General features: G+C 53.9%; 1 protein-coding gene across 6 annotated transcripts; it reads right to left on the bottom strand.

Moving 5' to 3' along the window:
- Positions 1–53,029: 53,029 nt before the first annotated feature.
- PROX1 (prospero homeobox 1) lies at positions 53,030–102,616 on the bottom strand. Of its 6 annotated transcripts, XM_055144526.1 has the most exons (6): positions 102,551–102,616; positions 102,416–102,445; positions 91,961–93,737; positions 85,203–85,310; positions 79,181–79,375; positions 53,030–58,423 (listed from the first exon to the last, which is right to left on the bottom strand). In XM_055144526.1, exons 3-6 carry the CDS (start codon positions 93,668–93,670, stop codon positions 58,238–58,240), a joined length of 2,199 nt encoding a protein of 732 aa, XP_055000501.1. In that variant the 5' UTR covers positions 93,671–93,737; positions 102,416–102,445; positions 102,551–102,616; the 3' UTR covers positions 53,030–58,237. The 6 variants fall into 6 exon arrangements, with proteins under 6 accessions (XP_055000501.1, XP_055000497.1, XP_055000499.1 ...); XM_055144522.1 differs by lacking the exons at positions 102,416–102,445; positions 102,551–102,616 and adding an exon at positions 101,125–101,738; XM_055144524.1 differs by lacking the exons at positions 102,416–102,445; positions 102,551–102,616 and adding an exon at positions 101,383–101,738.
- Between the last annotated feature and the right edge of the window lie 39,564 nt (positions 102,617–142,180).

Below are 142,180 nucleotides of genomic sequence, written 5' to 3'. Positions count from 1 at the left end.
AGAGTGAGAGAGAGTGAGAGAGTGAGAGTGAGAGAGTGAGAGAGAGTGAGAGTGAGAGAACAAGTGAGAGTGAGAATGAGGGTGAGAGTGAGAGAGAGTGAGAGAGTGAGAGAGAGTGAGAGAGTGAGAGAGAGTGAGAGAGTGAGAGAGAGTGAGAGAGTGAGAGAGAGTGAGAGAGAGTGAGAGAGTGAGAGAGTGAGAGAGTGAGAGAGTGAGAGAGTGAGAGAGAGTGAGAGTGAGAGAATGAGAGAGTGAGAGAGAGTGAGAGAGTGAGAGTCAGAGAGAGTGAGAGATTACAGCATGAAAGATCACAGCCAGGACCCCAACCAAGGGACCCAGGTTGATGGGTTTGGGAAACTGTTCCATGCCCAAGCCCTGGACCGCTGAGGCAAAGAGAAATCGGTAGGAAGATTTCTTTGGAATGAGGTAAGTTTAATGAATCATGAAAAATATCCCCAGCTGTTCTTAGATTGAAGGGAGATTGAGTAATAACAAAAGACAGTTCCCTTCCCTCTCAGATGGGAGCCAGGCGGAAGCGCTCTGTGAAAGCCAGCTCAGAGGCCATAAGTCCCCTTCCTTCCCATTTCCATTCTTGTTGGGGGTGGGGGAGGGAGCTGTGTGTAGCCACAAGCCAGCTAGGGAGTGCATTTTGGCAAACATGAGGGATTCTCTGTGAGCTTCTCGGAGATCACCGACCCTGTGGACAAGATGCAGAAGGGGGTGATTCTGACCATCCCCCAGTCTCCAAGACCATCCCCAGATTCACCTACTGACTCATTGACATGACAAAAAGTGACCCGCCTGCGCAGAGCCAGGGCAGGTGTTTGTGAGCAGACCGTGGGGAAGGTTGCCTCTTTCGCTGGTGGGCCTTCTCCAGAGTCCTCGGAAATTAAAGAGGGACAAAAAGCAACAATTTGATTAGAAAATAGACAAAAGGTCTGGTTGAGCAAAGGCTGTAGATCAGAACGTGGAAAGAAGTCACGTGTGTCAGCCTGAGGAAGCTGTGAGGTCAGGGGGCCTTGGGACCTGTCTCAGGGGGGAGAGAGGCAGGCTGGGATGTGGGCACGTGGGGGTGTTCGGGGCCTGTGGACTGCTGCGGCCACACTGGGAAAGGTTGGCCAGTTTTAGGAAACGTTGGAGCTGAGGAGCTGCAGAGACAGAGCAGTAGGAAGGGCGCCTGCCTTCCTGCGCTGCCCGACTCAACCCCAGCACCCCTAGTGCGCCAGGCATGGTGTGGCCCTCAGCCCCTTGGAGGACATAAGTCCTCTTCATCACGCCCAAGCCCAGCCCAGCTCACTGCCCACCAACAGCTCCTAGTCCGGAGCACCACGGAGCCCCGAGCCAGCAGTAAAGCTGAGGAGGGGGACACAGCGGTGCTAGAAGTAGGGACCCCAGCAACAAAAGGAGGAAAGGGGTGTCCTGAGCTCTGGACTCTGGGTGGGGGCCACGAGGAGAGAGGAGGGAGCGTGGGAGGCACAGTGGGGGGCAGCCTGGCCGGCGGGAGAGCCCCCCGGAACAAGTGTGTCCACACCTGGGCTCATGTCTCCCGAGGCTCAGAGCACGACACCCTGGACTGGCCACTGAGGGGGACCGAGGGCAGAGCAGCTGTGCTGTGTCCGGACTGAGGGGGCAGGGCAGGCGCGAGGAGCGAGGCGGCACCCAGCACACGGGGCAGCGAGCAGGCCGGGTCGGACAGAGGGGTGGCTTGACCCTGAGCCTCCTGTCCAGCGAGGCCCCCCGCCAGTGTTTGGTCACCCTGAAACGGCTCCACAGTCGTGGAATTGCCCGCTCTGACACCTTCCCCACTGAGCCGAGCCTTACCCTGTGGGCCCCCAGCCAGTATCCAGAATTGATCCGATCCGTCACCCATCACCTATGTAGGGGTCGCCTTCGTCCAGTCCAGTCTGGCACAGCCAGAGCGGGGGACATGGACACATTCATGTTTCCTCCATGGACGGGTCTGCAGGACAGTGAGAACTGTCAGACTCAGCGCACGCGGAGTATGGAATGACAGCCAGGGGACCTTAGTGGGGGCTCACTGGGATGGGACACGGTGCCCAGGGCCACCGCTGCTATGGTCAGGTGAACACTGAACAGCTGCAAGGTTCCATGCAGGGAGGAGAGAACGGGCTGGGGAAGCTGGTGAGCTGCTCGGTGGAGGCGACATCTCTGACAGGGCCATTTGCTCCTTCTCTGGGCTTTTGTTCTCCACCGTTGCCCTCCACAGCCTCCGAGCCTCCTCCTGCCCCCTGGAGCCCCTGTTCCGAGCTTCCCCATAGACCAGCGTTCGGAAGGTTTGGGTGAAGGGCAATTTCTTCCTCTACACTTCAAGCCAGCGAGTCAAATTTCCTAGGGGACCAGAGCCATGTCTAAGTCACGTCCCATGACAGCCCACAGGGCTCTGAGTGGGAGCTGTTTGTGGGGCACGTCTCTGGGATAGTGGGAAAGAATGGGAACCACTTTGTTACTTGGCTTTTCTGTGCCTCCTGGCTCGGGGGCCGGGAGCCCGTGCTCGGCAGGGCAGCCTGCTGCTAGCTGGAAGCAAGCGCTCCCCTTCCCGTCACCACATGAATGTGAGCGACTGTCAGTGACTCACTATTGCGTTTGAATTTGGAATGAGTCGGAGTGTGACAGACAAGTCGAATGATTGTGGCTGGGCTTCCCTGCCTCGCCCCGGCTGCCTGATGCCTGCCCAGGGCCATGGACAGCCTGTGCAACCCAGCCGGCCACCGGAGTTTGCTCTGGGGAGAGTGGGCTGGGAGAGTGGGTGCTGGAGAGGGTGCCCAAGAGCTGAATTAGATCGGAGTCACTGTCCTATCATTTCTTTAAAATTTTTTTTTTTATTTTATGAGGTAGTTCACAAGATTTGACTATATTTAATATTCAAACACCAATCCCACCACCATTACACCTTCCCACCTCCAAATTCGGGATGTTTCTGTCCCAAGCCTGTCGCAAAACACAACCTAAATAATATATTTTGCATTGTCTGTTATGAAGAACTGCTGAACTACAAGAAAGTGTCGTGTAGGAAGCAGCGGGAAGAGTCCTGTTGCTTCCTGACCTGTAGGGGCAGGGGGCGAGGGCAGTCAGGTGACGTGCTGGAAACTGGCGTCCCCATTCTGAATCCCGACCCCTCCCGCTCGTCTGCCCCGTCTAAGGGGCCGTTTTCTCTCCTCCACCCCCACTCTAGGGGGCAGAGCTTCTCGGAGCCTCCCCCAGGTCAGCTAACATCTGCAGGGCCTGGAGGAGCAGAGTTTGGACGGGGGTGGGAAGTGTGAGCGATGGAGGGGCTTGGGGGTGTGCATCTGCTCAGTGCCCTCTCTCGCGTACTAGCCTAGGGATCATTCTTCAGGAGGAAGGGGTGGAATCAGATGCTTTCTGGGGTCATTGACGGCCAAATTGGATTGAAGAACTCAGCAGGATGTGCTCAGTCTGTGCAAAACAGGAAGTCTCTAGGGAGTGAGCCAAGAACCACTGGAGGCATCTCTTGCTCCCACAACACCCAACACCCCCAGTCTCTTCTGTGCCCTGCCTGAGTGGGACGGGGGATGGAGGACGTGGTGCCAAGGAAGAGGCAGATTGGGTGTCTTTTAGAACCAACTTGGCTGTGAGGAAGGGACCAGAGAAATCTGGGTTGGACTCCGCGTGGCCAGGGGCACTCACGGGAAGACAGGAGGGCCCGACAGGACCACACTCTCCATCAACTCCAAGGTGAGAATTTCCTGCACAGACACCCTGAGTCCTCCCCAGAGCTTTTGTGAACCTCGTGGGCAGGGGATGTCTCCCTCATGTCCCACACACCTGAGTTAGGAGCTCCCAGGGCTAATGAAGCAAAAGGTTTGGAAGGATGCGTTAGCGTGTAGTGAGACACAGAAGCTGTCTTACCGCCGCATGCTCCCACCATCACTACCATCAGCACCATCATCATGGTCACAAGGACTATTGTCACGATCTCAACCACCACCAGCATCATCCGCATCATCATCCTCTCCGTCATCCTCGTCACCAGCATCAGCACCAGCATCACCGTCACTACCCCCATCCAGGTGTCGGCTTCATTATCATCATTGCCGAGAATCCAAGCGAGGACCATCTGAGACCTGCTGAGTCAGGGGTGTTTCCTGATGTTTCGGCAGCAGTTGGTGGAGCTTCACAGTGAAGTCGTGGCAGGGGAGCGGGGCAGAACAGGCTGTCTGTGCCTCCCAAGTGCAAACGAACACCCTGCTCTGGTCACTGCTTCTGTCTGATGCTAATGACTCCAGTTAAAATTTCATTGGTAGATTTTTAAAGTATCCTTAGAAGATAAGCCCAGCAAACACATTTTAGACTAGCGACCAGAGTCTGAATTAGTCAAGAAGCCGGCGTCAGTGTAAGCGAATATTGCATGTCTGGAACATAGCGACTCCCAGACTTTCCCCCGTGCCTGCTAATCCCTTCCCCCAGCCCCCCGCTTGGTGACACTCTTAGTTGACAGTCCTGCAGCATTTGGATGAAGACTCTTCAGAGCTCTCCTCGGTAACCGACCAGTCTCTGTGTCCCCGGCACTGGCCTTGCCTCTAGGCTGTTCTGGTGGGTTCCGCTGGAGTTAGTGTCCAGAGCTGGTCTCCTCGCGGGTGGAGGGCAGTGAGATGGAGCCAACCTGTGCCCCACATGAGCCCTCAGCCCAGCTGGACAGCGTGTGTCCCTGCCCTGGGCCTCGGTTGTCTGGAGGGGGGCCCAGGCCCCTTTGCGTAGCAGCCGCCCTCAGCGCCCTCAGTGGGAAGGTGAGCCAGGGTCACTGTGTGTGCCGGTCACTCCCCAGAGCGAGACCGGGGCCCGTCCACGGTGACAGAGCTCAGGATCTGCACTTCGGATGTGTCAGCCCAGAAGAGAGAGGAGCCGCCTGTCCGCAGGGCAGTGAGTGCCACACAAGGCCGGTGGCCGGACCCTCCCCTCTGAGGACGTCTGTGAAGACGGACAGCCTGTCCCCCTGGGCATGCATGCCTCAGTAGACCGATGAGTCCGCAGGGAACCGCAGGGCGTCTGAGAAGGTGCCCTGAGAGGCGTGCGCCCACAGAGAGGGCCACATCCTCTGTGCCTGGGACCCAGCACCACCGCAGAGCCAGACCCGGGTGCGGGTACCTGGGGAGCCTTCACTCTGATAGTCGCTGTTCCACCCGCCTCTCCTCGGGAGAATGGCGACGTGCAAGAAACCTCGGTGGGCTCTGTGCCTGCAGCAACTTGAGGCAGCAGCGCTGGCCCTTGGTCTAGGCAGCCCCGGCCAGTGTGTAGCTCTGTGCAGCCTCCTGGGCACAGGGTGGGGTCTGGGCCACCACCGCCTGCTGGTGGGTGTGTCAGCTGGAGCTGGCATGTCCTGCCCCTGTGCCACTCACAGCTCGGCCCTGCATGGACCCCGAGGGTCATGATTGCCCATGAGGCACTGAGAGCAGGAGGGAGGGATGACTGGGGACTGGGTGGGGTGGCATCCAGTGGGACCCCCAAGAATCTTCAATCTCCCACTTCCTTCTAGTGTTACAGGGAGTCAGAGGTTTTGGAGGTTTGTTAACTAAGTCCCCGCTGCCTCCCGCACCCCTCATTTGCTCTCAGCATGAACAGACATGGTGTGTCCCTGCACAGCCAGGAAAGGCACCCACGGTGTCCCCGCACAGCCTGGAAGGGCACCCACGGTGTTCCCGCACAGCCTGGAAGGGCACCCACGGTGTGTCCCCGCACAGCCGGGAAAGGCATCCACGGTGTGTCCCGCACAGCCTGGAAGGGCACGCACGGTGTGTCCCCGCACGGCTGGGAAGGGCACCCACGGTGTGTCCCCCGCACGGCTGGGAAGGGCACCCACGGTGTCCCCGCACGGCTGGGAAGGGCACCCACGGTGTGTCCCCGCACAGCCAGGAAAGGCACCCACGGTGTCCCCGCATGGCCGGGAAAGGCACCCACGGTGTGTCCCCGCACAGCCTGGAAGGGCACCCACGGTGTGTCCCCGCACAGCCTGGAAGGGCACCCACGGTGTCCCCGCACAGCCTGGAAGGGCACCCACGGTGTTCCCGCACAGCCTGGAAGGGCACCCACGGTGTGTCCCCGCACAGCCTGGAAGGGCACCCACGGTGTGTCCCCGCACAGCCAGGAAAGGCACCCACGGTGTGTCCCCGCACAGCCTGGAAGGGCACCCACGGTGTGTCCCCGCACAGCCTGGAAGGGCACCCACGGTGTTCCCGCACAGCCGGGAAGGGCACCCACGGTGTTCCCGCACAGCCTGGAAGGGCACCCACGGTGTGTCCCCCGCACGGCTGGGAAGGGCACCCACGGTGTGTCCCCGCACGGCTGGGAAGGGCACCCACGGTGTGTTCCTGCACAGCCAGGAAAGGCACCCACGGTGTGTCCCCACACAGCCGGGAAGGGCACCCACGGTGTGTCCGCACAGCCGGGAAGGGCACCCACGGTGTGTCCCCGCACAGCCGGGAAGGGCACCCACGGTGTGTCCGCACAGCTGGGAAGGGCACCCACGGTGTGTCCGCACAGCCGGGAAGGGCACCCATGGTGTGTCTGCACAGCCAGGAAGGGCACCCACGGTGTGTCCCCACACAGCCGGGAAGGGCACCCACGGTGTGTCCGCACAGCCGGGAAGGGCACCCACGGTGTGTCTGCACAGCCAGGAAGGGCACCCACGGTGTGTCTGCACAGCCAGGAAGGGCACCCACGGTGTGTCCCCACACAGCCGGGAAGGGCACCCACGGTGTGTCCCCACACAGCCGGGAAGGGCACCCACGGTGTTCCCGCACAGCTGGGAAGGGCACCCACGGTGTGTCCGCACAGCCGGGAAGGGCACCCATGGTGTGTCTGCACAGCCAGGAAGGGCACCCACGGTGTGTCTGCACAGCCAGGAAGGGCACCCACGGTGTGTCCCTGCACAGCCAGGAAGGGCACCCACGGTGTGTCCGCACAGCCGGGAAGGGCACCCACGGTGTGTCTGCACAGCCAGGAAGGGCACCCACGGTGTGTCTGCACAGCCAGGAAGGGCACCCACGGTGTGTCCCCACACAGCCGGGAAGGGCACCCACGGTGTGTCCCCACACAGCCGGGAAGGGCACCCACGGTGTGTCCCCACACAGCCGGGAAGGGCACCCACGGTGTGTCCCCACACAGCCGGGAAGGGCACCCACGGTGTGTCCCCACACAGCCGGGAAGGGCACCCACGGTGTGTCCCCACACAGCCGGGAAGGGCACCCACGGTGTGTCCCCACACAGCCGGGAAGGGCACCCACGGTGTGTCCCCACACAGCCGGGAAGGGCACCCACGGTGTGTCCCCACACAGCCAGGAAGGGCACCCACGGTGTGTCCCCGCACAGCCGGGAAGGGCACCCACGGTGTGTCCGCACAGCCGGGAAGGGCACCCACGGTGTGTCCGCACAGCCAGGAAGGGCACCCACGGTGTGTCCCCGCACAGCCAGGAAGGGCACCCACGGTGTGTCCGCACAGCTGGGAAGGGCACCCACGGTGTGTCCGCACAGCCGGGAAGGGCACCCACGGTGTGTCTGCACAGCCAGGAAGGGCACCCACGGTGTGTCCCCACACAGCCGGGAAGGGCACCCACGGTGTGTCCGCACAGCCGGGAAGGGCACCCACGGTGTGTCCGCACAGCCAGGAAGGGCACCCACGGTGTGTCCCCGCACAGCCGGGAAGGGCACCCACGGTGTGTCCCCGCACAGCCGGGAAGGGCACCCACGGTGTGTCCGCACAGCCGGGAAGGGCACCCACGGTGTGTCCGCACAGCCGGGTTCTCATCCTCCCTGTCCCCTTTTGTTTAGAGATCAATCGGCCCTTTTAGTGCACCGTGAGCTTTCTTCCTGGGTAGCAGAGGATCTGCGGGTGGGCGTGTGGAAGCCCAGAAACCCACTTTGGGGCTGTCTGGGCCAAGCTCCTCAAACCCCAGGTGTCCAGGGGCAGCCCCCCGCCTTCCTCTCGCGTTGTCATGGTCTGCGGCCCCAAGATGGGGATTTGTTTTCCACTTATTTTTTTCCCAAGCCCTTTGTGTCCCCCGACCTCGAGAGCCTAGAATTCCAGCTCTGCCCATAATGGTCCCTGTGCCCAACGGGAAAATGACCTTTTTTTTCCTTACTGGAATTTTTTCATTCCTTCCCACCCACTCCACCTCCATTTCTCATTTCCTCAGGAAACTGTTTTGCTGCAGACAGAGGGAAAGTTTTCCACCAGCCTCCCGGCCCCCGGCTCCTGCGTGCCTCCTGGCTAGGCCCGAGAGCAGGAGCGGCTGGGCAGGGCAGCATCTCTGGGTTCCCGGCAGCCCCTGATGCGATCTTGTGTGGGTCAGGGCAGGCGGTCAGTGTCTTGCTCTCTGGGCTGCGGTCAGTGAGGGCAGGCCCAGCCTCGGGCTCAGCATTGTCCCCGGGCAGACTCTCCTGGGGAGAACATGCGCACAGGAAGGTAGAGGGGTGCCTGTGCTTTGGGGCCTGGGAGCTTTGCTCTTTGTTTCGTTAAACAGGTACGGGAGGACCCAGCCACACTCGGAGCCATGAACGGCCGCTTCCTCGTTAGTGTGGCTCCTGCAGGGAGTGCGGTGCGTGGAGCCACGCTCCTTTGTGTCTGGGGAGCAGGGTGGTTCTGCCTGAGACCATCTCAGCAGCGCCAGCCCCTGGGGGCCCCCAGACTCAGGCTCCTAGCCCCCCTGCCCTACGCAGACTCTGCTTTTCTCCCCAGTGACGAGGCATGGAGGACCTCGCTCGCCAGCGCCGGGGCCTGGCTGGGCCAGCAGGAGGCCAGAGGGAGAGGTCAGAAGGCCCCCAGCTCGCCCACAGGCCCCAAGCAAGGAGGCTGTGGGATCGGTTCCCTCTGCAAGGGCCGTCACTGTAGGCACGGGGGTCCCTGACGCCACGCACCCTCAGGCTTCTCCGCTGAGCGGGACCAAGTGCCACCTGTGCTCAGGTCCTGATGCCCTCGGGGACATCACCCTCTGGTCCTCAGCCCTGGTCACCGGACACTTCCAGGCTTAACTTCTGACTCTGGTTTGGTGTGCTTGGCTCTAGGGGTCCCCACTGGAGTAGGGAGGGGAGGTGGTCCAGACTCAGCTGTACTTTGCTCGATGGCCAGCAGGTGTCAGCAGCGCATCTGCTTTGGGGCTTCGGGACCACACAGGCTGCAGGAAGGGGCTGCTTGCTTCCTGCCCGTGGGGGTGGCGGCTCAGTGATCTGGCAGGGGGTGATTCAGCAGGTGGGGACCTTGGGGAAAATTCTCTTAAGGCTCCAGGGCTCCCAGATGCAGGACCTGTCAGGGTATACCCTCACAGCTTTGCAGTGAGATCTCTGGTGCTGAGACCACACGGGGGCTTGCCTGCGAGGCCTCCTGGGCTGGGAAGAGGGGAGAGAGAGCGCTGTGGCAGCCCACCAGCTCCGCACACAGCCGACCCGGGCAGTGCAGACGGTCCCTCGTGCCCTGCCAGGAGTCAGCCCTGAGCACTGCCAGGTGTGGCCCTCAAACCAATGCATATGTAAACCATATACATATATACATACATTTTTATTGAAGAATCCAAAGAAAGAAGGAAGGAAAGAAAGAAAGGAGGAAGGAAGGAAGGAAGGAAGAAAGAAAGAAAGAAGGAAGAAGGAAGGAAAAAAAGAAAGGAGGAAGAAAGGAAGGAGGAAGAAGGAAAGAAAGGAGGAAGAAAGGAAGGAGGAAGAAGGAAGGAAAGAAAGGAGGAAGAAAGGAAGGAGGAAGAAGGAAGGAAAGAAAGGAGGAAGAAAAGAAGGAGGAAGAAAGGAAGGAAGGAAGGAAGGAGGAAGAAGGAAGGAAAGAAAGAAAGGAGGAAGAAAGGAAGGAAGGAAGACAGAAAGGAGAAGGCAGTGCCCGGGAAGGCAGAGCCCGGGAGCACTTCACAGTTCGGGAGGAGGGAGAGACGGCGGCTCCTGTGGGGCCCGGTGCGTGCTCAGCAGGGGCAGTGGGAGAGGCGTCCCGACCAGCTGGGGCGCACACCTGCTCCAGAAGAGACCCTGCAGATTGCCCCCCTGCACCACCCTGTCAAACCGCTGTCGTGCCCAGGGGATTTGTGCTGATTCCCGTCTGCGGGGGACGCGGGCCAGGAGCTGAGGCTCGGGGAGCTGGGGACTCTCGCCTGGGTCAGGTCTGCCTCCGTCCCCAGCTGACAGTCCCAGAAGCCTCTCTGAGCTCCGGTGTCCCCTTCTTGCTGCCAGTGGACTGTCCTTGTCACATGGGGCACCATGTGCCAGCTGGGCCTGGCCTGAGTGAGGGGGAGGGACACGGCAGGGCAGATGGAGGGACGCGGGGCGTTCTCATCTCCAGGACCTTCTGGTGGGGTCAGCGTATTGATTAGATAGCATCGGTGTTTAGATTACATAGTGTGTGTGATAGGGGCTGGAGAGACAGCACAGCAGGGAGGGCGTTTGCCTTGCACGCGGCCGACCCGGGTTCGATTCCCAGCATCCCATATGGTCCCCCAAGCACCGCCAGGAGTGACTCCTGAGTGCAGAGCCAGGAGTAACCCCTGTGCATTGCTGGGTATGACCCAAAATGAAAAAAAAAACCAAACCTGTAGTGTATATGATATATAGTATTGTGGCTCTATAAGGACATATGTTATGAACCATAATTGTAGATGAGGTAAGATATTATAAGACATATACTATGACTATATGATGTTATACTATTTATTATAACATATTTATTGGGCCGGATTTATAGTAAGTGGGTAGGGCATTTGCCTTGCTTGTGGCCAACCTGAATTGAATCTCGGGCATCCCATATGGTCCCTGAAGCACTGCCAGGAATAATTTCTGAGTGCAGATCCAGGAGTAACCCCTGAGCATTGCTAGGTGTGGCCCTCAAACAGGCAAGCAAAAATTGTATTAAATATTATATGCCATAGGAATCATCAACTGAATGTAAATTATATAATATAATAAATTATGTTAACTATTTTATAATAAATCACTGTATCACTGTATCACTGTCATCCCATTGCTCATCAATTTGCTCAAGGGGGCACCAGTAATAAATTATGCTAGCTATTTTATAATATTTTATAATAAATAGTAATTAAAATACAATGTGATGGCATTACATGTTTATTGTACTATTAATATAGATGGTCATATTTCATGTAATATAGTATTCTTATATTGCATCATTATAATTATGTGATGTATTTAGATATAATCCATGCATACTTATCTTAAACTTTATTACTAAAATTAACCTCGCTTCTTTATTCTCACTGTTTCAAATGTGGCTCCTGGAATGTTTGAACTCACATGTGAAGGCCGGGACACGTGGCTAGTACGTGGCCCAGAGTCCCTCCCTGGCAGTTCCTGTTTCTCTCTGTTGTGCCCTGATGGAATAAACTAACATGAGTTTCACCTTCTTTTTCGACTGAGCAGCACTTTCTAGAAACTTCTGTCAAAAGGTGCCCAGCTCACTGTCCTGGCCTCCGGCCTCCCTGCCCTATCCCGGCCCCAGCACAGGCCCACCCTGCTGGCTGCCAGGCTCAGGCCTCGGTTCCTTCCTGCTGGCCTTCCCACGGGCGCCTCTCTCGGGTTCCCCCCGCACCCGGAAGCCCCCTCTTGCCCCCATGACCCCTGAGGACCCCAGATTCTGCCCAGAGCCCTGATCGCTGTCCGACACATGATGTGGCCCCCATATTTGCTTATTAGTTATCTATTGATCCTGGGCCACACCTGGGGTGCTCGGGGCCTGCCCCAGGTTCATGCGGACTCTGCGAGAAGCCCCTGGCAGACTGTGCTCAGGCCAGGCTCGTGGGGTCCCACCCCCACCCCACCTGCGCATCCCCAAGACCCTTGGGCAGGTGAGTTGGCCCTCTGGGGGCACGTGGGCCCCTCACCACGGCGCAGCCTTGCTCGGGACAGGCTGGAGCAGCGGCCCCTTCTCCAGCCCCAGGACCCCAGCTGTGCTGACGCTTCAGTGATGCCAGTGAGAACCTGGGCCTTTCGCTTTTATCACTTTTGGGGGGTGCTCCTCAGCAGGGATCAGGGGACTCTGGGGTCACCTTTTTTGGGTGCTTGGATTCGGGGTATGTGCTCCAGCACTGGGGATGGCCCGGTTCCAACAAGGATCTTTCGAAGGGGCTACCGTTCAGGGCCGAGGGGTGCCTCAGCAAGGGCGTGAGCACGGCCTGCAAGGAGCCTGGTTTGGGAGATGCCGCAGCTCCTCACAATGACCCGGAGTGTGGGGCTGGAGCAGGCTGTGCCTGAAGCCCATCATCCACAGTATTGTAACTGATAGCGCGCAAATATGCAAATAAAATTATTTTTCCCTTAGGTCTGCATCACGCTAGTCCTGCTGCTTTGGGAAAATATCTCAAGGCTTCCAGACTAAGAGACCAAACTGGAGCCCCCTTAAAAAAGCAGGTTTCTCAGTTTCTTCCTTGAGCCACAGCAGGAAGGAAGCTGCCTCAAGTGCATCATCCTTTGGGCTCTCAGCATCCGGATGAACCAAACCCTGCCTGCCCTTGACCTCAGAGGCCCCGAGAATGCCGGGTGCCCCTTTGCTGGCCACTGAGTCAGAGCTCCCTTCACGTGGTTGGGGCCTTACTTCCCAAGGCCAACCAAGATCCCCCATGGAGGGCTTCCTGGAGAAGGAGGCCAGAGAGCACTGAGGGCAGGTGAAGCCGCAGTGGTTCTACAGAGTGGATTGGAGGAAAGGTCATGAGATTGGCTCGATCAGAGATCAGTGGACAGAGGCTGCCCACGGCCCTCAGACCTCAGTTCTAGATGGAATCGAACAGGATTCCTGGAGAGGATGAGAACCTCACCGGAGCTGACTGGGGCCGGGCAGTCAGTTCCGTCAGGTCCAACCCTGGAAGCCCGACTGGCACTTCCCAGTGCTGGCCCCCCGCAGGTGCGGGCATCTGCTGAGACACGGCTCCTTGGCTGAGGCAGGGCAGCGGAGGTCAGCGGGCAGGGCTGTCCCGTCCCTCTGCTCTCCCTCAGCCATGCTGCAGCCATGGTGGTCAGGCCGGTGCATAATAATTTCATTTTTGGCACAGGGGGCGGGGGTTGGCTCAGTGGCCAGAAGTGCCGGCCTTGCGGGTGTGAGGCCATGAGTTTGATTCTCTGGTGCCGCACTCGAGAAGAGCAGATTCTGTTGGCAGGAGCCCTGGCACCTGGAGCACATGAGTCCCAGAACCAGCCACAGGCTCGGGGTCCCAGGCCTGCAGCTCTAACACAGGGAGTGGAAGGGGGCCTGGAAAGTGGGGCTTCGGCGGCAGGGCCCCTTCTGGTGGTCCAGAATAGCCCCGTGGCTGTCCCGAGCTCGTGGCTGCCCTCCTGTCTCAGCCTTGGGTCTGTCTTGACCCCCAGCCCCCCCAGAGGGCTCACGAGTGTACTCCAGGCTGCTCTTTTTCAGTAATCGGGAAGCGTGAGCCCCGCACAGCTGTGTTTTGCTGGGTTGGGTCAAGTGGACTGTGTGAATAAGTTTGACGGTCTCCTTGGGGTCCTTCTGCCTATTCATTCTGCTGCTTTCGAGCGAAATGCTGCTCTGGCGATCTGGGTTGGGGCGAGTGTCAGAGCAGGGAGCAAACAGCCACTGCCTGCCCAGAGGCTGGGGAGCACCTCCTCATCCCAGCAGGAAGACGAAGAATCCACGACCGTCCTGCTTGGCTTCAAGGTGGGGGCTCCCTGGAGGCGGGGTGCAAATGGGGCTTTTGAGAATGCCCGGATTCAGGGACAGAGGGGCTACAGACCAGAGGTGATCATGGTGGGAGGGGTCTGAACGGGTAGGAGTGGGTGTCCGGGACAGTGGCCCCATTCTGTACAATTTTACCTCCAAGGTTTGGTCACCTGCAGTCCACGGAGGCACCCAAAAGTTGGGAGAGGGAGACAGAGTCTGTGTCTCCGCAGCATTTCGTTATAATTGTTCTACTTGATTTTTAAAAACACAGTGGAGACACTCTCTGTGCCTGAGAAACATAAAATCGCTCACTTGGCTGATTTCCTTTGCCTTTTTGTGTTGCCAGGGGTGGAGCCCAGGGCTCAGCCCGAAGTCCGTGCTTCGAGTCTGAGCCGCGCTGGGGCGCTTGCCCCATCCTGTTACTCAGTCTCTCCCCACTGACTGACTGAACAGACCTGGTTTATCAGTGACTGTCCCTGTAGGTGCTGTGTGTGCAAGAAAGCAGGGCTGGCTACTCCCGAGGGCTTCCCCCCAACTCGGGGGGTCTTGGAACATACCCCTCAGGGAATGAGGGGAACCACTGGAGTCAGAGCAGACAGACATTAATTTAATTTAATTTTGGTTTGGGCTTGGGCTCATACCTGGCAGTGTCGGGGGCTCTGCTCAGGGAGGACTCCTGGTGGGGCTCAGCCGTGTGCGAGGCAAGTGCCCACCCACTGCACTATCTCTCCTGCCCCATGGGCTTCCCGAGGCTTCTCCTTGCCTCCTCCCCCCGCCCAAGCCCTGGCCTTGCACGTGAAAGGGACCGGCTCTTGTAGACCTGGCCTGACTCACTGGCCCAGACGCAGCGGGAGAAGACGGGCCCTGATAACGCGCTATTATTAGCCGTGCCCTTCGAGCCCCACTCACTCAGCAACGGCTCCTTGGGAACCCGCAAAAGCAGCTCCTATTCACTGTAGGACAGTGGCAGGAAAGTCACCCAGAACCCGGCACTCAGGGGCCTCTCCCTGCCCATCCTGGCCTCTGCTCTCCAGCCCTGCTGAGCCCAGTGTGCAGACCCCAAACCCGCTAACCCGCTCATGTACCTGGGGCTGTGGGCACCAGGCTTCTCCCGCCCCTCACCACTCAGTGTCCAGGGCTGGGACCTCCATCCTCTCCGACTCTGCAGCTCCAAGCTCCCCGAGCGTTTTTGCTGCAATGTGCCCTGCGATGTCCACAGGGGCCTACGTGGGCGCGTGTGCCAGTGACCCTGGTCACAGGCCTCCTGCACAGATTTGCTGCTCCCCACTGAAGCCCCAACTAGTCGGTGTCACGTCCCTACACAGAAAGCTCACGGGAGCCACCGGAGCGTCAGCTGGGTGGTGACATCCACACGGGGCACTCAGGTAGCACATGAGAACATTATGCATGTGGACCGGGCTACAGAAATGTATGTGAGTGAGCACAGACAGGTGATCACACGATCATATGAATGTGTGCTGGATCCCACAGCACCCACATGTGTTAGACATAAATGTATATGCTCCATCCTGTAGCACACACATGTCAGCATGCATGTGAATAGATGGAAAGACACAAATATGTGTAGACGTATATGACCATGCACATGTGTAGATGTAGGTAAGCACATTTGAGCACATGAAGCTGCGTGTACATGTGTGCACTGTATGTAGCGAGTGTCTGTGTGTCTATCAATGTGTCTCTCGTCTCTGCCACTCAACACCAGCTCTCATCTATGGCTGTGAAGGCTCCCGCGCCTGTCCCGGGGCTGACCACAGGGGGGATGGGAGTGCTTGGCCCCAGGACGCCGGCCAGGCCTGACTCAGCCGTGGGGACGGCGGGCGTCGGGGCCAGGGCCTGCTGCAGCTCTGCTGGGCACGGAGCGAAGGGCAGCCCGCTGCTCTGGCCGTGTGCGCTGAGCCAAGGAGACCCATTTATTTTTAATTGAATTAAATTGCTCACAAAATGAAAGTAGCATACTTTCATTAATATTTAATTACATACAGTGTTAAACAATGATCACAAAGAAAACTTTGCGGCTTTTTTTCTCAGCTTCTTCTTGTTAAACATGATAACCGGTATCCGCGGAGTTCCGAGTGCCTATTCTGACCCTCTTGAACAACTCCTAGTGGGCACGGCTCGGTGGAGAGGGCCTGCGGCCGCCACTGGAATGCATGCGTGCTTATGTGCACACACATATTCATAACTGCGTGTTGGCGGCCTGGCTCCAGCCTCTGGGTCACAGGCAGGGTTCTGCGGAGCGGCTCACACACCCAGGGGACACTGAGGCAGTCTTGCTTCCCTGCGGCCCTGCAGACACCAACGAGCGATTTTGTTTGTTTATTTGGACCACATCTGGCTGTTCCCAGGCTTATTCCAGACTCTCCATGCCTGTCAGTTTTAGGGGTATTCTATAGGGAGCTGGGAATCGAACCCCGGTCAGTCACAGGCAAACTGCTGTGCTCTCCCCTGTACTATCTCCTGCCCAAGACTGGACTATTTTTTTTTAAATTTTTTAATAAGAATTTTATTTTATTGAATCACCATGTGGAAGATTACAATGCTTTCAGGTTTAAGTCTCAGTTATACAATGCTGAAACAACCAACCCTTCACCTGTGCCCATACCCCACCACCAAAAAAAGAAAAACCCACACAGTACACCTCCCATCCCGCCCCCCCACCTCCCCAGCCCCCTCGTGCCCCCCCGCCTTGTAACTGATAAGTTTCACTTTACTTTCTGTTTACTTTGGTTACATTCAATATTTCAACACAAACCTCACTATTATTGTTAGGAGCACCCCACTAGAGTCAGACCTGTTGTGAAGAGATATGAGGTCGCACGGTTTTGGATTTCTGTACTTTAACAACTAAGTCCAGGGAGATTTCTTCCAGATATTGGATCATTGCAAGCTTGTAAACCCCATCCGTGGTCATCATAATATGGCGGTCACCACGCCCTTCATCTCCGGCAAGGAAGAGGCGAGAGAGAGAAATACCTTTCCCCTCCTGGGCGGGCATGGGGCCGCGGCTTAGTTCTCAGGCTGGGGACATTCTGCGAGGAGCTGCCCATGCCGAAAGTAGTTTAGCTGGGTCTGGATTCACGCTCGTGCAGCTGCGGAGAGTCCGCACACACGTGCAGCCCCCGGCATCACATCTCGGCGGCAGCAAGACTGGACTATTTTGCCAGAGGTTCTCCCAAAGAAAAAGTTCAATTCTTAGGCCTGCACATCCTTGGATTTCCTTGGGCTCCCTCTCTGCCGGCCAGCAGCCAACCTCATCCTCCCAGCGCAGTGCAGCCTTCAGTGCCCCTGCCAGAGAACGCACGTTCAAAGGACGGCCTTGCAGGCCAGGAGGTGGCCCCGTGGGGAAGAGCATCAGGAAGGGACTCTGATGAGGGGGAGGGAACAGTGGTCTTCTCTGCAGCCACTGGGCTCTGCTGGGCAAACGGGGATCTGCCTGACCTTTCTCCCTAGCACAAAGGTCACAGCAGGGTGGGGCCTCCCCACTCCCTTTCCTCTCTCCCTCTTCATCTTTCCCAGGGCAATGAGAGGGTGGGTAAAGAAACAGTAGAGGTTCTTCCCCATCGTGCTGGCATTATCTAACATGTCTTCAGAGATATAATCACTTCCTGTCACAAGAGGGTCCTCGTTGTCAAGAGGTGCCACTTGGCAGGGTTTTATGTGCTTTTATTTCTTTCCATCTCTGTCCATCATCCACCCATCCATTTCTCCATCCATCCACCAAAATATCCATATTTTCATCTATCCATCCTTCATTCATTCATCCATTTCTCCCTCCATTATCCATAATCCATCCACCAATCCACCCATTTCTCCACCTGTCCCATCATTCCAGTCACCCATACAGCCATCAATCCACTCATCCACCATCCATCTATCCATCCATCCATCCACCCATCCATCGTCCGTCCATCATCCATCCATCCATCATGCATGCGTGCATCCATCCAGCAACAATGGATGGGATCACTATTCCTCAGAAAATATGTGTTTGCATGGGGGCCACACAGTGGGCCAGGGCAGGTTGACCCTCTCATGGAGGTGGGACCCAATGGTAGGACAGGTACAGTGAAGAAGAAGCTCATGGGTGAGCTCTGCAGGACTTCCTGGGAGCCAGGTCTCGAGCAGAGGAGGGATCCAGACAGGTGCTTGGGGCTTGGGACTATAGGGAAAGCACAGAGGTCTCTGAGCCTGTGACTGCCTCAACCAATAGAAAAGAGTGCCTGGACCCCAAGTTTGCCTCTGGAAGTGACCGATTCAGACATGTCTTCTGAAAGCAGCAGGCCCAGGTATGCCTTCTGCAAGTGGAGGGCCGCTCTGTCGGGTATGGTTGGATAGGTGATTCCGGAAACTGGAAATGCAGTCACTGTCATCTCAAGGCAAACATATTTGATTTTCAGTCAAAACACAGCCTCCCTCCAATGGAGCCGGACAGGATGGTTCTGTCCTCAGAGGGTGAGCAAGGCCCAGGCACCATTTCTAGACTTGGCTCTGGAAGGATGGGGTGGGCCCTGTCTGCCAACCCGTGGAAGGCCCCCTTTGTAGGCCCCTCCTTAAGGAAGCTGGTGTCCACACCCAGGGGCCTGAGTGAGACGCCGTGAGGACAGAATGAGAGATTGCCAAGCGTGGGAGCGCAGTAGGTTTTCGGAATATGCAGGGTCCACCTTTGTCACCCCCACCTCCTCCCCATTTCCCTTCCCTTCTCTTCTCTGGCAGGCTGTGTGGGCTCTGGGACCCCAGAGAGAAGCTGGGAAGTGGGACAGCCAGCAGCCCAGGTCATCGCCTGATGTTCGGCTTAGTCACAGAGGTTCTGAGGAGCAGAGACCCCCTCAAGTCCTCGGAGGCTCGCTTCTCCCTTTGCCCCGGGTGATTCATGATCATGGGGCTATTGCAGGTTAATGCTAATTGGTCTTTTAGTTTACAAAGCACTTTCACATACATGATTGCATTTGATCTTCACAATAACCACAGGGCAGTTATCAGCCTCATTTATAGATGAGCTGAGGGAAGGTCGTAGGAACTATGAGTAAAGCCACACACTGGTTCTCAGGCAGGGTTGGAACTTGGGCCCTGACAGTCGTGTTCTTTGGTTCCTTGCATACTTTCTGCTCCTCTCAGCCTGAAGATGAGTCACATGAATAACACCTTCAAATTTCGCTCATCCAGAGATGTCTGGTAGGTGATCTTTGTTTTCAAGGCACTTTTGAAAATAAGGGAAGTAAGTAAAGACTATGGCTCTTGTTCCAGATAAAAACAAACCACTGGGCCTGGATGGAGAAGCGCTTCCTGCACAGCCTTTACATCCCTGAGCCCCGTCTGCTGGTGTGGCCTCTGCAGGACAGGCACGCCTGGTCCCCCATGCTGGCTCACTGTCACTCATGGCACCTGTGTCCTCATCCCTCTTCTCCCTAGATGGGAACCCAAGGCCCATCAGTAGAGGAACTCTTAGTGGACATTGTCCACTCTCCTATATCTTCAGGTCCCATTGGAACAATGCTGACCTTGGTTACATGAGCACATGGTTACATGCCACTTCATGGCAACCTTATCTTCGTAGGTATGATCTTCATGGCACCTGTCCACCTGAGCCCTGGCCGTCATGGCACTCATCCACCTCAGCTCTGACCTTCATGGCACCTGTCCACCTGAGCCCTGGCCTTCATGGTGCTCATCTCTTTTTGACTGACCATGATAGAGATACACAACTGTACTGAGTGGTGGTTCCACAAATTGGCACCCAGTGCTCACTGACAATTTTACTGTGACCTCCTTCACTTCCTCTCTTGCTTGGGCTTTCCTTGCACCCTCCTCTCTTTCCCACCCAGATTCTGAAGGGAAATTCCGTAAACTTTACAACCACCGCTCCCCACCTGCTCATCTTTGTATTAGCTATCTCTGGATTCCTACATACGGAAAACCCCTTCACTTTCGCTGCTTGATTCCACAGCAGTCTTGGGTCTTGTTTCTCAGATCCCCAAGCTATAACTTCTTCCTCTTGAGCCACCACTCCCAGCAGTTCACAACCATTGTTACTTTGCCCATCTTAAAACTTCCTGCCATAACCTCTGACCACCTTTGTGTCTCCATTCTCTTGTACAGAAAAAAAAAAAGCAAAGTCAGTGCCGGCAGCGTTGATGCCACAGTTCCTCTGCAGAACCACTCCCCTCCTGACTGCCCTTCCTCACTGCCAGCCACTCCACCTGCTGATGAAGTCCATGTTGCTCAGGACAGCAGTCCTGTCCTCCGTCCTCACCTGTGACCCTGCCGGGGTCTGTACTCCTGACACCCTTTTCAGCAGGTCTCCAGTAGCTGGATTTTTCCCCAGCATCTGGCCACTCTTTCTCCTGCTTTGCTGGTTTCCATTCATCTCGGTAGCACCCAGTCCATCGGGGGATGCCTCAACATTAGGCCTATACTGCCTTCACTTGTTGCTGATGAAGCTCCTGGATTAACTGAAACTTCTCTCAGTAGTCCCAAGGCAGTGACCATTTCACTGTCAGTCACCAATTGAACAGGCCAGGAATCATATCTATCATTGGTTAGCCTTTCCAAATTCAGTCTGCCTGGATAAAATAATCATTTGCATTAAAATGTGCATGGCTTGGAAGCAGAGGGAAAGAGAACCCCCAGAACCCCATGTCTGAAGACAATTGACCTCATCCAAGTGAAGCGTTTGAGCTATTTATCAAGAGCCTATGCCTCCGTGCCAGTCCTAAGTGGGTGCCACTGGGATCTGAAGATGGTAAACTCCTGCCCACACCTTATCTGAAAGCCTTGCGGTACTGTGAGGCAGAGCGGGAAAGCAGAGCCCAGGAGTGCGCAGTACCGGGTTTGAGCAGGAGCCATGAGTGGAACCGTCTAAGAAGAAGGTAAGATTGGGTGAGAGCTGAAAGCCAGAGATCTGATGGGGACCAGGGCTTTAGTGGACAGGACAGCCAGAGAAGTTCCCAGGGACCTGAATGATTCCAGAACGCTGGTACGCAGGCAAGAAGAAACTGGTTTTATTTATGAGGAAGGCAATGATGACTCAGAAATCTTCATCCAACTTTCCATTGTGTGGTTTTGTTGGGCAAGAGATATTCCATAGTGAAAGAAGGAAAAAGGGCCTCAGCCCATTCTGGGACTCAGTAGGGGTATCCAGGATGCACGTCTTGAAGGTGGGTGAGGAGGGAAGATAGAAAATTCATTGAAAGCAGTGAAAAAAAGGCCCAAAATTGCTAACTGCAATGTAAGATCCCCAGAAAACTCTAGAAAGTTGAGACACCCTAAGAGTATTTGTTTGTTTGGGTTTGGGGCCACACCTCATGGTGCTCAGAGCTTACTTTTGACTGTGAGCTCAGGGATCAGTCGTGGTGGCCTTGGGGGCCTATGTGTGATGCTGGAGAGCAAACCTGGGTGTCCACTGTACTATCTTTTCAGCCACGACCCAAGGGAATTAATGCTTAGTGGACTACAAGCCCATCGTTTGGCTAGAACAGAGACCTTGTGCAGACCCCTGCAGGAAGAAGAATTCAAAAGAGGAGTCTACAATGGTGGTGGTGCCACTGTGAGAGGGAGCGTGTGCTTGTGCATGTGTATTGGAGGCTGGTAACACAGGACCGGGCCAGGGAGACTGAGCCTGGGAAAGAGGAACATTCGGTTAGAGGAGATAAAGGCAACTCAGAAATGGAAACCTTAAGATTGACTCTTGATATTCAAAATGAAGAGGTAGTAGAATGCCAAACCCAGTTTGGAAGAGGAAGCCAGGAGGGAGGAAAGAGCAGAGAGTCAGGAGGAGTCTCATCCAGTCAGAGGGTCACCAGGGAACAGAGAGGCAACCCGGGGAACTGCCGTGCCTGCATACAAAATAGTCTTACTTTTGTGCTTCCACGTTGGGGATCCAAGCATCAAGTTCATGATCAAATAGTGGTTCAGTGTAACAAAGATCCATTAGGAAATATTTATCCTTTTAATGATATTTCTGAAGAGTTTAGAATCTACACCATAGGACAGAGACCAGAGCAATGCAAACAGAAACACAGATTGAACAATTAGGACAGTATTTGCACAGCATGGTATATTTCCTAGTATTGGCTTAGGAGCCTCTAACCAAAGCTTCCAAATTTATTTGGTTGCTGACCATTTTTTCAGAAAAAGGATTAGTTGATGCTCCATATCCCAGATGGTTCCATTGCCCCTGGGAGCAGGATCACCCATTTTGGGAAAGATTGTTTGAAAAGAATAATTATTGAAAAGATTGTTGAAAAGAATAATTATTGAAAAAGAATAAAAATGGGAATGCCTACTGGTCTAGCCTTTTGGGAAAACAATAAGGATATTCCTCAAAAAACTATAAATTAAGCTCCCATTTGACCCAGCAATACCACCTCTGGGAATATACCATGGGACCCCCAAAGCACACAGCAGAAACATCATCTGCACTCTGTGCTCATTGCAGCACTGTTCGCAATAGCCAGAATCTGCAGACAACCCAAGTGCCTGAGAACAAAGGACTGGATAAAGAAACTATGGTTTATCTACATAATGGAGTACTATGCAGCCATTAGGAAAATTAAGTCATGAAATTTGCTTATAAATAGATAGACATGGAGAGTATCATGCGGAGTGAAAGGAGTCTTAGGAGACAGATAAAGAATGACTACATTTATTTGTGGGACATAAAATTATATACATATATATATACATATATTATGAGACTGATATCTGAGGCCAGGGAAAACAGGAGCCAGGAGGATTGTCACTGGTTGGAAGCTTGCCACAAGAGTTTCTAGGGTGTGGGGGTCGAAACATAGTTAACCTCGACCAGTATAAAAATAATAGTTGGAAATAATCATTTTGGAATAGGAACTGAGTATTTAAAGTAGGTAAAGGAATATACCTGATAACCTTTCAGTACCTGTATTTCAAACCATAGGGCCCAAAAGGAAAGAGAGAGAGAGAGAGAGAGAGAGAGACAGACAGACAGACAGACAGACAGACAGACAGAGACAGAGACATAGACAGAGACAGAGAGACAGAGAGGAGGGAGACAGGGAGTCAGAGAGAGAAGGAGGGAGACAGGGAGTCAGAAAAAGAGAGAGGGAGACAGAGAGGGGGAGGAAGGCAGAGAAAGAGACAGAGAAAGAGAGGAGAGAAAGAGAGAGAGGCAAGTGCCTGATATAGAGGGAAGCAGGGCAGGAGGGAAACTGGGACATTGATGGTGAGAAATGTACACTGGTGAAGGGATGGGTGCTGGAATATTATATGCCTGAAATTCAATCATGGATAAGTTTGTAACTGTGTATCTCACTGTGAGTCCATTAAAAATAATAATAGTTAATAAAAATCATCTTCATTCCACCAAACAACCTAGATTATTCCTTAGAGTTCAACATAACAGAACATGCCCCTGGAGACTCACCAGAAAGGACTCAGACATAGTACCCAAGACTTGTTTTTCCTGAAGTCCTGGTTTTTATACTCCTGCCACTTCCTCCTGCCTATTTCTTTAAAACCTAGTGGAAAGGTGGTGATTTCGGGATCTAATATTGACCCTGACCCTGGAAATAGGCCCGTTTCAGGTGACTGCAAGTTCTTCACAGCCTTCACGCCTTTCCCTTGAGAACCGCTCCAGCCTGCCTCTGAGGAGTCCAGGTGTCGTCATGCCTAGTCCATCCTGGACTCCTATTCCTTTCTTTGCTTTGCGTCCTTGCACAGAGAATTCCAGAAATGTTTTTGCTCTACTCTTCTTCTTCTTTTTCCTGCAGGCCTGAGGAAAATCTCACAATCATTAACCAGAGAGAAATTCTTTCTTTCATTCTCTGGGACCCTGGGATGCTGCTGTTCAGAGTCTTCTCTGGCTCCAGTTTTCCTAATCGTACCGAGGGTCTGTTGGCAGATGACCTCATTGGCATGGTGGTGGTGGCCTTGACCTCAGGCCTAGTGGCTTGTAGGCCTCATTGGGGAGTAGGTGGGGGAGAGTCATTGACCCACACTGGCAGCCGCAGGGCTTTGAAATCTGTTGCTATGGTTCTCGGCAAGTTTGACCTTCCCACGGGCACCTGCCTGCCCTGGGGAGCACAGAGATGGACAGCTCAGGAGGGCAGCAGGACACTCAGGGGCTGGGCCTGGGCAAAGATGTTTCTCCTTTAATGACTGGGTTTGGTTTTGGGCTCCCCAAAGTTGGTCGAGGCTTCCCAAGGTTGCGTGGCGGCTTAGCAGGTGTTTCCTGACTTGCTCTCCGTCTCTCCTTCCTTGGTGGAGGGACCTGCCTTGCCACCTGGCTCCCACCACCACACCCATCCCTTCCACCCACCTTTGCCCCAGTGAGGTTCCTGCCCAGGTCACCCACTTTGCATCTCCTTGTCAGGGCCTCTGGATGGCTGTGCATGCCAACAAGAAGGGCCTGCTGCAGCCACAGTTCCCGGACCTTGCTGTTCTACGCATGTGGTTCTGCTTTGAACCTCTGTCAAAATAACTGGATGAAGGAGAACGTTCCTGCATAAGGGCTGGTATTGGCCGAACTGACAGAACTCAGAAATGTCCAGATTCTGACCGAGACATGTGATCAATGCCTACAGATGTGGCCTTTCCATGTGGTCTCTGCTCAGTCTTCAGCCACATTTCACATGGGAGAAAGAATGGGGCCCAGGACACTGGTCTCTCATGCACCTGACCAGCATCATCTGCAGCCATGAGGGAGAAAAGTGAGTCAGCCTGTCTACAATATTTGGATTTCTACAAATGATCTATAAAAGTGAGATAACATTTTTCACTTATCAGATCGGCAAATATTTAGAAGATTGATCTGGTGCAGTGTCGGTGAGGGGATAAGGGAATAAGCGACTTCTTTATATTTGTTGGGAGTGCAGGGAGGTTATTTGTCAGGCTCTATCGGAATTCAAGACACACACAGTCCCCCTTTTCCACTGGTCTCCGTCTAGAGCTGCAGAGTGTTGCTTCCCACCTGTTTCTCCGGAGAGGACTCCCGAACTCCCCACTGAAGGCCCAGCATCCAGATGGACACACTTCACTGTCTCAGAATCTCACTTTGGGGTGTGTTCCATACACGTACTGATGTGGGAATGCAAAGATCCATATGCAAGCAAGAGCACTGGAGCTAATTCTAGGGCTGTTTGGGGGAGCAGAGGAAGGCAGCTGGTAGCTGGCCAGTGGAGGTTGGTTGTGAGTCCACATGCTGCAATTTTGGGGAGCAGCCCAGAGGGCACCTTTGTGTGAAGTGGAAGAAGAAACCTGCTCTGTAGAGCTGTCAAAACCAGACTGGGCTTCAGCGGTCATGTTCCATCTCCCTGAACCCAGGCTACATCCACACCATGCAGTCCTGCACCCCGGATTGAGAAATGCACTTAGAGCCATTCCAGGACTCTGTCCTTTTGCCAGTGTAGGCTTAGCCCTGGATTCGTGGAGGGATCATGATGACCGGAGCAGGAGCTTAACTCGGTTGTGAGGACATGGCACCCCAGCGACATGATCAGCATGGCAGGCCGGAGGCTGTACCCGAGTGCCCCGCTGCATGACGCTGGACTCAGGCATGAGACCAGGGTGGACAGCCGGAGCGCAGGGTAGACCTTCATGTCCCTAATAGTCGTGGCCATTAGGAACTGTGGCAGTGTTCTGCAATGACTGAAGGATCCAGCTTACCTGGCTACCCACAAGAAAAGAGAAAATCTGTATGTACCAAAACATCTAGAGAGAAGAAAGTGGGAGAGCATTCTTATGTCCGCATAACAGAGCTGGCTTAGTGTCTTCCAAATTATAAATATTTTCTGATTTTAGATAAGAGTATCTTTAATATTCTGAAAGACCAAAATATCACTTGTATCACTTGTCATCCTGTTGATCTTCGATTTACGCGAGCAGGCACCAGTAACGTCTCCATTCATCCCTGTCGTGTGCTAGCGTAGCCCAATGGTATCTGCTCACTCCAGGAACATGAAGAGCCTCAAAACATTCATTCAGGGTTTTGACGAAGAAGTCTGAGGTGGGCAGCCCATGGATCCCATGGAATCCAGTCGGTAACAGCTCTAGTCCAGTGGTTGTCTCTGAATCGCATTATGTGTCCGGCCCATCTGATTTTCGATGCCTTGGCAAACGAGATAGCATCCCTGATTCTTGACCATCAATGGAGGTCGGAAGCCCAGATTCCTTCTCTCACTTAAGTGAAACGTGATACTCCTAACATAGCTCTTTCGATTCCTCTTTGGGATACCAAAATATAAAACCATCAAAAAGACTGTGAGTATTTAAGGCATCAATGATAATCTTGCCAATATTTCCCTAATTTCTGAGTGACCATATTATAATGGAGCAACAACAAGACCCTTATCAAGGAATGTGAAGTTCCTGTGAAGCCTCACATGATAGCTGTCTTCACGGGCAGGGCCCCCTATTAGTTAGGTGCTGCTGTGCTGTGGTGGGTGCAGGTGTTGTTATAGTGGCTGTGGTTTCTGATGTTATTACACTGGTGATTATGCTGGTGGTTGTTGTGGTGGTGGTTGCTATTGTGGCTTTGGGGGGCTGATGGTAGTGGGAGTTGCTGTTATTATTGGATTTCTATTATCGTGGTATTGGTTGCTGTTGTTATTGAGTTTCTATTGTGGTGGTGGTTGCTGTTATTTGATTTCAGTTGTGGTGGTAGTCATTGAAGTGGTGGTTTCTGTTTTTTTTGGGTTTCTATTGTAATAATTGTTATGGTGGTGGCTGTTGCTGTTGTTAATGGGTTTCTATTGTTGTTGTGGTGGTGGTAGTTGGTTATTGGATTTCTAATGCTTTTGTAGTTATGGTGGTAGCCCAGACAGGGGCCGAATACAGGCATGGCTCCGATGTCTAGGAAAGCTTGGATACAGGCAGGGCTCGGATAAAGTGCTGGGCACAGGGGTCTCACTCACACACACACACGGCCATAGCCAGAGACTAGGAGAGCTGGCAGAAGGTGACAGGAACGTCTGGGGTACAGCCGGGGTTCCCAGAGGCAGGTGCTGAGCACAGGGATCTCACCCATGTGTACTTTGCCATGGCCAGAGGCTAAGGAAAGTGAACACAAGATAGAGCAAAGCAGGGACAGAACCTGGCCATCGTTCACAGGAGGTGAGTAGACTGTGTGGGACACGTCAGGGACAGGTAGCACCAGGGACAGGACAGGTGATGTCATTCATGGATAAAGGAGAGGACATCTGGGGAGGGACCTGAACCCAACTATAAAATAAATGAATTTATAATCTTGCGAGTTTTATATGCAAATTTTTCATACAATTTTCAAGAATCACCAGTGCAGGAAAATCCATTTTGCCCCACCAGCCTATGCGTCAGGTGGGCCCTTGTGCTGCACCATGAGTGGGAGAGTCACATGTCCTGTGCCCTCAGACAGGGCTGCCTGTGCATCACGTGGGCCCTTACATGCTAATGGTCAGTGGGCATGTGTGTAGGTGTCTGTGTCTCCGGCACCAGGATCAAAGGGAGGAGTGCCAGGTGAATTTAGTCGGTCACTTTTAATCTCACCCACAGACCAACTAGCCACATCAGAATAGATCACGGGATGGCAGCAGTGAAAGGAAGCCCCCAACCCCATCCATCTCTCCCACTCCCTCGGGCACTTCTTCTCAGACCAGCATTTCCCTCTACAAAGACCTCAGGATCAGGTTGGGCTGTGTGTTGGGGCCCAGATGAAGACCCCTGTCCAGGACGCCCGGCAGAAATGCAACTGTCCCGAGATCTCTTCTTCCTCTAGAATAGAGTTGAAGTGTCAGTGGTCCAACTGGGCTTGGAGAATTGCTTGGTAGCATAGGGAGCCCCCTCCACATACCCCCATACACACAGAGGCCAGGCCAGGCTTCCAGAGCCTCTGTCTGCAGACGGGCCCCTGCCTGTCTTCCCCTCCATCCTCACCCCTGCCCTCACATTCCCTGGGCAAGTGTCGAGAAGCTGGAAGTGCAGTGTCCTTACAGAAAGCTCTCAGCGGTCAGTGCGTATTTTCTAAGAGCAAAGACATTCTTGCACTCCCATCAGGAAGAACCAAGAGAACGAGGACTTGGAACAGGGATTCGCCATGCTCCCCCGGCTATCTCTCCCTTCGCCGCCCACGTCTCGCTGGGCCAGAAGGACTGTGCATGGCTTGGGTGCCCCGTTTCCTGGGGAACTGCCCACAGCCTTCCTCTTGTCCCAAGACCTTGACATTTCAGAGGCAGGAAAACTGGCCGGACTCGGGAGGCGGTTGGTTGTGAGTTAGTAGATGAACACGAGGGGCAGTGTCAGAAACACAGGGATTTGTCGGGAGGGTCATGTCATAGACCTTAGTACAGGGATGTGCCGCAAACGCAGGCAGATCTCTATACGTAAGAAGGAAGATGGTGGATGGGGGGAGACACCCCCATTCTCCCGTTGGACTCTAGACTCTCCTTCCCATGATTAATGATGGGGGAACCCCTGCTGTTTAGACAAGAACTGCCCTTGGCTTTGCTTGCCCCCCTCCCCGATCTTGGCCTTCTCTTTGATGCTCTAGAACAGCCAGGCATGCTGTGTGTGTGTGTGTGTGTGTGTGTGTGTGTGTGTGTGTGTGTGTGTGTGTGACCAGCAAAAGGAATAAATTCTTGGACAATGAAGTTTTAACCCAGGGAGTGCTGGGCTGGTCGCAGTGGCTTCCAACAGGGCTGTGGATTTCAGCGGGGCTGCCAGCAGAATTTCAGCTCTGCTTCAGACCAGTGTTACCTGGCCAAGGACAACACAAGCTCGAGAGTCAAGTCGTCTTCAAAGGACCAGGGGAACTTGCTGATTTTAGAGCATTTATTAGGCTTCACTGGCCTGTGGCTACTTAGAGGCTGGGAGACTAGGATGAGCCTCAGGGGCCTTCTCTTCTGGGGTGGGGAGGGGGGCGGGGCGGCCCAGTCAGGGAGACAGCTCTCCAGAGCCACCCGAGCGCTCGCCTCAGCAGCACTCTCTGCCTTGCCTGCCTCACCTTCCTCTGCTCGGAGCCTCTAACTCGCTGACACCAGGGCTGAAATCTGTGTTACTCCCAGCACACGGATAGCCAGTGTCTGCGCCAGGGTCAATCCCAGCTTGGTTCTGGGTCTTGCAGACTGAGGCCCTCCTGGGGGCAGTTTATGGCAAGGATTACGGAACGGTAGTGTCTGGGGAGGGGGAGTGTGGGCCTCTGGAGTTGACAGTAGGGAAGAGCAGGGGGAACCCCTTCTGGAATGTTCCCTCAGGTTCCCAGCTTCATTTGCTGTGGAGATCTGGACGTCTACTTGGCAGTCTGCTGGGCATCTCCGAGCACTCAGTTCCCCGATATTCTCTTCCCAAGGACACTGGGCTTGGTGGGGACCCAACCCTCTTGGCCCTCATCTTCTCATCAGATTTTCTCCCCTCAGCTGGAGACCTGGGGGAAGGGATTGTTTTGGCTGGAATTTGACAAGGCACAGGTGGTTTTACCAGCTGCAAGTTCTTTAGTTCTTGTTGGCCGCCCACCAACTCTGGGTCTTTTCAACAATTCGCTCTGCGGTGGAGGGGGGCAGGAAGGGACAGTGGGTCTCGCGCCGGCTCCCATCGGCAGCTGTCCCAGGTTGGCAGCGAGGCTCGAGTGGGGCTTCGGAAAGGCTTGTTTTCCCCCGATTGTTTTGTTTCTCCCCTGGAGACTGGAGGGAGAGGAAGGCGATGCCAGCAGCACGCCAGGCCAGGCGGGACAGGGACCTGGTTCTCCTGGGTCCAGGCCCATATCATGCACATCTCGACCACGTCCAGCCCCACCCATGCCCATCAGCTCTTCCCTGTGCTCAGCAGCAACGCCCATCGTGTCCCAAAATAGAAGAGAATAACCCCCAGCTTGCAACTTCAAAAGAGAAGAGAGAAGAACTTCAAAGTTGAAAGAGTCCTCCTGCCCCACCTTCCTCCTCCTCTCTGCTGAGCTTCGTGCGAAAGCAACAAGGAAGCACTTGGATGCGCCAAGGCTCCCACTGCAGCCCGACCCCCTGGCGTCGGGGCCGCTGGGCCTGGGAAGCCTCCAGCAGCCACCCTTGGCGGGCCCAGAGCCTGTGTTCTTGGTCCTCCCGGAGGCTTTGTGGGAGAAGCTCCTCGGGGCCCTGCTGGATGCTCATCTCCCCACCCGTGTGTCCTCTGGCCACTCCCAAATCCTGGCTGCCCCTGCCTGGACCTGCTGGAATCCCCGAGCCATGACAACCCACCAGGCTGGCCAGATCATTCACCCCTCGTCTCTTAGAACCTCACCCAGTCACCCAATTTCCTCCCAGGCCCTACCCACCCTCTCAGCCCCTTGTCTGTCTGGGGTTGGCTTTTGTTAATTGATTATTCCCACTCCCACCTGACTCCTCACTGGAACCCCAAAACCCAGGAGGTGTTTCTTGGTATATCTCTGCCTGATTGGGCTCTGCCAGCACCTGGGATGCCCCCTCACCCCAGAAAGGGCAAACCTTCATCTGTGGAAGAGTGTTTGGTGAGAGAATCTCCTCCTTCAATTTGCTTTACGTCCTGAGCGGGTCTTTGCTACCCCAACAGCCGGAATGAGCTGTGGAATGAGAGGTGGGGTGGGGGGTGTGGACTGTGTGCGCTGATTAAGTGTGAGAAACTGGACGGAACCACATGGGGCAGAAGAGGAAGGCAGAGGAGGACCTTTCCTGCTTCCCCATATGGGGAAGGGGTCACTGCTCTACTGCCCATGGAGTCTGGCACCACAGACACGCTTTGAGTCCAGCAGAGATGAGGCTTAGTTTTCATTTCCTATGACCCACAATTTTCCAGCCCCCCTCCCTCCCTCGTTCCCTTGTTCCCTCCCTCCCTCCCTCCCTCTCTCCCTCCCCTCCCTCCCCCCTCCCTCCCTCCCTCCCTCCCTCCCTCCTCCCTCCCTCCCTCCCTCCCTCCCTTCCTCCCTCCCTCTCTCTGCCTCCCTCCCTTTAAGTTTTCAACCAGACCCCCATCAGGGCCAGCCATGTCTGAAACCATTCTCTCTGATAGCCAGGGCCCACCCACTTGTCAGTCCAGCAGGGGTCCTGCGTGGCACCTCCCGCATCCGTGCATCAGCTCTGGGGGTGGCTCATTCATCGTCCGTGATCTCCTTTCCCCAGTAAGAGCTCACACGCAATGTGAATGCTAAATAATGTTGTCACAGGGTGGCAGGGGCCCTGGGTAAGGTCTATGCCCAAACTATAATGAATCTCTCCTCGACATAACTGTCATTGTGGCCAAAATTGGTGAGCGAGCCGTCCTCGAGGGACAGGTGGGTGGAGAAGGGAATATCGTGTTGGATCGTGTCCTGGACATATCTCCTGCTCGGCTTCCGCAGCCGCTGAAACCAAGGGCTGGGCTGGGCAGGCCTGAATGGCTTTCCCGTGACAGATTTATGGACGGAGGCCTAATTAGATCAGGGTAATTTGTCGGAGGACACTATCTTTTGCTCAAGATCTCAGAGCAAATTTCTGCCTTGGGGGGTGGGCAAAGCCCAAACACCCGCTCCTGCCTCCCTCCCCCACACCCAAGCAGCGTCTCAATTTCACAGGACAAGTCTCTCAGCTCATGTCGGAGAGCTCAGCTCTACAGCCCATCACTCTGCCTCACCAGAGCCTCACAGGAGCGCCCCTGGGAGCATGGGGAGTGGCTGGAGGTGCCCACCTTTAATTTTATTTAGATATCTGCTTTCTTTTGAGGGCCACACCCCGAAGCACTCAGGGCTTGCTCTGTGTTCCGGGTAAGTCCCAGGAAGCTGGGGCTGAGTTGGGGCTGGCTGTGTACGAGGCCTTAATACCTGGACTGTCTCTGTACCCATCCCCCATTCCGGGGGCGGGGGGGAAGCCAGGCAGTGGGCCTGTTACAGACCCCACAGCATGACAGCACTGGGAGAGTGGATGGAGCAGCAGGGGCAGGAGCGCCCTGGGCTCCGGCCTGAGTCTTGGCAGGAGGACAGCGGAGTGCACTGAAGCCACCTCATCCCCAAACACAACTCTACTCAGATGCAGGTTGGTTTGCCTCCAGAGTGCCCAGAGGACCCGAGTCACTGACCCTGCCCATGACATGTCTCAGTAGTCCTCAGACTGACCAGGGAGCACTTTGCTTTGGTCTGAAGCATCCAGGCCCAGGAACGCCGGATTTGGCTTTGGCAGAACCATGTGCCCGCATCAGCACCAGGGATCTCCGGAAGCTGGTGCTGGCTGCCGTGGCCATGTGGGGAGGACGGAGCATCAGGCCTTGGTTTCCCCAGGAGGACTGGCCTCTGCAGGTGGGCTGACATCCGCCTACTGGTCTTTCTTCCCTGCCTTTAGCCACACTTTCCTGAAGGTGTGTGCAGTAGTCCGCTCACCCATGGGAGAGCCAGGTGTTTGTCTTCTTCCCACTGGCCTGCCTGTCCGCTGGCCCCTCTGTGTGTCTGTCTGCTCATCCGTCTGTCTGCCCATCTCCCCACAGAAACTCAGCCATGCTGGAGAAAGGGCCCATCTGTACTTTTAGACAGTTGAGCTTCCTGGGTTTCTTGGATCTGAGCTTCAATTCCCTGGCTCTTTGGGCTCCTGACTGGGAGCACTGATGCATTTCTTTTTATTTGGGGGCTACATTTGGTCGTTCTCAGGGGCTATTCCTGGTCCTGTGCTCGGGAGTGACCTCTGCAGTGCTCAGGGACCAAATGCAGTATCAGGAATCAAACCCGAGTCAGTTATGTGCAAGGCAAGAGGCTTCACCCCTATGCTGTCTTCGGTTTTGAAGCACACGTTCAATCCAATTCATTCATTTCCTCCTGGTTTGGGGGCCACACTCAGCAGTGCTTCGGGCTCACTCTTGGAGGGTTTGGGGGGCCCTACTCCACCCAGAGTCCCTGGGGCTCATCTGGGGCTTCCGCCTTAGTCTGCCCCTTCCTCCTCCCCACACCCGGCCCAGTCCAGCGGGTCCTGGAAGGAAGGCCGCCTGAGGTCCCCTGCCATCTTGAGACAACCCCCTTTTCCTGTTCAGGCACATGGATGCTGACAAAACTTGCACACAGCGGGCTGGGCAGATGGTCCCGGGGCAGGAGGGAGAGGCTAGCAGAGCTCACTCCAAACTCAGAGGCGGCTCCGGTATTGAATAAATCACAACAAATATGGGATCTGTCCAGCGAGCGAGATGAAAAATTCAAAACCAAGCAAAGGGAAGGCATGTGGGTAACAGCGGCATCGCCAGGGAGGAGGGGGTGGGGGAGGGGGCGGGGGGGGGGACAGAGTGCTAAATTTGTGACAAGGCAAACACGGTGGCATCGCCTGAGAGTTGACATGTTCCCCCGGTCCAGATGGTACTTTGGAGCCCACCGCTTGCATTTTCAGAGGCAACAGACTTCGCTGAGCTCCTGCGACTCCCGTCAGAGCTAATGTGGGACCCGGCTCCTGTTTGTTCGCCAGCACACGGCCTGGCCCAGTCACGCAGGTGACGTGCAGCCGCAAGTGCATCCCAGGTCCTGCAGCAGCTCGGGGCTCCTGGGAGAGGGGGAGGGGCTCCCAGAGAGCCCTGGGCCCCCTGCGAGCACCAAACGTCGGCTCCCTGTGAGAATCCGCTTGGCAGTCTGGAAGGCAAATACCTCTTCGAGTGGTCTCAGAACAGGTACTGCAGATGGCCAGACCGTGGCTCTCCAGGCGGTGCTGGATGCAGAGGGACACCCCCCTCCGTTCAGCTCTGCAGAGTTGCTCCCGGCGGTGGGGTCTGGAAGCAGCCCAGGGGCATGGACCAGAGGTGACTCCCAGACCCCAGGGTTGTGAGGCCAGGAGCATAGCCAGAGTCCTCGTCCACTGGGATCACCCCTCCCTCCCTCCTTCCCTCCCTCCTTCCTTCCCTCCCTCCCTCTCTCTTCCTCTCTCTCCCTCCCTCTCTCCATCTCTCTCCCTCTCTCCATCCCTCTCCCTCTCTCTCTCCCTGTCTCCCTCTTTTGCCCTCCCTCCCCTTTCTCTCTCTCCTTCTCTCTCTCCTTCTCTCTCCCTCCCTCTCCTTCCCTCTCTCTCCCTCCCTCTCTCCATCTCTCCTCTCTCTCCATCCCTCTCCCTCTCTCCCTCTGTCTCCCTCTTTTGCCCTCCCTCCCCCTCTCTCTCCCTTCCTCTCCCTCCCTCTCCCTCCCTCTCCCTCCCTCCCTCTCTCTCCCTCCCTCTCCCTCTCTCTCTCTCTGTGCTCCTTGGATCCAGTCCAGGGTGCAGCTGGGCACCTGGCACATTTCCTGCTCTGCTTTGGGGTCTCGCAATTCTTCCTCCAGTCTCGACCATACTGCTTTATCTCACTAAGGCTGAGATGCATTGAGAGGCACAAAGAAGGGAGGCCAGGACTGGAGAGGGAGTATACGGGTTGAGCCTGTGTGTGCACTAGCCACCCTGGTTAGATCCCGGCACCAAACGGACCATGAACACTGCTGGGTGCAGCCCTGGGGCCCCCAGCACAGCCAGGTAATTCCCAGCCTGGCGTGGCCCCAGGTCTCCTCCAGCAGGAGCACTGCCTGGGAGCCCCCTAAGGAAGGAAGGTGCCGTCACCTCCCCAGAGGTGCATCCAAGGGGGGACAGAGACCCAGTGCCTTTGTGGCGAGATGTCAGCGGAGCGCAGTCGGCGCTGTGTCTGGGTGTTGGTTGTCAAGGTGTTTGTTCGGAGTCTGGGCAAGTGTGACCTCATCCTCTGGGTTCTGCGAGCTCAGCAGAGAGGCTGGGTCGGCCGGGTGGCAGGCCTCCAAGGAGCACCCAGATGCTGCGCAGGATCCTGTCAGCAGAGCCAAGGTCTTTCTCTCTCTGTTCCCCCCAGACGGCGTCCGGCACAGCTCGGGATGCTTAAAGCAAGGTGACTGGGGGACACGGGCGGGGGGTCTCTGCGGCGAGACAGGAACAGAATGGAAATCTTCGACCCAACAACAGCTGCCTGTGCCGCCCCCGCCCCCGCACCCCTGTTTTCCCTCCCTCTCTCCTTGCAACCCTCTGGCCTCCTTTCCCCCCTCCTTTGAAAACCAGCGTGGAGAAAGGGGAAACAGTAGCTCAGTGATGATGCTGGACGCGTCCCCGCCACACCAGATGGCCGTGAATGTGCAGGGGCCTGATCTGGAATTTTCTTTGAGTGTCTAGGAGTCTCCACGTGCCTGGGAGCCCCCAGGTCTCATTGAGCCTGTTTCTGGGGGCCCCTCCTCAGACCCACTTGCAGACAGCTGCTCATGGGTGCCAGAGTGCCCCAAATCCTTTGGCCCCCGGCTCCTGGACCTTTCGTGAGAAGTGCTCACCTGGGGATGAAGCCAGCGTTTTCCTTTGGAGAACAGCTCCAGAGCTGCAGCCCTGTCTGCTTCCTGGAAGCCAGGGCAGCTTAGCGCTCCCCTCACCACACCACACATCCCCAGAGACCCTTCCTGTTAAGTCTGTATTTCCTCCATATTTATTTGGGAGGATGGGAATGGCCAGCAAGTGTGCAAAGACCTGGCTGCATGCGTTAATCTGGCGCTCTCTCCATCACGGCAGAGATGAGTGGAGCTGTTGGCTGTGCTACACCGTATGTGAACAGCCCAGCAACTGGGGGCTGGAGGCATCGTGTGTGAAGCCCCCGCACAAAGAGTGCGCCCTAGACATACTCCCTGCCCACCCCTGTCAACTTGAGAGGCACTCAGGAGACAAGGAATGAGGGGAGAGAGTTCTGCAGACCTGGAGCTGTGACCTCGACCTCTAGCCCTAAAACCTGCATTTCCACTGCAAATCGTGGCAGAACAAAGAGAAGTGATGGAGTTGGAGTGAAGCCCGCCTCCCCATCTTCGGGAGTGGGGAGATAAGGATCACCAAGTATGAGCAGAATCTGCTGAATTCATAGCCAGGCTGTCACAATACGAATATTCTCGTTCCATGAACGTCCCCAGACACGCCAGCCATGAGCGGCATCTTGGATCTCAATTTGGGGAATCGTAAACTGCATCTGGACCGAGGATGTGTGAACGGCGATCCAGCCCAACGTGCGCACTGAGAGCCAGGTTCCAGCGAGCCCTGGGGCGGGCACGCCGTTTCCTCCCAGACGCGGCGGCAATGCTCTGCGAGCCGTACCAGGCGGCGCTCCATCCTGGGAAGCAGACAAGCTGGAGAGTGCGGCAGGGATTGTCAGTGGAGACCAAGTCCGGCTTTTGCTTCGTGCCCTCTCCAAAGAGCTCAGTGTCCAAACTCACATTTGCTGTTTGCTGGAGTCAGAATTTTCCTTCTCTCCTCCCTGTTTCCCTTCTCCCTAGAAATGTGTTATTTTTGAGGATTTTTTTTCTTTTTTTTTTTCTTTTTGGGTCACACCCAGCGATGCACAGGGGTTACTCCTGGCTCTGCACTCAGGAATTACCCCTGGCGGTGCTCAGGGGACCATATGGGATGCTGGGAATCGAACCCGGGTCGGCCGCGTGCAAGGCAAACGCCCTACCCGCTGTGCTAAATTTTTGAAGATTTTTAAACCTAAATATTTAAGTCAAGCAGTGGAGAAAATATGACCGATAAACCTTCATCACATGGCTGGGGCATTTTGTTTATATATACATTTGTTTGTTTGTGTGTTTGGGGGCCACACCTGGCTGTGCTCGGGACTTATTCCTCGCTCTGTGCTTAGGGATCACTCCTGGAGGTGCTCAGGGCACCATGTGAGGTGCGGGGGATTGCCCACTGTACTCTGGCCCTACTGGGGATCTCTGAGAGAAGGGAAGTAGTTGCTGACTCCATGTAGTTGTCCCTGTTCTATTCGGGACTATGATGGACGTGGATCCCACTCTGGCTTGAATGTATTTTATTAATTAAAAAAAATTTTGGTCCACACCAGGGGATGCTCAGGGGTTACTCCTGGCTCTGCACTCAGAAATTACTCCTGGTGGTACCGGGGGGACCATACGGAGTGCTGGGGGTTAAACCCAGCTCAGCTGCGTGTGAGGTAGACACTCACCCTACTGTCCTATCTTAAAGACCCCTGAATGTATTTTGAAGGAATCCAAACTTGCTTGACCTTGAAAGGTCAGACTTCAGGGGAGTGGAAATGGGGTGCTGGAACTCTTGAGTTCTAGCCAGTGTCGGACAGTTCTGCCTCCCTCTGTCAGTCCTGGTGCCATCTGACAGATGGAGCAGGTCCAGGAAGCAGGCACAGGGAGTGTGTCCAGCACAGAACCATCAGAGTCTGATCCTGGACTTTTGCCTGGTTTACTTAAAGAATTTTGAACCTGAGTCTGTCCTGAGAAAAACCCAAACATTCTGTGATACGTACACATATATACACATCCCAGATTCTAAACAGTAGGAGTGTGTGTGTGTGTGTGTGCACGCCCCCATACACACACACACACGCATACACACACATGTGCACACTTTTGTTTGTTTTCTATTTGGGCCGTGTCTATACATCTAAGCCAGATTGAAAAACACACACCAACACCCACTAAATCTCAGACAGTCATTTAAAAAACTATTAACTAATTCCTTTGGTGGTTTTCAAAAAAGCAGTTTGATGGAAAGCAACTGCTGTTCCCTGCTATTCCCCAGTGCGGAGCAAGGGCTGAATCTCCCCTGTTCACGGCAGTGTCTGGCCAATCCTAAGTGCTTGCAGAATAGTTTCCCTTCTTTATATGCTGCAAATAATTATAGCTTTAAAATAGTCCTCTTCACTAAAATATAGTATTGTTCGCATCTTTTAAAACATTCATGAGTACTGGAACAGGAAGTGGTCCCCGGGTAAAAATTCCCACTGAAATAGGAAAACAATCGAAAGTGATATGCAGAGGGGGGTGTAGTCTCCAGCCGGAAGTGAGGCATTGGTCAGCCAGGCAAATGCACATGGGCTGTGCCCAGCCCAGTGTTGCTCTGTCCGCTGACCCCATGGGGGCATGGGCGGGAGCACAGACCTGCTGACCCTCATGGTGAAGCAGCAGGGAAAGTCCTGGGCTCCAGGTGTGGCTGCCCTGACTCACTGCTTTCACACCGGCTCTGGCTCTGCTGCCTGGCCCTGCCTTCCCACTCTCTGGTCAGACTCACCCAAATCTGCATCAAGGGGCCCTGAATCTCCTTACCCTTCCCCTCCCCTCCCAGCCAGAGTCCTTACTGATAAACGCTACTCCTGGAGAGAAGCTTTCAGGACAAAACCCTCACGTGCACACAGGCACATGCACATGCGTGCATGCAAGCCACACATGAGCAGCACATGCACATGTGCAAGCACAGTCCATGCATACATAAACACATGTGCACACAATCATTCACATGTATATGCAAATATGCATGAACATGTGCACTTACACACAAACACACATGAGCATGAATACACACATAATAAGAGCGTATGTATGGATACATAAGCACATTAGCACACATGCATGAATACATTCAGCCATGCACACATACACATACACATAAACATGTGCATACACAAATGGATGTGAGCACATGTATATGCACACATTAAATAAGTGGACACAGGTACACACATGCACAATGTGTACATGAACATATGTGCATACACACATGACTATAAGCACACACATACACATGACTATACACATGCAAAATACATAGTGCATGCACACATGGACACACACATACATGAGCATACATCATACATCCACAAAACATGCATGAATGCTCACATACACATGGGTACATGCATGCACAAAGATACATGAGCACACATACTCATGCACAAATATATGTAAGTGCACACATGCTTACATAGGTCTGACTTCCCCAGACACATATGCACATAGGTTCACAGGCACACACAGATGTATGCACACAAATGCACACATATGCAAGCCCATGTGCACACATATACCTAGACATATATGCATGGATGCACAAAATACATGCAAGTATGTTCACACCAACATATGTGCACACAACACACAAACACATGTGTGCACATGTGGATGCATACACAGACATGCGTGCACAGTGACACATGCTCACACATGCATGTGTGTGTAAGGCTGAGATGCCGCCCATGTCATGTCATGGGGAAGAGCCCCTCTGCTCTGCTCAAGGATCCTGGCCCTCTTTTTTGCTGCTTCCCAGGAGGCCACCCGGCCTCACTCTGAGCACGGGGCCCCTGCCTCCCTCCTCCTGCTGGAAGCAGCGGCCCCTACCAGGGCTCTGCCTGCCAGCCCCGCGCTGGACTTCATCAGCAGCTTTATTTAATGGTTTCAACAAAAGCCATCATTTTTGCCCAACTGCCTGGACTAAATTAAAATTTTCAATCTCTGCGTTAGTGTTCTGCCACTGATGTATACATAAGCAAAAGCCGTCAACATCTGCCAGGGGGCTGGCCAAAAGTTCTGTAAAGATGTACTTCCCGTTTCTGAAGCATGTGCAAAGTACCAGCATCATGCCCCTGGGGGTTCTCGGCGGTTTACTTCACCATTTGTTCAAACACACTTTAGCGGCGTCGGAGCCATCGAGCTGATTCTCCCCTTGGTTCCCGTTTTATCTGCAGTGTCATTTTGAGTAATTGGGGTATGGTAGCTGATCGACTTACAGGTTTCTCATTGGCAGGAAGGGACCATATTGGCACCAAGAAACACTCTGAGGGGCCTCTGGTGCAGAAGCAAGTGTCCCTCTCTTGCACTTGGCTACCCCGGGCCATTAGCGAAGCACTCCAGCCGGCCTCTGAGTGCGGGGGCCGCCCTCCTCCCAGGCCGGGGGAGGCACTAGAGAAAGCCTTCTGCAAGCCCACACGGCAAGGTGGTCAATGCACAGATTTAGTCAGTGATCTGTGAAAGTTTTTGAATTAGTTTTTAAAGCTTTGTTAAGACCAGAACGCACAGATGTTGAAAACAAGTTCAGATGTAGCGACAGATGGTATTTGATTATGAAGCAGACTGTTCATATAATACAGAGATGCAAGCCTGCCATCCACGAGGCGAGGCCGCGCAGAGTGCCGGCGTGATGGGGAAGGGCGGCCCTGGGGGCTCTGTGCCTGCTTTGCAGACGTGATGGAATCGGGGTGCTGCCCCTTTTCGGTTTCTGGCGGGGCCTGCCTGCCCTTTCTCAGCCGTTCTGCTACAGCTTAGAAACCTGTTTGTCACAGAGCATGCATGTGTACGTGTGTGTGTGTGTGTGTTTGCGTGTGCGTGCGTGTGTGTGCGCGCGTGCGTGCGTGCATGCGTGTGTGTGTGTGTGTGTGTGTGTGTGTGTGTGTGTCTGTGGGGGCCGGTCTCTCTCGCTGTGTTGGAAGGAGGCAGGGCAGCCCGGTGCAGCCAGGTTTCCCATGTGCAGAGGTGGTGCCGGAGATCCCGAGTCTGTACTGAGCACTGTGGGTCACAGAATCCAGGGCAGTACAGCCAGGGCTCAGCCACCACTGCCAGGCGGGTACCCCTGCTCATTTGCTGGGGCATTGGGAAGCCCACCCCGGCTGCAGGGGCTGGAGAGCTGGGCAGTGCCCCTCCCAGTGTCCAGAACAGGGAACTCGCGGAGACATGGGCTCCGAGCTGGGCTCGGGGCACTCGGGGAAGGCCAGTGGTGAGGGGCTGGGGGCTGGAGAGCACAGTGGGCAGGGCGCTTTCTGTGCTCATGGCCAAGCCGGAGTCCATCCCCACACCAGACCAGGAAGGATCCCTGAGCACAGAGTCAGGAGCAAGCCCTGAGCGTCAATGGGTGTGGGTCCCCCCTCCACCACCACCACCAAGAAAAAAGAAGAAAGACGGTGGGTGAGGCAGTGCCCCTGCTCAGGTGTCTGGCGCCGCTCTGCAGTGGGTCAGTGACAACCAAAGTCAACAAACTCGGAACCAACAAAATGGGTCTGATGAGAGCGAAGGGGCTCCCTGACCAAGTGTGGGTGCGGGAAGGGCCACAGGCTCGTTCCGGTGGCGAATGGTGACGGCAGGGAGAGGGGAGTTGGGCCATACCTGGTGGTGCTCAGAAGTTTCTCCCAACTCTGTGCCCAGGGAGCCCTCCGACTGGTACTCAGGGGACCCTGCGTGGTGCTGCAGACTGACCAGGACTGGCCACGTGCACGGCAGGTGCCTTAACCCCTCTGTCATCTCTCCGGCCTAACAATGAAGTTACTAGAAGCACAAACTTTGGAACCAGTCAGAGGAGGGCTGACTAGCTGGGAAACCTCGGCCAAGTGATTTCTCTCTCTGAGCCCTCCGTTTGAGGGTAGGCCTGCTGTGTCTACTGCACGGCTGGAAGGTGGGAGGCGGTGATGCATGCAGAGTTGCCAGGGGAGCGCCGCACAGCCTAGTCCCTACAAATGCTGCTATCACCTTCTCAGGGGAAGACTGGAGGGGGAGACGGAGACGGTCCAGACGCTGGGGCCAAGCGGACATGGGCACTGGGTCTGCTGTGGACAGTGGGGGACTGAGAAGGAGTTGAGATGGAGAAGGTGAATAACTGTCTGTTACGCCCCCACTTTCTAAGATCTTGGGAGGTCAAGATTAGAAGTGCTTTTCTAATAGCCTCGAGGTCTCAAGTTGATCTTTAACTGCATTGCTTAGGTGGGTGTGTCCAGCATGGGCTATTGAGATGTCAGGGTGGACATAGTGAGTGGACACAGAGAGGCTCCCACATGGGACCTATGCAGGATAGGACAGTGTCCGAGTGTGGTCCCTGCAGGAGATGCACTCCTCCAGAAGGGAGGGTGGCCGGCAGTGAGGTTCTCCGTCCTCTGAAGTGACCGGGGCGGCGTCTCAGTTGCTCCCTCTGAGTGTGTCTGAACCCCCAGGTACGGATGCCAGAGCCCATTTCTCTAGTCTGGCCACTGTGATTGGTTTGGCTGAGAACTGCCTCATCCTTCAGCCTCCACGGGTCATCTCAGCTTTGTTCATGTGTATCTCCCCTCCACCCCCCTCCAGCCAGCTCGTGCTTCTGGACCCCAGATCCATCCCGCCCTCTGTGGGGTCTGTGGCACCCTCCCTCCCTTCCTTCCTCCCTCCCTCCCTCCCTCCCTCCCTTCCTTCCTTCCTTCCTTCCTTCCTTCCTTCCTTCCTTCCTTCCTTCCTTCCTTCCTTCCTTCCTTCCTTCCTTCCTTCCTTCCTTCTACCCTTCCTCCCTCCCTCCCTTCCTCCCATCCTCCCTTCCTGCCTTCCTCTTTCACTTTATCTTTCTTTATTTTCTTTCTTTCCTTCCTTCTCTTTTTTCTTTCTTCTGTTCTAAGTATTTATACATATCATTAAGACCACCAAAAGGAGATTTAACAAGATTTTTTAATTTATATATTAGACCATTTAATACTTGAAGGGAAATAAAAATAGACACTTTAAAAAATTCTTTTCTACAAGATAATTTTCAACTCAATAAGTGACACTTTCTATCTCCACTTTCTCCTCCTTTTCCCCAACCCTCCCCCATCTGTCCATCTACAGCTCTCTACCTATCATTTATCCATCCTGCATCCATCCATCCATTCACCATTCACCATCCATCTGTACATCCACTATCACCCATCTACCCCTCCACCACCCATCCATCCGTCCACCATCCATCCGTCCACGGTCTACCCATCCCTCCATGTGTCCATCCATCATCCAGTCTGTCAGAGACTAGTCGAGAACACTCAGAATCAAGCAGTAGGATATCTAATGAACTTGATGTTGTGGTTAATTTGCGGTGCCCGCTTGCCCCTGGTTTCTCACACACTTCAGGCTGACATCTCCACTGACCCCACCTGAGACCTTTATCACCTGCTCCATTATCACCCCCCAGAACTCAGCATGGGGATCAATCAACATCTAATCTTGGCTGTCAGTGGCGCTGGGGCACTGTCCCTTTAAACTGACCAGGCACCTAGGGAGGAGGTGGGTCTAGGTCTCTGCAAATGCTTCTAGTCTCAGTGTTTTCTGCTTCAGGAGCACCAGAAGGGGGGCTGTACAAGAGCTCATCTCTGCCTCTGCCTTCAGTGCTGGGTACTTCATGAAGAGTCCTCCAAATGCGAGGTGCTAGGTGCTCAGTCAATGCTGGAGCTTCATGCCCAATTTCCCAGATGCTGCGTGCTGAGTCCTTCCTGGTACCCTGCTGCATATCCTTCCCGGAAGCAGTGTTCTGCTCTCCACCTAACCCAAACCCCAGTTTCCCATCTGCCCTGGTCCCAGGGGCTGCCTAGGACCCCACTTCCCTTCCCTCTTTTTGCTCCCAGGGAAAGTGCTCTGAGCCCAGATAGCTAACAGTAAAGGCTTGTCAAGACCCCTGGAAAGGATGGGTCCCGTTCGGGAGCACAGTAGCAGTCTGTTCTCTCAGGGAAGGGTAATTCTCCAGCCTCTCTGCCCTCCTGCATCTCCCCCCGAGTCTGGGACCAGAAGGTCTAGCTCAGCATTCAGTGACTCATCCTGGACGACAGAGACAAAAGTGGAATGAAATAATTTACTGCATTTCATAGACTTCAAGATGCCTCTGTTGTAAAGAATCATCATTATTTTGTGTTTTATTAAGAATTTTTTAAAATTCTGCCTTTTACCAGACACCATTAATTTCATGCTGCATCAAAATTACAGAATTGCATGTTAAAAGGATGCTTTTTAGAATCGACAATATAATGAATTGTATATTCTGCTCCTAAATTTTTCAGTAAATAATTTTCCTGGTGTTGATACATAAAAATCTCATTTTGAAAACCACCCGAGTACTCCAAATAATACATAAAATCATTTATTTGATTATTCTTCTACTGACGAATCTCATGTTTGACATTTGAAAACAATGTTTTATCAAAGCTTCTTGTCTATATTTCTAATTCCTAATTTTAGAATGACTGAATCCTCTTCAGTTTTGAGAGTTATTGTCAATTTTTTATATTAAAAGATTGTTTACAACCCTGCAACAATGCCAGGGTATGTTAATTTACCCAGACCCTTATCAAATAAAAAAATATCATTATTTATTGGTTTTCTATTCTAATTAGGGAAAAAAGATAGTATATTTTAATTTGCGTTTTGCTGTTTTTCAGTGAATATTATCTCATTAAGAAACATTTTTCTAGCTGTTTTTGTTTCTTCCCTAGTATTTTAAATAATAAGATTTGCTGGACATTTTGCCACTGAGTGGTACAATTTTTGTTGTTTTGTAGGTGCTTTTTATATATGAAAGACAATAGTCTATACGTGTCTGATAAGTATTATTTTTACAATTTTTATATATTTTATTTTCATAAAAGTAGTTCACAGTAGTTCCTTACAGATAATATTGAAACACCAATCCCACCACCAACCATCTTCCCACCACAATAAGAGGAAGGTGTGTGAAGATTGCTGTACTTCATTCTGGAGCATTTTAAGCCCATTTGTAAGTGAATACAAGCAAGTATGTTAAAACTGAACAAATGTGTGCTACTTTTGGTACGTAAGTGGGTTATAACATAAGAGATCGCATGGCCATGAATGCAGCCGAGTGTTCCAGGACATTCTTCAGCACTCTCTTTTGGGAGCTTTAGTTTATAGTCTCTGGGTCTTGGCTGTTGACGAGATTATATGGTGCCAGGGGCAGTTTGTGGGTGTGACTGACAAACTACCGCAAAACTGGGGAGCTGAGGGGAGGAGGCCCAGTCCTGACCCAAGCGGGTTTGGAGATCTCAGTAAGTGGGTTCCTGCATATCTTGGTTTTCCTGCCAGTTCCCTCTTGGGTGAGGCTTGTCCGAGTGTGTGAAGAGTGGCCTTGAGCATGGCAGGGGTTGGGTGCTGGAGGGTTTCAGCTGCCAGGGTTCTGCTTGGGGCACCCCTTTGAGGTGCCCCAGTAAAGACAGCCTGGCTCTGGGTCAGGACATTTTTCCATGCCTGATATGTATTAAATTTATTTATTTTATCTAACATTTTCCCATGTTAGATAAGCATGTGTTTACTTATGTGTCTGAGGATGTGATCTTTTATGTAGTTATACCTTTTATTTTGCTTTTTATTTTTTTGTGGCTTCTAATTGTCTTGTTTCTTGGAATGTCTTCCAAATTTCAAAACGATAAAAGAACACACAGAATGTTCATGTGTGTTGTGTCTGTGGGCCTATGTATGTGTGGGCACATGAACATATAGTCAATCTTTTCACTAGCAATAATTTATTTTTGCACATGCTATAAGTTAGGCACCTAATTTTTTTCATATCTCATTAACAAATTGTCCCCATGCTTTTGTTGAATTATCTTTTCCTGCTGACTTGAAATTAACCTTAATTAATAGCCTACATTCCTCTGTACACCTTTACTATTTCTGGATTTTCCAAAATGCTTCCTTGAGCAATTTTTCTCAACTCTTATATTAATAACATAGTACTTAATTAATATGACTATAAGTTCTTTTTCTATTTGGTACAAATCATAGGAAACACAAATGCACATGGCTTCTCTGTGCGTCTTGGAGATGCTCTATTCTACTTATTTCATTTATTTTATATTGAGGAGCTCCATGGCTCTGCTTTACCTCCTTGAGCACCTCTAACAAACTTACAGATCTTCAGTCATTTTTAAAATATCATTTCTCTTTTCAATAGTGTCTTTGCTTCTTTCTTTCAATCTTTCCTACTTTCTTTCAGAAATTTCTCTTCTAGGTGACTACGTTTCATAAGCAGTGCTCTCAAGTTGGACTGGTATCGCATCCATTTATCTGGTTGCAGAGACGAGGGCTTTGCTAATTAGGGAAATAAGCTATCATTTGGAATCTTCTCCTCCAAAAAGCCCTTGAGGGGCTGGAGAGAGCATGCAGTGGGCTGGGCACTTTCTTTGCCTACATCTGACTTGGGTTTGATCCCTGGCACTACATTGATACCCCGAGCACTGCCTAGAGTGATCCCTGAGCACAGAGCCAGGAGTAAGTCCTGAGCATTGCTGGGTGTGGCCCAGAATTGCCCCCTTATAAAACCCCCACAAAATTCGACCTACCTTTATGTGATCCTTTTTCCATGTTTAAAAAGTGAGGATGATAGTGTCGACACTTTAAGCAATCTGTGGTTAAAGAAATCATGTAGATGAACCCAGACACTTTGTAAGAACATAACAAATGCTATTTGCTACTGTTATCATTATTTTTGTTGTTACTTTTGTCTGATTTAGTCCTCACCCCCCCCCCCCATCTTTCTGCTGTCTTTTCGTTTCATAGCTTTATCCCACAATTTTAACAATTTGGCTGTTATGTTATTTCTATCTTATGTCCTGAGAGTTTAGCACTGATCTGTAGAGAAGCCAAAGTGAAGTAGGGATGAATCTGACTGAGACCCATGGCTTTTGGTGGTATCTGCCTGTCCCACCTCTACCCAGAACCACCCCGCAAGGGGCCTGACAGAGGCCACATTCAGTGACGTGCTGACGCTTCAGGAGCCCATCTGAGTCCCCTGGCCTGGGTGGGCTCCATCAGAGAACTGTCTGGCGGCGCGGAGGAAGAGTGGTTTGTCCCCAGAATCTTGGCGTGTGGCTTCCAGGATGTACATATGGATCGTCAACTTTGTCAACAAGCACTTTAAGAAGGTGAGTCAGGTGCCAGTGTGCTCTGAGGTGGCTGGGAGAAGCCAGCCTTTCTCCTCCTCCCAGGCTCCAACTCTTCCTGAAGACTGAGATTTGATGATTTCATAGAGCAAGCTACACTCCAGGCCCATAGGGCGCGTGAGGCTGCAGCAGGAGGGCCGGGAAACGGTCACCCAGGAATTCCTTCAGGCTGCTGAAACGAGGCCCAGGGCTGCCCTCGGAAAGAAAGGCAGTGGCCTCTGTGGGCCTGGGATGGACGCCCATCCAATGCAGCCCTGCACCTGGACAGACGGCATTAGACAGAGGACACCCCCTCCCAGCCCTGCACCTGGACAGACGGGCATTAGACAGAGGACCCCTCAGCCCTGAGCCTGCGGGCTCTGCTGAAGGCCGCCCTGAAACCCCATGTCCCTGGGTACATTTCCTCCTGCTCCGTGTCCCTGGGGCTGCCACAGGCCCTGCTCTCACTGTCACACCAACACCACTATGCCAATGTGTTTCCTCTCGTCTCTCTCATGCTTCTGACCACACTGCTGTCCCCTTGAGTGTACCCCTCCTGATTCCCTCCTTTGTCAACGGGACGCAGGCGAGAAAGGGGATACCCACCCGGCAGCTGGGGTGGCTGGGCGGAAGGAAGGACTAAATCGTACTAATCCCATGGGAAGTCATGGGCCTAGTGCCAAATGCCTTCCGAGACAATACCGCCTTGCCTCCCCTGCTGACCATCTCTGTCACATGCAAAGAAACTGAGGCACAGAGGAATGAAGCCTTGCACCTGCCCTGTGAACTTCCTCTGCATTCCCAGGACACTGAGGCTTAGGATACCAGACCCCTGGAAAAGAGATTTGGGGTGGGGTGCCCAAAAGGGGGCTGGAAGGAAGCTGGGCCAAGCCCCGGGGTGGGGTATCTACTGGCGAAAGAAAATGTCCAGGGTTTCTGGACAGCACAGAGGGGAGGGCACTTGCCTTGTACTTGGCTGACCTGCTGTCATCGCCAGCTCCACCCAGTGTCCTGAGCCCTGTCAGGAGGGACCCCAGAGCACAGAGCCAGGAGGAAGCCCTGAGCACCCCTGGGAGTGGCCCCCAAACTAAAAGACTAATTAATTCTTTAAAAGAGATTCCAACCGTGAATGCTTCGCCATATCTTCCTGCTTTAGAATCTGCTCCCTGGGATGGGTTGGAACTTCCCCACAGCAGGGCCACGCATGGGGGCACGGGACACAGCCAGAGGGAGCGAGGGTGTCTCTCCCCACACCCCACACTCCATTCCTCCAGCATACCTCAAGTGCCTGGCCTGGCCGCCCCAGCTCCCGAGAGGGGGAGATTAACAATGATGGCAAAAATAGCGCCTGCCTGATAAGGAACCCAGCACAGGGCGGGGACAGGATGGCCCTCCCTGAGGTGGGGGGCGGGGTGCCTGTCATCATGTGCAAAGGACGACCCCTCACACACCCCTGGTCATTTCGTCTCACGCAGACTCTGGAGTTAGAACTTCTGCCCTTGAACTTGGTCAATATTTGCCAACAGTGGAGGGTGAAGACAGACAGGCCTCAGCAGGAGGGTGTGGGGAAGGGGTCCGGGAAGGCCCCTGGGAAGCTGATGCTGCCCCCTGGCTCTCTCCACACAGACAGGTCCTGTGGGGCAGGTCTCCAGTGGGGACAAGGGCTGGCAGGCGGGGCAGTAGGAGGCACCTTTCGTCTCATGAAACACGCCTGTCTTGGCGGGCTCCCGGGCTCTCTCTCATGATGCGGGTGGGCTCCTCTGAGCCGGCCCCAGCCCCAGCCCTGGGCGCAGCCTCTTCGGGGCCACAGGGTTTGAGGGTTTCTGCTGCTCCCCACCCGGCCATGCTGTTTGCGCCCCGAAGGGCCTTCGAGCTGGGCTCTCAGAACATACCTGTTGGGTCTGATGCTTTCCCCCTGCCCAGGAGAGAGTGTGGCTGGGAGCCGTGAATCTGAATCATGAGACACCAGTTGCTCCATTGAAATGTCAGTGCTTTCCCTACCGAGAGGCACCTTGGAGGAGGCCTCTTCCTCCATGAAGCCCTCCTGATTGTTTTCTTCACCCTCGGGTGAGGAAGTAGGAAGAGTCGTCCTTGTTTGCTCACTCCACAGCCACACTGCTCTCACTCCTGAGTCTGACTGGAAGGATCAGCCTAGGGAAGAACAAATGGCTCAGAAGACTGAAAACCCCACGAGGCAAGGATTCAGAGTGGTACTAAACAGCCCAGAGCGGAGCCCTCCTGTGTCAGGGGGTGCTGAGGGGCCGTGTGGGTCTGGGGTTGGCTTCACTCATCCTGCCTGTGTCCTGACTCTCCGGCTCGTCATCCTCAAACTCTGAGGGGTTGTCCTAGGACATAGGGTACAAAAATCCAAACTACAACTCACTGCACGAAGACACTGAAACAACATTCAGGTTCGGGACCCCTCTCTGAGGGCTGGGGCACAGGTGTGGCATGCACAGGGCCTGACTTTGGCCCCAAGAACCATGTAAGCTCAACATCACCAGATCAAAATCAAATCAAAACACCCACCTGAAATATTGGGGGCTCTGGATCCCGAGAGGAAACAGTCATTTTGGGGTTCAGGTCTGTCCAAGCTAAGTGTGCCTTAAGAAGACATCAAGTAGGGCTGGAGAGAGAGTCCAAGGGTCCGGGCATGGCCCTGCACACAGCCACCTCCAGGCACCACATATGGTCTCCTGGGTCCTACCAGAAGTGAACCCTGAGCACAGGGCCAGGACTAAGCCCTGAGCACCACAGGGTGTGGGATTAAGCAACACAGTCCCTCAACTTTACTTGTGTAGACAATTTGCTGCTGTTACACCTGGCTGTCCACTTGGAAATAAAGTCCAGTCCTTCCTTCCACTCGTAACTAACAGTAACTAAATGTCTTTGTTGGTAGCACAGAATTTAACTCATCATTATTCTAGATCATATTCTATTTTGTTTCATGCTTGTATTGAAATCTGAGCTCCAGAAAATAAAGTGGTAATATGCATGTACAATGTACACATATAGATTTTGTGTGCTGATATGTTCAGATGTCTGTGGTCCAAACTGCTTAAGTCATGATCTATTTTTGTATTGTAATTGGAGGTCACTCATAAATGATAAAGGCTCAGTACCTTTGGGAGGAGACAGGATACTGTCTCTCCCTAACCTTTTAGCTTCTCTCTGGCATGGACTGGATGACCATGGTTTGACTTCAAGAGTTAAGCCTGGATCCTGATTTTGTTTGGAATGAATCCATTTCTCTGAAATCTCATAGGCAGGCGATCAGTGCACATTGGACACATTTTTAGGTAAGATTGGGTGGAGACTGAGAAATTTTTCATGTCTTTTTCCAGACGCTGATGCCTTGCCCGTGTGAGTGTGTGAGTGTTTCAGTGTGCAGTGTGTGAACGTGAGTGTTTAAGTGTGCATGAGAGCATGTGTGTGCACTGTGTGTGAATGTGTCTGTGTACATGAGAGCATGTGTGTGCACTGTGAAAGTGTGCGTACATGAGAGCATGTGAGCAATGTGTACGAGTGTGTGCATGTACATGAGTATGTGTGCAGTGTGTTTATGATAGAGCATGTATGCCTTGTGTGTGAGTGTGAGTGTCTGTGAGAGTATGTGTGCCGTGTGTGGGTGTGAGTGTGCAGTGTGTGCACATACACGGGATTGTGTGTGCAGTTTGTGTATGAGTGTGCATGAGAATGTGTGCAGTGTGTGTGACTGTATGTATGCATGAGTGCATCTGTATGACAGTGTGAATGAATATGTGTAAGAGTGCATGTGTGCCTGTATGAAATTTATGTGCATGCACGTGTGCATGTACGAATGTGTGTCATGTATACCTTAGAGAGTATGCATTGTGTGCTTTGTCACCTGTTACACACAGCCCCCCACTCACTGCCGCACTGGGAAGGGGCATTTTGGAGAAACACGAAGCCACTGTTGGGAGCTCTGGAGTCCCTAACCACTAGGAGAGGCTGGGAGAGTCTGGGAGGCCTTTCTCAGCAGGTCACTAGTAGGAGTGATGACAAGTCCAGAGAGCCCATTTCTGTGGTGTGTACAGCTAGAAGCAAAGAATTTCCAGTAGCCCCTGAGCACAGATCACAATTTGCACAGATGCGGGGAAACCCAGAGTTTCCTCCCCCAGGCAGATTTATTTGCAAAGACAGGGCATTTTTTTCCAGGGCGATTGCCAAACTCTCCCAAGCTTGTCTCACTACCACCTGAGCCACGCAGCAGGGGGCTTAGCAAACATGACCCCCCAAGTGGAGCTGTGTGTGTGTGAGGGGGGTTGCTGACTCAGTGTGGATGTGGCAACTTCTCTTGGAGGTGCCCAGCTCCTTGCTAGGGGCGCTCCATGCTTCTGACTGCAATTTCCACCCCCCAGTTCCAGAGTTTTCTGGGGTGGGGGGACCCAGCTGTGCTCAGGCCCCCATGCGACGTGGGGATCCAACCTGGGTTGACCACAGAGAACATGGGTCTTTTTCAAGAAGTTGGGATGGTATGGTGAGCAGGGGCACGTCCTTATGTCACAGCTGAAAACGACGTGTGGGGGACAAGCTCAAGGCCGGTGCCGCAGGTCCGAGAGGGCAGTCTCCTTCTGGGGGTCTAAGCAGTGCTCACAGCGGGAGGGGTCTTGGCACTGCTGCCGTTGCTGTAGTGCAAGGCCTGGGTGCTGGCTGAGCAGAGAGCCCTGGAAGGTTCCAGAACACGATCTGTCCTCCTGTCTAGCCATCTCACGTGTGTTTGAGTTCATCTTCCCTCCAGGAGAGCCACACTCCAGCAGGATAGAGGGGGACCCCGAAGATCTGCCAGTGGTCCCTGAAGCAGACCCGCCCTGCCCACTCTCTTCAGGAAACCCCAGCAAGCCAGGAAGCTCCTGGGTGCCTAGGAAGATGGAAAGGGCGATGGAGGGTCATGAAAGCCTTTGACCCACCTGGGCCCACCCCTATGTGCAGACACACCATCAGGGGAAGTGCTTTGCCCACAGGGCCTGCAGACGATGGAGGGTCATGAAAGCCTTTGGCCCACCTGGGCCCACCCCTATGTGCAGACACACCATCGGGGAAGTGCTTTGCCCACAGGGCCTGCAGACAGATGCTCAGGCAGGCAGCTTTGCTGCCGGGCGAGCCCAGGGATGCTCTGCAGCGGGCGGCAGAGTGTGGCTGCAGGTCCTTCCTCCGGCCCAGGCCACAGAGTCGCAGGGGGCTCTCCTAGGGGCCTCACAGGGTCTCCAGGGCCATAGCCCGTGGTACTCGGGACCTCCTGGGCCACACATAGTGTTGGGAATTGAATCCAGATTGAGCACTTGTCAGGCATGAGACCCAACCACTGTACCATCTCCTGGCGCATTTGCTGAGCTTTATTCAAGAGGACCTGTCCCTTCCTGTCAGATCTTTGTAGACCCCCTGTAAGCAGGGGCTTTAAGTAGCACTCACCATGTTTCTGGGGAGAGGACCCTAAATAGAAGTGCCCTTCCCCACTCGATTGGGTCAGCTCGGGGCACCTGCATCCCTAAGGGGGTCTGGGCTCAGGACCATATTCTACCCATGCTTCCGGGAGAGGCAGAAGCAGCAAGAGGATCACGAGATGTTCCGTGTGTGATCCACCTCCTGTCAGAGCAGGCAGACACATGCCACAGTGCGTGCGAGATGCGGGCCCAACCTGGCTGAAGGCAGCCCCGCGCAGAGGAGGCCCAGAGGTGGGAGCCGTCTGCCCTTCAGAGCAGGGCCCTGAAGGAAACGTCTTTCCTCTGCCCCCTTCCACTCAGGGCGTGATGACTTGGGCACCAGGAAACAGGCATGTTCTTTTACACAGTTGGTGAGGAAACCGGGAGTGTCACGAGTGTCGTGCAGGGAGAGGGCTCCCAAAGCACCAACAGCATGAGGACCACACGGCTCTGAGGTTGTGGACCCAGAGAGTCAAAAATCCAAGTGTCGGGCCAGAGAGACAGCACAGAGGCTAAGGCACTTGCTGTTAGCCTGAGATCCTGATTCAAACCTCTGGCACCACTTGTGGCCCCTGAGCACAGAGCCAGGAATAGTCCCTGAGTGTGGCCCAACATCCCTGCCCTCCCCCCACCCCCCACATACACAGACGCACAAGGAAACCTTAATAATCTAGAAGGAAATCCGAAAAGAAGTCTAAGCCCTGAGGACGACTCAGGCTACAGAATGAAGATGTATAGTGGACACAGCTGCAAATGGGGTTTGAACCAAGCTACCCAAGGAAGAATGTGGGGTTCTCTCCTCCTCCAGGTACTGCATGAGGAAAACAACACCATGAAGGGAAAGGGGTGTGGGAGAGCTCACACCTAGTGCTCTCGATCTCAAACGTGGGCCGGGCCCATCTCATGGGGCCTGTTAGAAAGATGCAGGATACTCAGTCATCCTTCAGCATGGGTCCTCCCTGAGCAGAAACCAACAGCTTAGGCCCCAGATGCCAAGTCGTACCCTGGCCCAGGGTTTGGCGGTGTGGGGACACAAAGACCTTTGCAACCACAGAAATTACTTCAACCTGAGCCGAGGGTGTCGCCCACGTGTGGGTGATCTTTCTGTGTCCTGGGTGCTGCCAGGAAGTGCTGTGTGCCAAGCAGAGGTTTCAGGAGAGACATTGCCTCAATAGCAGGGCTTGGGGGCTGCCAACTCCACCAGTGCTCCATGGGCACGAGGAAGCAAGGTAAGGACCAGAAAAATCGGGGAAAATGTCTCCTGTGGATGGCACCAGGCTTCCAAAGAGCATGTGTCCAAAGACAAGTGTCTCGGGTTGGATTTAGTTTGCCATTTGGAGGAGTCTCCCAGGCTGTGTTCATCCGCCCAAGACCATGTCAGTGATCTTGGCCAACCAGGCTAGAAGGACCAATGCCGGGGCTCTGTGGGTGCTGGAGGCCACTAGACCAGGCATAACCCTGGGGGAGCCTTAGTTTGTCATTCTGGGGGGAGCCCTGGGGTGACACACTAAGTCTTTTGAGCCATCTTCCCATCCCTAAGTGTCCCGTGCTTGAAGAAAGGCCAATGGCACTGAGCTTGTCATGTCTATTTTATTTTGCACAAGCTTGCATATATACGCACATACATTCAGTTTAAGAGAAGATGGAAGGCACAGAAGGCGATCCCACTACTGTATCCTTTTAGTGGTACAAAGCAAAGGTCGGAGTTGGGAGAGTCATACAAAAGCTTCAAACACACAAAGGAAACCCACCCCCGCCCCCCAGCAGATTTTGTTTCCTGTTTTAATATTTAGTAGCTGCCAAACTACAGTTTTTCATTTTGACTTCAAAATCAATTGTCTACTGCACCTTTTTAGTTTCTTTTTAAATATGGACAGGGAGTCTCATTTTTTTATCATATCAATTAATATTACAGTACATCCTTGGTAATACAAAATTGTACACCTTCATCAAATAAATTAGGATAAATTAAACCAATAAATTATGCAAAGTCTTCAGAACAATAGACAACAACAACAAAAATTCCACAATTGAAATTGCCTCTAGCTTTAAAAAAAAAAACAACAACAAAACCCCAAAATTGACTTTATCAGTTCAGTTATTGTACTATATTCAAATCAAAGGGTCTTTATTACAAAAAAAAGAGCTTAATGCTATTTACAACATATTGCTAAATAATATAAAGGCAGTGTTTTGACACGGTTTATTCTATATACATATGGAAATGGCTGGGACGATATTGGGGCGCCATGGCCTTTGTTTCTTCTAGGTATTTTTGAAACCAAGCCCAAAGACTTTGCTTTTCTCATTTTAATCTTGAAGCAGTAATATACAATTTCATCATGTTTTTCCACCTAGGGGGAGGAACAGAATATTTCAGAAGCACAGAACACGGCACTGTCCCCAGAGGGCACGTGCTTTGCCTTTCTCGCTCACGCGTGTGCTTTTCAGAGCATCAGGTCTGAGAGGGCTGAGTTGGAAAGACTCCGTCTACGTGCTTCTATGTTCTGTTAGAATCTTAGAAGGGTAATTAGAAGAAGATGAGAAGGTGAAAAACCACCTCTGATCCCAGCTCTGAGAGTTTATAGACGGTTTACAACCAACAGATCTACCAAAAACAAAATTGCATTTCTTCCAACATAACATTTAAGTGCAATACGGTAACTGCTTACTCCTAGAAATCAGTTACAGTCTTCAAAGGGGAGCTTTTTGAAAACAATGCTTCTTGGGACCTGCAAACACAGAGTCTGTACCAGAAGGAAACGTGTACTATCCACACCAATGAAGAATACTCTATAATATACATGGCAAACAGGTTGGGTTCTATCTTTTTACAGGGACACTGTGGCTCTCGAGGAGTCCGCAGGCCACTTTTTTCTTTGATGAACTTATGACGCATTTGGGAGGGGCACATCCTCTATTGAAAGTCCCCAAATCTTTATCTTTCCAACTTAATAGCAACCTGTATCTGTATCTGTCTGTGTCTGTGTGTGTATGTGTGTGCATGAGTGTATGTATGTATGTGTGTGTGTTCAGGGAGTTAGTCATTAAATGTCTTCATGTACATAGAAAAAGAAATAGAAATTTACAGAAGCTACATTACCCTCACACTTGCCGGTGGATGAAATGTCCCCTTTTAAAAAGAGGGTAGGATGGGGAGAAATGCTTCCAGTGTCTCCACAGTCCTGGAGAGCTGGTACTCAATTCGACAGAGGTGGTAAGAGTGAGTCTTACCAGATCGGACCCAACAACAACTATGGCATGAAATATTTACATTGCTTTGTAAAAGTTCCCCTCTTGCTTGCATGTTTTTGTTTTTGCTTTTTAAATTTGTTTTGAAAATTTTTTTAAATGTTCTTCACCCACACCCCTAGCACAACAAAGATTCTGCAAAAGAAATCCTTTCATGAAGTAAGACAGAGGCATAAAGCAAACTTGAGGAGTAGGTGGGTGAATGGTTCCTTAAATAATCACTACATCCTATCATCTTCCATGCTGCTTGGCCACAGAATGTAAAGTGTCCTCATGAAATAGCCAGAGATACAGTAAGAATTCTTGGTTTCTTGTTGCAAATAGAACATTCTTTTCAGAAAGAATAACAAAGCTCTAAAACAGGTCCTCAAATCTAGATAGGGAAAGGTAAGCTGTGTGTGTCACACACACACATATATGTCTGTTTTTCCATGTGTGTATATCTCTAAGTGTGCATACATGCACACACATTTAGAGCACAGGGCATGAAATATTGCTTCTATACTACTTTTCATTAGGCTAAGAAAACACAAGATCTGCACCACAGTTACAAAAAATTGGCTTCTATAAGAATTTTTGAAACTCAAATGCTGCTCAAACAATTGAGGAAAAAATAATTTGTGATATCAAACTGTTTTAAAAACTCTTTTCTTCAAAAGTGTAGTCTCCGCTTTGTTTGAAAAAGACACAAAGTATGCATAGCTATCAATGTCATGTCTAACAGCCAGAAAGGAACCTAGTGTTTATTGCAGCCATAGTAATTGGAAATAAAGTCAGACGATGGAATCAGAAGCCACAGAAGGCACAACGACAACTGTATTGGTGGAAAATAACTGGTATTTTGAAGGATTTCTTTAAAAAAAATCCCTCCAGCTGGTGCATTTTCGGACTAGGCACAGACTATACCCTCAAGTGAACACACGAAAAACAGTTTAGGATTAGCAGGAAGCGGAAACACGGTATTTCAGCATGGACTTTTGACTTTTCCTGTCAACTATCCCTCATTCCTCATCCCCCCACAACAGGGAAAGTTAACTGTCTCCAGAAGAATGGATCTCATCCACTGGGAATGGGGTGAAGACTTGAAAGAGGGGATCCTCAAACCTATCCAACTAGGAACTGAGTGTTTGTCCTGTTCTCAGGTACTGGGAGGCACAAGATTTTCCAATTGCAAAAGGGGGGAAAACACTTAGGAGCGAAATGATGGAGAGAGTTCTAGAACCAAGAGGTGACATTCTCCTGCTGCCTCAGTTTCTACTCTGAGTTCTGAGTTCCTGTCCACATCTCTGGCACATGCAGAGGATATGAGCATAAACATTCGGTAATGAGCCCACTCTGGTACTTTTAAAATTTCTACCAGAAAGGGGGAAATAGCACTAAAGATCTAAAGATGTTTGGTCAAGAGACCAAATCTGCTCCAGATCGAGAAGGTACCACTGCAGTGTGTCTGTAAGCGGAAGTCCCCAGGTTTGCCTGCCCATTGCAAATGGTAACCTGTGCTGGTCTGATTCCAGGGAGAGCAGAGGCCCCTGGCTCCCGGGAGAAAGGCTGGCCCCCTCCTTGCTCGAGAGCAGGGGAAGGTTGTGAGACACCAAGACGTTGCTTTCCTACCGTGCACTGATTGAATTGTTTTTTGGCAGGGGGAGGTTTGCATTTGATTCTAATGTCATGGTCGTCTGGCCATCATGGTTTCATTCTTATTCTAGTGAGATGCCAGAATGAGGACACAGTGAAGCTGATAGGGTCGGGGAGCTGGGCCGAGTCTGGCTTTGACACTGAACAAAGCAAAGTGTTGGTGGTGTTCTGGTCCAGACCACCATCCTCTGTCCACGGCACCTGAGTGGTGGAAAGATGGTGCCACTGGTGCCAGCAGGATTCAAGGTTCTGTGCTAAGAGTCATGCTGGCCAGCTGTGTCCAGCGGCAGAGTTTCTAAGCCACGTAAAAGATCCTCTGATCACTGAGAAAGGAGAATCTGCATCTTCTCCAGTCAGATGGGTTTGGGAGACAATTTGGGGCAGGGGAAAATGGTGCTTAGGTTCTCTGTGATGGAGTCATTGGATGCACGTCTTGTGAATCCAAATACCAACAGGGAGAAAAGGGTTCTATAATGCTATTAAAATGAATGAGAAATTCTTACTACATCTGCCCAGCTGATCCAAGAAGTGTCAATGCCTACAACTCTTTAAAAGCACGTAGGGGATGCAGAGATCTTTGAAAAACTCTGCAAAGGAAGAAAGAAATGGAGGAGGAGAACCATGGAAGAAAGCATCCAACAGCAGCTAGCTTTCCTTGGTATGCTGAGATCTGGCCCACGGGCACCCCCAAACTGTCAAGCTCTACTACACCCACGACCCACGACCCCCGCTTTGGTCGCTCTAGCTTCTGGCTAAGAGGAGACTTAGTCAGGAACATTCTAGTGAATAAACACTTCCTTTGACTGGCCCCACTCTGAATTCCCACTAGGTTGGTGTGGAATTATTCATGGAAGTGGCTTATTTCAACCCTCGAGGCCCTCTGGAGATGAGAGAGCCTGGGGCTGTTTCCCAACACTCCAGTACAGGCACAAATGCCTAGCCAAATTCTGGTGTCTTTGTTCCTTACTACAGAAAAGGGACTTGGAAGGTGGGGGAAGAAAAGGTGTTCAATGAGGCAAATAATAATTCTTGTAAGCATACAGACACATCGAGTGAAGAGGACATTTCAAACTTAGGAGCTATTTAATATCTAAAGCATGATGAATAGCAAGCAGAAGGGAGGTCAGAACTGCTCCATGGGCCCAAGGTCTATGACACCCAGGAAGGAGACTTGACATTGCAACTAGGGGGATTTCCAGTCCCATCTTGAAAGAGTTAATTTTGTGCAAAATTGCTTCACCACCAGAAGAGTGTGGCTAGTTTGGGAGTTGGGGTAGGGGCAGGCCATTTCTCTGAGGAAAGGCTCATCAGAACTTTTGCATCTTTTGGGGGTGGGGGGTAGGTACTTTTCAAAAGATTTGTTGGCCATCAGAAATGTTTTAAGAACATCTAAGAAAAAGATTTCGACTGGGTTTAAAGCCAAACAAACTAGTTAAGCTCATGACGTGGTTTCATTGAGTTTTCTGGCCACCTCAGTGACCAGAGGAAGAGGCACAGCACTGTCTGGTGAGGGCCTGGCCGGCTGCTGCTCTTTGCAAGAACTAGAGCCAGAGGAAGCATGTCTCATTCACATCTTCCTCACTTAGATCTCCTTTCCTCACGCCAACTTTCTCTGTCCCAGAAAATCAACCCTATTTGAAATCTCCCAATGTTAAGGGCCTTGGGCAAAAGTGAACTAAAGGCAGAAGGGAAAGAACCATCCCCTGTAGCGGGCAAGGAAAGAACATGAGAGAAAGGTGAGGAGGAGGAGGAGGAATCGGGCAATTACCAGCTGATTTCATAACATATCCATGCCTCCCGTACACGCCACAGGAAACCAACGTCCAGACACGTACACTGGGGGGCACCCAAAGGGGACAGTGACTTTTCATACATTCGGAAAGAGGCGCTGAGATTCCTACTCGTGAAGCAGCTCTTGCAGGCAGTTCGGGGATTTGAAAATCTCGGGAACTTCACTGTCGAGTTTGCAGATGACCTTGTATATGGCCTTCTTCCAGGAAGGGTCGACATCTTTGCCTGCGATAATGGCGTTGAAAAATTCTCGTAAGGTGATCTGCGCAACTTCCAGGAATCTCTCTGGAACCTGCAGGTGCAAGGAGACAGCGCTTTAGCAGGGTTCCTCTTTCACATCTGGGGGTCTTCAGGGCAGCGAGCTGCATGCTGCCTTGCCGACCTGCTTACAGGGCACCTGCATTTCTGCTAACAGTTTGGGGCTGTGCTGGGCACGACCAGCTGCTTAACGCTTAAGGCCAAGGCATTCTAGAGATAGTGGCGCTTCTAGAGGGCCTTAGAAAAAAGAATTTTGTTAGCATTGCTTATCGCTATTGGAAAGACAGGCATGGGAGGAAGATGAGGGTGGAGAGGCATTTTGGGGTCCCTCACGCCATCATTCAGTGAGTTATTCCAGAAAAAAATCTAATTTGGCCTTCTGAATTTGAATGATCACCTTTACTCACTCACTCTCAAAAGCCCAAGAATGATTTATTTTTCACCCCAACTTTCAATGGCAAACCCTCATTTTTCACCAGGAGAGCCTCACTCTCAGCAGAGCACACACGTACAGCCAAGTGCTCTACATGAGGAGGAAGGTAGGAAGGAGCATCACTGACATAGTGACACAAAATACAACCTCTGGGTCAGATGCCAGATGCAGAGCCAGAATCCACGAGAGATCAGAATTGTGCCTGGAGAAGGCAGAGCACAGCTGAGCATGATGGAAACTAACATTTTTCAGGTTTCTTGTGTTACACGCCAACTGGGAATCAAGGTTTCAGATCATGCTCCCGAGGGTCCTAGAAAGGGCAATTAGCCCCATTTTACAGAGAGAAACCTGGAGGAAAACAGGAGGGTCTCTGCTCCATCATTGTCCTCCGAGATCAAACATGCTCCAGTACTCTGCTGAAGGAAGCCCCATTCGTCAGCCCTTGACTTCTCTGTACGTGTACCAGGTATGTGTGTGTGTGTGTGTGTGTGTGTGTGTGTGTGTGTGTGTGTGTCTGTGACCGTCCAGCTGTCTGGTCTACCCCACAGGGTCAGGAATAGGCGTCTCTGTAAGTCAGCCCACTACGTCATGATGAAAGCATTCCTGCCCAAGACAGCCATCATAGAGGCAGTTTAGGTGGGATGTATGTACACCTGATAAGTCATGTAGGTGCTGTCCAGGTACACATGGAAATTCAGAGCACTCCTGTCAGGCACCTCCATGTTTAGGAATGATTTTTACAGGCCATGTGGACATACAGGAGAATAACCCAGACACCACAGCAGGTGTGCAGGAGAGTGCGTGCACATGCACGCGCGCGCACAGACACACACACACACACACACACACACACATACACACACACTCGTCTACATAGATACAAGGAGTGAGAGATTTTTCACCTGTTTGAGAAGCTGCTCACAGCTTCCATTGTGTTGACATAACTGATTACCTCGACATACACACCTTTTCTTCACTTGCTAACAATAGTAATTAGTAAAGAAAGCAAGAGGAACCCACCAGCTTCCCAGTTTCACACACTTAAACCTGGACTCCAATGTTCGAATGTCCGTTGCTTCTAAAGCTGTCATCGGGTCTTTATCAGGAAAAGAATAAGAGGGGTCCCCTCTAGAGCCAATCCGAGCAGAGAAAAGGGAGGCTTCCCCATGCTTCTGGAAGAGTCACCCCAGAGAGTGGTGTGCCCTCTCACCCTACTATGCACTGCTGAGGATTCACCTGGATTTTATGGTGATTCCTCGAAATGTACTGAATACACGGGTATGGGACTGGTAGGGGAGGCAACTGGAGAGGCACAGAGGAGATGAACTCTAACACTCACCTCTTATTTATCATTATTTGGGGGGGGGGGGTTTGGGCCACCCGTGGTAGTACTCAGGACTTACTCCTGGTTCTGTGCTAAGGAGTCATTCTTGGAGGGCCCAGGAGACCCTATAGGTTGCTGGGGACCAAACCTGCGTGGGCCCTCCCCAACATACTATCTGTCCAGCCCCAGCATGGTAAGCTGAGTATTTGCTTGCCTGGACAACACAGACAAGGGCCGGGGCTGGAGAGTGGTTGGGGCAGCTGCTTCTCTAACTCCCGGCAACCAAGACAATGCAGGGCTTACAGATACCTTTCCAAGTGCCAGGGGACTCTCCCATGAGTGAGAGGTCGTGGGGATGCTCTCCACGCCATGAGCTTGGGATTTGGCTGGGACAGAGCAGTGATCGACCATGGCCTGTCAGCTGCCACAGAGGGAGGCAGCGTGCCGGAAACTCGGCCCACTACCAGAACCCCACAGAGGGTGGGCCCCGGGCCAACACGCAGGGGCGGGAGGCTCAGACCATTCTAGCAACAGGGCCTGGAGAACAGCATCTGCATGTGAGAGGGGTGGGAGGAAGTGTCCAGTCCACCCAGCTGGCCTGAGGATATCTCAGTCCCTTCTTCAGGGATAGGGCGGCTCCCAGGAGTCCACCGAGCCCGGGATAGTGCCAGGGCTTGAGATCACTGATCTCTTTACCTCTTCTGGTAGCCAACCCAGGCTCCCCCCAGAATCTCTTACTACTCTTACTACTCTTAGGACTATTCAACTTCTTGCTTGCTGCAAACTTGTGGGCATGACCCTCTCCTGAGATGCCTTTAGATAAAAGGCCAGTTCTGTACACTGCTCCCTTCAGACCCACCCAATTCTCTCTCAGCCTGTGAGCCAGTCCCTGATCAGGGCTCCACATGGAGGTAAAACACCTCACTCCAAAGGCTTAGAAGAAAGGGACGTTGAAAGAACTGATAACAGAATTGGAATGCGCCCCAGAACTTCACCGGACATGGGAACCTCTCAGCTTCTGAGAGGAAGAAACTGAGACAGGAAAAGTCCTTGTGAAGAGCCTCATCCCGTGCCTTTCTGTGGAGCCATGCCAGCTCCTATGGTGCCCCACCCCCACCTCTCACCATCTCCGAATCTCTGAGGTCCTGCACTTGACAAGTGGCAGATCTGTGATCAAGAAACGCCATCACAGAGCTAAGAGCTTGTCTGAAAATGGAAATGGAGCGGACCCAGGTTCGATTCCCAGCATCCCATATAGTCCCCAGGAATAATTCCTGAGTGCAGAGCCAGGAGTAACCCCTTGAGTATCGCCGGGTGTGACCCAAAAAAGTTGAAAAAAAAAGAACTTAGACTAAGGAGAATGATATTATTCACAGTGACTTCACACCTAGTGGACTTCCAATCACTAATTACAGCTGCAGAAAATCCCCATGGTGACAGGCAAACCCTTCTCTGAGTTTCTTTTAATAGAAGCAACAATCGGCACAATGAACCCGACTTTCTCCTCAGCATCAGGTGCTAACAGTCAATCACAGCCTGGAATGTGAGACAATGCCCGAGGGGGAGGGCGGCGCCTGTAGACGTGCCACCCGAGCCACACCAAAGCCACCCAAAGTCTCTGGCCCGAGTGTGAGCCCACTGTGGGAGCCGCTGGCCCGAGGCACTGCAAGGCTGGGGAAGAGCACCCAATAAGGAGCCTGCATCCTAGGGGCTGTGTCTCTGCTCCAGATACATGACGGGTCTATGGGCACCAGGAAGGAAGTGCCCAGCCTCCCTGGACACACAAGTACACACAGATACAGATACATGTATGCATGCATATACTCATGCATGTCCACAACACACTCACGCACGCCTATACACCCACAGGCACCCACCCTTACCACACTTGAACATGCACCCACACACTATCCAAACACACTCCTATACAAACAGCCCCATATATACCCCCGTAACACATCCATATATATCAGACACACTTGCATATGCAACCACATGAATATCCATATACACATATACACACACCTATATATATATACACTCATGTACAAACCAACACACACCTATTACACATTTCCACACTCATACACTCCCATATCCATACGTACATCCATATACATATACACTTATATACATACTATATACACACACCTATATACACACCAACACACACCTATTACACATTTACACACTCATACACTCCCATATCCATACATACATCCATATACATATATGCTCATATACACACTGTATACACACGACCTATATACACATACACACCCAGACACATATACTTATACACACACCCATACACACTTACACCCATATACACATGCACACTCATTTACACACATACCCATACCCATATACATATACACATGTATATGCATGCCTATTTACACACATACACACCCACATATATATACACACATGAATATGCCTGCATACACACACGCATACCCATTTACATATATACTTATACACACCAATACAGTCAGGCACACACAGACCCATATACATACACATAAACAACCATGCCCCAATAGACACCCAGGGCAATCCCTAATTCATGCATCCATGCACAAGTCTGTCCACGGCGCTGGGTGCATGGTATGTCCCTGTCCCCCAGTCCCAAATGTGACAGGAGCCGTGGCACCAACGTCCTGTCCTGTCTTCCTCCTCCTCTTCTTCCCTTCAAGGATGATTTGTTTTATGGACGCGGCTGTCCCCAGCCTCTGCAGCACATCATAAAAGCCGCCTTCTGTGTTGCTGCGGACACTCATCAGCGCACAGGACGCGCCAAGGTTAGCGGTCACCGCAAGTGTGCGCGCTGCCAAGCCCTGCCAAGCTCTCTTGGCAGCGGGATGAATGTCACCAAGAAGAGAAGGGACTCACAGAGGTTAAAGAGAAGGCGGCCTCTGTGAGTGTCTGGAACCTCTAGGGGCCAATCTCACACCTCACAAACAGGCTCAGTGGGTCACCCACCAGCCCCTTGGGGTCCTCCCATGGCCAGGCTTGTGCCCCTTGCACTTCACTCCCTCCCCATCACCAACTGGACTGCTCATGGGCTCCCAGGTCTGATGAAAGGCCCTGGGGCCAGCCAGGCAGAGGCAGCCCTCAGTGGCCAGTGAGCTGTGAGGCACTGTGCCTTCACCTGCACTACCCGACTCCTTCCCCAAAACTTACCTCCACAGGGGCACACACACACACACACACACACACACACACACACACACACACACACGTCCCCAGCTTTAGAAGTCACAGCTGAAAGAACTGAGCCTCTGGCTGGGCACTGGAGAGTTTGCTGGAGACCGTGTGCATCTCCCCCTCTCCTCCATTTTCCCTGCCATAAAAGGGCGCTGAAGTGCTGACTGTCAGAAGACACTGTCAAGGAGAAAAGGGTACTGGTATTTTGGATACTCCTCACTGCTCGCCTTGGAGAGAGTTATTCTTGTCACAAACCCTTTTGTCTGCATCTGCTGACCGCCCGCCCGCAGCCAACAGCGAGCTTTAACCGTTTGTCACCTCCTCATGCCACATGCATCAGCTGTTGGGTCTTTGTTACTGGTATTGTAGGGCTAATCCGCTGTAGCTGTTCCACTGGGCAGTAAATAAAACAGAAACGGGCTCCTCAGACGATCTGCATGAATATTTCAGATGGCTTTTACAACACCGATTCACAAAATCAAATAAATAAAAAACTCTCCCCAGCCGTCCCCCGAGTCCCAGCCTCCCCCGGGCCAGACGCTTCCTCCTCAGCTCATGGAAGGTGCAGGGCCACACCTTCCAGAAGCTGCGTCCAGCCAGGTGGGCAGCGCAGCACTCTCCAAACTTCGGCGGCCCGGCCCTGGGATTTAAGGTTCAAGTTGGACCTGGTAAACCCCCAGACCCAGAGTGCAGCCTTGAAAATCTGGAGTTCTGTCTCTGGGTTTTCTTTGGAAAGCTTTGATGTCACCCAGCATCAGAAATACATGTTGGGGCGCCCAGCCGAAGTGCTGGCATTGTTTCCATCGTGCTCAGGGTCACAGGGAACCCCCACCCCCACCCTGGGGGCTGCTAAGGGTCTTGTCCAAAGCGCTACCCCCCACCGTCATTGCCCCCCCCCAGGGGGCTGATTTTCCCATCAGAGAACTTCTGACAGATACAGAAGCAGGAGCCCCAGAGCCCGGAGCCTTTTCCTAGATGATTTCTGGGGTTCCCCAGATCAGAGGGCACACCACAGCAAGCAGATCCTGGGAAAGACATAGCCAAGGCACTGTCCTGGGCGTGTGTCCACCCGCCTACACTGTGCCCCGGCCTCGCTAGACACACTCTCGGATCCCTGCTGTTTGTTAAGTAAATATTGATCGCGGAGAGACAGCTCTGGGCCAGCTCTGACACAGCACACGCAGGGGCCGTGCTCAGACCGTGGCCCAGAGCCTGGGAGCTGGGGGCAGGGGGACAGGGCAGGAGGAAAGGCGGGAGCAGGTGTGAAAGTGGCTCATGCCCCCTCTCGGGGCTCTGCCGGGTGGGGAGGAGGGAGGCACAGCGTGAGGCAGACCATGAACACCATGCCCTGGGTGCCCCCACGCACCCACACAGGCATCTATGGGAAGGGGGGGACAATGAGGGATGATGACATTCCCGAGCCAGTCCGGGGAGGGGCCCTACAGAGAGGAAAGAGCTGGCAGAAGCAAAGACGGCTGGAACCTGCAGAAAGGGGCCACCCGCAGGAGGCCCTCCGCCATCAACCCTCCCAGGACTTTCGAACTGGCTGAGCCCAGGAGTGGAGCAAATTGACTTTGCACTTCCTCAGTTTCCCTTTGCCTCCTTGCCCGACCCTCTTAGAAACTGTGCCATGTTCCCTGTGAGGAAGAAGGCCCTGAACATCAACGGGCACCCTGGCCTGCCAAGGCATGCCTGGGGTCAACTTTCAGGAAGACACACCCTCCTGAGCTTGGAAGTTTCTGGAATAATGGGGCGGGTGGGGGATTGCCAGGTCCCGGGGGTGAAGGCAGAGGAGAGAGCTGGGACCGCAGGTGTGTGGAGGCTCTCCGGCCTCCTCTCTGGAGCTCCCTGCTTTGGGTGACCCATGGGGGCTCAGAGACACAGGCAGGGGGAGATCCCTGAGATTCTGCCCTGAGAGCGAGCACACCTCCTAGTTAGATGTTTTGCTCTTTAAATAAGTGATGAGCAAATGCTTATAGGAAGTGGCTATAGTTCAAGGCTACCCTCCTTAAAAACACAATAAAAACTCAACAATAACAACAACAAAAAAAAATCCCCATATTCCCTGGCTCGAAACAAAGCCATAACAGTCCGTGCCTTTTCTTTCCTTTCTTTCTTTTTTTTATTTCATAAACCTCCAAAAGAACAATGTTCTGTTGAGCGAAATTCGGTAGCATTCTGTAAACATTAATTTAAGGAAATCAATAGACTCGGTGAGCTAAAGCCATATTGCAAGATAAACCGGGCAGAGTGCTACTTTGTCAAATAGATTTTCGTTTTCTCGGCTAGATAAAGACAGTTTCAAAATGGGCAAACGTGTCGCAACCAAGGTTGGAAAAGTATGTGGCCTTCACAGTCTGCCCACTCCCTCTCCGGAACTGGATAAACATCCTTTAAGTGTGATAAGATGGTGGTGTGCGGGTGCTGCTCTGGGGGGTGAGGGGGACCCCCTGGCAGGTTTCTCGGTCCTCTCAACAGATGCGGAGAATAGCAGGGCGCTGGGGAAACGGTTACACTGGCTCGGGGGGGCTCTGCCCCCACCACACTCCATCTCAGCCTGACTTTTAAAAAGAGAGGAAGAAAGAAATCTATTCATGCTAACCTGATGGCCCAGCCTTTGTGCCAAATCTTAAAGCCGCTGTCTCCAGTGGGCTGACAATCAGAGGCTTCAGCTGCAATTTGATGTAAATGTGACAGAGGGTCCAGGTGGGTGAGCCCCTCGGGAGCTCCAGGACTGAGCTCCCTCTCAGCCACATACTTTCACCACCCCAGGGACCTAGGGACCTCCCCCGGACACCCCCACCTCTCGCTTCTGCAGCCGCCTGCTGTGAGTGCTGGGAAGTGACAAGACCCAGCATGGGGCAATGTCCCAGCAGTGAAGTCACGTGGAAACCTGCAGGATACTCCCAGGAAGAGGGTGAGGCCCCAGCAGGCAGAGCTGTGGGGGGGCACACCTGGGCACTGGCCCAGCGAAGGCAGCACACAAGACTCACTGGACGCGAATCTTTGCAACTAGGGGATCAGCTCCCCTGAATGCTCCCACCCACCCGCAGTGTCCAAGCCCACGACTCCCTCACAAGGGAGAGACACAAAGCAGCCAGACCAAAGACCCAGCGCTTCAGTCCCCTTCAGACAGGAAGTACAGGAAAGGGGGGCGAAGGGGACAACTGATGAGAGCAGAGAGCAGTTCAGGGGCGGCCACTGTGGAGACGAGGAGATGCTTTAAGCACTGGGCACCAGAGTCTGGCTGTGCAGGAAAAACAGAGGGAAGGCAGTGAATGCAGAAGCCGCCGAGAGCAAGGTGCCTCAGACACTGACAAGGACGACTCGGTGTCCCTAAAAGCATGGCGGCCGATGGCAGAATCGAGCATACTGAGTCCTAGCTTTGCAGTCAAAGGAAGGGGTACAGGTATTTTCTCTACCGGCGAGATTTATGCACATTCTCCCCATCAGCTCCTCAGCCTTCTTCCAACCCTGGCCCCCTAAGACCTCATTCCCTTCCCGCAAACACCCCCGCCCCCAGAAGTCCTACCAGTTGGCCCCCAAGCGTATGATGTGCTGTGGCCCCTGAGTGCCCCACAGTGGAGGGCATACAGCTCCAGGCGGGCAGGGCCACTCTCACCATGGAAACTTCCCCTGGGCGGCCCTGTAGGCAGCTGCTGGGCTCGGTGAGACCAGAACTGCCTGAGTCCAGAAAGAAAAAGAAGGATGAAAGCTGCTCTCTGCCTGGAACACCCGAGGCCCTCCACGCTACCCCGTGGGCTGCAGCTGGCGCCGAGCATCCTGGGCGGGCAGGTGTCCCCAGGCTGAGAAGCTAACGGGGCTGTCACGCCTGGGGTCTGTTTTCCTTCCCTCCCTAACCCACAGTGTCTCAAGCCACTGCAACTCCTAGTGAGTCACAGGGCTAAGAAGGAAATCCAAAGCCATGGGGGGAAATGCACGGGAGACTGGCAACCCCATGGGCCCCTCGCTTTATCCTAGGGGCCCCAAGGCTCCCAGATCTCGATCTCGCCCACAGTGCTCGCTGAGCCTCCTCTGCAGTGCCATGGTAGCTGGGTCACAGGGGCAACAACCGGCAGAGAGCCAGTGTTCCCAAGAAGAGGGGCCTGGGGACATCAGAAGTAGGAGGGGAGCACAGAGAGTTCCAGCCCCTCCTTCCCGCTCGGGGCTGGGAGATCGAGTCAGGGCTGGCACTCTCCTTTCTCCTGGACCCTTCCGTTTCACCCACTAGTGCCCACAGGTCAGCAGGACCTGCAGGCCTGGGGATGGACGGCGGAGGGTAAGTGGAAGGTAGGGGGTGGCATTTCCTCAGATGAGTTCAAGGGCAAAGCCACATCCGCCCTGGGCAGCCCTGAAGGCGCGACTTTCCTGTCCCAGCAAAGGACCCGTGAAAATCCCAAGCCAGCAGTCAGAAGTTGAGCTTCTGGGCCGCCTTGATTTGCAGCACTTCCCTGTTGGCCCACCAGAACAAGCGCCAGCTCACCTCTCGGGGGGGCCAAACTCTCCGGGGTCCATGTCACTTTCTCCTGCACTCATGCCTGGGGAGGGGCAACACCAGTGTGGAACCAGAGAGCTCAAACAAATGAGCACTGCAGGATGGGCCCGATTCCGACACAGCAGCGTGAAAGGGCCCGACAGTGTGGGCTGGAAGTTGGAGTTCCCCAAGACACGGTTTTCTGGGACACCTTTGCTCCCTGCACCACAAGACCTGGGTGAGCGCCACCAGGAGTCTGTGGGCCCCGGAGTCCACGGTGGAGCCCGGCGGGGCCCGGAAGGTCAGCTCCGCCCCACGTGTACCACAGAAACGTGGCACGGGGCAGTCACCCCACGACAATGCTGGCGTGCTCAGGGAGAGGACCTGGAGAAGAGGTCTCCACCCCTCTGCTGGGCACGAGCACTCTGATGTCGGGCCATCTCCATTCGCGTCTTCAGGGGACGCTGGTGTCCTCACGTGTCCCCACCCCCCTCAGCGGCACTGAGGCTGAGCTGGGATCGTGTCATGGGCAGAATCGGGACAGGGTGCTGAGACACCCTTAGACGCAAGCAAGGGGGGCTGGAAAGGCAGAGGAACAGCCCCGAGTGGACCACCGGCCTCTGGAGCCCAGCCAAACCTCACCCCAAACCCAGGCAACCCGAGGCCTGGCAGGTCCGTACTGCTGTGTCCTTACTGGGCTTTGAACACGGTCTGTCCCCTCCCTCCCAGGGACACACCAGAGCAGGGAGGTGCAGGAATCTCCCTTGCTAAGGCCCCCCAACACATCCCCCACCTGCTCCGTGGCGAAGACCACCAGGACCCACCCTTCAGGCAAAGATGGGGCTGGCCAAAGCATGCCACAGTGCAGAGGGTCGAAGCATGGGCCTTACAGGGGGTGATCCTGGTTCCATCCCCACATCACCAGAAAGGCTCTCAAGGGAGCAGCTCCTGAGCACCACCTGGGGTGGCCCAAACAAGTAAGACCAGACCCCTGGGGCAGCCACAGCTTTGAGGGCATTCTGCATCTCCAACCAGACACCCTGCTTGGCAGAGGGGTCTGGGGAGTGGGTCGCCAACAGAGGTGCCCCAAGGAAGTAGGTGGGGTGACTGCTGGGTTGGTCTGTGCCATCTTCTGAAAACCCACAGGCACAGGGGCCCACCCATGGGTGGCACAGGGAACTGAGCAACCAGATGCCAGGTCCCCGAGGTGCTCAGCTGTGGCCCCAGGGGGGAGCGGCACCCCAGACCCCTGCCAAGTGCTATCCTCCTGGACTCAGGCAGGACGCTGTCCAGGCAGTCCACAGCCTGCGCCCCCATTTCACGCCTCCTGATCAGTGGCCCCTGGGTTCTAGAACCCCGAGCTCCAGAACCCTGAGGCTTTGAAGCCTTGAGCTCCAGAACCCAGGATGGGCTGGCCACCAGGCACCACCAGGTTCTTCTCAGCCTCTCTGGCCTGCACTCTGTCCAATACTGATGAGGACCCCCGCCACCTGTGCCCTTGCTTGTCCTGCTACTTCGCACCAGGGGGAAAATGATGCAACACTGGACCACCACCGATGGCTGTTCTGTGCCCTAGACTTGGCTGTCCTCTCCACCCACCATGCAGGCTGTTCCCCTGGCACACGCTTCCTTGTGACCCTGTGGAGAGCTGGGCACTTGAGTCCCCCCATTTTACAGACCAGGAAACTGAGGCACAAGCTGGGGGCAAGACACATGTCAAGATCTCAGCACGAAACCTTTGCTCTGCAATGCCATGCTGACATGGGGGGAGGGCAGAGGACCCCCCCAAGAGGCGCCAGGGAACCCTGGGCTCATGTGTGGTGGGCAGTTCAATGCCAGAATTTGAGTGTATAGTGCCAGGGGTTCCCCAAACCACCCCAGGAGTGGTTGGGGACTTCCAGGGCTATACCCAGCTGTGCCTGGGGACCGTGAGGTGCCGGGGTCTAACCACACCCTGCCCTATCTCTCAGCCCTGAGGGTGCGGCGTTGTTTTAGTCCTGGACCAGTGACATGAAAACACTTCCCAGCAGGAACTCTACCAAGACTATCCCAGTGGAAGGTTTTGCTGTAAATAGCTTTGAGGCTTCCCAGGGGGGTCCAGGCGCGGGGGCGGGGGGCACGCTCCCATACACACTTCCTGGCCTTAGCACTCATGTTTCTACGCTCTTAAGTCCGACTCTGTTGACCATCATGCTGCCAGTCATTCCATCCCCAGGGCACAAGTGCCTGCTATACCCACGGGGCACATGTGTACACTAAGCACCAACTCCCATTTCCCAAGGGGTGTCCCCCATGAGTACCACCAGCCTTTGCCAGAGTCTAAAACATGGGTCCCATGGAATTGTTCATTTTTATCTCACACGGCTCCTAAGATGTGACTCAAGAAACGCCAACTTCAGGGGAGGAGAGATAATACAGTGGGAAGGGTGTTTGCCTTGCACTCAGCTGACCTAGATTCGATCCTCAATACCCTGTATGGTCCCCTGAGTCTGTCAGGAGAGATCTTTGAGCACAGAGCCAGGAGTATGTCCTAAGCACTTCTGGGTGTGCCCCGATTCCCCCCAAACAAGCAACTTCAGGGGGAATTTCTTAAAATCCCACCAGGAGGACGGTGGGAGGCACCACAAAGGCCTGGATGTCACCACCCTGTTGTCTAGAGACTCAAAGGTCTAGAGACTCCAAGTGGAGAACCCGGGTGGAGAAGGCACTGGGGATGGGCTGTCCCGTGGCTGCCGCAGGCCACTCACTGGACGAGATCGTACTTTCAAGCAAGAGCCAAGTTCCTCCATGGGGAGAGATGCAGAGGATGGAGGAATGACCACCAAAGTCTACAGAAGCAGGAAGGGTCCTGCCAGTGAGCTATGGCCCACCCGGTGTGTGAATCCCAGCCTGTTAGAAGGAGGGATGCCCCTTTGCAGTTCAAAGGAATCACTTGAAGAGCCATAAAAAGGAGATACTATTTTCCCAGCAGGTGATAAATTTAGATAATTATTATCTTGAGGAGTGGGACAGTCTGAGTGGAGCTGGATTTTGCAGAGGTTTAAATAAACCCATGGGTGATAAAATCATAATGATATAATAATGGGAGGTGAGGGATGTTCTGGGTACATCCTGAGTCTTGAGAGAAAATGGTTCGTTCTGTACAGGGACTACCCTCTCCAACACGCCTCCTGCCCCCTCCATGCACTTGTTCATCCCCCAGAGGGGCACAGGGTCCCGGCTTGCAGGCTCAGGAATCCAGGGCTGGGGTCTTGGCCAGTAGTTCTCTAGTTTTTTGGGGGGTGGGAAGGGGGTGGGTTAATGTGACCCTGGCCATGCCTAGGGACTGTATGTGGTGCTGTGGGAGGGACCAGAGTTGGTGCAGGCATTAGGCAATCCCTTCCCCTGTCCTCTCTGCGGCGCCCAGTTTTGAGTTCTTAACTAGACAGATTCCACTTAAGGAGTCCAAGCAAGGACCTGACCCCAGTTCCCAGGAAAATAAACATTGTCCTTTAGCACAACCTTAAAATCCCAAACTAGGTCTCCCTCTGAGACATTCAAAACACCTGACATCGCATGGTCTAGACAGAAACCAGTCAAGGCCTGGGTACCGGGGCTGGGGAGGGGACGGGGTGGGGGCAGAAATGAGCTCACACAGACTAAACCTTTCAAACCCAAGGGGAACGGACTGGACGGGGTGCAAAGCCCTCCTACAGGCCCGGAGAGCAAGTTCTGAAGTCCACTGGCCATTCACATGGAAACCAGAACCTTCAGAAAGGGGGGAGGTTTTCCAGAAAACGGTGGGGGAGGGCCCCCGGCTCCACGTGCAGGATCCAACGGGCTCACCTCCCCCTGACCTCCATCACTAAGTAGCTCATCACAGGCCACTCTCGGGGCCCACAGACAGTGAGAGCCAAGTGGGGCACAAGAGCACCCGCAGGGAGAGAACCTTCTGGAAGCTGGAGGTGTCTCTGCTCTGGACACTGGGAGAGGGATGGTGGGCAGAGGGGCGTGGGTAAGGAGATGGATCTTCAAGGCCCAGGCCTGACCCCACTGCCTCTCCCCCTACCCGCAGCCGGCCACGCTCTCTGTTCTGGCTCCAGGATTGGCGCCCCCTCGGCCTTGGGCGGGGCCGGCTAATGTCACAATTCGCTGGGGCACCGAAGAGCGAAGAAGAGTGGTGGGGGTGGCGCGGGGGAAGGGGCTCGGTCACTTCACCCCACAGTCACTCCAGGGTCCACTCAGGGGTCACGGGGCCAGAGCCCCGAGGGACATCTGGAGCAGAGAGTGAGAGCAGGGGGAGGAAGGGGAGTGGACGTGGACGAGCCGGCCAGGCACACAAAGGGAGGCGCGGGGCAGCCTGGGCCTGGGCACGGTGTCTGTGAGGGGAGAGGCGGCTAATGAAGCATTTGTGGGGTGGCCGCGTGCCAGCCCCGCGAAGATGCACTTGGGCTCTGCAGATGTGCCAGGCCCCCAGAGCAAAATAATGACATAATCACCATCAATGTCACAGCCCAGACCGTGCACAAGGTGACAGCAGGCAAGGAGAGGCCTGGGCCCCAGCCTCCGAGCCCGGGGCTGTCCCCTCAGGTGAGGGGCGTCCCATCCAGCCCGCCCCGGAAGCGGGGAGGCAGGCAGGGGCAGAGAGGGCACTCGCCAGACGGCCTCTGTCTCCTGCTAAATCCGGGGCTCACTCACACTTTGTCCAGCCTGGCTCGTGCCCCAGGAGGCATCTGCTGGGAAGAAAAGGCCAGAAATCTGGGGGGGGGCGGGGGGAGGCGAGCCCACCAATTAGCAGTCCGAGGTCCACCTCAAAGGCCCCATGGAAAGCAGGCATCAGCTGCCGGGTCGGTCACCTGCCCAGCGGCCTGGCCAGGTGAGGTGGGCGTGTTAGCGCAGCTGCTGGCTTTGAAGCGACTTTTGTCGGGTTGAAAGTGAAAGTCTGTTTGAGGAGCCACAAGAACAATAGTCCTCGCCGGAAGGAAGAAGAGGCAGTTGCACAAAGGCCGGCCGGCACTGCTCCTTTTCATTGCTTCTAATGAAAGATTCATAAGAATAACTTCAATGTTTTATGACCCTCTTTTGGGGAAGGACTGTAATAGTGGCATCAACTTCCAGGGCCAGGTTCTCTTTAAATCCCAAAAGGGCTATGGGGAAAGTCTTGTTCAAAGAGCCCCAGGGAGACCGTCCGGCTGGCTTCCCCGAGGGCCCTCCAGTCAGGGGCATGGGGCTTCGGGGGTCCCCCAGCCCGGAAGTGGCTGTGACAGCGACAGGGGCCCCACCCCAGGCCTACCCAGGTGCCCGTCGGGCCCTGGCTCCTTGGAAAGAGGCTGCGGTGGGTCCCCCTCGGGGCCCTGCTCAGAGGCTGAACTTCAGGGAGGAAGGCTCGCCCCTCTCCTCCTCCGAGGGTGCACTGCACCTCTGCCCCACGCTGCCGCAGGGGTGGAGGGGGGAGGGCGGAGAGCATGGACTGCATTTGCTTTATATCATGTTACCAGACAGCACCGAAGGTGAGTGAGCTCAAGACAGCCGAGGAAAATGGGGCAATGGTTCTAAACTTTAAAAACGGACCTCTAGGGACCAAACTTCTGAACCTCACCAAAGAGCATTTGCTGATCCCTGTGCATCACGCAGGCGCGAGCTCTCACACACACTTGGCTCCTGGCCCTGCACTGCCGAGAGAGGCAGGCGAGGGGCAGTAAGAATCATCCCCAGGCCAGACGGCGAGAAGCCACAGCAAAGGGTGGGGAAGAGGCGGGCGGGGGAGGAGGCCTGGGCTGAAACGGATCCGCGCCTGCCGTGAGCAGGCCACGACTCTGGGGCAGGCTCTGGTTGGCTGAATGGACCCCTTGATTCCAGTCGAAACAAACGGGCTCCTTTCAAAAGGTTCTTAGAACCTTAAGAACCGAATGGACCCGACACAATGCCCCCCCCCTCGCCCCTGCCCCTGGCCCCCTGCACCTCCCCATGGCAGCAGCCTCATCAGAGGACTTGTCCCGAGGGGCTCCTGGATCATCGCTTTGTGGGAGGTGGCGGAAAGAGGGGGGCCGGGAGCAGCTCGCACACAATAGCCGTCCCCCCAGCCTGCCCAAACCTCCCCGTCTCAGAAGGACGATTAATGATGAAGGCCTTCAGGGTCGGTCCCAGGGGTGGGGGAAGCCCACTGCCACCCCAAACCTGAGGCCGCCCCCTCCTCTTGCTCAGGGCTTTGCCCGTTGGGGTAAGGAGCTGTGGCGGGAGGGGGCGGGGCGGGGGCGACAGATCGTGGGGGGTGGGGGGTGGCGGGAAGAGGAGAGCCAAAGATTTTTTTGTGTGTGCGTCTGCCCTTGTATAATTCTATTCTCACTGTGAACTCATCCATACACAAAACACAAGGACTTTTTTTTAAAGCGAGCAAAGCCACAGGGAGGGGAGGTGGCGGTGCGCAGCGCCGTGTTAAAAAGGACAGTCTTTTCACGAAAATCATTTCATAGAGGCAAAACAGACAAACACAAAGAGTGCAGACTTTTTCTGCGACATGAAATGGAGTAACTGATAAGGTCAGACACGCGGTACCTAAAGACGGGCATCTGTGAACCCTTGAAGTCAAAGGGGCCATGCGCTGAGGAACAATCTTTCAAAGGAAGCAGATCATAAGACCCCACCGAAGCCTCTTTCAACTTTATGAAGCAGGAGGAGAAAAAGCCCGGCGTGGGGAAGCCTGAGGAGGAGCCTTGAACTCTTGTCTGAAGGAAAGATGAGACCCCGCATGGGCCGCCACAAAACATCTTTTTTTTTTTTTTCATTCTAAAAGCTCCTCTGAACTTTGCGATGTGCCAAGACACCGTCATGGAAAGCTGTATAATTATGGGCGATCACCCCTGCGGGACCCGCTTTGTTCCCCCCAACAAAGGACAATAAGCCAAGGAAGGCGACAGGCCCGGCTCGAGGTTTTTCTTTAAGGATGTGGAAAAGGTCAGGGGAGATGATCACTAATAAAAGTGTCGAGTAAGGAGGTTTGAAAGTTGGACTCACTGGGTTTGAATGCAACCCCATGACAAAAAGACCCAGGGCGCTGCAGATGCAGTGACATTACCAAACATGAGAAATCAGTCGGACCCACTTCGTTACACCCATCCACACCTTGAATCCCGAAAGGCCAGCAGAGAGAGAGAGAGAGAGAGAGAGAGAAACAAAAACAGCAAAGCCGCACAGGCAGGCACAGAATTCCCCACCCCCACCCGACTCCCCACCCCGCCCCCTGCAGTCTCCGCCTGGACCTACAGCCCCGTCACCTCATCTCCAAATCCCCAGGAGCGCCCCTGACAGCCATGTGTGAGCGCGCGTATTCGGAGCACATTCATTTAGTCTCTTAAAAGGCCCATTTGGCTTGTCGGGGGTGGACTGGCAAGGAAAGAAATGGTGTGAGGGTTTCTTTGCCTTCTCGCCACCCACCAAGAGTGTGTCGTGTGATCGTTTAAACGGCTCAGCAGCTTTGAGGCCAAAAGACAGGAGCAGCAGTGAAAGGCTCTCGCTCATGTGCCAGTTTTCCAAATGATCACTCATATTTAAGTGTCTATTTGGAGCAGAGGAAGCGCTTCCCAAACCCACCTGCCCTCGTTTTTTTCTTTAAAGAGATGACGACGCGGGCGAGAGACTTCCAAATGCACTAAATCTGAACTGTGTGCACACTCGGTGGTGGGCAGGGCACAGGGGAAGGTGTGGGAGAGAGAAGGCCCTTGGCAGGTGCTCAGAAGTGTGTGGTGCGTGTATGCCTGCATTTATGTGCACGCGGGAGCCAGCCTGAGTGTGCATGCCAGTGTGTTGTATGCATACGACAACTGTGTGTGTCTGCACTTGTGTGCATGTGTGATCCGGCCTAAGTGTGCATGTCTGTGCATTGTGTGTGTTTGCAGAGCACCTGTGTCCACATATGCACGATCATGTTCGTATATATCTGTGCACGTGTACACCTGTATATTTCATGCAAATGTGTATGCCAGCACATAGGAGCATGTGTACATGTGTACTAGCCTTGCCTGTGTGTATACTGTGTGTCTGGATGTGGTATATATGTGGGCACATCTGTGTGTGCCCGTGTGTGTGCACATGTCCGTGTGCGTGTGTGTGGGAAGCTAGAGTGCGGTTGAGTGCGCTCCTCTGCTGGCCCTGATGCCAGGCAGATGGCAATGGAGACTAGTCGTGAAACAAACAGTTCCTACTAGCTCAGTCACGTCCCCAAGCCTGGGCCTTTGGGGAAGGTCTGCCTGGGAGGGGAGACTTTAAGAACTGGCCCGAGCACCCAACAGAGGCTCAGTGACCTTGATTGTCTCTCTTACCATGGCTGTGAGGGCAACAAAGACTTAAGGATGCCCCACCCACCTAGCCTCCAAGTCAGAGCACCCTGTGGCTGAAATCTAGGGAGGACCACCCCTCCACACAAAACAAAGTCTGATGCTCCCCCATGAGAGGAACAGGCTGGACACAGGGAGCCACATGGCGCTGCCACCGCACCCGTATGAGGAGTGGGGGGTGGGGCAGGTGCCTGGGCTGTGCACCCGTCACTGTCCGGCACAGACTAGTGCTGGGGCTGGGCTCCCCCTGCCATGCCCTCACCCACACGCGGGGCCCCTCCAAGCTCCCACCCCCCCAAGTCTGCATGCCAAGAATCTGGATGTCCACAAGCACAGATGCTTGGCATGGCTGGGGTGGGAGGTGCAGGCCCGGGAGAGCAAGGCCAGACGAGGGGGAGTGAAGGCTCGGGGGGCAAGGGCAGTCCCTGGGAAAGGGGGGTTCAGAGGAGGAGGTACAGGATTCGAAGGGAGAAGAGGCCCAGAAACTGAGGTTCAGGAGAGGAGATGCAGGCTGGCACACAGAGGAGGAAGAACGGGTGAAGGTGTCACCTCCTGTCCACTGAGAGGCCCCTCACTGTTCCCGTGGGGAGCCAGGAGCAGAGGCAGGTGTGAGTCACCTGTCAAGAGGGTCCCTGTTGGTTCACGAGGGAGGGAGAGACGGGGCGGGCAGGGAGAGGAAAGAAAGAGGAAAATATGGGTAACAGCAGTGCTCAGCCTCCTCTCAATGGCCCGTTCTCTGCCTGGTGCCCCTGGCCCGCTGTTGGAGTGATGGTGGGACTTGAAAGCCACAGACCACCCCCTCTGTCTGTCTGTCTGCAGCCCGTGGTTGTCCACATCAGGCAGAGTGACATCAGGCACATCTGGGAAAGTGCAAAGGACTTGGGGGGTCAGCTTTTTCCTTTGGGGGGGTGTATGTGTATGTTTTAGGGGTCCCTGAAAGAAGGGCCAGGGGCCAAGGTACTGCTCCTGCCTACACAAGGATGCAAAATTGGGGCATAGCAGTGAGGGGCTGCTTGGCACACCCTGGCAGCAATGGGGATCAAACTCGGGTCCTTGCACGTGGCCCTGAGCTGAGGGAGGCCCTCAGCTATCTCTCTAGCCTGGGCAGGACAGAGGATGGACACTGGGCCATGCCACTCTCCCCCTTTGGCTGCATCTAGGCAGAGCTGCAGGGGTGTGGCAACAGGTCCCTCCTGGCATCCTGTCCCCTGCTCACCCTGGAGTCCTGTCCCCTGCTGGCCCTGGGGTCCTGTCCCCTGCTGGCCCTGGGGTCCTGTCCCCTGCTGGCCCTGGGGTCCTGTCCCCTGCTCACCCTGGGGCCCTGTCCCCTGCTCACCCTGGGGTCCTGTCCCCTGCTCACCCTGGGGCCCTGTCCCCTGCTCACCCTGGGGTCCTGTCCCCTTCTTGCCCTGGGCCAAAGCAGCTTCCTTGATTCACACTAAGGCCAAGAAACTTAAGCTGTTGCCACAGATCAGGGGCTGGACGGAGCCGGAGGTGATGGGCCACCGTGTTAAATGACAGCCCGGAGCTTCTGGCTTTTAAGCTTCTCCCTTCAGTACTGGCCTCCAGGCACAAATCCAGGGGAGCTAAGAGTCAGAAGGTCCGTGCCATTGTTACCGCTGCCTTTGCCTGGGGTGGGGCTTGATGAGCAGAGGGTTGGGGTCCCCCGGGTGGGGAGGGTCAGCATCTGCACCCCTGCTCTCCTCCACCACAGTGGGGACAGCTAAGTCCTCTGCCCAAAGAATGAGGCCCAGAAGCTCCTGAGAGCTGGTGGCCAGGGCAGCGCCGAGGCACCCCGGGCCCCAACTCCCCACCAAGAGTGCTCTTAAAATAGACCCGAGATAATGCTGGAGGCGAGTGGCAGAGAAGCCTCTGCTGGGAGCTCTGCTGGGAGACTGGGAAGGAGTTTGGAGGCGCCTGGGGCCTCCTCGCCAGCCTGCCTGAGGAGCAGGGACAGGGTGTGACTGACCCCTGACGCCCCCCTTCTCTTGGGCACTGAGCTGTAGACATGCAGGAACGTGGCCTGAACAGCAGGTCTGCTGAGTGGGTGCAGGTCACACACACAGATCCTCAGGCGGTCTACACCACCTGCCAGCCCGCGTCTCTTCACTGCAGCTGCAGAGCCCGACAAGGTGCGGGGCGGGGAGAGGTGAAGCTGATACCAAGGCACGTGGAAGGTGAGTGGACCAAGTCTCACACTTCCACCTTCTAGAATGTTCTGCTTGCAGCGTGAGCCAGGCTCAGCGTGACAACAGACTTTCAAACTATTTTGCCTAGTGTTGGAGGGAGGGGTGTGGGGGCAACAGAAGAGCTCAGGGCTCACTCCTGGCAGGGCTCAGAGAACTCTATGGGGTACCAGGGAGCAAATCTGGGTCGGCAACTCACGAGGCAAGTGCCTTAACCTGTGCTGACCCTCAGGCCCCTCTTCTGCTCACTTTTAAAGAGAACAGCCCCCACCCCGCCCAAATCCATGCTCACAGCCCATCCCGACAAGTAGTCTCGGGAATAAGGATCATCTGATGGCCGGTGGCTTCATCATTGCGCCTTTCGAAGAACCACCGAGCCCTGACCCCCCCACACACACACATGCTCAGCGCCCCCCAATCACCATGACTGCTCTGCAGGCTCAGTGGGGGAAGCGGGTGGTGAGTCACACTGTCCCCCAGCCCTGCCCCAGGCCCTCCTGAACCCTCCCAACAGAATGACGAGAGTGGCAGGGAGGGCGCCGAGCGGCCTGCTCACGCTCACCCAGCAGAGAACAGACATGCACGGAGTCAGGGACCCCACTGCAGGCTTCCTCAGGAGTCACCCTGGCGTGCAGAGGTGGTAGGTGGGGCGCAGTGGGGACCCGGCGGGAGCAGTGCTGCCCTGGAACAGCCTTTCTGCTCAGCGGTGCCTCCTGCCTTGCTCCTTCTGAGGGCCGGCCCACGCCTTTAGGCCAGGAGCAGAGACAGGAGCGGGGAAGGGGCTTAGCTGCAGACCCCGAGGCGAGGGCTCCTCGCTGACACACTCAGGAAGCAGCAGGGGCCCAGCCCTACCTCGAAGTCGTTGGCTTTGTTGTAGTGCATGTTCAGGGCCCGGTAGAGCTCGCAGTCCCGGGTGATGGACAGCTCGTCCGTGCCCGTCACACCATCGTTGATGGCCTGGCGTGCGAACTTCTCCATCTGGATGTAGTAGAACTCGCGGAAGTTGCTGAACCACTTGATGAGCTGGGAGGTGATGCACCTGTTGAACTGAGAGAGGAGCAGGCAGGTGAGGACCCTGGGGAACTCCTCACAGAACCACCAGAACTCCCTCTCCCACCCGTGCCCAATGCCACCAGGACCAGGGCCACCCGAAACTGCCTCTGCAAAGGAAGTCCCCTGGTGGCCTCCCCACCCCAAGCCTGCCCTGCATTCAGCTGCAGATTTCTTCTCTTAGCTGGAGCATGGCACACAGCCTCTTGGCAGAACCAATGGCCACCAGAGATCCTCGTGAGCCCAGGAGCTCTGGGAAGCACATGGCTCTGGGTACCAGGAGGGATTGTTACTGGCCTGATTTCTTGCTTCTTTTCTTTAGTTTTCATTTGGTGGTGGGGGGGGCGGGGGGTCCTAAGCAGTGCTCAGGAGGTCTGGGCACCACCCCGCAACCTGGGCAGTTCTCGGCCACTGGGCCATTGGTTTAGCACAAGGACCTGGGGACATGGTGCTGCTCAGTCCTGCAGTGCCAGGGACATCAGGTCACCCCGGTTCTGGGGCGTCCAGGGCTGCACCTGGCCACGCTGTGGGCACCATGTGGCGTCGGGAACCCAACCTAGGTCAGGCATGCCCAGTGCCCTAACTGCAGTGCTATTTCGTGCCCTCTTCTGTGACCCTTCAGGTGACCCACAGTCAGGGCTGGAAGAAGGCCTGCGAAGCCAGGGAGGCATCTGCTTGCTGGTACGAAGGGCGGGCCATCAGCTGTGACGGCACGAGCTGCTTTATCTCTCAGTCTGTCAGCTCAGACCAAATGTGCAGACCCTTGCCACAGCCACGGGAGGCAAGGCTGGCACGACCCTTCCCTGGGCGACGGGGCTGTTGGGGAGGCGAGCCCAGCACTAAGCGCCCAGGTGGCATCGGCAGCCTTAACTGGCGTTTTCTTAAATGCCAAGTCTGCAATACCACGAGGTGGCTCTAACACTTTGTTTACCCTGGTCTCCCAGAGGCCTGTGGGGTCGCTGTCTGGCTGCGGTGTCATTCTCAACATCATCTCTTCACCCAAAGGACAGAAGCATCTCAGCTTGCCAAGTCAGAACCAATGGATTCAGAGCTTTCTATCACACTGGGTGACAGACACCCCTGCCTTTTGTCATCACTGGCCTTCCTCCCCACTCCTGGGGTCCCCCTCCAGTAAGAAGATTGGGGACGCTCATCACAAAGAACACTTGGGGACTGCAGACCACAGAAAGCAGCAAGGCCCGAGCCATGACAGCTGATCTGCACGCTGGGCTGTCACGTCCACAGAGAAAGTTGTTTCTCCACCAAGATAATAAATGGAGGAGGATTTATGGCCGGGAATGGAAGGAACCAGGAGACAGAAGCAGGGAGAGGGGTGTTTCTCCCAAAAGGCCAAGTTGCATCCTAATTGCTATGGAGTTGCAAGGCCCTCGCAGATAATTGACCAGAAAATGATTAAGTCATCAGCAAATCGTTTCTGCTTGCAAGAGTTCAAACATGTACTTAACCTATCCAAGAATTATATTTTCACTCCGTGTGTCTGCTTCGTCTCTATTCAGCCTTGCGGGGAACCCGATTAAAAAGACAACTGAAAGACCCCCGTTATCTGATCTTCTGGTTGCCGATTTCAATAGAACTTAAACCCATTACGATTTGCTGAACTTGGAGCTCTTTCCATTTTATCTCAGCGGTAAAATACACTGTCCAAATTTCCAGACACTGAGATAAGGACCGCAGGCCCCCGTGACGGCTTACTGTTCCTTTTTAATTCTTTTAGAATAAGAAACAAAACATTACAAAATGATAGCAGGCTGTGCACTGGGGAATGAAAATTGCTTTGACATGGAGATTAGACTTCGGCATTGTTACAAGACATTGTCTCATATGGACAAGAGTACTGTAGAGGGAAAAAATAGGAGGGTTTTTTTTTTTCTAGAATGGTCATGAATGACCTAATGGGGGAGAACAGAAAAAGTAAGTACACTCACCATTATTCAGGGCCGGGACATAAAGGGAGAGTTAAAGCTTATTGTTGGTGAATGGAAATACCGGGAGGAAGAATGGCCGAGAACAACAGACTCCCCAAACATCACACAAGCAAAACGGCCAGCAGAACGGTTCCAGGACCATGCCAGCAGCTAGCCACCCCCCCCCCCCAGAAATGAGTTGAATGTGGGAGGCGTTTGCGGTCGGCCCAAGTGAGAAAAAAGCAGACGCCTCCCCTCCTTTTCCAGATACCCCCCCAAGATGAGGGGAGGCGGGGCAGGGGGGCTACTGCTTTAAAGAGTTAATTTCCCAGGTTCTGTAGTGACTTCCAAGCAAAGGATCAATTGTTATACCAAGGAAAGCTCTGTGGTGTGTTAATGTGTTACTGCAGAAAACTAATGGCCACAATAAAGACGCTGTGTTTCCACCGGGTGTGGGCCCCTGTGACGGTGACGGATGCCTCCCACGGGACCGCTCAGCCTCAATATGGCGGACGAAACTTTCTGCATATTCAGTAAGCATGGTCAAAAGATGCATAAAGCAAATCCGCCTGACACCTTCATCTGGGCAGCAGCAGCAGGTGACTGGGCGGTGGGGGTGGGGGAGAGAGCTGTCACTGGGACCGTTGCTCTGAAGCGCTCTGGGCTCTGAGCGGGCAATGCTGTGGGTTCCTGCTTGGGGACTGGCACCCGCCAACCTGCAGGGTCCTCACCAGGCAGCCCCAGGCTGTCGCAAAGCATCCGAGGCCCCCAAATGACGGGGTTTTCTGCCTGCGGGTCTGCCTCGTCACCCCGCTTTCATCCTTCTTGAAGGATTTTCTTCCCAAGCTGGTGTTTGCCAACTGGGTGGGGTTCCTCCACCTCTCTCCTCCAGGGTGACAGAAAAGCATCCATCTCATATGCCCCCCAAGTTAACTGTGCGCAGAGAAGCACCTGCAGGGTGAAAAGGTGGGCACCGTCCTGCTCGCTGCACAGAACCTCCCCCTCCACTACCCGGCTCCTCCCTACTCCTAGAACTAACCCCACTGTGCTGGGTGCAGATCTTGATGGTTTGGGCTAGGAGCTGAGCAGGGCTTGGGTCACAGTAGCTGGAGTGGCCAGGTCCAGTGGATATGTCTACCTGTCTCAAGATCTGTGAGGCAGAGTTTCAGTTCTGATTCTTGAAAAGTGCCCAGGGTCTCAGGATTGTGTGAGTCTGCAGTGGTTTCCTTCATCTGAACCAAAATAAAGATTCAAATGTGCACTCACTGCCTATGGCGAATCTGCCTAGCTCCCATGGCTCTGCTAGTAAGTCGCCCCATCCTGCCGCATGCAGACACGTGTGCTTCTTAGCATGGTGTTCCCCAGGCAAGCATGCTTTATGTGCCATCACTACTTCAATCTGGACTTTCCTCAATACTGAAGAAGTCCGGGCATGCCCTGCCACTGAATTCTAGGAACTTTCTGGAACACCTTGCCTGGGCTTGTCTTCCAATCACTAACTTTCCACCACTGTCAGCATGAGCTCAGGGCACACAAATCTACTGAGTCTTGGCTGAGAGCAGAAGGGGAAATGCAACAAGGAAAGTAGAACTTTTCTAATTTATTCCAAAGAATTACCTGCTCTCATGGCTTCCCTCCTTTCTAGAGGATAACCGAGAGTGAGACCGGGTCCTAAGTAAAGCCTCCCCACCCACTCCGGAGCAAGCAGGCAGACTCGGCCAACCGAGGCTCACACTTTACTTTATTCATCATTTTACAGATGAAATCAAATTTACTTCCCTTTCTCAAACTTTAAATGAAAGATTCATGCCAGTATTTTTGTGTTCTTTCCTCAGAGTGACGGTCTGCAAAGCTGAGGGGCCTAATGCCAGCTTTGATTGGTTTGTACTGCACCAAATTTAGAAGCACTAAACTAACCAAGTCCCGCCACCCCCACCACACACGCACCCTCCTGCACATGCACACGCACACTCTCATGCACACATACATGTACACGCATTCACATGCACACATGTGCACTCACCATGTGCCCACATGCATACACACACTCACCCAAGCACATCCATGTGCACGCAGCCATGCACTCTCATGTACATTCAGTAACACACACCCACTCTCAGCCCTCACACACGGTTGCATGCTCCCACATGCTCATGCTTGTGCACTCACCATGCACACATGCTCCCTTACACACATTCACACTCTCCCACATATGTGCACATGCTCACACACTCATTCACACTCCAGTGTGCACACTAATACATGCTCACACACAAAAAACAATGTCTATTATCCAAGTAGGCTACTCCCCAGGCCTCAAGCAGCTTCCCATCAAAGTCAAATCAGCATCCCTCAGGCTGTGCTTTGCAAAACCTTCCTGAGGCCTTGGGGTGAAAGGTGCAGGATAAATCATAGCTGGGTTACATGAGAAGGTCACTGGACCACACGGCTGGGCTGGAGGCGGCGGGCAGCCGTGCTCACCACACTCACCACCTCCCAGTGCAACCAAGGCTATGCTGGGAGGCTTCCCTGGAGAAAGGCTCTAGGAGTCCAGAAACCAGCGGACATCCACCAGTGACCACTTCTCGCCTATTTACTTAGGTAGGGATTTCCCAGAAAGCCCCACCCAGGCCCCCCGAGGTCTCTCTCCCTGGTTGGGCTCAGAGAGTCTAAGTAAGATCTTGAAGTCGCTTCCTTCTCAGCCTTCCCTTCCCACCCAGCTGGTTGGCAGGAACGGGGAGAAACAGACCTTCCACTTCAGGAGTGCAGCCAGAGACAGAGGAAGAGAAAAGGCTGACACTGGTACACAATTCAAGAGCAAACAGGAGGGAAAACAGAACTTCCCCTATAAGGCCAAATAAAACAGCAGCGAAAGAAATGAAAATAAATTGGCCAGCAGGTGGAGGAGTAGTGGGCACAGAGAGGAGCTGACGTCTGGGCAGAGTGCGAGTCCCCCCCAGAACTCAGAAATAAAACCTGGCCCATGTGGGGGTGGGCTTTGGTGGGGGGCGTGGGGAGAAGCACCAGCCCCAATATACCAATCCCGGCTAATGTCATGTTTATGGCGTCTCGTGGATAATGACACCATGCACTCTGTTATCATCATCAAAGCCCAATCTATGTTTTAAAAAGTTACAGATGATTAGCACAACAGCAACTGGAAGCAAACAATTGCTTTAAACCCACACAGACACAGCCGGGTGCCTGCCTGCACACATGTGCGCCCGTGCGCGCGCGCGCTCACACACACACACACACACAGACACACACACACAGAGGCATGCGTGCACGCACACACAGAACCAGGCGGTCCCCACATTCAGCAGAATGAAGGAGGCTGCAGCTGGGGGCCGACAGCTTTCATATCCTCATTTGAATAATGTGTCCCGAATCTGTCACTTTATTCATCCTCCGTATGCTCAGTGTACTCTGCACCAACAACAAATTAAGTTGTAAATAAGAGACAATGATCACTTGTGTTCTTAAGCAGTACCGCAGAAAGAATTTCAATGGGCGCTCCTTTTCGACAGGGGAAGATCCATGCCTGAGTTTCTTTCACATGCGCAAGTACAGGAAAGCACCAGAAACCACAACAGGAACACGGGCAGCGCTCCTCCACTGCCGAGAGAAGTGGGGACCCCCCCCTGCTGCTCTGCAGCCTCACCCCGGAGCCTTGGAAACATCTGCCCCGAGCTCCGAGGGCCATGGGCCCCTTGACCCCAACGCCGCAGGGACCCAGGCTGGCGGACTCTTGACTACAAGCCAGTGCATTCAATCAGAAGCAACCCAGAGGTGCAACGGGCCCCCTTTTCACACAGCACCCCTCCCTTTTAAGTGTTCAAACCCCCTCCCCAGCCCTGCCACCACAAAAAGACAGTGAAGAAAAAACTCATCCCTACCTTCACGTCGGAGAAGTAGGTTTTCAGCATGTTGGAGCTGGGGTAACGGGTATAAAAGAACATGAGCTTGGCCTTTTTCAAGTGATTGGGTGACAGCCCTTCCTGCATGTGGAATGCCGCTGGTTAAGGAAAAAGTTTCTGGCAACACACGGACATATGCCCCCTCATTCTCTCTCCCCCACCAAGAACCTGGACACCCACCAAACAGCCAGAGAGACGCTGGAACATGGGGCAAGGGTGCTGCCACTGGCTCCAGAGGCCCCGGCCCCGACCTGAGGCCCAGGAGGCAGGCAGTAGCAGGCAGCAGTGTGGAATCAGAGCTCGGCTGCTGAGGACCAATCCCCCTTCCTTCTGCCTCTGAGGACCTTCCCTGCTATCCATATGTTCATTTGTTGCTAAGGAGACAAAGGCACCCAGCACCCAACGCACACACCCCACACTGCTTGGCCAGTTGCAGGGCGCCTGTGGGTGCGTCCCACCGACCGTCTCCAGCATTCTCCTCTTCCTGCCCTCTTAGTCTCTAGAGCCACTCTTGGTTCCTTTCCAATAGCAGCTCAGACTTGGGAGGAACGCGGGACAGGGTGGTGACGCAGGTACCTGCAGAGCAGGGGAGGGGAAGGCGTGCACTCACTAGACCTACCACCATCACCCCCAAACCAAATACAATTCGCCTCTCCTGGATTTCTAGTTAACTCCACTGAGAGCACCCCTGTGGTTGGGGCTCAGGAATCGATAAGTGTGGGTTAGCAGATCAATAAATGGCCACTTACCCCAAATACGAAGGCCTATTTATCTGGAAACATCATTACCTTTTAGATCTGTAAACAGCCGCGACGCCAACAGTTCCCAAGAGAGCGTGTGGCTAACCATAACATTCCCGCTTCCTCTCCTGGACTCTTGGCAGCCTGCAGAGACGCTGGGCCTCTGCTCTGGTCACATCTGGGTGGCAGCCTGGCCCCACCATTGCCTCAGAAAATTAATGGCTTTATAATTTATCAAAAATGAAGATGCACGTGGAGAAAATCAATGCGGTCCCCCACAAGGTCAATTAAGGGTCCTTCCTAGAAGCCTCTCTAAGGATTTTCTCTTAAAAGAGAGTCTGGGGGAAAAATAAGGGGAAAGAGGGAGGGGAAAAACGTGTGTGCGTGCCTATTGTGTGCACATGTTTTTGCATCCAACCAAGACAATGTCACACCTTCCAAAGAAAATGGCAAATAAACACAGATCTTTAGGAAAAGGTGAAGGTTTCCAAATGCCCTCCACCAACCGAGCGTGACCAATCGTAGAAGTGGAAGGAAACCAACAAGTTAGCATAGAAGGATAATCAAATTAATATTGATAAGCCCTTGATTGCTTAAACACACTGTGAACTGAACACTCAGCTTCAGATCTGACTGGGAATTCTTCCCTTTAGGATCATACATGTTTTTAAGGGGAAAAAAAAAAGGTGTCTTTGGTCTGTGTCTAAAGTTAAAGCATTTTCCACCTCTTCCACTCCCACCCCAGTGAAAAGAAACACGGAAGAAAGAAATTTTGATTTCGGCTGTCAGCAGGAGCGGCCTCCTCAAACTCGTGTTTTTGTTTGCAATCCTGAATGATTACAAAGACGATAATTTATGACTGGCATACTTCTTGTGCCAAGGAGACCAGCCCAAGAGCCCCTCCACTAACCTCCGTTGGAGGGGGTGGGCGAGAGGCGGCAGCACACTCCAGGCCCATCTGTCCAAATGGATAAGTGGAATAATGGCCGCAAGCTGTCTCCTACTGCCTTCGTGATAAGAGTTTTAGGCGATTCTGAACTTGGACAAACATTCTCAGATCTGGGTTCTAATCTTTTCTTTCAGACGGCTACATTCAAACAACCCGGGATGTTTAATCAGGGGGAGGGGGTACTCCCCAATCTTTCAGAACATGTTTGTGTCTAAACCTGTTGTTTTACTGTGCTTCTCAGATACTTAGCATGTCACCCAAACTTCCTGCAGCCTTCCATACATTTAAATTATTCTAAGGTGTTTTAAATCTTTTTATTTATTAAAAAAAGCGAACAATTCATTTAATTTTGATTGGAACTTAGAGGCATTCTATTTTATGCAACAACAACAACAAAAAAATCTAGTTCAAATTTCTCAATTTCGTTTTGCTTTAAAATGTTTCCGGTTGGCAATACTTGGAATTGATCAGCTCAGAAGGAACACAGGGAAAAAAAAAAGACCTTTATCTCTCAGTCATTGTGCAATTAAGATAAAATTCTAATAAAATATATGTTCCTAATAAACTATTAAAAATAGCTAATGAAACATTTAAAAGCCAACAGTTAGATAATCCTTTTTTTTCTCCTCAAAATAAATCTGAACTGACCAATTGGTTAATTTCCCTTTTAAGTGCTTGTGCTGAAAAGCAACTGTTCTTCCAAGAAAGCACGAGCTGTTTCCAGGATACTTACACACGCACAATGACTCATGATGGAATAGATTCAGTAAACATACAGCTGTACCGAACGCGAGCTAAGCTCCATTCAAGGCCAGGAAAGAAAATGAGCACAAATAAATATTAAGGAGGTACAGGGGGTGGGGGAGGGGGATGCAGCCCAGAGCAGACCCGTCCTGGCAGCTCCGACGCTTTGCCTCAATTCTCTTAGCCATAGCTTTGTGAAGACAGATGACATTCAATTCTATGTGCAATGCAAAACAGGACAATAACTGCTGAAACTTGAGACAGCTGCCAGGTGTAAAAAAAAAAAAACCGAAAAGAAAAAGAAAAAAGAAAGAAAAGATGATAAATCCATAAATTAATGAAAGACATCTGCTCGGGAATATAAAAGATCAGAGGGGCAGGGTACCGCAGCTGAACCCAGAGCGGTGTTCAAACAACCTGCCTGCAAGTGTTGTCTGTTTACCCAGCACAAGCTAACCTTACCTAAACAGCCGCAGCAGGAGGGACCAGCGGCTGCAAAAAGGCAAATGGAATGAGAGCGGGTAAGAGAGCCCGGGCAGCGGCGGGAGGCACCAGTGCTCCCCCAGCCGCCTGCTCAAGTCCGTTTAGCGCTGGGACCACAGGCTTGCGTTTTCCTCAGTCCAAAGAACCCAGGCTGTGGGGCACTGTTCCCAGACCATTCCCTGGAAGGAGGGAGAAAAGATGAGAACCCCCCCTAAAAGACAGCAGGCGCTGCTCCAATAAGGAAAAAGTCCAACGGGCCGGCTGGGCATGTGCACGAACGGAGCTGTTTGTTTTGTTTGAACGGAGTCATCTCATGATTTGGGGTGGGGGTATGGCAGGGTGAGAGGCCGGAGTCTTGGCCTCCTGAAAACATTTCTCCTTATAGCTAATAAACAGGGCCATCGCGGGTATGTACCCCTTCCCACCCCCAGGGCTTCTGAAAGGTGGAAAAGACCAAAGTCAACAGGTTACTTCACATTTGAGAACTGCATTCTCAATCTGGGTTTTTCAGATGGACTTTGGTTTCAAATGACGAAACCATTTGCTTTTCTAAACATGCAATGCATTCTCACTTTTTCAGCCTTCTCCCCTAAAAGTCCAGTCGTGGGGAGAAGGGCAGGCTGGCAGGGGCGGCACCTGTGGGTTCCCGATGCTCATAATCCCACCCTGTGCCTTAATTGGGACCATGCAAATGCTTGGGGCCCTAAACAAAACTATTTTTCTTGAGATGCAAAGAGGGTAAATGACAAGGACAGGACCAAGGAAAATAATTGGCCGCCATTTCTTTGGGGATTTGAATAAAACTTAATATTTGATTAGAGAGGGGCATTTGCAAAGACACTAAACACACTTCTGCCCAAGACACAGCGCATGGCACAGGTGCAGGGCCATGCGTGGGGGGACACAGAAACTGGTTACTGGCTGCATGGGACATGTGTTTCAGTCTGTGGAACAGAGGTGCTGAAGGCGCCACACCCAGCATCAAGCTGAGAGCTGCTGCTTGAGTCAGTCCCCACCAGCCAGCTTCATCCCCCAAAAAATAGAGCGTTGGTGGAGAGCAGAGGGCACTGGGGAAGGGATTGGTGTTGACAGTATATTCCTGAAACTCAATCATCAATATCTTTGTAACTTTGTAATTCAGTGATCCAATTTTTTAAAAAATATACATAAAATCTAAAAAAAAAAAAAAACATGATGTCATCCAGCATAGGACCTAATCATCCTTCCAGAACTAAATCATCATGACATCACATGAGGTACCAAAACTCCAAGCCCTCAAGAAGGGTCAGCAGCGCGGCCCACTGGGCGCCATTTCTACTCCAGTCTTTTCCTACAGAAGGCTCAGAGGGCCTCACGCCTCCCCAGCCCAGTCAGACCGTCCTCGCCAGGCCCCCTAATGTCAGAGTCCAAGAGCAACGTCCTGGCAGGTGTAGCATCAGATAAGTCACGTCAGTTCACGCTAGGAGGCAGGTGGGAGAGGGCCCAGCGCGGGCCTCACTCACTTCCTCCAGCTTCAGTTTCTCAGCCCCAGAGGCTGCCTGTTGAGAACTCTCTCCCTGCTGAGAACTAAGGTCTCCAGGAGACAGACGCCGGAAAGGGCCTGGGAGCAGAGGGAGAGAGAAAGCAACAGGAGAGAAGGTCAGAGGTGGAAAATGGAACCATTCGCTGGGACAAGAGGCTCAAATTATTCAGTTATGGGAGCAGCTAGATGGGGGCGCAAGTAAGGAGCATGTCCTAGGAACAGGGTTTGCAAACCTCGAAGGCTGGCAGGAGAAGAAATAATCCAGCTGAAGCAGCAGCTCCGTGTGCTGTCAGGCCTCCATATGTAAAGGAATAAAAGAACTTCTCTCCATTCAGATCCTCAGAATTCCTCAGGGGATTTAGAGATGCTGAGACAATTAGCATAGCTAACCCTTAAAGCAATTTGAAAGATTTGCTGCTTGGAAGACCCCAACTTACTTTTTCAAAGAAAAAGAAAAGAAAGCATGGGCACAATTATCTGGTTACAAAGCAACGTCTAATTAAAAAAGAGAAAACAAACTGGCATCCCGCTTAAAGAACTTTAGCACAGCCCAGCTTCAGACAGTCACCAAAGTGTGTGTGTGTGTGTATGATTGTGTGCATTTGTGCACGTGTGTCTGTATGTGTGTGATTGTGTGCGTGCGTGTATGTGATTGTGTGTGCATGTGTGAATGTGCATGTGTCTGTATGTGTATGTGTCCACTGCAGGCGTATGAGAGAGCAGGGTGGGGAGAGAGGAGACAGCCTGCCTGCCTGCCTGCCTCTTGATTATAATGCTGGCTTTAAAAAAAGTTAGAAGTGTGTGTGTGCGAGAGACAGACAGCCCGCCTGCTCATATTCCGATTTAAGATCCTGCCTCTGAAACTAAGTGAAGGGATCCTGGAGGGGCTGGAGGGCCGAGCTCCAGCCGAGGGCTAGCACGGAGCCCAGAGATGTTCTCCTGCGAGGGTGAAGCCCTCTGGGGCCGGGGCGCAGTCCCCAGTGCCTTTCTTGTCACTTGATTCCAGGCTGGGACTGTGTCCGAGCTGGCCGCTAACTGGTGTGCAGCCCTGCTGCCCCCGGCCCGCCCCTCCACCCCAGGCCCCGCGGCTCCCGCCTCGCCCACCTCGGACCCTCTGACTCCCAGCGCTCCCCAGGCTCCACTGGAGCCCCACCCCATCCGGAGCACTGGCTGGTGATGCCTGAGAGAAGCAGCACCCCCTCTCGGGCCTCAGGACCCAGACGCCAGCACCAACAGACATCATTGCTCTGCTCCTGCTGTGGTGCTCAGAGCACACCCGCCCTGCCCCTCTCCTACACAACATGCGGGTCAATTTACAAGAACAAACAAACAAGCCCCGCCCCCATCCTGAGCTATTAGCAGTTAAAAATAGCTGGGGATCAGGAGACCCCCCCCAGGATCACCCCCCACCCTCGAGCAGAGGGGAGCCATCGAATCCAGCTGAGTTTTGTATTTAATTGGGCGCTCTCGCCTTCCCAAATAATTTGCTTTGTGTATGTTAGGACAAAAGATTTCTGTGTCTGGCTGAGGAGAGGGGAGGCTGGTCACACATAGGAGCAGCTGCAGCAAGCCGGAGAGCAGACCTGGGTGACAGGACCGTGGGGCCTGAGGGTCAGTACCTGGGCATCTCCTTCACGACGAGGGACAAACGGCCTTCCACCGTGGCCCAGCACCAGCCCTCCAGACCTCCCGTGCCCTGCGCCATCCCTGACTCCCAGAAATCTCATGGGAACACCCAGCCGGGCCTGTCTCTGGCTCGCAAGGACGAATCCTCCAGAATAACTCGGGGCGCTGAACCCGCTCCTCCCCTTTACTCTGAAAGAAGACATGCCACCTTGAAAACAAACTGTTGGGGGCTGGGGCTCAGGACAATGCAGGGGTTACCTGACATGCCGCCTGTTTGATGGATCCCCGGAAAGAAACAGAGAACCCTGAGCCACACTACAGTGCAGAGTCAGGAGGGAGCCCTGAGCACACGCCGGGCCTGGCCAGACCCCACATGTGCCTATATATATACCTATCTCTATTTCCGTCTCTGATGTTAACTCTGAAACCTCAGAGTTTGGGCGGGGGGGCGCAGAGTGGAAATACTGCTGGAAAACACTGAATAAATGGCCCCGACGGCGGCCCCTAGCTCGGGGCAGCTGTGGCGTGGGAAGGGGTGGGCTCTGGACATGTGTGCCTGCTGGAGACCAGAGCCCCTCTGCAAGAGAGAGACAGGGACCTGCAGCAGCCGCTCTGACCTGCCCTCGGGGGGAAGCTGGGGAATGCCCCCCTCCCCCGGGAGATAGAAGGATATTGCACTTCCCGAGTAGGGTGAGATTTCAGACATGTCCTGAAGGTCACCACACTCGGACTTGATGAGCGACAGGGAGAGACCTTCGGCGGTGCTGGGCGGGTGCGCTGGAGAGCAGGGGTGATGGCTCAGGTGATGCGACATCTTGGTCCTCAGACTCGTGGTCTCCCGAGTCAAGTCTAAGGATTCGGGAGACGCTCTGTCTTTGCCCGAGAAGGAGCCAGAAGGAGCACCGAGGGGGCTCTGGAACGGGTAGGCCATCAGGGGCAGGGGGAAGGGGTGGCGGAATGTGGACGCCGTGAAGCCCGCCGTGGCTGACAGGGGTGACTGGTGCAGGGGCTGGTGGTGGCCACCGGCGGGGGTCCCGGAGGCCCCTTGGTCAGAGGAGTTCTTGCGGACCACCAGGGGCAGGGCCTCCGTCTGGTCTGTGGCCCCGGGCATCTGCACGTTGCCGAAGGAGTCCAGGGGGCTGGGGATGATGACGTCGCCGAAGCACTGCAGGCGCTGGTTGGCCGTGTGGAAATTGTGGTTCTCCCCGTTGACAGCAAAGCGGGCCTGGGGGATCTGGAGTGGGGGGAAGACCTGAGGCGCCTGGCGGGAGGAGGGCTTGGCTGAGAAGACCTTGACTACCGTGTCCACCACCTGCGACATGGCTGAGCTGAGCTCCTGCTTCAAGGTCTCGGCCAGGTGCTTGCCTCCGGGGTTGGGCCCCGGCTCGCGGTCCTTGTGGCCGCTGCCTTCCCGCTTGGGCTTGTTCTCAGCCAGCTCCTGCTCACGTATCAGGGCCCGGGCACGGTCGATGAACTGGCCCGGGTCCAGCTCGGTGTCGGAGCGGCCGCCCGAGTCCGGGGCCCGGGCGTCCAGGAGCTCGGAGCGCATGCTGTCCTCCGACAGGTCGCCATCCTCGTCGTTCTCCGAGTCCGTGCTGTCGTAGATCTGGTAGAACTTCTCCTGCAGCTGGCGCAGCTGCTTCTGCATGTCCTCCAGCTGCTGCTTCAGCTGCCGCCGCTCCTCGCGCTTCTGCTCCTTGCGGGCCGACACCAGCTGCTGGAAACTCTGCTGCTGCTGCTGCGGCAGCTTCTGTTTGCGCTTGTTCTCCCGGTAACTTTCCCGGGGGCTCCCCGACTGTGGCGCTATCTCCCTCTCCGCGTCGTGGCCCCGCAGCGCCACGCTCGGGGAGTGGCTCATGCCCCGGATGATGTTCTCGACACGGGCGCGCTTGGCTCGTAAGTGCTCGTCACAGAAGCGATCCATATCGAACTGGCTCAGGGCGGGCCTGCCAAACGGGGAAAGACACTCGGGAGGGCTGTCTCTCGAAGAGTTGCTGCATATATCCTCCTGATGGACCTCGGAGCCCGTGCTGGAGAGGCCGCTGGCTTGGAAACTGGGCTCGGTGCCACCGTTTTTGTTCATGTTATTTTTCAACAGCTGGGAGATGATGGTCGCTCCTGGAAAAGGCATCATCGCATCTTCGTACGAGTTCGCCCTCTTCAGCAGCTTGCGGAGGACGTTGGACTTCTCCCCATCTGCGTGCTGCACCACAGAGTACTCCCCATCCTGCTCCGAGCTTTGGGGATTCATGGCACTGAAAAATGTCGCTCTGGCCTTCGCGAAAAATGCAGACGCTGTCCCAACTGTCCGCTTCACTCCGATGTCGACCCTTCTCCTCTTGGTCTGCCGGCTTAGGAGGGCTGTGTTGTCATGGTCGGGCATTGCCGGGCAGTTACTGTGCCATCTTCAAAAGCTCGTCAGCTGGGCACAGCTCAAGAATCCCGGGACCCTGGCCAACAGAACAAAAGGACTGATGAATCATTTTCTTTAAATTTCTCCAAATTTCCTGACCTCAATCCTGAATCAAATGCAAAATGCATAGGCTCTGGGATTCATGGCACATTACAATTATTGCAATTTATTATGCACTCTGCTTGAAAGGAAACATTTTTAAATATTTCTGCTCCACTGGTTTAAGATGGATTAAGATTAAAAAAAAAAAAAAGCCAAAACTGCTTAAGCACCAGTAATATGATTCTCTATTGCAAATGCCTAAAATGATACTGTTTATCTTCAGAAGAAATGGTAGATTCTTCTGAACACAGCCTCTGACAATCAATTGATGAAATGTTAGACACTGAGGTTTGTATTACTAGAAAATGGGACTATTCTTAAGGAATAAGGTTAAATGTGGAGATGGCAGGCAATTTGGATGAAAATTCATTTTCTGGATCAAAATTACGGTGGTTGGGATGTGACAAAAAGGAGAGAGCCTCCTTGTAAACTCAAGAACATCCCGTCCATCCATGAATTTTACCACCCTTTTAGTCAGATGTGAAAAGGAGAGATTCCCCCCACCCCAGATCACCACCCCAGCATCTTTCCAACCTAAACAACCATGTAACATTGAAATCCGCAAGCACACACACCTCACACGTGGCTTGTTTAGCAGAGGCACCTTTGGACTAGTAAAATGAAATGTGATGATAGTATCTGTTGCTACATTTTCAGGGGATCATGAGAATATTTATAAATGCCCACGATGCCCTTTTGATGACTTCTCAAGTTGTTCTCAGGGAGGAGGACGTGTCACCATTCAGAAACTGACAGGTGGAATAATAAATTTTTGAGTTTGGCGAGGAAAATTCTCTCTTCAGTCTGGTTTTCTGCTGGTAAAATCAGACCAAGCCCCCATCCCCCACCCCCAAGTCTTCAGAGGCCTAAAAAAATTCTTTCACACTCACGGTTGGTGCCTCTTATTTCTTACTCCAAACTGATAGAAAGCACAGACAAAAAGGCTGGAAGAGGATATAAAAGGGAGAGAGAAAATAGCCTTCAAACATGAACAGGAGGGAGAGGCTCCTGCCTTTGAACCCCCATTGTTTCTTGGGGGCGCCGGCTCAAAGATGGTCCTTTGCATTGCATAAAGGGCACTTGACAGATTCTGGGACTTATTAGCTGGGATGCTGCCTCGTCCCAGATTTGGTGGCCATGTAGCATGTCACACCTCTTCGCCTGCCATGAACATTTCATGAAGAAAATGAAAATATTTCTTTCACTCTAGGTTGATCTAATATTAAACTTCACGTCGGCTTAAGAGAGCTCGTCACAATAACAGGCTATGTTGCCAAAGGCGGCGTGCGGGGAGCCTGGACCCGAGCCCGCCTCTTTCGGTTCACCTGTGAAAACATCTACGTGCACCCTAGGATGGCATCTGTGGTTAGTTTTAAAGAATGACTATCCATGCAGATAGGCATAATTTCAGCATGAAATAACCTGTAAAAATCAAGAGCGTGCTCGATGCTTAGATGGAAAGCCTGTCCTTTATCTTTCCTTTTTTATTTTTTGAAGTGACAAAGAGTTCACCATGTAGCCCTTCTCTTGATTTCTAGAAAACATCTGAAAAAAGGGGCAGCTGACAGCAATATGATGTCTCCTGCCACAGTGTCATATGTCTGGGGAGAAAATACTTTTTGGTTTGTCTCTGTATCAAATGTCCTGAACCGGGCATGGCCACGGAGCTGAATCATTTTAATGTTGGGTGGGAAACCGTATTTGAAATAATAGGAAACCTTCCGCACCCCAAGAGTAAAATCAGCTGCAGGAACACAGAAATGCAATGGTAAATATCTCACTAAATCACTGGGGCTTGCAGGGGAGGGGGGACGGGGGGAGTGGGGAGTGTCAGGTGAGAGGAAGGGGAGAGGATGAGATCAACAAAGACAGACAGATCATTTCAATCTGGAGAAAAACTTCATAGAGGGGCCACCAGAGGAGGTTCTCCACAAAGGGACTTCCGAGGCAACCCCAAACGTGAGTCCATTGCTGTTATTTTTAAAGTGGAATCAATATCTGGGCACAATCCTTTTTTTCTATCACAAGCAACAGAGAACCCCTGGCATCTCCCATCAATGTCCAACAAACTTCTGCCCCACCCCCACCGTGTTTTCCTTCTGCTGCTCAGAAAAGCACCTGACCCCCACCCCCAGCCCAGGCTAGAACATGTGTCCCCGCCTGCTGCCTCCTTCCTCTCCTCTGGCCCAGGTAGGAACAGCTGCACCCCTGCCTCATTCAGAGTCAAGAGGAGGCCTGAGCTTCGGAAGATGGAAAGAACCCTCCACTCCTCTCCCCTCAGACAGACACAGGCTGTCACAACCTGCTGCGCTGTGCTCACCGGGACCAGCTTGCCTGCCACTTTCTCACAATGCACCTAACTCAATGGATTTCTGCGATCTTTCACGCAGTCGATAATTTTCAGATGCCGTAATGATTCGTTTCCCTTTGGGGGTCAAGAGAATGCAAACTCTTGCAGCTTGCAGGTCATGCTGTCTGATGTCCAGCTGAGACGTGGTTTGTAGGACCAAAAGGAAGGGGAAGAAGAATAGGGAAAACTCTGTGATACAGTAAGTTAAGGAAATCCACGAATAGACCCAGATAAATCTCTTTCCCCATAGAGTTTGAACCTAAACTGAGAAACAAAGGTGGACCAGAATCCACACTGGCTGCAGAAGATGAAATGATTAAAGCTGGTTGAGAGAGAACTTGACTAGCATCGTGCCTCCCCACCCCCAACAAGATATGCATGAGTATACTGACCACCTGAGAAAATGTCATGTTAAATGACGAGCATGTAAATTCAATCACTGACAAACATTTTCCAAGCGCGGCTGTGATTTCCCAGGGCAGGGCTTAGAGGCAGCCGCCGATGGTCTTATCCTGACAGAGTCTGTCCACTTTGATTTTCAAAAGTCCTGTAGGTCTCAACATCTCCACTAGAAACCATCATGTATCAGCTCCCAACCAGTTTTCTCCTTCTTTTCCAATTTTATCACTCACTGGGAGCTGAAGCAGCCACATAAAACAGTTTGGTGAGCCCCATTGACCAGCTATCTCGGCAGGAAAAAATACTCAGAGAGAACCTGGCCCCCGAAGCACTCTTGGAGACCCATGTTCAATTCTCCAGAGCACTTGCACTCCTGTAAACATCCCCAAATGCAGAGAATCAACAGAATACTCCTATTATGAAATAACTGCCCGGGTACCTGAAATCTGACCACACAAATACCTGAAAAAGTCCTCCACAAAGGCCATCTGAGCCCACAGTCCCCACAGAAAAGACAAAATAAAAACAAGTCAGCGTCTGCCGCTAAGGAAGCACAGGACTGCTCCAGGAATCTTCCCGAGTCAGGCAGCCCCAGCATTCCTGCTAGCATGGAGGACTCTCAGCCTCTGGTGAGCAGTACTAAGAGACAAGGATTCTTGGGGTGGGGGTCAAAGGAAGAGGCAGTGTAGCACCCACATGGCCGAGTGTGCGGCGTGGATAAGGAAGCTATTTGGGGGGTGAGAAGCACCAATTTTAGGAATCTACCGGAATTCAACCTCCTGGACAAAGCACTGTTTCATTAATGGTAATTCTGCAGACAGTTTGGACAGCCGTGGGGACTATAGCCTGGCATGGGCTCCTGGTTGGGCTACTTAGATGATCTGTCACTGTTGATCAACTGGTTTGAAGGCATTGCCCAAGCCTGTACTCTGATGTTTCAAACACGACCTCCACGTGAGCCTTGGCCCTCCCACCTACTTGGGCCAACCTGGCCGTGAAATTTTACGTGGACCCTCTGAACAAAGAACATTTTAAATCACTCTGGAGATCAGGACTGAAGTGTGTGCGTGGGGTGGGGAAGCAGGTAATTTGATTTGGGTGCTCTCTCCACCCCCGTCATCCCTCCAATCACCCTACATAGTAGGAGCGCATTTCTGCTAATCAGAAACTAAGCCTGACCAGAAGCTCCAGCTTCCTACTCAGGCAAGGAAGGCCGCTGGTGTTCATTTTAAAGAAACCACCCGGCACAAACTAATGCTCCAATAAACTAAGATCACACTATGGAAATACTCTATGGATTTAAATGCTCCTCTCTAAGCATTTCATTCACAGTGCTGACACCATACCACGTTGTTCTAGACCTTTTTCATCCACAAAATAAATAGACCATTTTCTGAGATATACCAGAAATGTACACATGTATTTATTATAAAAGTAACAATTCACCAGATTTGTAAACAAAAGAGAATTACAAATGATCTTAAAGGGGGGGGGAACCCAACAGTTTTGTTTTTGATAAAAAACAGAAATATTCTAAATGTCCTAAACATTAAGGGTTGAAATATCCTTATGTGCATGTTCTTTCCAATTTATATGGGTACTCAGAATTCTATAATATAATATATATATATCATAGTGAACCCAACTTCAAATGATAAAAATCGGACCACTTTAGCATTTCTTTATAACTCCACTGCTAAAAATTCCTGTCATGAACAGTTGAAAGTGGACGGTGATCCCTGAAAATAATAGGAGAAATTCATGGAAAAGGCTCCGTTCGCACTTTGAGCAGATAGAGGAAAGCCTGGCAGCTAGCTCACGTCTTAAAATTGCCCGCACTGCTTTTCAAGGAAGGATGCTAGAAACTGAATAACGCAAACAAAGATGCATGTTCTAAACGCATGCTGGTGATTAAACTAGAGAGAATTCTGCATAATGGACAGGGAAAAATATCACTGAGTTCAGGTACTTTACTGAAAATAAAGCAAATGGATACATCCATAGGTTCATCAATGATGTTTTCATTATTAAAGAACTTCAAAGGCACCCAAGGAAAATTAGCAAAAGCACCAAAGGAAAAATGTTGAGGAGAACTTGTAAGTTTGTCCAAAGACTGGCCAACAGGGTCCTCTGATTTTTCATGAAACAATGATCACCATCCAAGTAACCAAAACCACAGCTAACCTCTGCCCTGCAACTCAAGAAGTGGCTCGTTTGAAGAGGGAAAAAAATTGTACAGGTTGAGGGTGAGGCATCCAGACACCAGTCCCCCGCGGGCTGCATCCACTCTGCTTCTTCTCCACGTCTCCCTCACACATCCAGCCCATCTAAACTGCCATTTCATTGCATCACTGTATCTCTTGTCTTGCTCATCACGAAGCCCATTTGTTGGGGGGCGGAGGATACTCACAAGTTCTTGTCAGAAACTCCGCATCCATCGATTGCCCCAGGAAAGCAGAACTACCGCTTGCAGACTTAAGACTTTGCTCCTGCATCCCAGTAAGAACAAGGACCTCTGGCACTTGTCTGGTACCAGGATGGCAATGGCTTGCGGGGAGTAATTAACATGTGCCTACCTACTCCTGCTGGGTGGAAGAAGGCATGCTAGCCAGTTACGCTCGAAAAGCACACTTACAAACTGACTTTGGTATTCTTGGCACTTGGTCACACCAGTCATGGGCTGCCCTGCACACATATGCTCACACATGCACACACAGGCACACGCACACTCACTCCCCATGCACCCCCCACAACTCCCCAGTGCCTCCACCACAGAACTGCAAACCAAGCAAAGCCAATCTCCCTTCACCTGCGGCCAGACGGGACTACTTTCAGCCACCTGCCAGGCAGCGGCCAGGGACACAGGCCAACATTTTTAAGAAAGAATAAGCAAACACACACCAAGTTGATTCCCAGCCTGGGCCAAAGCTCTCGCATGGTGGGGCTCAAAACATAACAACAGCCCGGCTCCATTAGCAGGCACAATCCTATTAAACAGAGCAACCATAAATTCATAAACTCTCCCAGCCCTGAGCAGGCGCTGGGGTCTGGAACGGTGACACACACGCATGCACAGAGGAAGTTTGCACCTGTCTTTCTTGACACAACACACCTGTCACGCACTCAGTTAAGTGACCTCTGCCTATTTGGTTTAGGGAAGGAAATTATTGTTATTGTTATTTTTTTTTAATCAGGGAAGGGATGGGGGAGGAGGGGGAGGGGAAGAAAGGAGCAGAATGAACGAGTCTGGACTTCCAGAAGGCCATACCCAGCTTGCTCTGTTTTCACAAGCTCAAGGAGGCACCGGCAGACCTTCTCGGAAAAAATAAAAGCAAGCAGGTGAGTTTCTGCCTTCCTCCCCGCAGGCGTCGGTTCTGCTCTGCCAAGAACTCGGCTTCCCCCAGCAACCTGCCTCCTCGGTAGCCTCCTCCTTAGGCTCTCTCTCTCCTGCCCGCTCTTTCTGCGGGGGCGGAGGGGAGGCGGTGGTGGTGTTGCTCTCCTTTTCCCAAGGAGAAGGGCAGGTGGACCCGGAATCTGGGAGTGTCTCCAAATCTTCTCCCCTCCCTCGGACTCCCCGAGCCCACTCTATTCTCCATCCGCCTTCCTTTTCAGCTGACCTAGCAGAAGTGACTTGCTAAACTGGACTTGGGGTGATGCGCCCCCTCCACTTCCCTCAGCCTCTTGGTCTGTGCAGACCTCCTTGTCTGTCCCCGCCAGACAGCTGTGCGTCCCCGGCGAGAAGATTCTCTGTGCTCCGCGGAACGCGAGCAGAACTGCGGGCGCGCCCCGGCCCAGCGGTCTCACCCCGCGGTCCCCGCGAGGACCACGAGTGCCCGCGCCCCACCATGGCAGCCCGAGAACCCCCGGCCCCGCCGCCACTGCGGCCCCCGCGTGCTCCCCGCACCCCCCGCCGGCTCCCAGGGCGGCCTTCCAGCTCCGAGCCTCACCAGCCGGCCCCGCGCCCGGGGGCGCAGGAGTGGGGCGCAGCGCGCGGGCTTCCCGGCCCCATCCCAGCGTTCTGGCTTCCACCGCGGTGCCGAGAGCAAAGTAATCAGAGCGCCCCCCTCCTGCCGGCCACCCCCCCCCCCCGCTGGCCACTCTCTCCCCGGCCCTCAGTTGGGGGGGGCGGGGGTCACAGGAGAAGGGAAAGGTATGCAAATATCAAGCAAATCGCAAGCGCCCGAAGAAAGGCGGCTATGATAAACAAGACAAAGGGAACGGAGAAGGACCGGCGCAGGAGTTTTATCCCAGGGACCCCGGCTCGGAGGAGGCGCGGTGCAGAGCGGGGATCCAGATCCACGACAACAAAAAAGCGCCCCATCCCCTCTCGGGGTGCCCTCTCTCGAGGAGGGCCGCCGGGGGCACAGGGAGAGGGGGAAGCGGCAGCGCGCCTCCAAGCACCCCGGAAAGAGTGCACAAAAGGTGACAAGATCAGCGACAAGTCCAGCAACACCGCCCCCGCCCCCAGCTCTCCATCCTGGCCACCCCCGGCCGGCAGCAGGAAAGAGAAAGAAAATCACCCCCGACCAAAAAAGAGAGAGAGAGAGAGAGAGAAAAAAAAAAGCTCACTTACTCTTAGCAAGTGGAGCGCTGAGCGCGGAGTTCCGGCGAGGTGCTGCTGAGAAACTGTTTGGGGGGCCCTGAGCTGGGGGCTCGTGGGAATAAGACCGTTTCCCACGTTCGGGGGGGTGAAAAATTAAAACGCCGACCCCCGCGAGTCTGGCAGCGGCGGAAGGGACTGGTCGGTGCCCTGCGCGCTCGCCATCCCGGAGCGGCGGGGACAAGTGACTCTGCGGCAGGGGCGGGAGCGGCGCGGGCGGAGGATACTCACGCGGAGCCGGCCGACGGCAGAGCCGGGGCTGCGGGCGGGGGACGCGGCCACCCCGCGGGCTGCGGGCGCGGGCGGGCGGGCGCGGGGCACGGGCGCGGACAGGGCGCACGGCCCGCTCGGCTCCGGGGGCCGCTCGCTCGCTCGCTCGCCTGCGCGGCTGCAGCGCTGTGGCTCCGCGAGCGCTCCCGCGGCTGAGGACTCGGCTGCCCGGCAAGATTTACTTTAAGACACAGCTGAAGGAAACAGGAAGGCCGCACGTCACAGTCTGACTGACGTACCCGCGCCCAGCACCCAATCGCGAGGCGCCTTCGGCTCCAAGGGGGGATAGCGAGGCCAGAGAACTTGGGAGGAGGAAAAAAAAATCTGGCCCGGGGGTGGGGGTGCGGGGCTGGGGAGCGAGGCGGGGAGAGGGGCCCCGCGCCGCCCCGCCCCCCGCCCGCCCGCCCTGCCCCCGCCGCGGGGCGCTGGACGGCCGCGCCCGGCCCGACCGGCCATCTGCGGAGCGCGAGGCGCAACGGCGCTGGGCTCGGCGCTCGCTCCTCGCGCGCTCGGCCGGGCCGCGGGCAGTTCCTGCGGCTTCCCCCCCTTCCTTTCCCTTTTCTCACCCCCGCCCCACGGGCCCTTCTTTTTGCCTGGTGCCCAGATACGAGCCGATCGAGGGGGCCCGGTGCCGGGGCCAGAGAGCGCGCGCGCCTCCGACTTGGGTGCGGGACGGCGCGGAAAAGTACGCGGGAGAGAAAGTGAGGTTGGGGGGGGCGTTCGGGGTGGAGGGGTGCAGGAGGAGGAAGTGGGAGGCTCCCAGCAGCCCCCCAGTCGTGAAAGCGGTCTGGGGGTGTCGAGGATGCGGCCCCTCCCGCCCCAGCTGCCGGTTCCCGGGGAGGTGGATGCAATGAGACAGGTAGGCGGCGGGCTTAGAATGATCCGTGCCAGAGCCCCGTCCGCTGCTTCTGCACCCAGGAACAGTCCTGGCTGCGTCCCAGGCAGTGTCCCGTGCATGGGGCTGCCAGAAGAAGGAACATTTGCCCTTGCTTACCTCCAAGATTTGGGGCGTAGGTCCAGCAACCTTTGGGGAGGGGAGAGACAGGAAAAGATAGTTGAGCACCGAGACCTCGCGACTGTCCCCCGCCCCCACTCCCCACAGCACCCCCGGCTCATCGGGATGACCGACCCGCCAGGTGCCCGCAGGATTTACAGTCTTGACGGCTGGGTAACAAACTTTAAAGTTTATTAGGTAAGAAAATCCAAATGCTGACAGGTTGAGCGTCCCCGCGAACCCGCTGCCCGAAGGGCACTGCTTGGATGAGCTAGACACGGTTTTCTGATGAGGGTCTCCGAGGGGGCTCGTGGAGGGGCTGCGAGGTACAAAGCTCCAGAGCGAGGCTGCTCCGCTCTTCTCGTGCCCAGTCGGGAAATGGCTTTTACTGAAGCAACCTCGATCGTGGCTTCAAGGTCCTGAAAATGTTGAGACGTGCGGGGGCTGCCAGGCAGAGACAACCAAACACCCGCCTGCCGGCAGACACTCAGTTTATGATTATGATGTTGATTATATATGCCGGGTTTTCACAGAGAAGAGGGGAAACGGGTAATTTTCAACTGTCCTTCCAGTCTGATCACATCAAAGGTTAGATCTTGTTGTTTCTGTTTCGGCACAACAGGGCATTTTTGAGGTGTGTTAGCGCACACAGACCCACAAGGGACAACCACCAGCCGCACCACCACAGCCAGGGCTGGCAGTGTCCAGGCACACACATGCGGGTGGTGTGCGTGTTCTCTCTCTCTCTCTCTCTCTCTCTCTCTCTCTCTCTCTCTCTCTCTCTCTCTCTCTCTCTCCTTCTCTCTCTCTTTCTCTCTCCCTCTTTCCTTCTTTCTCCCTCTCTCTCTCTTAGATTTCAAGCTGCAATTTAGCCACCTGTAAAAAAAGGATACAAAGTCTTCTCTTGGAATAAGAAATATGAGCGGGCATACAAGAATTAGAGGATACTGTGTCTGCGCCCAACATCGAGGGAACTTTTGGCACGGGTTTCAAACAGTGGAAAGGGGAAGAAGTCATGCCGGCCAGGTTAGGCTGTGGAGCCAGCCGCTCAGAAATCCCCCCTCCCCACCCCACCCCACCCCAATGCACCCGCTGCAGTGCAGGGCTGCAAACACACTGCCCACGGCTCTAAAGATCGGCACTTAGTGAGGGCAGCCACCGCAAACCACCCGGTCTCAGGGCACAGACAGGCGCTCGCCAGCCTTAGGGCGGCAGGAAGGAAAACAGTTTTTATTGATTGGTTGGGTCCTTTCGAGGTAAGCGGGTGGATGGCGGGGGAGTGATTTGGAGGGTCTGTTGGAAGGACCAAGTTCCTTTTTAATCTTCGTGCTTTTATTATTTTTTGTTCTCGAAGTATTCCTGTTGGTACATATATTACTGCCAATGCAGAAAATAAGCTGGTAGGAGAAAGGGTAGCAGGACGCATGCCCTGGGTACCTTAAAACCATCTGCCCAGCCTGACATTTAAGAAAGAGGAGGGGGTGGGGAGTGGCCGCAAGTAAGGGTGGGGTGCTGCTGAACCCGTAAGGAGAGCACTGGCAGTCTGCGCGCAAGTGCATGAGTGACAGACGGTGGCACTGAGCGCTCCCGCACGCCTTTTTGCAGGTGCTGCGTCGGACCGGCTGCGGAGAAAGTTCCCTTCAGCTCCCACCAAATCCCCTCTCAGCCCCCAGGGGCCGCAGGCCCATGGCCAGCGGAGTAGCAAACCCGGGAGCTCCCGGGAGCCCGGCCGGGCGCGGAGACTCGCCGCCCGCCGGCCGCTCGCTGCGTGCGCGCGGGTTAGCTGGCCGAGAGAGCCGCGCTCACCGCGGGCGGGCTCGGTTTCCGTGCGCAGCCAGGATCTGCCGGAGCTGCTGGGCACAGCCCGCCATCCCTGTCGCTCGGATCCGGGCCCCTCTACAGATCATCCCTGCCCCACGCCACTCAGTAGCGGCTGTGGGCTTAAGGCGCCTAAGCCCCGCTTGGGCGACTCTGGGTTCCTTGAGGGGAGAAGCCATTCACCAGCTTTGAGGTCACCTAGAGACAAGCTCCGTACCTGAAACCCGTGGCCAAACTTCTGGTCAACCTCTCTCTCCACTCCGTGACCACCAGGACCCAAGCTCTGCCGGCTCACCCACCCCCCAGCCCCACCATTTGCTCGTGTATATCGAAGCTGTGAGTCCCTACACAAACAGGTCTCAGAGGTGCCCTGAGGTGGGGGTGAAGGGGTCATCTCTCTCCAAGCCTTTGGGTGGGAGTTGGAGGGGAGACTGGGGGGAACTAATTTCAGAGTTTCTGAGCAGCCCGTCCTAGGACCAAGAACAGCTTGTCCTGGGCATTTCAAGCAGGATAGAGCAGGCGGGAATCACAGCTCCAGGCCGTTTGTCCGCCACACAAGGCATGCTTGCGCAGCCCCCAGCCCAGAGGGAGGAGAGCGCGCAGCCTGGTTGCAGGTGTCAGGCCCTGCTCTGCAGCCCCATGCCCAGTGGGGGCAGAGCTCACCCTGAATTTGTTCTGAATGTGTGTGCATGTGCATGCGTGTGTGCATGTGTGTGTGCACGTGTCCGTGTGTTGGGGGGGCAGTGAGATGCCATGAGATCAGTAGCTGGAGCAGCTGCAGACTCTTCTGGAAGCAGCGCTGCCGGGAACTCTCTCCCAGTGATGTTTGTTTAACCAACAGCTTTCAAAGTAAACAGGAGCAAATGGCTGCAAAGAAGTTGAAATATAACCCTTACAAGAATTTGGGGGCCAAGGGTGCTGGCAGAAAAAAGTAGTTGGGGAAAAAAATTTGATAAAGCCTCAGATACAAATCAGGTGGTCAGACAGAGCCTGGAGTAGTCATAAAAATATGAATTCGTCTGAAGTTTCAAGGCAACAAAGTGACCTCAAAGAAATTCACTTTCCCCAACAAATATGGGCTGGGCCAGGGGTGTGGAGGGCCTTGGGCCACTTAATTATTTGGAAGTGGGTGAAAACAAGTGTTTGTGGGGAGGGGGGGCTTGGGGGAGGATTGCTAGGTGCCCAAAGTAGAAAGAAGTGGGCTGGGCTGCCTTTGCCCCCAACCCTGGCTTTGCATCAGGCTCTGAACTTTGCAATATCAGAATATTAACAGATGGTGACAAGCACACGAGGGCTGTTGCTTACATAATCCAGCCCCTCCGCCCAGTCCGCTCCACACACACCAGCCCACTGAGAGGTGCTGTCGCCCCCTCCTTCGAAATAGCTCTGGTCCCAGGACAATTAGGAATCTGAGATGTCGAGATTTTAGTGGAGCAAAATAAACCCAGTGAGTTGTGCTTTAGGGAGCCACTTTCCGGTGATCCAGGCGCTCTCCCTGGGGTTCTGGGGTGAGCCTTGACGCCTCTCTCTGCTGGGAGGGGATTAGCCTCCCGGAAATGCCCAGGGCTAGAGGCTGGGCCACCCTATGTCAGCAGCACAGTGGGGGGAGGGGGGGCACAGAAGGGGGCTGCAGTGGACAAAGCTCAAAAACCTGGCACCTCAGCCCTGCAGAGCTGGAACCGGATGGGACTCCGGGAGGGGAGCGCTGCTCCTCGCTCCTGGTGCTCCAGTTGATCTCCTCCGAGCTTCACCCCCAGCCACTGGCAGATGAGGGCAGACTGGCCCAGCACGGAGGAAAAGTTGGGGCTGGGGAGGGGCACAGGCGATGGCCCCCTCCCCTGGGCCCGAGCATCTTGGTCCTCTAGGTCCCTCAGCCCTCTGCCCTCTGCCTGCCCAGTGCTGGGGCCTGGTCTCCAAAGAAGCATGCCAGACCCAGGCCCAGCCCGGGGTCCCAGGCCCACCCCAGCCCCCAGGCCCCTGCATGCATGGCTGAGGGGGTGTGAAGGGCAGCCACCTGCTGCCTGGTGACCCCTCCCCCATGGCCACTAGCAGCCCATGGGGGTGGGTGGATGCCCTGGGGTCAGAGAGTGGGGTGCTCTCAGGGCCCTATGGGGCAGGGGCTTTGGAAACCCAGATGATGCTACATCCCTCTACCCTCCCCCTTTCTTTAGACTTTCCATTAAGTCCAAAGGCCTTGGGGCATCACCTCAGGTAACATTTTGGAGGGGGGAGGGTCAAGGCTTGGGTGTTGAGGAGGGATCTTGTGTTTGGGGTTTTGGCCTCAGTGTCCAGGTCTCTCCACTCTGCTGGGAGAGACTCATTGGGGTTCACTAAGTGCTCTAATTAAATCTGTGTAGGTGTAGGTGGGGCCCAAGGAGGAGAGGAAGCCTCTAGCTTATGCGGGGAGGGTGGGGGGGATGACTGCGTGTGGGGCTGGGGGGAAGGATGGTTCTTGAATTGTGGCATTTTGTTTAAATTAGAGCAAGCCCCAGTTGAAAGCCAGATTTCAACCATTTTTCTGGTGATATTTCTTTTATGAAGTATCTAAGTGTCTGTTTGTCATCATTTTGAGATCAAAAGCAAAATCCATATGCTGCTTGGTTCTTGAAATTGCTATTTAAATATGCTTGAAATGTTTTATCTGTGGATGTGGAGAGAGTGGCTCAGAGGCAAGGCTGGGAGCAGGGGGCTGTGGAGCTGCTGAGCTGCAGGCCAGGGGTGAGGGGCGCCCCAAGATCCGCAGCTGAGCCTGGCCTTTGCCATACCTGAGTCTCAGTGCTGGTGACTATTGAATGGGGACAACGTCTAGGAGCAGCCCTGCCCACTGAACCTTGTTCCCTGTCCTGGTGACCTGGCGCAGCCTCCTACGTGTCCCCTCTGTCCCCCAGTGTCCTGTGATGCTCCCCAGCTTCCCAAGGTGTCCACTGGGGCGGCACTGCCAAGAAGTGTGTGCAGGTCAGATACCTAGAGACTGACGCTGGACCCTCACTCTACCCAGGGACCAGGAAGACTGATAGCAGTGGATACTCCACTCCTTGGTTGGGGGACCCCAACAACACCCCAGTGTTGTCTGCAGAGAGCCTGTGGATGTCTCTAGGCAGGGCAGAGTGTGTGCACATGTGTGGTCATGAGTGTGCATGTGTGTTCAAGTAGGCAGGTGTGACTCCACAGGACAAAAACTAATGACCTCAGGTCAGTGTTTGCCAGCCCTTCCCAAACCTGACCACCAGTCCTCGTCCTCAGCCCCTCAGCCTCATGCCCTGGCCTCTCTGATGCCCCTGAGAGGACTCTGGGGACCGCGGTACATCTGGAGCTGGCGATGTCCCCTCAGTTCATCGAAATTGAAAAAGTGCAGAGGGTCTGGCCCACCTTGTGGGGAGAAATGGAGGGCAGAGAGCAGGGAGGGGGCGTGTGCTGGTATAGAGGGTCAGGAGGGATTAAGAGGTGGAGGAGTAGAGTGGTAAGGGAATACATTAGGGGGTCCTAGCTGGCAGGCAAGGGGGGCTTGAGGTGTGGGACCCCCAGGAGTGGAGGCTAGTATGATTCTCCCACCCTGGAAGATACCCATTGGCAGAAGGACCTGGGTGCCCTGGGGACTGCACTCCGGATTCTCACGGGGCCTGTTCAGTGTGGCTCAGAGCACTCTGTAGTTGGGGACTCCCCAGGGCTCCCCTGATCTCAGCTCCAATTTAGCCCAACTCTGGGTCCTGCCCCACCCTCTGAGCCTCCCCACTCCACTCCACCCCACCCCGCAGTGCCCTCCCCTCCCCGAAGGACCCGCCCCAACACCTTGCACACCTCCAGAGCCACATCCAGCCCCACATCTGCCTCTCCTCAGCGCACCTGCAGGGCACCTAGGCACAGGGCCCACTCACCAGCTCTGACGCTCTGGGCCCTGGGGGTGACTGGGGAGGGAGCAGAGTGAGGGTCTCCGAGACTGCCGGGAGCACGAGGCCTGAAGAATCTGGATGGGGCCCAGGTGCCCTCTGGGCCTTCCCATAGGAGAGCAGGGGAGGACACGGACGTGGGCTGGGACAGGGTCACCCCTGCATGGGGCTGGGGGTGCCGGAATCAGACTTGAGCATTGCCTCTACTCACCTGTGGCCTCTAGTGAGTTCACAGGATGTTTCCACCTGGAGTACGAGTAGGATGGAAGGTTCTTATTTAAAGAGATTGAGGCTCCCTTGGTTGCTCCTTCCAAGAGTGCCAGGGTGCCCCATTGTACAGTTGAATAAACAGAGGCTTCTTATTCAAGGCCTCCAAGCCAGGGAGCAGTGTGTCTGGAATTGGGCCACCTGCCCTGCCTGGTTCCCAGAACCACTAGAGCTACCCGCTGGGCTCCAAACATAAACATGAGGGAGGGAAAAGGTACCAAATAGAACAAGGACACTGGCTCCAACCCGGAAGAGGTCCTAGAGGGTCAGATCTCTGTGTAGGGGGCTGGGGGCGCCTGCACAGCTCCTCAGGAAGTGTAGGGACTCTTGGGGTCGGTAGGACCGAAATAGAATTGTACAAAGAGAGTGGGGTGGGAGAAAGTGGACGGAACTAATCCTATTAAATGTGGCCGCCCGTCTGTGAGCACTCAGGGGGAGATTAAGCCCACGGAAGGGATAAATAGTGCTGCGGTTTCACTAAACTAATGTGACAACTTGTCAGGGGGAATCTCTGCGGCTTGTGGCCGACAGGGCCGCCCCCCACGGCTCCCCCAGCCCCTTCGTGCCTGCAGGGGTCCTTTCCCCCTCATTTTCTTTTCCTGTTTCTTCTGACCCATGCTTCTCTATTTTGCTTCCTAATCCTTCCTGTCTCCCTCAAGTCAAAACATTTAACTGGTTCTAATCAAGATTTGGTGTTGCCGCTGCCCCACGCTGACCCCAGTGGCCAGAGAGAAGGGGGCTCCCGGAGGGCCTGGCGGGTTTGAGAGGCTCTGCTTCTGGGGAAAGGCCTCGCTCCAGACTTGTCTCCTTTCCCTCTCTGCCCTACTCACGACCGGCCGCTACCTGGCTGGTCTGCCCTCTCTTCACCACCCTGCCCATCTCTATCTCGCCGACAAGCGCCTTTGGTCCCCGAGTCCCCTCGGCCACTCTAGCTTCGTCTCTGTCTGTGAGCTCTGTGGCTCCCGGCAGTGACCGGAGCTTCCCGGTCCCAGCGCCACATTCTCCACCAGAGAGCCCCGTCCCCCGGGTGAGTGGACTCCCTGACCTCCCTTTCCCACCACCACATGTAAACTTCACGGGGAGACAGTGACCACTCCATAGGGCTCCCCGCATGCACTGGCACCCTGGGTCAGGGCCATGTCCACATCCCGTCTGTTCCGATCAACAAGGCAAAAGGCTGAGGCGGGCCCAGGGCGCCACACTGGAGACGGCCTCGCACCTCTTCCAGAGCAGGTGTCTGGCGGCTTGGCAGAGGGGCGAGAGCAGCCCTCCTCCCTCTGCTCCGCTGCCCTGGCTCCCACTGCCCTCCTCTCCCCACCCCCACCACCCCTGCAACTTTCCCTACTGGCTTTCCACCAGAGAGGTTGAGCCATGGAAAACAACATGCAGGACATTAAAGGGAGTGTGTTTGCAAAAGGAAGGTCCTGCGGAGCAGCAGAGGAAGCCTGGGCATTAACACAGCCACCTCTTATCTGGGGCAGCTGCGGCCGGCCCGGCTGCGGGCCTGGCTCCAGGGCTTTGCCAAGAGTCCTCAGTGCTGGGGGCCACGGGGCGGGTGGGAAGGCCCGTGTCACTCGTACTTTCATTTTTTAATCTTCAGTTTCCCCTACTCTGCCCTTTGCTGCTGCTGTGGCCAGGCCTGGGGGTGGCTCGCTGGGCGCGGGGCCAGCTGGGGCTCACACGCTTCTTTCAGTGGCAGGGCTCGGACATCCTCAGAAGGGGGCATGGAGCTCCGTCTTTGGCACCTGGGGGTCCCCAAGGGCAAGCCAGGCCGGTCCAGGTGCCCCTGGCAGCTGCAGCCTAGCTCTGAGCCGCATTAGCACACAGGCCCTTTTAGAGGCAAAACGCCATGACCCCCTGGAAAATGCACCACAAGCCAGTGTTGGGGGCCGGCGGCAGGAGGCTTCCCAGCACCCCCTTGCTTTCCAGACTGCAGGCAAGGGCGAGGGGCTCCCAGGGTGTGTGGGAGCTGGGAAGGGACACGGCACAAGGACGTGGTCGGAGAGGAAGGGAGTGAGGGGCGCTCGGCCCTCAGCTGCTTAGTCTCGGGCCAGCTCTGATGGGAAGATAAGGGCAGTCCCTAACGGGTCAATAATTAACCGAAACCCACTCATGGTCCTCTGGCACCTCAGACGCCGGCTGGGGTGGAGTGGGGTGTGTCTGAGACTGCAGGAGTGCACGCAGCGCCACGGTGGACGGGCCCAGGCTGGGCTCAGTTGGCGCCTTAGGTGGCTTCCAATCTCCCCTGTCTCTCCTTCTCACCCTCTTTCCCCTCCCTCTTTCTCTTTCTGTCTCCCTCTGTCCCTCTCCCTCTCTTCTCCCTTTCCTTCCCTTCTTTTCTCTCTCTCCCTCTCTTCTTTTCTCTCTCTCCTTCTCACCCTTTCCCTCCTTCCTTCCCTCCTCTCCCCCTCCCTCCCTTCCTCCCTCTCCCCCCCTCCTATCTCTCCCTCTCTCCCCCTCTCTCCGAAATTTTGACCCCAGCCCTGACTCAGCATCCCAGACATGGACCGAGAGTCCTCACTGTGTTCTCCCGTGTGCATTTGCCCAACCCTCAGAGCCAGCATCTAGAACTTTCCCTGCACCTGCTGTGACACTGTGACTTCCACTTCACTTCCACTGACAGGGTCAGGACCCTCCTGGCAGGGCAGCCTACCCCTGTGGCTTCCCAGACCTCCAACGGGATCTTTAAACTTCCTGCAGCACCCAGAAAGAACAACGCTTTGATCCGGGGGTACTTCTGGGCCGGTCCCGACTCCAGTGAGGGCACATCTGTAGGAAGGCGGGTTTGGCTCTTCAGGCTGTTTGCGTCTGCTTCCTGGGTCCCTTCCAGCAGCTCTGCAATGTGGCCATGGGGCAATGTGCAGGGCAGACCTGCTCAAGAACGCTAGTCTTCATTTTTACTTTTAACCTTTTGTTTCTCCCTTTTTATTTTTCTTTGTTTGTGGCTTATCTGCATGATCTTGCGTGTGTTGCTGGAGGCTTGGAGGGATATGGTTTGGTGAGAAAACCAGTATATTAGGTGTTGTTTGAATTGCTTCCAAAGATGAGGTTGGACCTCATGATCTTTGGCCCAATGGTAGCTGTTTGAGTCACGTGTCAAGGGCATGGATGAGAGGGACAGGCAGGCATGCGGCTGCCCTCAAATCCCTCTCCTCCTTGATGGCCCCAGGGTCATATCTGGTGGGCAGGGGTCCACCATGTACTTCCTGCTTGTCCGTGCGGTCTGTCCTGCTACCTCTGTGGCTAGCACAGGAATCTCCAAAGGGGGCAAAGCACATCGCCTGAAGAAGGTGACCTGCAAGTGGGACTGTGCAATCTAGCACGACTTCCTAGGCGAGGTCTCAGGGTCCGCCCCTGAACCCGCAGTGTCAAAGCCCAGGGAAGTGGACTCAGCCTTCCTCTCTCTGCCCAGCACACCGGGCAGGCTGCATCCAGTGCCGGGGTGGAGCGGGAGGCAGGAGAGTGGCAGCGAGTGTTGGAAAGAGCGGGTCATCATTGGTTGGGAGGCAAATCAATCTAGGCTCCGTTTTGCTTGGTTGTAAGCTGATTTTACAAAATCATTTTAACCAGTACTGCAGAAGATACCAAACCGCCAGCCTGATCCCGATGCTCGGATGGCAATGTGGGGTGGAGAGAATGGCTGCGCCATGAGCTGGCCTCTGGTTTCAATAGTCGCCAGGCATTTGTAATGACACTAACAATTTCTGAGACCTCTGCTAATGAGCCCAGGAAAACGTGGTCGCTGACCCTGGCACAGTTAGCTGAATTCACAATGAGAAAAGTGTTGAACCTCGAGAATATCTTTAAGGGAAAGAGAAATCAGCTTTCATCAGTGAGCAATATTCCCCTCCTGAAGGGTATTGATCCGGACATCATCAACTGCACGAGGGGGAGTTCTTTCCTCTGACCAGGCTGATCGCTAGGTGGCATGTCTTTTATGAGCCAGTAAACATGTTGTTCTAGTACGTAGGAATCACCTTGGGAGTATCCCAGCTTCCCAAGTGTGGCCTACTGGGGAATATTTCGGCTCGTACGCCCGTGTGAACCACATGACTGCCCCCATGCCAGAAGCATGATTCTCTTTTTTGTGGCTCCTGCAGTGAGGAGCAGACAGCCTTCGCGGGGTCCCTGAGACTGAGCAACACAGAAGCTTCCTTTCTGCTTGCTCCCCACCGTTCTCTCAGAGCTCAGAGTCACATCCACACATCTGCCTCCCTCCCCTCCTCCCTTCAAGGAACAGCACCTGGAGCGCCAAGTTGTCCAGAGGGGAGTGGTGTTGCATGGGTCCCCCGGAGCTCCCTGACTGCATGTGGGCCAACCAAGTCTCAGGGTTCACCCACGGCTGTGGGAGCAACATCGGAGGCAGTGGCTGAGAGGGCTGGGTGGTGCTGGGCCCGGGCTTCATCACTGCGCCAGGTGCTGTGGGCTGGTGAATGAGTGAGGGCGCGAGGCAGGACTGGTGTTTAGTCGGGATCTATTTATACCACACCTACGATTCTGTGGAGGGAGGATGGTTGGTTTTGGGGTGATCTGTGTACTATGTGACTAATGAAGTAGATGTGGGTGGCAGATCCACCCACACTTGAACGGCCATGCCGTTTGGTTCCCACGTGATGACCTCACTCCTGGCATCCCGCCTGACGCCTCGGAGTGGCTCCAACTCATGACTCTCGTCGGCCGCTTTGCTTTGTTTAGAGACATATTTGAGGGTCGGAGAGATAGTGCAGGGGCTTAGGCACTTGCCTTGCGTGTGGCTGATGCCAGTTCCATGCCCAGCACTACATACACCAGGTCCTCTGAGACCCACCAGGAGTGACCCTGAGCACAGAGCCAAAGGCAGTCTCTGAGCACTTCTGTGTGTGGCCCAACCACCCCCTGCACTCTGGAAAATGTTAATCAATAAAAACAGGCCCACATCCTCTTTCCAACATAAAAGAAGCTCTCTCCCAAATGAAACGAAATGTTAGTTGTTGTGGGCTAGAGAGACAGGTGCCTGCCTATACCTGGCTCCAGGTCAATCTCACGCACCAAACGGGGTCCCCAAGCCCAGCCACGAGTAACCCATGAACACAGAACCGGGAGTCGGCCCTGAGCCCCTCCAGGTGTGGCCCCTCCCTCCCCCAAGGATAATCTCAGATGTAACATCTGCCAGTGATGTTCATGTCTCACAGGCAGGGGCCAGCGGAGCGCATGCTCACTCAGGATTTGCACCCCAGGCTGGCTGGCGCTGTCTTGCTCTTTGGGATCCTTTCCACGGCTGTGAAAGGTCCAGATGGATGAGTGGCAGGGGCAGTGGTCTAGGCCTCCTCTGCATCCAGCCCGTGGCTTCAGTAGTGCCGAGGTCCCCATGCCCATCTGGAAGTTGGCCTTACAGTGAGTTCCCGCTCTCCTGCTTCCCCAGTCAGAGTTCAAACTAATGCCCCCAGCTTCCCTCCAAGTTCCCTCATGGTGCATCCCAGCTGCACTTCCTTGCCCCGTGAGGCATCCCTCAGGGGTGCCCGCTCACCCCCACAGCCTGGCTGAGAAGCAGAGAGGCTGGAGCAGAGGTCCCTCCCTCCCCCTGCGTCTGGCCACCTCCAGGGTGCCCACACTGACCTCCACCTCGCTGAGCTCCAACCCCTCGGGCTGGCCATGTCTGTAGGAGTCTGGGGGCTCCGGGGGGCAGGTGGGCTGCACAGGTGGGCCATGGGTGTGGAGTGAGGAACTCAGGGAACTGAGGCTGGGATTTCTGTTTCTGGGACAGAGCCAGGCCACTGAGATGCAGGCAGACAAGCCCCCACCTTGGTCAGCTACCCCAGCCCAATTCCTTTTTGTCTCACAGAAGCCTCTGGGGACAGAAAGTGGGACCCCTGGGCAGCCTTGGTTTCTCCTCTGAGGCCCCCAGTGAGTCAGGGTGGGCATGGGACCAGCCAACACAATTCTCTCGGCCCCTGATTCAGGCCCTTTGATGGGTCATGTGCTTGCGTTTTGAAAAAATCATTCTTCCTTTTCTTCCTTTCATCCTCTTAAACGGCTGTTCAGTTTACCTCCAAGCAAGACATTAGTGCTGGCTGTCCCAAATAACATTTTAATTGAAGTTTCAGTCCAAACAAATGCCTGGTCTCTTTATTAACCCCAGCAGCGTCATTTTTCATGTGAAGATGGATGCAGGGGCCCGTCTGCCCGTCTCGCTGCCACCCCAGGCCTGGGGATGCGCCAGTTCGCCTCCATCCGTCTCCTTTCTGACCTCTATTTGAACCTTAATCTCTTGGAACCATGTTCTCTTTATGAGCTGCTCCTGAGCCTCCTGTTTTCCGAGGATTCGAGGATTGGTTTACTGACGGGGTTCACGTCCCTCCCCCCTCCCCAAATATAACCAACATTTCATGGTTCTTTTAGAAAAAGAACAGGGAATCGTTGTTGAAACATAGGTTTTTGTGGTTAGTAAGTTTGATTAGCTGCTTTACAACACTGCTTAGTGGGTTCTAGGTTGGTAAGTTTCTGAAGCACATTGAAATTTAGGCTCAAAAGAAACCATCCACATAATGGGCAGAAAAACATAACTTACCTTTAGTTTTAAATGATTGCAAGAGTTTTCATCACTAGCCAGGTGCACCCTCATAGGATAAAGTGAAACTGAGGTTATTATCTTAATAATTCAGGCAAAACACAATATGTCTGTGCTCGACCCTCTGCTCTTTGGAGAGAGACCTGAATCTCTGGGATGACTGCTTCCACTCCTCCATGATAATGCTCAGAGATAATCAGTGAGGCACAGAAGAGAAAAAAATTAATTATGGCTTTCCATTTTTGACACTGATAAAATAATCCCACCGAAAAAGAAAAGAAATCACACTTTTAAATAACAATAAAAAAAATCCCAATGTTTCTCTGTTTGGCACCCACCTGAATATAGCAGAACTCGGTAGGTAGAAAAACGGTGCTTGTGAGCATGTGCTCAATTAGATTTATTATAGGTTTTTGTACTTTTTGGCATTAGCATGAAAGCATATTGGTTATTATTCTTTATAACCTAATTGGGGGCTTTCTATCCAGTTATCCCTCTGTTCTCCACTTAATACAATAGTTTGTTGATTGCAAAAATTACATTTCTGTGACTTTAAAGTCCTTGGCTGAGGATTGTCATTGGAAGTGGGAGATCAGCCTGGTGTTTGGAGGGCAGTGCCAGGGTCCCTGGGGACAGGCTGTAGGCAGGGGGGTAGAGGGGAGGAGTGGCGGGTAGCTCTTCTCTGTCCTCTGCAGAATTAGTGGCATTCACCACACGTTGGCAAGATCAACTCTGCCTTCATTTCACAGGCTCAGACAATGAGTGGGATTGAATCAGATTTCTCCTGGATCATAGTTTATTATATGTTATTAAGTTCCATTATTCAAGAAGTTGTTACTATGCCACTTAAGACATAAGCTTTCCCAAAGCCCCTGTCTCTGGCCTGTTTTTATTACTCATACTTATATTTTTGGTGTTTTCCTCTAAGTTCTCTTTGATCAAAAATGTTTTCCTTTACTTAAAAAAACATCTTTCTTTTCACTTAGTGCTTGTTTAAAGAGTTAGGGTCTCATTTGAAAATACATCTTTGGAAAGGGCAGTGAGAATGAGACATGAAGAAAATGGGCGAAGCTTCTTAATTAGCCCCTCATTTGACACGCGCGATTTAACAGCATCCTGAGCTCCCCGCTTCCCCCAAAGAACAAGGCTCTTCCTCCATCCCACACTCGCTCTCATTCATTCCACCCCTTCCTGTCACTTTCCATTAGCTGATGGAGACATCCTTGCCGGAAGGGAGAGCCGGCAGCTTCCTTCCAAACGGGTGTAAGTGACTCTCGAAAGCCGGACCCGAAGGCAGCTCTCTGAGAGTGACATGCTTGTGGGCCCTGAAGCTGTCGAATGTCATTTCAACAACATATTGGAGACCATTGTCACATTGTTTTTGTAGCAACTTGGCAACCTCCCGACATGGTCAGAATGGACTTGGGTGTAATGGTGTCTGCTGCTGAGGAGACCTGGACCAACACCCTTGCCTTCCTCCGCCTCCCCTCCACCACCAGCAGCAGCAGCTTTATTTATCGTCGCTGCCATCACCTCCGCCATCGCCAGCTTTATGATTGTCATCACATCACCCTCCTCCCCAAAGCCACCACCATCTTTGCACCCGTCACCAGATCCTGGCCCTCCTTACCATCCTTATCATTCCTGTTATCATCATCCCCAACACTGCCACTGTCACCACCTCCTGTGCCAGCTCAAAGCCTTATGGAGCATCCTGAATTGTCCTAACGGAGCCCCAGACAGGAGGGACACGCGTCCCCGAGGGCACTGTGTTTGCCACCGTGGATCTTATTTGAAGTCTGGTGTTCCACAAGCTGGATGCCTGTCTAGAGAGCCAGCACAGGCCGCCTGCTGCGAGGAGACTCTGGCCTGCCTTCCAACACCTGAAGAGCTATGAAGTGACCAGCAGAGAGGTCGCGGTGTCTACGTGCCCCCGAGAGACAGCCTGCCCCTGGCACTTTGAAGCAGTCGGGCTGGGGTTCCCCAGAACCAGGGAGGCCAGCTGCACCACAGTGATGCTAAAGAGGAGGGGGCTCGGCTGCGGCGGGTCGGCCCCAGAGGCGTGAACGCTCGCAGGCCTTCTTCCCCGGGACTCCAGCCCGGACCTGCTGGTCTGGGAGAGGTCACGCGCCACAGAGCAGCTCTGATCTGCGGGCCCCGGGGTCCAGTCCTGCCTCTGCTCACCTGGGACCCAGTGGAGCTTCCTCTCTGACGGCCCGTGGGCTGCCTCCCCCGCATCCACCAGGGAAGTTTCCCAGGAACCATCACAACCTTGACTGTCAGAGAAGACAGGGACAGCAGGCGCTGGCCTGGCCCTGCCACGGCACTGCAAGCGACACCGGCAAACCCGGCCGCCCCACCCCCACCCCCTCTGGTCTCTGCTGGCCTGGGTCCCTGGAGCTGCCGTGGGGCCATGCTCTCAGCGTGGGGCTGTCTCTCCCCGTCCCTGTGGCTGTGGCTGCCTCCCGAGCTGCCTTTCAGGGATGCTGGCCCTCATTCTTGTCCAGGGAAGCCTCTTTCACGGATGTGAACGGGAAGGCTATTGTTCATGGGTTTATGACACTGCCCAAAGGTCACCCCTGAAACCTGGTGAGTGACCCCCACCCTGAGTCCCTTTCCTGCCTGTTCTTGGCCAGACTGGCTGCTCAGTGGCATGTGAGCACCAGGCTGGCCCTCAGAGACCCCGGTTTATTTCTTTCACAGCTGGAAATGTTGACCCTTGGCCCCTGGCTCCCCTTGCCCGGCTTCCTCCAGGCTCCCAAGCTACCCTCCTATGCCCACCTGCTAATTGTGAGACTGTCTGCATCTGGCTGATTGCCTCAGTGTCCTGTGCATGACCCGCTGCGGGTCTCAGCTCTGCCCCAGTCTCCAGCTTGTGTGAGGCTAGTGGGTGCACCTCTCTGAGCCCCTGTGACCCGGCTGGCCCCAAAGCCAGGCCATCCCACCCTTCTCGACTGTCTCAAACCCCAGGAAGGGACATGAACGGTGAGTGCACACATGAGTAGGCCCTCACTCCAGATTCTGGAATATTCCTGGCAAGCAAGGGTTTGATGTGGAGAAGCAGAAACTTATTTTCCATGCAAGCAAGAAGGGCACTGGGACGGCGCCTCAGGACCATCCTTCATGTCTCTGCGGCCATCATGCCCATCTTACAGAGAGCTCTGTACCATGGGCAGAGAACAGAGTCTGAGACGTCCATGAACTTTATCGTGAACTTTATGGAATACATATGAGAGGGGGGTGGGGGGCGGGCACCTGGCTGTGCTCAGGGCTGACTCCGGGCTCTGCACTCAGGATCACCTTTGGAGGGTGCAGAAGACCTTACGGGGTGCTGGGGATCTAGCCCAGGTCAGCCACGTGTTGTGTGCAAGGCAAGCACCCTCCCTGCTGTGCCACCACTCCGGTCCCTAAGTTATTGATATGAGTGTATAGAGCTGTAAAATAAAATACAAATGCTGCATATAAAATAAAGTCAATTATATTGTGTTTATGTTTTGGATGGGGGATACAGCTGGCTCTGCTCAGGGCTGACTCCTTTCAGGGTGCTGAGGACTATGTGGACTTCTGGGGATCTAACCGTGTCAGTTGTATGCCAGACCAGCGCTCTCCCCGCTGCACTATCACTCTAGTCCTCTGGGTCAGTTTTACAAGCATCCATCAGCAGAGTGGTTCAATTCCAGTTTCTGCCATCAGACGGAGCCGTGTCAAGTTCCAGAAGCAGCATCACTGGCTCTCCCTCCTCCCCGAGGGTCCTCCCACCGGGCCTCAGTTTCCTCGCCTGTGGGGGAGGATGAATCAGTGCTTCCTCCGACTTGGCGGGCACACCCCGCCCAGGGGGAATGTTTCTATTTTGTTTGCTGGCCCAGTTTTACTCTTTGATTCCACAGAGCCACTAGGAGCTTGTCAAACCCCCAGCAGATGAGGACGATGCAGAGGACAGAGCTGCAGGGGACTGTGGCTCCTGGGGACTCTGTCCAGATGCCTACAGAGTGGCCCCTTGCTCTGCTATGAGGGAGAAAGAAGGAGGAATAAAAGAGAGGGAAGAAAGAGATGGAAGGAGAGAGAGGGAGAGATGAGTAGAGAGAGGGAGAGATGCCTCCCTCCCGTCCCTCCCTCCCCCCACTTTCCCTCCCTCTGTCTCTACTTCCCTCCCTCTCCCCACCCCCCAGTCCCTCCCTGCTCCTTCCCTACTCTCCATCTCTGGCTGTAGTTCTCAGAGCCCCTTGGTGTTGCCCCTGGGGCTCACAGCTCACAGGGTTGGGGGTGGAAATAGCAGTTTCTGTTTGTGACAGGCTCTGAAGGCTCGTTGGTGCGCCCCTTGTTGGTGCGCCCCTCGTAGGGTCCCCGCAGCCCGTCTCCTGCCCTGCAGCAGGACCACAGAACTGCCCCACCCCGCTCTCCTGTGACCCCTGGGCCGTGAAGCCCTTCAGAAACGGGAGCTGGTGTTGGAGGGATGCCACACAGTGTCCCTGAATTCCTGCTCCCTGTGCCCTGAAGGCTGCTCACCCCCTCAACTCACAGAGTGGGGGTCTGAATCCTGATTTGTGGGGGCAGAAGCCCTGGTCCTGCTAGTTCGGGGTGCATGCCCTCTCCCTGCAGGCAGCCTGTGTGCCGAGAAAGAGAGGCTGCGTTTTTTATTCCATCCCTCTGGGTTTGGGGTCTCACCTATCGCATCTCCAGGCTTCCCTAAAAGGCATCAAAGAGCAAATTCCCCCAACAGTGGCCCGATGTCACTTGCAGACAAAGCAGGAGGGACGGACTTCAGGGGCAGAACCTGGGCAGGGACCTGCCGCAGGCCCTGCCGGCTGTTCCAGGCGGCTCGCGCTTCTCTCGGGGCTGCCCCTGGGCCCTAGCACCAGGCCATGGACTGGAGGAAGCCCAGTACCACGGGAGCTGTGCTGCGGGGCGTGGGGCTTCCTGCCGTGTCAGGAGTGGCCGACCCTCCCAGCAAGGTCAGTGGGTCACGCCTTTCTGGCAGGGGGTGCTGAGAAGGACACAGATGGGACCCACCGAGTCTGCTTTTCCCAGGAGGCAACCCAGGCCCCTCCCTCCATAACCCACTTTCTCTGCCCAGCTTCTGGAGGCCAGCGAGTATGAATCAATGTGACGCCCCAGGCCAGGCGTCTCGGCCGCCAGTGGTCCCCGGCTGACATGAAGGGGCCGACAAGAGAATCAATAGCGGGAGCTGTCCCTTGCTTTTCTTTTCAGGTCAAGGTCCCTGCCAGGGAGCCAGTCACGCCCCAGATTCGGCCCCAGTCCACTCCATGGCCTACCCGGGCTGAACAGGGCATCCAGGTCCAGCTGCCCCTTCGGAACCAGCTTCAAACTCTCGCAGTTCCTGCAGACGGGATCTGAGCAGAGCCCACGGGGGTCCCGGTGACCCTGCATTCTTTTCTGACACAGTCTGTGTCCCCAGCTGAGCTCTGTAGAGTGTTTCCCGTGGCTGGGTCGGGGGACCACAGAAGCTAGGGTGCAAGCCTATGCCCAGAGCATCGCCGGGAGCCGCCCTGAAAGTCCCCAGCAGCACAGGGACTGAACGGTGTCACTTCAGAGGCTCTGGTCCTGAGCTGTGGCCAGCTGGCCGAGAGTGGCCCCTGAGCCCCCAACAACCAAAGTGCTTCCCTGTGGCCTGTCTTCAGTTCTGTCCTTTGTGCTGTGCAGAGGTGGGTGCATCCTTGTGCCTCTGGGCTGCTGGGTGCAGGATTTTGAATCCTGGGTGGCGGTGGGGGTGTTTGAAGGAGCTGCTCAGAGCTCAGCAGAGGTGACAGCCTAGGGAAGGAACAGCAGCCCCTGGTGTGACCCGACAAGGCTCTGCAGGGACAGAACATGAAAAATGTCCTCTGGGAGTCGGCTGCCTCGCCACGAAGGGCAAGACCATTGTCCCTGTGGTGGAAAATGGGGCGATGACTCAGAGCCAGGGGCAGCATCGAAGGGAGGAAAGGCGAGCTCCGTGCAGTGTCTTAGCGAGGGCATCGAGGGCACACAACTGTAAAGTGGGGGGCGGGGGATGATGCAACAGCTGCTGGTACCCACCTCCCCTCCGCTGTCCCCATCCCGCGCTCTGCTATCTTTAGCTGCTTTATGCCATGGACCTGGAAAGAATGGGGAGCACCGTTGGCGTGGCAGAGAGCAGACAGCACAGCCTCTCCCCTGGAGGTGCCCTCGGACTTCTGGCATGGGGGTGATAGCTCACGTGCTGTTGCGCTTTTCCTCTGTGGCATGGAAAGTGGGGCTTGGAGCCACCGTCTCATGAACACAGTCTGGAAAATTCCACTCCCAGAAAAATGACTTTCTCGGCAGATTTCCTCTTGGCCTTCTCGATCCACAGGACAATCCAATTCTCAGATGGTCTCTGCTGTGGGTGACATCACCTTATTGTTTGTTTAATACATTGACACTGGCGCTGCCATCTGTGCTGATTCAGTCACATTCAGGCGTGAGCCACCCGTGGTACACACTGAAGTCAGCGTGTGAACTTCAGATCATGCATTAGGGAACCATCTCTTCTCTGTGCTACTTGGCTAATTCATTAATGCTATTCCCACAATCCACTGAGGGCTGTTCCACAGAGCACCCAGTATCTGTCAACTGGTCCCAAGCACTCGTCATCAGCCCCCTGTGCTCTCACGGCCAATGCAGTCTGCCGGGTTATTGTTTGGGGTAACCCCAAGGCAGTTGGTGACAGAGCTAGAGCCAAACTAAAGATTTTTCGAGCCACATTTAGAATGGGCTGAGCCGGGAATCTCTGCCCAGGGTGCCCGTGGGCACCCACAGAGCTTTGTGGTTCCTTGGTCATTAGTCTTCTTCCCCTGAGTTACTGCTGCCAACACCCAGACCCAGAAAGACCCAGGCAGAGGCCAAGGCAGGCCCTGATCCCCACTGTGCTGGAGCGAGGGTGCGACCCGTTCCACCTGGAAGCCATGCCCGTGGGCCTTCGGGGCAACACAAGGATAGTCCAGAGTGGCCGTTCCTCTTGCAGACGAGCCCTGGCACCCAGCAGGGGACGTCGTGGGATGTGTGCAGTGAGAACTTTGAGCTGCATCTCCCTGCTTAGCTTTGTGGTTGCTCTACTCAAGGCCCTCAGCTTCACCCCACATGCAGTGATGGGTCTTCTGGAAGGGGCGTGGCGCCATTTGGAGCCAGGCTCACTGGCGGGGCCCCTTTCTCTGGAGCCACACTGACTGAACTCAGTGGCTCTCCAGTCTGTCACCCCGTGGTCCCCAGGGCCCCCACACCCATGCATTCTTTAAAGCAGTTTATCCCAGCACTGTCAGGGGCTTCTCTGAGCCTGCACACACTGAATTCCTGCCATGTAGAAAGGCTGGAACCAGCTTTTCAAGCTGAAGGAAAGCAGAAAGCTGTTCGCTCTTAATGAGCTCCCCTCAATGTGTGTGTCTATATATTTCAGTTTTGATGGTGTGCAGGGGGTCAGCATGCTACAGGGCAGAGCAAGGTGGGACCGCAGGGCAGAAGAGGCACAGGGTATCTCTGGAACTGGGGGAGCAGCCCTGGCCAGCCTCTGCTGGCTGGCACTGCTGCCCTTGGAGGAAGGTGAGACAGGTGTGTCCAGTTAGCGGCCGGTCCAGGCCAGGGCCACTGGCAGAAGGGCTGGTCATCATCAGCAGTTCTGGGCTCTTATCTGTTTTGGCATGGCCTGTGTCCTTTCTGTGTGACAGCTCCGAGGGGCTGGGGGTGGGGCCCCAAGGACACGAGAGGTCCCTTGGCGTTTCAGCAGCAAAGGTCAGAGACTGGAGAGGTAGCACTCCCTGTCCTGACACGAGTCCCAGAGTGTCCTGGCCAGGACTGGAGCACTGAGGGACTCTTGGGACAAGAAGGAACCCAAGCAGGAAGAGATCAGAGTAGGAGCCAAAGAGCCCACGTAGCCTTCATTCCCTGGATATCAGTGCCTAATGGCCACGTGATACTCTTCTACTGGAACTTGAACTTCTCGGGGTGCCCCCACTCTCCTCTTACTCCTGACCCCCCCCATCCCACTCCTTTCCACAACTCCTGCCAATGATCCCCGCTCTGTGGTGTCTATCCCCACTTCCTCTCAATTCTAGAGCCAGTCTCAACCAGACTCCTGCATGCTGGGAACGCTTTTTGGTGCATTGTTTTCTGCACCCCCTGATGCACTTTCAGGGGGCCCTGGCCTGCTCAATTAAATGGAAACCCCAGTGGCAGGAGCCTCTCTTTACACATGTTTGGACTTATCCAGGTATGCATGTGTCCTGTGTGAGCACACACCACACATATGTGCACATGCGTTTTTGTATATTTCTCAGCCTGCTTTTCTTCCCTTCTGATTTTTTGTTGTTGTTGTTGGGTAAAACCCAGAGACTCTCTTTTTCCTGACAAATCACATCAACGCATGGGTCTCATGGACTATTCATATTTCCAAAGAATGGCAACTTCATATTCAAAATGATAAAAATATCCATTGAAGATTGCTCATCTTTACCTGGGGCAGAGCTTTTCATAAACTCATGGCAAACCTGAGCGCTTGCCCTGTGTATGGCTGGCGTGTGATTTTCTGGGGGTCTGTTTCAAGGGAAAGAGTTCTTTCCCTTGAAGTGTTGAACTCTTAAACCCCTCAACCTGAGGATACCCAACCTTGGAATTTTCACCCTACTTGGGGAGGGGGTGGGGAGGGGCCGCAGTGCGACCTGTGAGTTCTTCTGGCATGCTCCAAGTAAGCCACTCTGGGCCCTCAGCAAGCACAGCCTTGCGGTGGCCTCCAGGGTGAGTGAGCCCCGTGCTCCCTCTGCCTCTTCCTCCTCTGCCCTGCCAGTGCCTCTAAAACCTTTTGAGATCCCAGGCTCAGAGCCACCATGTCCTTATCTTTAGATGAGAAGCCTCCCAACTTGTCTCCTGTCACTGGGAAGCGTTTCCCCTCCCGCGCACATCCTGATGACTTTGCCATTGCCGACCTGGCCTGGCCTAGCAAGGACTGTAGCTTTTTCCCCCACTCTGGACACGGGCTGGCGGTGAGGACCGCGGAAGTTTCTGCTGCAGCAAAGAGAAGCAGGAACTGGTTCTTTTTGGAGATGCGTCCGGCTGGGAGAAGGTAGCGATGGAGCTTTCGAGGCTGACAGGATACCAGCTTTGAGAGCTGTGTGTACTCAGGATTCCCCGAGCCAGCCTTTCCTGGGTAGGAAGAAGAAGATGTAATCTCCTTATCTTAAGAAGATTGAACATTGTGTGTCCTTGGAAAGTGTTTTGGTGGGGACCGTGCGGAATGCAGAGGGGCTTTCCCCGCAGGAGCACCTGCTCAGGCCTGAGTCACTCTCTCCTCCAGTGGAACAGTGGCTCTCTCTGGGAGGCAAGTGACCGTGGCTTACAAAAGGTCATGGGGATGCGCCTCGGAGGAGGAGGTGACAGCCAGGGGGTACACGTCTGTGACCCAGAGGCTACTGGCTTCTGTGACCAATCAATAGGAGAGTTCACAGAATCCCAGCCTGGCGCCGGCACTGTCCCTTTTAAGATGTCAAGAAATTGCTCAACTTTAGGATGTTGACCAGAGAAAGTAGATTTTCATCACTCTTTTTTTAAAAAAAGTTGTTGTCTCAAGGGTCCCCTAGGAACAGAAAGTTTTGAGGGAGTTTACTGTTGGAGCGAGGTGACTGGTTGGCCAAAGAAGTCCAAACTGTGTCCTCTGCTATGCAAACAACCCTGGGCAAAGGTAGCCTGACCCACGTCTCCCTCCTAATCCGGGCAGCCTGTCTGGGGAGGTTGGCCCCGGTTGCGTCAGGGAGAAGCCTCTCCATTCGAGTCAGGTGGGAGGGACATACTCCGGACGCCTGCTGGACAGCAAAGGCCCAGCTACAGTTCCTCCTCCAGTCCAGACTGTTGGCTGTGGGGCTCTTTCTAAGCTCCCAGGTATTGGTTCGTAGCCAGCACCTGAGCAGCTGATTGGGAACGTTCCCCTCCTGGGTCTGCGCAGGTACAACACAGCACTGGGCAAAGACGAAAAGGATGAGCTCAGGTACGCTGGGCTCAGAAGGGCTTTTGTAGATGGCCACGCTGATCTGTGACCCCCAGGGCTGTGTTCCCCCTTACTGTGTAGACAGACAGCTTCAGAATGTACACACACGTAGAACTCACTCCCAAGGCATGAATGTGGATGCCTGGGGGAGGTGGGTGGTGGGTGGGTGTGGAGGCTAAGACCTCCTTATTGGAGAAAGTAATGAAATCACTTTGGGTGTCAGAGATTTTTATGGGCCTGATATGGACTTAGCCACTCAGTAAAAATTAATTCACTCTAATGCTTATTATAATAAATATGCTGTAATATAAAAGATAGTCCATTTAAGTATTAAAATACACCAAAATACATATAATATTCAGTATATTTGAAAACATCCAGAAGCTCCTCTTCGGTACATTCTCACAATACTGAAGAGCCAGTAGTATTTCTATTTCCACTTTTTAGCAATGACTATGGTTGACATCCAGAAAGGCCTCTGAAGAGGCACTTTGTGGCATTTAGTGAGGCAAATGGAAGTTTGCGCTCTTAAATCAGGGGCTGTGAGTGCTGGGAGGGGCGCATGAGCTTATGCCCATCACAGGCCAGGCCTGGGTCCAGGTCCTGGCACAGAATGCCACCTGCAGCAGCCCTGGTTCAGGAGGTAGTGCTGTCTCAGAACCCCTGGGAGGGGTCCGTGTTGAAACCATCCGGGCCACAGAAACCTTTCAAGGGTGCTGAAAAGCAAAGCGCTGCATTGGATTGCAGTCTATACCTGAACGCTCAGCCTCTGGCTGCCCACAGCACTGTCCCTGCCCGTGTGACTCTGGGGGACACAGGACACAGTGGCACCTGCTCTAGGCCTGGCCTGGCCGTCTGTCCTCTGAGCAGCTGTCGGAGAAGGGTCATGGATGGCACACGCCTAAGGCACAGATGTTGGGGCCCTTCCCCTGTGGCTCCAGTAGGCCAGGGAGGGCCAGAGCTTCTGGAGTCCGTCCACGACTAGAGTCAGTGAGTTGTCGCTGAGTCTAGAGCTCTGTCTAGCCCTCTTTCCTTCTCCTGATATTGGATCACTCCCAGTGAGGGTTCAGTGATCACTCCTGACAGAGCTCAGGGGACCCTCTGCAGTGTCAGGGATGGAACCAAGGTCAACCGAATGCAAGGCACTAAGTACTCTACCCACTGCATGCTCTTCCCTGGCCTGGAATGGGAAACATTTAGGTCAGTTCTAGGGTCCTCTTTGTTCCACCTCCATGCCCCAGGAGCTACTTTCTGGGGGTGGGGGTGCTGTCCATGGAAATGGGATGGCAGGGTGAGAAGGCTTTGGAAAGGGGCCGGGAGTTCCACTCAGGAGAGTGCCCAGGAGCTGAACCCAGAAAGTGCAATTCCAGGACAGGGAAGTAGAGGGTGAGGAAGACAGAGGGGAGAGAGAGTGGGGGAAAACTCAGGAAGAGATACAGAGAAAAAGGGGAGAAGAGAGAGAGAGAGATAAAGGGAGGGGACAGAAGGATAAAAGTAGTGCATGAGGGCGAGGGGAGACAGAGAGAGACACGGAGAGTAAGAGAGGAAAGAAAGGGTGAAAAACACACAGAGAAAGTCAGAGACAGAGACACAGAGGGGAGTGAGCAAAAGAGAGAGAGGGAGAGAGAGGGAGCGAGAAAGGGAGAAAGAGGAAGAGACAGAGAGAGGGAGAGAGAAAGGGAGAGAGAGGAAGAGAGAGGTAGGGAGAGGGAGAGAGAGGGATGGAGAGGGAAAGAGAGAGGGAGGGAGAGGGAGAGAGAGAGGGAGAGAGAGAGGAAAAAAGAGGAAGAGAGAGGGAGAGGGAGAGAGAGGGAGAGGCAGAGAGAGAGGGAGAGGGAGAGAGAGGGAGAGAGGGAGAGGAAGAGGCAGAGAGAGAAGGAGAGAGAGAGAGGGAGAGAGAGAGAGAGAGAGAGAGAGAGAGAGAGAGAGAGAGAGAGACTGCATTCTGCTTTTCCACTCTGCCGGGCCTTGTGAGTCTGTTGATTCAGGGCAGACAGACATTCCCTTTTCCTGCCTGGCAAGTCCCCTTTGAAGCGAAGCTCTGCTGGGGGCAGCTTCCCCTGGAGGGTCTCCTCCCACCTGCAGGCCCAGAGGAAAAGAACTGGACAGGCACAAGAATTCTCCAGAGCTGGAGTCCAGCCCCATCTCTTCCTGGCTGAGGCCGCTTTTTCCATGTCCTCCTCTCTAGCTCAGGGAGCAGAGAACAAAGGTGTCCCATGAACCCGCTCGCTCAGCTGCTCCTGGCGACGTCAGGGCCACTTGGTCACATTGAAAGGGACTGGGGGTGTGACACGGGCAGGGCAGGGCCCCTCCACATCCCGGGACCCCAGAGAGCAGACACCAGCACCCTGATCCTGCGAGCTGCACAGGGCTCTGTGTCAGGAGCTGAGGCGGTGGGGAGCCTCGTTCCCTGGAGGAGGGGACCGCTGGGAGTGACCCCGTGCCATCAAAGCCTGCGGCTTCCCTGTTCTGCTCGTCCTGGAGCAGGGTGACCAGAGAGCGAGGGGAGCCCTCCGGCCGTGGCTCTGGTGGGTCTGTCTCCCTAACCCCTGCCCCAGGCCTGTCCTCGCGTCCAGGGGGTGGTGTCCATATCCTCGCAGCCACAGAGCCCTCAAATGTGGCTTTGAAGCCTGGGCTGGGCTCTGCCCTCACAGTACCCTGGGGACCGGCCTGAGTGAGAGGTTCAAAGAAAGCCTTGGGCAGCTGGGCTGGGGGCTCTTCGCTGTGACCTGGAATGGGAACCATTCTCCCCCTCTGCAGCACAGGGCTTCCCTGAGGGAAGGAAGCCTCTCGGTCCATTTGGGCAGGCCCTGGCGGTTTCAGTCCGGGGGACCCCAGGCATTCCCCTGGGTTTTGTTTTGCCTCCTCCACTCTGGGAGCCCCAGGCATGAGGTTGGTGGTGTGAGGGAGCCCCAGGGAGCCAGTGTGAGCTTGGACTTCTGGAGAAGCCACAACAGGGGCTGCTGGCTCTACACGCCAGGTGCACCCCATCTGCGAAAGTTTCTGGGCACTAGTCTGCTGTCTGCGTGCAGAGCCCCGGCACCTGCGCGCACTCTATCTTTAATGATCTGATCCTCTGCCCTGTCTGCCAACTGTCTGATGGGTGAGCCAGAGACCAGCTCCTCCGCCTCCTGGCGCCACCCACTCCACTCTCCAGCCTCCACTCAGCCTGAACCACAGACATGGCCTTTGGCCAATGTCCCGGGTGCCTCTTGTGGCTTCCAGAGCAAGCCTGGTGTCTCTGAAGGAAATTCCCACCCCCACCTGACCTCAGGCCTGCTTCCCACATGTCCAGCTCACTTCCCAGGGGTGCTCCTGGACAGAGGAAAGCAAGGAAGCAGAGAATGGCTGGGAGCACCTAGCCCACCCGGCCTCCACACCCGTTCCCCCCACCAGCCCATATCTCTGACCCCACTGGACACCTCAGTTCCTCGTGGCCCGAAGCTGCCATCCTCAGGGCCGGGTCGGAGCCGGCAGCCTCTGGGTCCCTGTAGTCAGGCAAGCAGGGAACTGGGCGGAAGTGGACTTCAGGCCCCTGTACAGGATGCTGATGCTGTCCACTTAGGTTAAAAAGCAGAGGCGACCACAAGATTCCTATGGAGAGGTGGCCCCCCTCTGCTGCTGGCCTTGAAGCTGGATGCCTGAATACGAAGGCAGAGGAGGTGTCACGGTGGGAAGGACAGAACAGGAAAGTCCCACATGCTGAATTTCTGACCGCCCCACCCAGTCAGCACACTGGCTTCCCCCTGTCTCCTTTGATGGGTTGGGAAGGAATCCATGGTTTCACGGTGTCCGACTCAGTCTGCGGGGCCCCAGAAGTGGCCATCCCAGCGATGACTGGTGGGCTCTGTTGAGCTAGGTCCCTTCAGATGTCTGTGGGGCTCAGGGCCAGGGCCGAGCCAGGAGACCCCAGAACTGCACGGGCGCTCGGAACGCCAGGGAAGGATCCTTCTCATGTCACTTAACAAGGTTCAGAAGGCGGTCACGCTCAGTCCCTGTTCAAGAGCTTATGGCGGCCTGCGTTCAATGGCAACCAGGTGGTTGCAAGAGTGAGCTCCACAGAACTTTCTGGAAGGCTGTTTGCTCTTTGACTCGTTGCAACGCACCGCCAGCCATCAGACGCCGGGACCTGAAAGGGGAGGCGGGCCCGGAACTTCTGCTAGAACCTGGTTCTCTCCCGCTCAGCAGGGAAAGGACCTCGTCTGTAATCCTCGGTGAGGGATGATTGATATGGCTGTCCCCTGATTAGAAAAGGGCTCATTTGACTTGTGCACGGTATGTGGAATTAGTTAAGGGGTGCACAGGGAAAGAGGCGCTGCGCTATTGTTCCTCCTAAATTATAATGACAGCCTCTCCAACTGCTGTGTATTTATTATGTAAGAAAAGAAAATGTCTGATAAAATTCTGCATAGGTTAATAACACCTTCATAATATACTGCTTCTCTTCTATTGACTTGAATAGCCCTCCTACTGACTTTTAATGGATTATTAGAGTTAATTACATCAATTGCAATATAATTGATTCTTAAATACTATGTAGAAACCTCATACAATTATAGAAAAACAAAAGTTATCTAGACATCTCGGATCAAAAAAGATTTGGGATTCCTGCACATTGAATTTCTGATAATCACTAGTCAGTTTGGACACCGAGATTGTAGGCTGTCCTGCTTTCTCTCTGCTAGGTTTTGACAGAATTGATAGTTCTACAACATTTAACTCAATACGCATGGAAATATAAGATTAAAGCAGTGAATGCAATTTTTTTTTCTAAAAAAAGATCACTTCATGGCTTAAAAGCTGAAATGTGTTACCTGCTTCACATTGACAGAAACAAACTCAGGGGAAAATCAAAAGTGGATTTGATGTGGCGTTTTAGAAATCTCTTCTCCCCAGGAGTAAAGATTCCTGTGGGTCTTAGGGTTTGTTACCTGAGGCCTTTAAAATACAACAAGGGATGGATTGCCAAAAGGGGGCAAACTTATTTTTTTTTTCCCATTTTATTTCCGAGACACAGGTTGTGTTCGAATGTCAAACCGCTGGTTGAAAAGTAAAACATCATTAATATCTGTTATTTGATGTCATTTAGATCAAAAGAAACCCCGGTAATAGAGGTGTTTGAATGCTGCCTTTCATTTGGAGCTGATTTGGGGGAGCTAGTTTGTGAGTACTGACACAGTTATAACCGTGGGCTTATTAAGGGCCTCTTGGGCTGCAGAGATGCGGGTTTCTAGATCATTCTAAAATGGTCTACAAATACATGTGCAAAGGAAAGAGTGGTGTCAGGCAGTGGCCTGGTCACGTGCTGAGAATTGGCAGACCCGATGTTTTCTATTCCTACTTAGTTGGAAGATTTTGACCTGCCTGGGGCCTTAATGTCCTCTTTTATAAAATGGGGGGGGGGGGAGTGAGAGAGAGAGAGAGAGGAGAGAGGGACAGAGAGAGGGAGAGAGAGAAGAAAGAGAGACAAAGATACAGAAAGAGAACAGCGAGATAGAGGGTCAGAGGGACAGAGAGACAAGAGGACAGAGAGATTGGGGGACAGAGGGACAGTGCTTAAAAACTCTTCTAGGAACCACCACCCTGCCCCTGAGCTCGTGGCAGTCTCCTTGCCTCCAGCTCCTCATCTGAGTCCTGCCATGAGCTTCTTTCTGCCTGTGACTGTGTTGCATGCACCCAAAAGACCTTCTCTGCGGAGGTGCGCCTATCTGATGTAGTCAGGCGGTATGTTTCCGAGGACACAAACCACGTCTGAGGTCTCTGTACCTCCCGAACATCTGAAATTATTTCCTAGCACATTTCCTAGCATTTCCTAGCTGGTTCGGATGATTGAGCAGTCAGTTGAAAGGGTTGGCATTTATCTTCTTGAAAGTCTTGGTATACTCCATCAAGAATGGTAACAAGGCATGGCATAACTTTCAACATCATTATAAACTAGGAGCCAGAGAGAGAGTACAGTGAGGAGGGCACTTGTATTGCACACATTCATTCATGTTAGATCCCCAGCATCCCATATGCTCCCCTGAGCACCACCAGAAGTGATCCCTGAGCACAGAGCTGGGGGTAATCCCTGAGCACAGTCTGGTGTAGCCTAACACACACAAAGTTGTAAAGTATTATCAACATTTTCGTCATATTTTCCCTTGTAAAACTGTTTTTTCCCTTGTGGAACACCCAGCTCTGGACTCTATGGGGCGCCACGGTTCCAGGTGGGGTTAGCTGCATGCGAGGTTCTTGTGCTCTCTCTTGGCCCCCTTAGGAAACTCGAACTCAACCTCAAATTAGATGCCCCGAAGAGGCACAACCTCTTAGGCTGTACCCACAACATGAAAAGCACACCCACTTTCCTGTGGGACTGTAATAGCCACGAGGGACCTTTTTCTGGAGTTGATCAGGAATAATGATAGTGATGGGGGGAGGGATCAAGCATCAAAGGAAAATAAGGTACAACTTACCCCAAGTGGCTAAACCAGCTACACAAAATCACCATCACACAATAGGCACACAAGGGCAGTGCTGGAGAAATCAGCAAACCAGAAGCAGTCCTAAGAATTTGACAGATAAAAGGAAGCATTTTCCACCAGTGGCTAAAGCATAGATGATTCCGTAAATGCAATCTAGACAACTGTCTCTCCATCTGGGCTACAACCACACGCAAAAGCAGATCCCAGATGGAAGAAAGCTCTGAACATAAAACACACAGCAATGCACATATTAGAAAGAAATATGAATGGACCTAATTTTTAAAGAAATAATCTTGGGTTAGAAGGTCTTTGTAAACAAGAGGGAAAACCCAGAATCCATTAAGGAAACCTGAACATATATATTTTATATATACATATGTATCCCACAAAGTTAAAAGAGAAATGACAGATTTCAAAAAATATTTGAATTATACATTACAGAAAACAGGGTTACTATCCATTATTCAAAGAGCACCCAGAACCTAATGAGAGAAATATAAATAGCTCCCTTAAAAATGGGCAGAAGATATAAAATAAGAGCTTCTAGGGAGAAATGTTTGCAAATGGCTAGCAAACATTTGAAAACTAAGCTCAACCTCATTAGTGGAAAAAGAAATGGGCAAGAAAAGAATGTGAGTTGCCATTTTCTGCCCATCTGCTTGGAAAAAAACCTGTGAGCTCAGATGGATGGGTACAGCAGAGACTCAAGCCCACGCGGGTGATAGCCCGCTGGCGAGAGGAACAACGGCGATTATACGCTGCTGCCCTCGTCACTATTATTTTGCAGAACATAGATGAATGTGACAAAATATGATCATTATTTATGCAGCCAAACAAGACCACCTCGTAGAGCAGTTATTTCTTTAGATGCCGTGGACAGGAACAAACACAGACATCTTTTAGGGTGAGCACCTTCCCTTGAGTCTGCTTCAATGCACGCAGACAGTTGCTGCTCTTGCCCTACGCAGGCAGGGGTGGAGTACAGGGAGTGAGACTGGAGTGCGGCAACCTTTGAAGGAATCTTAGGCCCTCATAAAATCCCTCCGATCACGCTGGTTGAGAGGGAGCAGTTACGCGGAGAACTGTGTGTGGCCCTCATTGACCTCTGGCTTCATCTGTCACTGCTACCTGTCACATCACAGGGCATCCCACGCCCGCCCCATGCCAGGAGCCCGCCTGTGTTTGCTCAGTGCCCATATCCCCCACCCCAGCCCGTTGGCGGGGTCTCACAAGCCCAGGCTGATCAAGTCTCGTGACTGTTGTCAAGTTAACAAGTGCTGCCCTGGGCTGACTGGCCTTTAAGGAAAGTTTCTCCCCCATTCCAATGACTTCCTGTTCATGGGAAAATGAGAGGAAATGAACTGCTCGCAGGAGGATGGACTCGCCCTTTTCCAGTCGTGTGGCTAATTTGTCAGGTGTGATGTTGGCACCTGGTGGCTTGTGTTGGCTTCCTGCCCACCTTTGCTGGGGAGAGATCCAAAGGCCTGTAATCGCGGTGGAAGACTTCAAAGCCGTGTGTGGAGAAAGGATATTGCCATTAAAGACCTCCACAGCGAATACTCCCAATCGCTTAGAGATGGCGAGATAAAAGGAAAATTTTCAAAACACATTATCTGTTTTTTTCCCTCCCATGTGTCATAGTACCAGTTAAAACAAAGCAACACAGTTGGTTTGATAATCATGGGTATTCAAGGGATCTGGTTCTTGATTCAATGCTCTGTTTGCTTGCTTGTGAGAAATGGGCAGACCCAGGATCTTCTTCTCTGAAAGATTACGAATGGTTCCTACAAGGGCATAATTCTCAAGCTACTGTTTAGCCAAGATTACCCTCTCACTGCTGTGAATGAAATGTATTCCTGGGGCCAGGGGGAATTCTCAATTAATCAGCAATTTTGCTGGGCATGGTGGGTTCTGTTCTTTACCTCTCAATAGTCCATCTTCAGCTCAAAATAATGACAGCCTTTGAACAAGAGTCTACTGAACAGCAGTTCAAGATAAAAAAAAGTCCAGAAATGCGAACTAACCAACCATAGCCAGTGCTCATCACCCTATAATACATTTTACACAACAATGGAATTTATTTCATTTTATTTTTTATTTGTTTTGGGGCAGACCCAGTAGAGCTCAGGGTTAACTCCTGGCTCTGTGCTCAAGGATCACTCCTGGTGGGGCTCGGGGACCCTGTAGTGCCAGGAATTGAGCAGCCATGTGCAAAACAAACACTTTAACCCTATGGTCTGCTCCTTTTGTTTTTATAACATAAGCAGTATTGGTTTAGTGTGTGTGTGTGAAGTTCTCCTGGTGGGGTCGCACCCAGGGTGACAGCAAATGCAAATGGTTAATCTCGTGCTGATGGAGGGACAGAACAGTCACGGCACCCAGGAACCTCCCATGGACCATGACAGCCAACAGCCGCTGAGTACTTGTTGTATTTCCACAGTACCAGAGCCTAGTGGGCTGTGCAGGGAGCGGCTCAGCTGCTGCCTGCTGGTGACCGTGCCTTGCAGGAGGAGTCAACCAGGGGACCTGTATCAGATCCGTTTTCACATCTTAGCATTATTCCTAAAGAGAGGAAAGCTACCCAGGACAGCTGTGAAGAAGCCAGCAGGAAACCCACAAATGGCCATTCTCAGACCAGCAAGTGCCACATGCCTGGAGCCCGGGGTTCCACCTGTTTTGGGGGTGATGCAGGTGCTTTGCCCCCTGCCCCTCATGCCAACCCCTCAGGTTCTAAATAGGCCTCTTCCCACCACAGCCCATTAGCTGAAGACAGGGCTTGAAATGGACAGGGGCCGCCACCTTCCTTCCCTGAAGACAGGGGTCATCGCCCTGGATCTTTTCCCAGGTGTTCAGGAAACAAACACTCCACAAGATCGTGGTGGGTGGCCAAGCCGCAGTCCTGTGCCCTCATCTCATACCCTGCAGATCAGGATGGACTTACCCAGCTGGTAGGAACCAGGCACTACCCAGATCACAGAATCCTGAGCCTCATGATCCCATTGGGAGGAGCTCACAGTGCTCGAAAGTTCTTCCCTAAAGTGCAGCCTATTGCCATGTCTTTGCCGACAGGATTTGGCCTTGGCTGTGAAAAGATCAAAATGACTCACAGAGAAAGACCTGTGGGCTCCCTACACCATGCCTCACCCCCCTCGGCACGCCTCATCCCTCTCGCCACACCTCACCCCTCACTGCACCTAATCCCACTCTCACCACACCTCACCCTCACCACACCTTACCCCCTCAGCACGCCACATCCCTCTCACCACACCTCACCCCCCTCAGCATGCCTCATCCCTCTCGCCACACCTCACCCCTCACTGCACCTCACCCCCCTCGCCACACCTCACCCCTCACTGCACCTAATACCACTCTCACCACACTTCACCGCCCACCACACCTCACCCCCCTCAGCACGCCACATCCCTCTCACCACACCTCACCCCCCTCAGCATGCCTCATCCCCCTCTCACCACACCTCACCCCCCTCAGCATGCCTCATCCCCCTCTCACCACACCTCACCCCTCACTGCACCTCACCCCCCTCGCCACACCTCACCCCTCACTGCACCTAATACCACTCTCACCACACCTCACCGCCCACCACACCTCACCCCCCTCAGTACGCCACATCCCTCTTACCACACCTCACCCCTCACTACACCTCATCCCCCTCTCACCACACCTCACCCCTCACTGCACCTCATCCCCCTCTCACCACACCTCACCCCTCACTGCACCTCATTGCCCTCACCACATCTCAACATCTCACTGAGCATCATCATCCTTTCACCACACCCATCCCCCTCTCGCTGTCCCTCACCCCCTCACCTGCCTCAACCGCCCTCACTGTGCCTTACCCCCCTCTTAACGTACCTCATCGCCCTCAGATGCCTTTTGAGCTTTGCATTTCCAAGGGCGACATTATCATGAGAGTTTTGGGCACTGTTTCATCTGCTGATGGATGGCGTGGACCATCTGTGGCATCTGTGTCCATTGCTACCTCAGCCCCCAAAAGGACAAAGGGAGAGGGTGGCGGCAGTGCATTAGGGAGTGACCGAGTGGAGGCTGGCAGGAGACGCAGCATAGAAGGTTGGCTGGGAAACAGTTAAAGACAAGAACATTAATTGGAACGCCCTTGTTTGTTTTCCTTTGAAACCTTAAAGTTATCCAAATGGAGTGTTAATTTAAAAAGAGAGGGAGAGAGAGTAAAACGTTGAAATGTTTTCTTGGGAGAAGACAATATTTTGAAATGTTTTTAATCTCTGAGCGCCCAATTCCTTCCGCCTCCCATTGCTGCATGAGGTTGAACAAATGTTAGCTGCAACTAATTAATTAAGTTTGCAGAAAGTAGCAGCAGGGGACTGGAAACTTGAAGTGGAAGTGAGCATTTGGAGTGTAAACATGCTGCCTGCCTGAGAGCGTGGATCTGGATGGAGTGCTCGCCGACTTATCCAAAGAAACGAGAGTCTCTGGGAAAGCCGGCTTGGCACGGAGGGCACCGCACCGTGTGCTGCTGGCGGCTGCCGTGGCTTCCCAGCTTCAGCTTCCTGGGCTCTAGGCAGGGGCTGTGGCTGCAAGTGGGTGACGCGGACACCCCACACTTGCCCCCAGGAGGAAGGAACCAGTGGCTTGTTAATTGCGGGTACGCAGGAGGCAGGATCTGAAGCTGTCAAAGTGAGCCTCACACATGAGCTTCTGGGTGCGGCCCCCAAATCACACCAAGATAAAAGAAGGAAGATGTGGAGGAGGACGTGGAAGAGGAGGAGGAAGAAGAGAGATTTTGTGATTGTATGGCTAGCACAGGACACCTGTTCACGAATGGGGGAGCCGCTGCAGAGTGACGGGGTTCAGGTAGCCCGAGGCACTGAATCTTACTGTTCAGTGGCGTGGCCTCTGTGGGTGGGCTGCCAAAAATCATTCCCTTCTCTGTAGAGAAGATGAAGTTCCCATTTCACAGATGAAAAAACTGAGTCTGAGGATTGGGCACTCCATGGGAGCCCGTAATCTGCCATGGTCCTACGGTGGGACCCCTCTACTGTGTGGGTCTTCTCAAGGATGCAGGGATGGTTCCTGGGGCATGGGGACCATGGCAGGAGCCTGATTTCATTTATGGCTGAGGAGTGCAGAACTCAGGGCCAGGGGGTGCTCTCAAAGCACAGTGGAGAGGGAGAGGGAGAGGGAGAGGGAGAGGGAGAGGGAGAGGGAGAGGAAGGCTACACATCACAGTGGGCAAGGACCTCTGAGCCAGCACTCGCCCAGCCGGGGTCCCAGGACAGGAAGCCCATCTGCACCCTGCTCAGGGACCTGCCACCTCTGTGCCATCACTGCTTAGCTTAGCATCAAGCGAGCACTGTGGGCTGCGCAGCCGACTGACCAGCTTGTGCCCGGCCATTGTAGGAAAACCGAGCATGGCACAGCCTCACGGTCAGGGACGGAGAGGAAAGTAGGGGCTGTCCCGTCTTTTATTGGACACAGCAAAGATCTTCCTGGTAAAAATAATCAATACAAAGCCCGAGTAACAGATTCTAAAACTGTTCTTGGGGAAATATGTTGGACTCTAACCCCTGATTGCAGAGAGAATCTTCTTGACTAAATTTAGATGGTGGAATCGGATGGGGTCAGTGAGACGCGGGAAGGCATGGCCACAGACGCAGGCGTCCAGCGACAGATGCTATGGATGATACTGTTCCATATGGTCCAAAAGCTGATCAATAAATCCAATCTTGCTTGTAAATTTATGGGGACAAAATTGGACTAGATAAAAACTATGTCAGTACAACAAAGAGGACATGGAAAAATACTGGGAGAGCACTGCTTTTTTGATATAGAAAATTATTTATGGAATTAATGGGACTAACGGAAATGTCTGCTTTGTGGGACTGTTCCCCAGGCAGACTGTGACTCCTGCTATAACGATTAGGGAAAAAATCAGATTGCTTTAAAAAGTGGTGTCTTCAGAGGGGCAGAGAGAGAGAGGACAGGAGCTACAGCACTGGCCATGCGGGCAAGACCCCTGGCACCACATAAAATTCTCTGAGCACTGTCAGGAGTGATCCCTGAGCACAGAGTCCAGGAGTAACCCCCGAACACCACCAGGTGTGAGCCCCCCAAACCAACATTTAACGATTTAAAGTCTTGGAGGACAAGGAAACAAAGTATTAGATAAATGAAGGGCTGGAATAACTCAGAGACCTGGAGCTCACACTTTGCAGTCAGGAGCCCCGGTTCCATATCTGGCACCCTATGGGCCTCTGAGCACCTCCAAATGTGACCCTAGCACCTCAGGGTGTAGCGCCCCACCCTGGAACCAAAAAGTTTAGAGAAATAAAGCTGAGTGGAAATCCCTTCTATGCTAGCCAGGATAGCCAGCCGTCTTCTGTCCTGGGGTCAGTTGCAGGCATAGTTCCAGGCTGAGGCTCGGTCCAGCCTGGTCTAGACAGAGAACTCTACTGAGAGAGGTGAAGAACATGATGTAAGGCCTCAGTTTCCCCTTAGGACATCTGCTGAGTGACCAGTAGCTGCAAGGGGGTTGGGGGTGGCTTGGGCAAGTGGTGGGGTTGCCTCTGACTTGGCTTCCTAGGACCCTCCGGATGGGAGAAGCTACCGCCAACTTACTATATAGTCTGAGACCCTGGAGATCAGAGGCCCACCTGCAGCCAGCTTCAAGGCAGCTCAGGTCCCACTGCAGAGAGGGGGGGTCACTGCTCTTTTAGATGAAAACAAACATTCTGGGGTAAATAACAAACCTGTCCCCACGGTACTAGATTTCAGGTCCTGGGCGATGGGGTGTGGTGAGGTGCTTGCCCAAGCAAAGCAACAGAAGTGACACTGGAGAGCACTGGGTGTGGGCTGACCTCAAGGATCAGCACTGCTGTTCTAGTCTGCGGACAGGAGAGGAGGGAAAGACAGAAAGGGCCGCAGAGGTGGGCTGAGAACTGCAGTCCTCATGAAGGAAGCCAGCAGAGCGTCTGGCCTTGAAGTAAGGGTAGATAGCAAGAACCACTGGAAGGTCTCGTAGGGTCCATCCAGCTGAAGACGGGATGGGGACACTCAGAGTCAGACTCACGGGGTCAGCTAAACCGAATCGCAGACAGGAAAAGACAGTCAAAGGAATGGGGCGCTGAAGGACTTTCCAGGACATGGTGGATGTTCGTCCCATCATGGAATTAAAGTTCCAGAAGGTCAAGGGACGAGGAGGTAGGAACCGTGCACAAGACTTTCCTCAAGCCCTTTCCAAGAGTGGATGAAAGACACAGATGGGCGGATGGGAGAGACTCAGTAATGTTCGACGGCACCCGGCAGGGAGAGGTGTTGGGCATGGCACCCACCAGGTCTGCTCTGGACAGTGACTTCTCAGTGAAATGTGCAGCACTCAGATGAAGATATTTCGTGACAAGTACAAGATCAGCATGTTCCTCGGGTCACAGTGGACACGCAGAACCAGAACAAGAGGCGGGGTTAAACACTGGCCTTTCCCCGGCACAGACGTGCACATCTCTCTGAGCCTGTGCTCCAGGCCTCCCACTGCCCAGATGCTCTTCCCAGCAGGGTCCCTGCAGCCTCGGGCTCCAGGCGAGGGGCTTCGTCCTGCGCTTCTGCTGCTGCATTTCTCTCTGCGACCCTGACATTCTTACATGTTCACAGCTGCCTTTCTCTGGCCCTGGCCACAAAAGAGAAGCCTGAGGTTATGCTGAGGGAACCAGCGTGGTTCCTGACCCTGAAAAGTGGGCCCAGAACTCTACCCCTTTTTCCTTGTGGGTGCTATTTCCTGTGGCGGGGCGCCAGGCAGTGGGGAAGGCACAAAGCCCCTGCCCCGCCTGTCTATCTGCACTGGCCCCGGTGGTGGCTTTTTACAAGTAGTTGCTACCCAAATCCTCACCAAGAAGCTGCCCCTAGCTGAGGCACAGGTGGATCTCGGTTGCGCTGGTGGGTCTGTACTTGCCCCTGGGCCCGAGCCCTCATGCAGGACGGGGGTGAAGGGCTCCTCTCATCGGAACACTTTCCGCACGTGTGCTCTCCCAGATCTGCTTCTTGGGAGACACAAACTTGTTCCCTGCTTTGTTTCGGAAGCAGCCCCTGAAAAGACTCCCCAGGACAGCGGCAAATAAAGCCCCGAGTTGGGTGAAAGCCTCGGTCACTGGGCCTGAGGATGGGACAATAGGGAGGGCCCCGGCCTCGCATGCCATTGCTCTGGGTTCCATCCCCAACACCCCATGTGGTACCCAGGAGTGATTCCTGAGTGAAGGAGCCTGGAGTGAGCCCCGGCCACCACAAGGCGTGCCCCCAGGGGGTCCACGAGCCTTGAGTCTGGACATACTCAGAACTGGGGGGGGGTGCCTGGGGCCTGGCATTCCTTTCCTCCTGCTGTCCCCCCCCTCTCTCTAGACTGCCAGCTCTGCCACCTCTGAGCACCATTTGTCTGTTCCTTATTTCTTTCCCTCAGTTCTGCTCCATGGTCATGTCTGCCTATGTGTGGGGCACTGAAAACAAGAGCAAAGCCACATGTGGGCATCAGGGTCACGTGCATACCAGACAAGTGCCCCTGCCCCCGATTCTGTCCAGACCAGTTCCACCAAGCTTTCTGGATGATGCCTGAGCAGGGGGTCTGTGAAGCCCCCCCCTCACCATGTCTGTAGGGAGAGTGGGTCTCAGAGATAGAGGCCTGAGGCCAGAGGCAAAGGGGTCACTTAGGTTGTGTCCGGACATATGCCTGGCCCTCGACTGTGGGAATGAAGGTCCTGGAGGTCCCCACGGAGCCTGTGGGACCACCTTCCCTGGGGTTCTCGCCCCCAGAGCCTCTTGTCCACCATGCTATGCAGGGCTGCAGGGGACCTGCCCCTCTCTGGAGCCTGCATCTACAGGAACCTCCAGGGAGAGCTGACCAATCCACAAAGCACAGGAGAGATGGGACACAGGCTCCTGTACTTGCTTTGCATGAATCCGACCCTGGTTTGATCCCTGGCACTGGAAAGGGTCTCCCGAGCCCCACCAGGAGCGATCTGTAAGCATGGAGCCAAGAGTAAGCCCTGACCTCTGCTCAATGTCCACCAAAAACATGCCCAAAACAATGAACTCGGGTCTCAACTACACAAGAGGCCCAGCCCTGGGTCACACTGGGGGCAGCCCCTGGGACCTGCAGCTCATCTCAGCAACGTGAGGGGCTCTCCTCACCCCTCTTAGAGCACTTACTCCATGTGGAGAAGTATGGGTCTGGCTTCTCTGGGTCCCGACCATGGCCTCTGACCCTGACACAGGGCCGAGGATTCACAGGCTGAAGCAGAAGAGTCACTGAGGGGGTCACTGCCGGCCCCTAGTACATCTGAGCATCACTGATAATCCCCACCTCAGGGATAATCCCGACTCGGAGGCGGTCCCTGGAAGATGGAGGAGTGGTCTTCCCAGGGACCCAGTCTTTACAGGGCACTGGCCTGCTGAGAGCTGGACAGCCCAGGCACGAGGGCCGCACTCGGGGTCTGCTGTGTGTGGAACCAGCCACCAGCCATCTTCTGAGCCCGGGGACAGCCTGGCACGTGTCACTCCAGTTTGCTCTGTCTTGCGACGGCCAGTCTCCTCCTCGGGAGGGGTAGGGTTCGTGTTAGGACCAGGGGCTGGACTCCAGGGGAACACTGGGGACAGCTGGGACCCCACTGGGAGCCTTTGTTCCCTGGCCCCACCCCCGGCCTCCTGCCCCTGTGACCAACAGCCCAGAAGTTTCTGTTCCACACTCTGGAGACAGTCCTCGGCGCCTCCCAGTCCCGGGGCTGCTCGGGGGGCCCTGCCGTGGAGGGTGCAGGGGCCTCTCCTGGGTGCTCGGTGTGTGGCATGCCAAACAAGGAGGGTCTTCTTGGCAGAGCTGCTTCTGGAACCTTCCGCTCCAGCCTTCCTTTCCCAGTGCTGCCTAGTGCCTCGCTCAGCCTTGCGTTCCCGTGGGTCGCGTGAAGGTCCTCCCTGGCAAGCAGCTATGCTGGGTGCTCGTCAGGGTTTCTGGCTGGGACACGGGTTAGTCCTGACCAAATGGCGCCTGAGGAGAGGCAGAGGCTGGGAGGACCAGCTGGACCCTCTGGGTCACGGGCGGGGGATGCTCAGATCAGGCGGCTGTGTCTCCAGACCGACGGCCCCTTTCTCTAGGGAGCAGCCATGGCAGACCATGCACCCCCTCCTGCTGCGTCCGCACCCCACCTCCCAGGACCGCCGCCAGCAGGGCGCGTATGCGGGTCTGGCTCCGGGACAGCCGCTCTCTGGAACAGACACTGACACCAACACGCCAACAGCACCCGGGCGGCTCGCCAAGCCCTGACTCCCCTGCCTCAGAGGTGAGGGCTCCGGGTTCAGTTCGGCAGGCTCCTGCCCAGCTGGTGGGCCCGGGCCTCTCCTCCCTGAAGGCCACACTGACGTTCCATGGCCCTCCGGCCCCTCCTGTCTTGGCTGGTAGGTGAGGGCGGCTGCCTGACCTCAAGCAGATGCAAGGCTCCTGGTTGCTCCTTGCCCCTCACCAGAGGAGGGACACCCTGGGCGAGTTGTTTCCGAACGACCCCCAGGTGGTGGGGCCTGTTGGTGGGCAGGCGGGGTGTCTGGGGCGCTTGTCTGTCCTTCCTGTGATCCTCCTGGCGATGCTTTCCCTTCTCCGCTCCAACCCACCCCCCCCGGCCTTTCTTCTGTCCAAGTCTTATTCATTCAGAGCGTCCAATATTCTAAGTTTTTCATGCATTCAGGGCTTTAATTGAGCATGTGGGGTGCTGGCGCTTCCAGCAATCTGCCTTGGTCATTATTTCCAACTTGAGGGAAGAAAAAAAACAG

The sequence above is a fragment of the Sorex araneus genome, chromosome 7, assembly GCF_027595985.1.
Source record: "Sorex araneus isolate mSorAra2 chromosome 7, mSorAra2.pri, whole genome shotgun sequence".
In the NCBI taxonomy this organism is placed as follows: Eukaryota; Metazoa; Chordata; class Mammalia; order Eulipotyphla; family Soricidae; genus Sorex; species Sorex araneus.
Note: the sequence above shows the minus strand (reverse complement) of the source record. Positions and strands in the feature narration are given on the sequence as shown.

Excerpts from the sequence above, each read along its gene's own strand:
- PROX1 (XM_055144526.1), bottom strand. The coding sequence starts at position 93,670 with ATGCCCGACCATGACAACACAGCCCTCCTAAGCCGGCAGACCAAGAGG. Across the intron at positions 85,311-91,960 it reads CACCCTACTCGGGAAGTGCA|ATGCAGGAAGGGCTGTCACC; the intron begins ATATCCTTCTAT and ends GCGGCATTCCAC. Across the intron at positions 79,376-85,202 it reads CCTACTTCTCCGACGTGAAG|TTCAACAGGTGCATCACCTC; the intron begins GTAGGGATGAGT and ends CTCCTCTCTCAG.